General features: G+C 24.9%; 4 protein-coding genes across 6 annotated transcripts; 2 read left to right on the top strand and 2 right to left on the bottom strand.

Moving 5' to 3' along the window:
• Window positions 1–9,191: 9,191 nt before the first annotated feature.
• On the bottom strand, window positions 9,192–11,724 carry LOC129618985 (protein suppressor of hairy wing-like). Its single transcript, XM_055534028.1, has 3 exons — window positions 10,940–11,724; window positions 10,805–10,869; window positions 9,192–10,690 (listed from the first exon to the last, which is right to left on the bottom strand). The coding sequence occupies exons 1-3, from the start codon at window positions 11,603–11,605 to the stop codon at window positions 9,301–9,303; spliced, it is 2,121 nt and encodes a 706-aa protein (XP_055390003.1). The 5' UTR covers window positions 11,606–11,724; the 3' UTR covers window positions 9,192–9,300.
• Window positions 11,725–12,978: 1,254 nt separating this feature from the next.
• Window positions 12,979–15,212, bottom strand: LOC129619034 (zinc finger protein 136-like). The gene is made up of 4 exons (XM_055534107.1): window positions 15,034–15,212; window positions 14,438–14,979; window positions 14,300–14,370; window positions 12,979–14,088 (listed from the first exon to the last, which is right to left on the bottom strand). Exons 1-4 carry the CDS (start codon window positions 15,047–15,049, stop codon window positions 13,857–13,859), a joined length of 861 nt encoding a protein of 286 aa, XP_055390082.1. The 5' UTR covers window positions 15,050–15,212; the 3' UTR covers window positions 12,979–13,856.
• A 709-nt stretch (window positions 15,213–15,921) lies between these two features.
• LOC129619048 (COA8 family protein CG14806, mitochondrial) lies at window positions 15,922–19,225 on the top strand. Of its 3 annotated transcripts, XM_055534124.1 has the most exons (6): window positions 16,163–16,431; window positions 16,498–16,589; window positions 16,641–16,655; window positions 16,711–16,860; window positions 16,920–17,043; window positions 17,097–17,376. In XM_055534124.1, the coding sequence occupies exons 4-6, from the start codon at window positions 16,748–16,750 to the stop codon at window positions 17,310–17,312; spliced, it is 453 nt and encodes a 150-aa protein (XP_055390099.1). In that variant the 5' UTR covers window positions 16,163–16,431; window positions 16,498–16,589; window positions 16,641–16,655; window positions 16,711–16,747; the 3' UTR covers window positions 17,313–17,376. The 3 variants fall into 3 exon arrangements, with proteins under 3 accessions (XP_055390100.1, XP_055390098.1, XP_055390099.1); XM_055534125.1 differs by lacking the exons at window positions 16,163–16,431; window positions 16,498–16,589; window positions 16,641–16,655; window positions 17,097–17,376 and adding exons at window positions 15,922–16,044; window positions 18,984–19,225 and having other exon boundaries at window positions 16,757–16,860; XM_055534123.1 differs by lacking the exons at window positions 16,163–16,431; window positions 16,498–16,589; window positions 16,641–16,655 and adding an exon at window positions 15,922–16,044 and having other exon boundaries at window positions 16,757–16,860.
• Window positions 19,226–23,206: 3,981 nt separating this feature from the next.
• LOC129618647 (ubiquitin-like protein 3) lies at window positions 23,207–104,955 on the top strand. The gene is made up of 4 exons (XM_055533527.1): window positions 23,207–24,273; window positions 102,800–102,908; window positions 104,428–104,592; window positions 104,692–104,955. Exons 1-4 carry the CDS (start codon window positions 24,118–24,120, stop codon window positions 104,754–104,756), a joined length of 495 nt encoding a protein of 164 aa, XP_055389502.1. The 5' UTR covers window positions 23,207–24,117; the 3' UTR covers window positions 104,757–104,955.
• The last annotated feature ends 2,886 nt before the right edge of the window (window positions 104,956–107,841 follow it).

Here is a 107,841-nt window from a genome sequence, read left to right as displayed (position 1 = left end):
AGATTTTAAACATAAATTTTCTAAATACATACACGTTATGCAAACAAAGTGTTACTTTACGTATTTTATTGTATTTTGTTGTAATTTTGTATTTTATTGTATTTTATAATTATTAATATTGTATTTTATTGTAATGCAACTAAATTATTGTACTGAGCATAAATTTATGTAATGTAAACACAATAACTTTGTACTGACCATAAATCTATTAAATATTGTACATTAAAATCGATAACGAGGAAGACTTCTTAAATATACAAATTCAACGCTCCATATAATTTTCTTCTTTTTCTTCTGCTGGCGCTACATCCCGTTGTGAGATTTGGCCTTCTTTAAAATTTGCCTCCATTCTACTCTGTTTTCCGCTTTTCTTTTCCATTCGCGAACTCCATTTTAAAAGGTTATATACTTGAACCAGAAGAAAAAGAAAAGTTTTTTTATTGTAAAAGGGTTTCGTTACAGTTTTATAGATAAATTTTTCTAACTTTTATTTTACACTCAAATTAGTTAACTAAGCATAAAAAATTTACATTAAATGGGATAAATTTACTTGTATATTTAGGTTTCATTTATAAACTCCTTATATGAGCAGTTTTTAAGAAAATTTTTTTATTTCTTCCGTTTATGAAAATTTTTAGTCAAGAAAGTATCTACTTCTTAGTACAAAATGAATCAATTGCAAGTCCACGAATTGCATTTAAAACAAAATTAATAAATTAAAATTAAAAATTAAAGTATTTTTTAATTTAACGCTTTAATATTTAATCAAGGTTCTTCTTCTTTATACGTTTCAAAAACTTTAAATATAAAATGAAAAAAAATTAAACATGTAAAATTGTTTTTTTTTTTTATTTATTTTGTAAATTTTATGAGCCATTTTTTTTTTAATTGTAAATATTACCTAATATTATAATATGTATAAAGAAAAAATATAAAATGTAAAAGTAAATTAAAAAATATATGTATGTAAACACACATATTAAATTTTGGGAAGTTTTATTTAAATTTTATTTTCGATTCTAAACTATAGAAATAAGATAAAGATTTTCAAAAGGTTTTCTCAAGGCAATAAAAGGTCATCAATCTTTTAATGTAGAATTAAATGCAATTTAATAACAAGAAGTCACTTGCAAATAATTCAGAAAATTGAATATTCCTTAAGTGAAATGAAGAGTTTTCGATTCTATCCGGTTTTTAGTACTATAAGGCCAATCACCAATTTATTTACGTTTACTAAACTATTCCTTCCGAAATCTCTAGATCACGTTTTTACAATACAATTTTAAAAATATGATCTTACAGACAATTATTTGACATCAAGCCAACTGTATAAGGTAATACTAAAAATTTAGTTTATTAGCACTTAGTAGATGTTTAAGCTTATGAGTTCTAAATTTTATAGTAATATACGATATTAACTATAATACCACTTCAGGTTAGTTCAGATTATAGTGCAACGTTACAAAAGTTTGTAAGAGTACAACAAATATGTGTTTCTAAAACTTCTAAGAACAAAATTGTCAAAAACAAAATCAGGGAGTTTTCGTTTATGCACGCTGCGCTGAAAGTTCTTCATTAGAAAAACAAAAACTTTAGCCAAGCTTTTTTTGTTACGCAGTCTACAAATTCTGAAACTTCTAAATAATCTGTCGTTCGAAAATAACAGAAATGACATTATTTATGAAATCTAAGTAAGTATCCCGATACTTTTCGCTTTCCAATTCACTGCAAAATAAGGAAATTTTAACAAGATTTGAAAACTTAAAGAAAACTTACTTTAATACTTAAAGAAAACTTACTTTAATAACCCTTCAATATTTGAATCTGCCATTTTGAAATATAAAATTTTTTTAAATTTTAAATTTAAAAAAAAAAAATCATGATGCAGCCACAAAATTTATACTAGAGGTCTGCGCTACATTTCTAACATTTCTTTATTGCAGATTGAATTTAAAAAGGCACTTTATTGCAGCCAGTAATTTCCGAACGATCTATATTTTCAGTGTACGTAGCATGAATTTTCGAACGTACTACAAGTTAGAACTATTCTAGAACCGAATAAACGAAAACCCCCTCAACACGATGCCATTTATAAAAATATTCTTTTCAGTTTTACAAAATTTATGCAATTAAGGGTTTATATTAGGTTCATTCGTAAGAGCAATCTTATAGCGAAAACTTTGCTATCTTTGTGTTCATAAACAATGTCGCAAATCAAATGTGTTCATAAAGATTTGAAACTTACCAAAAAAATATTTGAATTATCATCTTTAATAATATAATTTTAATAAAATTTCTTAATGCATTTCTAAAAATTCATTAAAATTTATTTATTTAGAAATTACTGGGATTCGAAAATGATATAATCCAAGAAAACAAAAGCTTATGAACCAGAAAACTTTTGACCATAAATAGCTGCAGTTTAAATACACAAGCTGTCAAGAATATATAACGTACATATCACGTTATTGTTCCGCAACATTACGCTCAGAAAAAGGTCTATTATAATAGACATTAAATTCGATTAATAGTTATTTAATCTAAATTCATAATTTAGTTTTTGTTTTAAAATGGATGGTTTATTTTAAAAGTGAATTGATTAACAAAAATTCTGTTAACTGATCATGTATTGATTTTCCTATCGAACAATATAAATTTCAGTTTCGACTATTGCCATTAAAAGAATCGTTAAATTGCAAAATAAAAAATGCAATTATTTAGAAGAACAATAGTGACAATAGTTTTGTTGAGATTTCCAAAACTCCAAACAATCTCTTGCATAAAAAATAAATCATTTCAAGAAATTATTTTTTTATATGAAAACAAATTCTTGAAAGAAATGAAATTGAGCAAATTAAATTTAAGAGAAGGAGTCAACACTGTTTTAACAAAATAAAAAATATGAGACATTTAATTTTCATATCCCTTTTAAAGAATTCAAAAATTTTCAAGGAACATCTGAAGAAGAGGTCAAAAATATTATTTAATTTAATTAATTAAAAATAAAACTCAGTTTAAATTTTTTTTTTGTTTTAAGACGAGATTTAATAAAATTTTCATTTAATTTCCATTCTAATGACGAAAGACATAAATTGTTCATTATTATTAAGTTTTTTATGTTATTTTTTTTTAATATTGTTTTTTTTATTTTCATTTTATTAATTACATACACAATGACACATGGCAAGAGTTTATCGCTTAATTTCTTCTATATTCAGTTTCTTTTTTTTTAACATTACATTGTTTATTTTTTTTTATTATTAAATTAATTTCACCTCTTTTACCTTTTTTTATTATAAATATTTTTGTTTTTATTATATTTTTTGTTTTTGTAATTTACTTAACTTTTTTCCTTTTCAATTTTCATTTTTAATACTGAAACACGACTAGAAATTTTTTCTTTAATTATTTAAAATAATAAGTTTTCTTTTTTTTCTTTTTTTTTTATCCTTTTTTTATGATATAATATGTATATATTTTGGGGGATGGGGAGGGGGGCAGGGGGAGTCTGGGAAAAATCAATTTAAATCAACGACTACATTAATTTTATTAGGATTATTAATAATTATAACAAGATAACAATCTTAACGTTTAGTAAAGTGTAATAAAAAACAAAATAGTGTTTATATGAATAAAATAAATTTGGTGTATAAATAAATAATATAAAAAAGGAGATATTTAAAAATTAAAACTATAATAAATATTTAGTTAGTAATTAAAGTTTTATAATCAAATTGAAAACAACGAATAACAGGTAAACTAACTATAGTTTCCCCAATGCAGAAAATTTCTTTCTTTTTCTAATTTATAATTTATTTTTTAAGAAAACATTTTAAAAACTTGAATTTTATATTTAATAATATTTAGACGTAGTCGTCAATTTAGTATAATTTCACACAAACTATTATAGGTAGTTGCTCAATTTTAATTTGCCTTTATAATTTTGTCATTTTCAGATTCAATCAAAGTATCTATTTTTCCCTTTATATTTTACTTAATTTTTGTTTCATAATTTGATTTTTATATAATTACAAAATATAGAAAAGATAAAACAATAAATTGTTAAATATGTATATACATACACGTATATATTTATGTATAAATATACTTATATATATATGAATATGATTTTTTTATCCTTATACATATATATGTATATATATATACGTTATATGCCTGCATATACATTTTATCTATTTATAAATATCTTATATATGTACTTAAAAAGATCACGGATATTCAATCTAAATTTTTTTATTAATTTGTTTATAAATTTAATTTTTTTTTTTTTTGTTTTTGTGTATTATATTAATTAATTTAATTTATTTATAATAGTTTTATATATACTTTTTAAAATAGTTATTAGAGACAACTATGTTTATAAAACAGTTGAAATATTCTGTCAAGCTTTAACTGTAAAAAAAGTCTTTTTTTTTCTATTAAAATTTATATAAAATATGAAATGAAAAAAAAAACAAATTTAATTTGTTTACAAAATTTGGCAGAGTTAGCAAAGCATAAAAAACATTATTTCTATATTAAATAAATAATAAAATTTTATCAATTTTTAACATTGCAATAACCTTTTCCAAGTGTGATCTAAAATTAATAATAAGTTATTACCAACAATTATGAAAATCAAATTGGAATTTTACAATTTTAAACGAACATTATTTTTTTTTGGTTTTTTAAATTCTTATTGCTAAAAAGATTTTATTTCAATTAATTATAAAATTTTTTTTTATTCTGGTAATTTATTTATGGAAACTTTTTGGTGTTTTTTTTATTTTTGTTATTGAAACGCTTTATTTCATTTATCTTTCAAAATTTAAAGTTTTTTTTTTGTTTTTATTTACTATAAAAAATTCGTTGAATATAATTATGTATGTATGTATTTTAGGAAAAAAAATAAAATTATTGCTTTTATGTTTTGTACTATAATACAAAGGTGAAAATTAACAAAATTAAAAATAACAAATTATTTATATTTGCTAACATAATATACTTATTAATAAATCAAAATAATACTTGCAGGAAATGAATTTAAATTACAATATTAATACTACAAATCAAGATAACTTTAGAACAAATTTAATTTAAGTTATGATGCTCATAACTGAAATATTTTAATATATATAAAATATGTATTGTGCCATGGCATGACCTCAAGAAGATATTTCTTGGGGCTAATCACAAAATCATTCATTATTAAGCCGGGTGAAAAATCCAATAGAAATAGCAAACGTAACGGTTTTGAAAAGTTATTCTTCAAACCGAAACATATTACAAATCTTAAATTTTTATATAAATTAAGATCTGTAAAAAAACAAATGATTATATACCTTCGAAAAGGTAAGTAAATTATTTTGTAATATAACTGAAATCAAAATTTCAGCAAAATAATTGCAGATTTAATAAGAAATATTATGATTTTATTTAATAAAATTGAAATTTTTAATACTGATAAATTAAATAAAATATTTTCAAAAAAAAATTTGTATTGCAATTGTAATATTTTCTTTAATAATTTGATGTACATTCATTATTAAACAATGTCTATGTATATAAAATTATAATAATTGAAAATCATAATTTTGAGGAAAATTTACAAAGAAAAAATTGTTAAAATGTTTCAACATTATTTCTTTTATAATAATCAGTTAAATCAGTTAAAAATATCTTAAAGATAATATTATTATATTTGGCATTTTGTTTCTTTTGTTTGTTTTTTTGTTGTGATAAATTTAATTTTTTTTTTTAAATCACTTAAAATTAAAAGATTTTATTTAAAATAATTAAGAATAAAGAAATTTCAAATACTATATATCACAAACCAAACTCTAATTAAAAATAATTATTCAAAAAAACATTCATATAAAATTCAAATTTATAAAAAATAATGTGGTATACAAAAATTATTAGAAAAAGCTAAAATTTCAGAAAATCAATCCAAAGTAATTAATTTATTTAATAACTTTTTTTAATAAATATAATTAAAATTTATTATTTTTCTTCATGTTTGAAATATTTTTGAATATTTATTTAATTATGTTTTTATTATCAAATTAAATGTTTAATATTTAATGGATGAGTGCCAACCACTGGAATAAACTTTGAATTGAAATAAGATATTTTGAACTTCTAAAAATTATTCCTATACCTATATTATAGAAAGTAAAAAAAATTTTACCAAAAAGCCTTATCAGAATAAGTGTTTGGCATTTTTATGCGAGTGTAAAAGTTTATTTTTTTTTACAAATAATACAAATCTTATTTAGGTAGATTAGTTCCTTAAACATATTTTTTCATTCAATTTCCTAAACTCGTCTTATATCAAATATATAACTTTAAAATAAAAGTTATTATTTGTGTTTACATTATTTAAAAAAAATATCTAAGTCCTTGTAGCTTGACAGAATTATTTTAAATTAATTAAAAAATTTACAAACATTTAAACATTTTTTTTTTAAATGCAGAAATCAAATTTAACTTTTTATTTAAGTTAACACACAGAGACATACACTATTTGGTATTATTTTAAAAAGTTTTCTAAAATAAAAATATGTTTAAATTATTCAATAATAAATTTAAATATTAACAAAAAAAATTGTGCGAAACCAGCCATTATATATATATATATATATATGTCCGTTTAATACAAAATGAATACTTTTTGTAGCTGGTTAAAAAAAATAAAAACAGAAAAAATATTTAAATAAGTATTTATATGTATTGTAAAATAAAGTATTATTAAAATTTTCTTTTTTTATTTTTTGTTACCTTAGAAAAAGTTTTCTTTGATATTTCACAAAAATTTGGTGGAAACATTAAAATTGACCTACAATCCGTAACTTTGACGGAACTACTAAAAAAAAAACAAATCAAAGCTCACTCAAGTGGGCTTTCTCTTTTATCAAGAATTAAATGCCATCTTATAAATCACAAGTGTAATTTTTATAATAAAAGTTTTTTTGTAATAAATATTGTAATAATTTTTGTAATAAATATTACTTTAAAAAAGTAATATTTATATATTTTCTTGTTTTTAAATATAAAATGGTGCTACACCCAATACAAATATCAACAATTTACACAACTTGTGTTAAAGTTGCTAAAAAATAGCTACAATTTTTATCTTAAATAATTATCTTATTATCATAAAAATTAAATGTAAATATTTTAATATAAAAAAAATTTTAAAGATATTTCACTGTGAAACTAAATTTAAAAAAATATTAATATTTTAAATGCCACTAGTAATATAAGTTTAACATATTATATGGAAAGAGCTCTTGTCTAATAATACTGATAGAATACATGCTTAATATACTTACTTTGTAAAAATATAGAAACTTTAATATCATTTTTATTACGCTTAAATTTAATATCTTAAATCGATTTATATAATAAAAACATTATCAATAAATAATTACGTACAATGTTATGTTTAATTAAAAAAAAAAACAAATTATGAGTTATGTATATATGTAGATGTTTTTTAAACAAATGAGTCGTATAAATATTCGAAATTATGATCATTGCAGAGTAGTTACTTCATTTTTTATTACAAAATAGTACTTGATTAAAAAATACATACATAATATATTATTACACTTATTTATGAAAATCAGTCATTTTGAAAATAAAATTCAAAAAAATCAATTTAATTTTTTCGTTAAACCGATTAATGTCTCTATATGTTAACTTAGAAAAAAATAAACAATTAAAATAAATTTTGAGAAAAACGAATCCTTAAAATTATTACTATTGAAATATTTTGTGTAGAATAACTTTTTTTTCTTTGTCTTAGGTACTATAATTTTCAATATGTAATTACAAAATTATAAAATATATAAATTAAGAAAAGAAATGAGAAAGAAATTTATATATACATATAAAAGCTGGCTGGCTATTGTGTTAATATTAAAATTGTAATTTTAAAATTTAAAAATAAGTGAGTTTACATTAAATTTTTTTTTTATTTTTAATGTTTACATTTTTTTTGGCATTATTAGATAAAGATATATCAAACTTTTTATGTTGAATTACTTAGTTATATCAATTTAAATTCCCAGTTTTTAACCATTACTTGTAATTTTTCTTATTATATATAACTAGTACGGGTAATAAAAAAATTATTATAGGAGTCAATACTTTTTATGGATTACTTTTTTTTATATTTAACATAAAATATCAAAAAGTTTCTTTTTGTATATAAATGATATAATGGAAATTTTATTAAATATGTATATAGCTATATATACATTTATATATACGTAATTTTATTACAATGTAATATATATAAATATACATATATATAAATATATATATTTATATATATATTACATACATATTTTTCTTTATAACGATACATCTTTACGTACATTTATATGCACATAAGTGTTAAAATTACCTAAAATGGTTTATTATATTATTTATATGAAAATTATATTTGTAATATATCAATATTTGTAACACATTTGTATATTGTATCTATATATATATATATATATATATATATATATAAATATATATATATATATATATATATATATATATTTATATATATATATATATATATTTATATTTTTATATATATATATTTATATATATATATATATATATATTTATATATATATATATATATATATTTATATATATATATATATATTTATATATATATATATATATATATATATATATATATATATAAGCAATATACAAATGTGTGCAGATATATATACGTATATATATATATATATATATATATATGTACATTATTGTATATTAATATATAAACGGAAACAATAATTTAATCCTAACAATTATTAATTATTCTAGTATTTTTTTAGCTTAAACCTAAAGAAAAGAAAATAATTTATCTAAATTTTAAAAACTTTTGTTCATTTTAAAACTATTTTCTTATTTTGAATATCGTCAATAATCATTTTTTTCTGATTTATTCTGAAAAGCTAAATATTAATGGGAAGAATTCCATCAAAATTTTCAAAATATTGACAGAATTTCAACTTATAAAAAGAATTTTTTTTTCTTTTTGTATGCATTTCGGTTGGATTCACATTTTTTCTTAATTTTCAAATTATTTTTAAATATACATATGTAATACATTAATATAAAATATATATGTATAAATATATATAGATATACATATATATATATATATATATATATATATATATATATATAGTACATATACGTGCATATCTATACATATTTATATGAATATATATTATTTATATATAAATAAATACGTTATGTTAAAACTCAATATCTTTTTATTTAATCATAAATAAAATTAGCTGCTTCAAAATCCTCATCTTCGTCTTCAAATTTTTCGGTAACCGTATAATTACTATATACCCACTCCTTTTTAATAAAATTTCCATCTGTATTTATAGCAGCTTCTGCAGCGGTGGTTGCAACAACAATTGTTGGTGTAGTTATTGATGTATTTGGTCCAACAGCAACTGACACTGTTGTAGGTGCTGTACTTGTTTGAAAACCCAATGAATTTTGATCCAAATGAAAGTCATCTTCTTCAGGATATATATCATCAGGGATGCTATCTGGTATGGAATTTGGTTCAAATAAATTTGAATATGACAAACTTGTCGTTAAATCATTCGAATCATCGAAATTCGAATGAAATTTAGGTGTTGGTGGCGAACGTTGATTGCTTTCCAAAAATGCTTCCTTTTTTATGACTAATTCTACAGAATTATCGGCTGAATAAAAATTTGGTTCATTTTTAATAATCGTGGTCGTCGCAGTTGGTATAATATTAATACAATTTTGTTGATTTTGATGTAGTTGTTGATGTTGCTGCCTTGTTTGTTGCTGATGGTGTCCTGAATGACTTATGATACCAGAGGAGGACGGTGATAATGAATCCATAGATGACTCAACGGAAGATGAAGAACATTGTTGTATTGCTGTTATTACGCTCGAAGTCTTATTGCTGATGTTGTTATTGTTGTTGTTATTATTGTGATTACTGTTGTTGGTGGTTATAATGTGTCCATTACCGTTTATGCTTATAGCACGTGCGATAGCTCCACTGCCAACGGCTATGTTATTACCGCTGCTACTATAAATTATTGTAGATACCATAGCTGCTTGCGGTCTAATTACATTTTGTACGTCATTTTTTATCACATTTGCGCTTGACTCCATATCTGAATCCTCGTCATGATTTACATGATTAATAATTTTGGCATTCTTGTTGAATTTGATAATGGCAACAGGTTGTGAAGTTTGGACATTTTCTTCTACTTCGTCACTATCAAAGGATTCTTCTTTGATCTGAATCGAAGCATCAGCCGTCATTGGTGGTTTTTGTTGTATTTTTTGTTGCTGTTGTGACTGTTGTTGATGTTGATTTTGCTGCGGTTGAATTCTAATTTGGGCTTTTACATTTTTTGGAAGCGACGATGAAGGTGATTCATGTATTTCACCGCGATTTTGAATACTATTTGCCTCATTAGAATGGTTTGTTTGTGGTTGATTTTGTTGCTGTTGTTGATGCGTCAGTAAATGAGCTTGTAAACTGGATTGGGTATGAAAACGCTTATTGCAAAACTTACAGCCAAAAGGTATTTCGCCTGTGTGAGTACGAGCATGAATTTTAAGATTATATCTTTGACCAAAGCCTTTCCCACATATATGACACCTAAAAATCAATCAGTATATAGAATTAATTTAATATTTAAGAGCTTGCATAAGGCATATGAATAGGGCAAACATATTTCAGAAAAATTGAAAAGATTTTTTTATTTAAAATTACTTGTGCAGTTTTACTCCGGAATGCAGTTTTGAATGTCCTCTTAAAGATGCAAGAGCGCTGAAGACCTAAATAACAGATATCAACGAGACATTTACTTAAGTTTTAAATTTTTTGCCATATAAAATTTTTATTTACCTTTCCACATATCTCACAAGTTAAATTAACATTTTCGTTGTGAATCTTTTTATGAACTTTGAAATATTCAAAACTCATAAATTCCTTATGACACACTTCGCATTTGTACTTGTGACGTTCCGAATGCTGTTGTCCTGTATGGACTCTCATATGTTTTATAAAATTTGGGCGAAAACGTACAACTCGACCACAAATTTGACACTCATAGGGCTTACATCGTAGACAGTGCTTTTCATAATTTTTTAAACTTTTTAAAACCATATTACATATGGCACATTTCATATTATTGGCATGACCAGACATATGAATATCATAAATTTCCTTAGATTCAAATTTTTCTGAGCATTCAACACAACCATATTCAAGTTTTTCAGTAACTTCTTCTTTAATAGTAATTGTCACTGGCATAGGTGACGACGATGGAGCAGATGATGGAGGAGGAGGAGGAGGTTCTTCAACTTTTTTATTGAATTTTATAAATTCTTTCACTTCATCAATTTTCGAGTCTTCGTCACTTTCAATTTCTTCTTTTATCGACTTTTCAGGCGATGCAGCCGGATCTTGAAGAATAAATTCAATTTGCTGTGATAATGAGCTGTCGGAAAATACAAAATTGTCATTTTCATTTTTTATTTCAATGAAAAGTGGAATCGATGTGACGTCCATTTTTAAATTCTTTGGTGTAAAAACTAGCCAAAACTCGAAAAAAACGAGCAATTTATTTTAGCTTAACTCAACTTTAACTTTTAGTTGTTAAATACATTTTTTTAAAAAAGTTTCACTTAAAAAAAGTGCAAAAATTAAGTTTTTATTTCAATAAAAAATTGACATTTTCCTGATTTGACATATATTTTTTATAATTGCCGATACTGACTGACAGTGGCAGAATCGATCACGCTGAATTTGGCTGACATTCAATCTGACCAACCTGAAAGAAAAATTATATTTACTCCAAATAGGTCAGTCTCCACCAACCAAAGATATAAAACAGTATTAATTTTGCCGTTTTCACAATGCACCACCATGACATCCTCCTTATTACAAATAGGGCAGAACTTTTTTAAACATAAATATATCTCCTATTTATAAGGTAATAATAAAAAACCAGTCATTAAATTACAAGTATTATAAACAAAAGGAACCGCAAAATACTATTTTGCTCAAGAAACTCAATGTTTTGAAAATCTATTATAACAAGTAAAAATTTCATATGTCTTTATTTAATATATGTATATTTTTATTGTGTAAAAGTCAAAAATTTAATATATCAACTAAATAATGAAAATTGTTATATTCACTTATTATTGTAACGAGTGACTTTTGAATCTGACAGAATATTGATATATGACCGCCAAAGTATCGTTAAAGAATTTGAATACCGTGATTTCGAGCGGACATCTACCACTTCCCTATTGTGACTCTCTTTTCGGTTAAACTGTATTCTACATATTTCGGTATGTAGTCTTAATTTTTACAAGAATGACTTTACTTTCTGCTTAGGAATTTCTTTGGATTAGAATAATTCATATACCTTTTTTGATAATGAATAATGATATAATTTCACTAATTCTAGAAAACAATCATTATTATTTTTTCCTTCAGAATACTATTTTTTTTCTTTCGACTTATTGTTTCTTCAAATTATTATGAACGGTTATTATTACTTTCGATACAGCTCTCAAGCAAGGTTTGTCGAAACTTAAACTATATGCACCACTTCGCCGTATTTAAGTCGAACTCACAGCTTCATATTAGGACAATTAACTCTGTAAGTATGCAAAATACTACCAAAATACCACATACGACAAAATAGTGATACTAGGCCAGACCAACAAAATTTTTTTTTTTAATTATTATATTTATCTTTATTTCGAGTTACTTTTTATAATTTAAGTTCTTTAAAATTTTGTTTTGCTGCAATATGTATGTACATATTTATGTATACCCATATATTTAGTTTTTCTATGATGTACTTTTTTTAATTCTCCATTCAAAAATTCTAACAGATTAAAAATTGATTAACTTTACTTCTTATTTGTTATTGCTAAAAACTTATTAATGCATCTTAAAAATATTACTTTAACTAAAAAATATTGACTTCAAGTCTTAGAAAAATTGTATTGGAATTTTCCATAACATTATAAAGAAAATTATTTTATTATCTTTTACATAATTTAATTAAAAAAAAAACCCTTAAACGAGAAGATACGTTATGTTATCGTTCTAAAAAAACATCCCTTTTAAAAAAAACTCAAATTCTCAACAAAACAAATTATGGATATCTGTATGTATAATTTTTGTTACAAATCTATGTAAAAAAACAATTAATTAAATTAAACCTACTTTTTTTCTAAAAGCTGCTTTCGGAACACATCTTAAAAAAAATTTTTCACATAAGATTCTGCATTATTGTAAGATGTAATAAGTTCATATTCAATTAAATTGCAAAAATTTTAAAACATATTCTTTGCATTTTGAGTACCATGATGGTTACGTTAAAAAAAGCAGTCACGCAATGAACTTATAAAAAAATTAAGATTTTCTAACAGATGTAATGTACATAATAATTTTATTTATTTTTGATGAAAGAGTTTGGCTACTTTTCTAAACACAACCGATGATCATACTATTGCAAATGATTACGGATACTACAGCTCCTGCAAATCATTATTTGTTATTCTTTTTCTAATTAAATACTCGTTCGAACCTAAACATCAATTTTAACCATAAACTTTAAAAAAAACTTGCGTAGCGTTGGTAATTCAGTTTGCAAAAAAGGAAAATAAGTATTTTCATCAATATTGTCACTGTTAAATGAGATTTTAAGTTGAGCGAATGCTTGCGATAGCTTTTGTTGTATTTTTTTAAGTAGTTGTGATTGTGTTACTTCTGCTTTAATTTGGAAAAGCGATAAAGGTCATTCATGTACAGCAACTCTCTCCTGCATATTATTTCCGTCACCAGGTGGAATAATTTTCGATACATTTTTCTCCTGCTTCCGATGTGTTAGCAAATGAGCCTGCTGACTTGATTCAGTGTGAAAGCGTTTATTGCAAAATTTACACCCAAAAGGAATTTCGCCTGTATGGGTACGGGCATGAATTTTAAGATTATAACGTTGCCCAAAAACTTTTCCGCAAATATTACATCTAAAATTCAATTTTAAATTAAAGAAATACATATTCAAAAAACTTGTTTGAGTACCAAGAAATATAGTGTTTTTACTAAATACTAATTTCAAATTTGAATGTATAAAAAATAAGTTTCATTTATTTTAAAAGAAATACCTATTGAAATTTAGATTGAGCAAATAATTTTGAGAAAAACTTTAATATATTCAAAAACTGTGTTAAAAATTACTTATGAGGTTTTGATCCGGAATCGGAATGCAACTCCGAATGTCCTTTTAAAGTTGCAAGTGTACTAAAGACCTATTAAAAACATAAATAGAAAAGTTGAAAAATAAACCTCATTTCGAATAAAAAGATTAATAATTACCTTGCCACATATCCCGCAAGTTAAGTTAATATTATCGTTATGAATTTTTTTATGAATTTTAAAATATTCGAAACTCATAAATTCCTTCAGACACACTTCACACTGGTACTTACGGCGTTCTGATTGTAATTGCCCCTCATGCACTCTCATATGCTTTATAAAATTTGGACGAAAACGTACAACTCGACCACAAATTTGACACTCAAATGGTCTACAACGGAGACAATGCTTTTCATAATTTTTTAAGCTTTTTAAAACCATATTACATATGGCACATTTCATATTGTTGGCATGTCCAGACATATGGATGTCAAAAATTTCCTTGGATTCAAATTTTTCTGAGCACTGTACGCAATTATATTCAGATATTTCAACAATTTCTTCTTTTAGTGAAGACGTTATTGGTATAGACGAAAATGATAAATTTGACGATGTGGGAAGATTTTGTGGTTTATCAACCTTTTTGATTTTCCTAAACTTTTTCAATTTATCAATTTCCAGTTCCTTGTCGCCGCCAATTTCTCCTTTTACAGACGAAGCAGCTGAATTTTTTGAAATAAATTAAATTTTTATAGTTATTCCAAGTTCAACATTACCAATTTTCCTTTCCATTTCCGTGAATAATTGAATAAAAGTGCCCTTTTGAAGATTTCTTTATATTAAGAACTATTAGTATGTGTGTATTATTATAGACTTTGATGCAACTTTAATTTTCAATTTCGTTTATTTATATTTAAAATACTTAGAAAAAAATATTTGAACATTTCTTCATCAACAAAAGATTATGAAGTTTCTTTAGTCTGACAGAATAAATTTATTGTCTAAAATAAATAGAGATGGGCGAAATTTTATATCGTAATTTTCATATTTGGAGACAACACAGATTTTAAGCTCTGAATGTTCTGAGATGAAAAAACAAATCAGGCCTACTTTTTGACAGATCTGAATCTACTCTAATTTAAATTAATCTGAAAAAACGAAAACGGTCTAACGCCATTTGCAATGGTAGTGCAGTCAAACTTCTTTATATGAATTGAAGTAAAGAATTTATTCGACATGGGGGTATTCAAGATTTAAAAATAAAATTTTAAAAAAACAACATTTACATTTTTAAGTATAACATAATACATATACAAATTCATTTATATTTGCATTTATAAAAATTTTAAAAAGATTTTTATTTATAATTTAATTTTAATCATGTATGACATCTGTCTACTTTACTTAATAAATGCTTTTATTTCATATTTTTTAATATATATTAGTTTAAATTTTTAAATTTTTCGGTCATTTTAATTTTTTTTGTTCCAAATCAAGGTAAAATGAAAATTAAAAATCCAAAATAAGTGCTTTTTTATTTTTTAATTCAAAAATAGAAAATGTTTAAAACTAATTTAAAAATAAAAATCTTTGTTAAATTTTTTAATTTAAAAAAAAAGTACTTTACACAACCCTGAAATAATCGAATTCGATTGTTTGCATAAGAACGACAGTATATTTGACATAAATATTTGCTTAACTTATGAGCTATGATAATGTGATTTATTTACATTGAATAAAAAATGTTAAAATATAATATTAATTTTTTGAAAACTTTTTCAAGATCGGTAAATTTTAATATACTGTTTATTGTTCATTATTAGATGCACTATTTTAAACTCATTTTAAAACGATCCGCTTTTAAAGTAATACAAAATAATAAAGCATCGTTAAAGTTTACATAACATTTTATTGACTATGAATTTTTCTATCTATATTTTAATCAAAAATACATTTCAAAAAGAAACTATTGGAAAATCTAAGCTATAAAATTAAGGAACATAAAATATACGTTATATTATTGCTTTAAAATCAAGCTTTTTATGCTTTATTGTTACATCTAGTGGTGAACGTACAAATGTGTGGCTGAAAAAACAAGAACATTTAAAAAACGTGTCACGTCTCCTCATACAGGAACATAAATGTTGTTAGGACAATGTGCAAAAAAAATTCTTGTATATTCATATTTCCTACAACAATTTTAAAAACAGTCCTTATATTCACATTTGAAATATTTGTAGATTTTGTCGCACCTTCATGCATCACAATTGATTTTTTATCTCAAAATATTTTTATTTTCAATCAGTAATTTAATCCCGAGGTTTGCTTCGAGGTGATCTTACATATTTCTTCCACCTCATGACTCTCATGCTTTTCTTTCTAGGCGTCATAGGTCTTCGATTAATTTTACTATTTCTGCTTTTTTTTTACTAATTTTGCGACTTTTCAGGAATTTAAAAAGTATAAATGGAATTTTAAAATAAATTCTTTATGTTACAGCTAGCAGTAAAATCTGGAACAAATCCTGGCTTGTTAAGTAAACCAGATTCTAAAACAATATTAAATGACTACATTGGTCCTCCAGATAAATATTCAAACTTGAGGTTAATACGGTTAAGGAATAATACGTGAAAAATTTGAATTCATCTTAATTTATTTTCAGACCGATCGTAAGAGCAGAAAAAAATAATGAAACAAATTTAGAAAAACAATTAAGAGAAAAGCAAATTGAAGTTGAAGAATGGAATCAAGAATTTTGGTCACGTCACAACAAACGTTTTTATGAAGTAAAAGATATTTTCTGAAATAATGTCTAAGAAATAGTATAATTTTTTTATAGGAGAAAGATATTTTCATAAAAACTCATAAAATAGCTGGTGTAGATGAAATTCCAGCGGATAAAATGAGTGAATTTTACAAAGCTTTCCTTGATAAAAATAAGAAATTACACTATTATTATAATTTATCATGGTACATGAAAAATTTTGATCTTTTAATTATGTCAGCTCAAGTAAAGATATCAAGGTTTTTCAAAATGTTTAAGAAAAAAGAATAAAAAAGTAAATTCTTATAAGCATTTATACAAATACCTATGAATTAATAAATAGAGTTTGAAGAATTTTGTGATTTAATAAAAAATCTACACTTCTACATAAAAAATATGTAAATGTATGTTCATAAATATAAAATAAAAATTTTATAAATTTTGTCGGGACATAGTGCGATCAACAAAATTTTATCAATATAGGTCTATTATAACAAATAATACCCCTAACAATTAAAATGATAACTAATAATTTTAATAATAGCAATTAAAATTACTTATAGTTACATATCAACAAATTACAAATTTTTAGTTCAGTCTAAGAAAACAACGGAATTTTATTTTAAACCTTATTTATATTTACATAATATTCTTATTTCTTAGTAGATTATCAATTAAATTACGATGTTACCCAGGATTGAAACCTAGGCCTTATACCCTTTTTTAATATACTTATGTTAATACCTTTATCGTTTTTCATGTAACAACCGTATCTGTTTTCACTCATCATTAAGTAAATATTTACTTTAGAAGTAAAATCAATTCTGTTGTTATAAATCGTATGAAATTTGACTAAAATATTTTGTGCAATTGGTTTAATAAACATAAATTTGTAATTAAGATCAAGACTAAATATAATGGACTTTATTGTTTATTTCTCTCAAGTTTTTAATTAAATTGCGTATGATATTTCACTCAAACAAATGAACTTCTGATATCTATCCCAATTTAATGCTTTGGAATGCTTAAATTTTCCCTATTATCCATTTGACTTTTTAAAAGATGAATTTGGTAAAAAACTAATAAGAGACCGTAAATTTCAAAAAAATTCTAAAATTAACACATCGTTTCGTCAAAAAGTTTTTAAACAAAATTATAGGTGCCAACTAAAATAAAAGATTAAAAAATTTAAAAACTTTATTCTAGAAATATTTATTAAAGTATTTATTTGCACAAACCATTCCGTTTTATACTAAGACTACATCCGCCATCTTTTTCTACTTGTTAACCGACGTACACATAAATATTATTGTATTTTGAAATTTTTTTTTTAATTAATAATTGTTACACTTAAATTTTAATAAGTTAGTTCAGATTGTTAACTAAATTTATCAATTTAATAGTTCAATTCACATACTAGTTCAATATACATACATATGTAGCATAAATTAGCGGGGTAAATATGCTTTTGAGATGTTCCATGTATGATAAATTAAGGAAGTAAGAGAATTAAAATAAGATATTACCTTCATATTATTACGCTAATCAAAAATTTTTTAAAAAGTCTTTAAGATACCTGAAATCTTGAAAACTGTTAAGATTTTGCACCTAAATGCAAAAAAAAAATTGCGAACGCCGTAAAAAATACATACGTTGGAGCACTTAATAGCGAGCCACTCTGTGACCTTTCGTATAAGTGTTTCGTATATGTTTCGTAAAGAAATACACTTCCCATTTAATATATTTTTAATTTGTATACGTATCTACATATTTTATATTATTTACATTTCTAAATTATTGATCAAAATATCATAAATCATTTGTTCAAATATAAGAACATACATAAGGAAACTTATAGCAATATGTGAAATACTTTATCTTTAATTAACGCACACTTTTGAAGCTTTAACTGTATTTTTTTTTTAAATAAATATTTTTGGTTTTACTGCTTTTACTTTATAGATAGAAACACGGATCGCGTAAATAACATCGTAAATCTGAATTTAAACCAGGAGAAAATGTTTAAACTTTACTTCATTTTCTTTATATTTTGTGCGTTCAACTTAATAATAACGTTAACTAAACCAAACAACTTCATGGTAACTGACAAGGAATGGGAAAATTATAAAGCAAAATACAATAAATGTTACAATGTTCAAGAGGATGCAATGAGAAGAGATATTTATGCAGCAAATAAAAGAGCAATCATAGTTCACAATATCAGATACCGTGCTGGTTTAGAGACATACACAGAAGGAATCAATCAATTTACAGATATGAAACCAGACGAACTTCCATTTGGTTTAATGTCTCATTAATGAAATAATACATTATGTATTTTCATTCATATAACAATGATTATATCTGATAGAGGTTATAATGTACATATGTACGTAATAATTTGCAAAATATTTTTAAGTTTCTTCTACTTGTTACAACCAAATATAACAACTAATTAATATATAATCAATTATAAATAAATTATCTGTGGTTACAACTTATGAGTATAACAAAATCTTTATAAATTAAATTAAATATTCTGATGGAAGTTATTATATGAAAGTTCCAGAGCGTGAGAATATCGCCTGCTCTTTTTTTTAGCCCATTTCATACACCATAAAAAATTTTTCAAATTCATTAACATATTTATGTACATACATTTATAATAAAATAATTTATTTTAAATAAAAAAATAATACAAATATAATTATTAAGCAATTTCTCTTTTCCTTTTGCTGGAAAATATATCAACGATATTATATAGTTACCATTTTTTTTGGTTCTTGCATTTTTAATCGATAATATTTTTAATTCAGACTATTTAAGACATACAAAGGTCCTATAACTTAAAAGATTAGTAGACCTGTAACTTAACAAGTCAGAGTTATGACCAATTCGACAAAAAACTCACTGAAAGGGATTTGTAGATATTTGAACTTTGAAAGTACATATTTTTAACCCTTTTCCAAAAACACTTCACAAGTTATCGCCTCAAAAAATTTGTAGAATTTATATTTTTGGCACCTTATATTTCCGAAACAACAAACTTTCCAAATTTCTATTAATGCAGAAAGTGAACACTAAATACCATATCATCAATTTTTTTTGTTTCATCCTATACGATTTTTCAATGTTTTTTAAGCAGTATTTTCACTTGCTGAAAAGAAAAGTGTTGCGTTACAAACCACTGGTAATAATATTCTGATTTTGAATTAAGAAAAATAAATTTATCCGTTTGAATATTCATGTATGTATGTACATATGTATATTAAATTTTTTTGAATATATGTATGTATATATGTATACTAAAATTTTGTGGTTAAAGTTTGTTCATACTAAATTCTGGGTATATGTAGTAAAATGAGTTTTGAGGGGAACAATTGGTTATTAAGTTAGATTTAGATTTTAAAAACATTTTCCATATTTACATTTTTAGAATTGCAATATGAGCTGGCTAATAGCTGGTCAAATTTTAGTACGGACTCAGTTCTTGATCGATCAAAATTTTGACATTTTTTCTTTTTATACGAAACTAAAATGATTAAGTTCAAATCAATATTTTACCACTTTTTAACATTTTGGAAAATCTTTACTTGAAATTGCCTATCACTAACGATTTTATGACTATAATAAGTCTGTATTTTTAAAAATTTTATAAAGTTTTCGCATGCACTCGTCTGGGATAATACTTTAAAAAAAAAAATGAAAGAAACTGATGACGTTTTCATATTTCCTTCAAGTTTTGTAAAGTAAAATTTAGTGTTTTAAAAATCTTACAGCTGTTGAAATACACATATTTTTGCCTTGGTTATGTCAGAAGGTTTTATTAAAAATTTTCAAAAACAATAATTTTTTTTTTTTAAAACTTTTTAATTAAAAATAAGATATAGAAAATGGATTCGCAATTGATTTTTTTTTTAAGTATGACACTTTTATAATCCGAAATTAAAATTTTCGGTTTTTGGTATAACCAAAAAATATTTGTTTATGTTTTTTTGAAAATTTGACATTTATCACGTATTTATAAAGTTTTAAAAATTTTTCTCAACTTTTCCGTCTTTTTTAAATGAGATTTATTTTTTTTTGGGAGAAATTACATCATTGTTTCCTTTTTAAAGTTTTTTTCAAGTTTTATACCAGACAGACCTAATATTTATGTATGGATATATATGAAACAACATGGTACTCTAAAACTTTTTTGGATTTCTATCATCCGTTTTTTTTCTATCATTCTAAACCTCCGTTTCTTTTTTTGATTAATAACGGTTTCCTATTTCATTAATATCTAAGGCTCCCGCAAAACAAGTATAAAATTAAATTCATAAAAATCAGCCGGCTTAACAATAATTTTAGTTTCTCTATAATTTAAATCACGGCGCTCACATCAATTTACTTGCGCTAGCATTCTAGCCATTTGGATACATATATACATATATAGAAATGCAGTAACAATTGGTTAACGTTGTATCAGGTTATACGTAAAAGTATCGAGTACAAATTTTGAAAAACATCGATTATATTGCGATATTTTTCTTTTTGATATATCAAATATTTAAAATTTTTTTTGAAAATGACATCGAAATTATATTTTATAAAAAAATATTTATATTTATATACACACATTTTTTTATCATTAAGATATATGGATGGTAAAAGTTATATGATTTTTTGCGCGCTAATTGTAGCTAACAGAAAATTTCATACAAACAGAAAATTGAGGAACAATTGGAAAAAATCAGTTTTTCGTTAAAAATAGATATAGCTACTACAAAAATCTTTTGCAATTTTTCTGATCAAATTACATCAGAACTTTCAATCAGCTGTTTGGAAAACTTATTTTAAATCAGAAAATATTTTTTTATTTTGCAATAATATATGTAATTGCAAAGTGTTCAATAAAAAGAAAACTAATAACATGTATTGTTTTATATCATTTAATTCAAATTTTTCGAGTTAATTCTCTTTATTGCACAAACAAAATAAGAAACAAAGTTTAGTTGCTCATTTTTCTGATACATAGCTTCAATTGTTTATTATGTCAGTTAAAAGCTTCAAAAAGACGTTTAGGTATTACATTTCAAATCATTATTAGCATTTCAAATTTTTTCGAATTTACTTTAATGAAACTTCAGGTCAAGTAACGTTTATATGGATATGAAATTGGCTTCAAGTACACTTGAAGCTGCCATATAAAAGAGGTAATCGTTAAGTCAAAAACGAAGCAAAAGTTATTTTTCGCGGCGAAATGTCAAAATTCATGTAAAATACACATTATTATTTAAATACACATTATTTATATACATTATGTCATTCTGGAACTGCCTATAATGAAGCGAAATTACCGATACGAATTTAACCGAAAAGGGGAAGTGTAAAAGCATAACCAAAGCGGTGAGCGGCAACGGTGAATGATGTAGGTTGTTAACCCAGAACAACAACGGCAAAGTCAACTGTACACAAATGGAAACAGATGATGCCAAAGAAAAATATGATTTCTTGATTAACTTTTTGAATTAAGTTTTTCAATGAAATTCCCTGGAAACCAGTCTGCTAAAGGTTTCCAAATAATTTAAGTAATTATTAGAAAAAACTTTGTTCATATATACATATGCCTTTTGTAATAAATACCTATGTAAAGAAAACTTTCTTGTTAACTCTTCAATTTTTACTGCAGCACTTTACGGTAAAATACTTTTATTATACTTATTTTAGTTTATCAATTATGTATCAATTTAGTTTTAACTGTGTATCAATTTTCTCCTATATTAATTTTTATTTTTAAAATACTATACTCATCACAAAAATAAAAAATAAAAATATATATTACTAATGATGAGAAAGGAGTGTCATTATAAAAAATGCAAAATTTTTTAGCGGGAAAGTTTTTTTTTATAGCAGTGAGTATCTAAATCGGAACTTTGCTCTTTGGTATTTCTGAATAGAAAATATTTTTTACACTGTTAGAACCAGCCTAGGCTAAAGATGTCTATTGGTTTGGTGGACATGAACAGAATATGTAATTTTTATTCATGATATGCAAATACAATAAAAAATTGCACAACCCTGTTTATTAATAGAGAAGATTTAAACCAAATATTTTTTGTACACCGGCAGCACATTTTAAATAAAATGGCTGTTCCACCAACAAAAACAAAATTAATACATTTCATTCTGGCAAAGAAAATTACGATTGACATTTCGTTCGATTTGATTGTGTGGTAGTGGACGGAAACATTTTTTCAATTTCGTTGAGAAAGAAAAAGTATATTTTGCATTTAAATGTCGCAAGTGTTCAGCAAGAAAAATTGAAAATATTTCGCTTGTATATTTTAAATAAAATTGTAAAAATCGTATTAAAAATTTTTACATGAGCTAATATGAAAATTGGAATTTCTTGCTTTTATAATTTCCCGATGTAGAGAAGACGTTTTTTCTTTGTTGCACTATTACCTTGCAACTGAAAAATTTACATAAAAAATCAATGAACGCTTGTGTTATACAATAATAAAAATTATAAATATTTTACATATATATATATAAAACATTTAAATTATGTGCAGTAGAATAAGATAGTGAAAAAAAAATTTAGTAGTTTAACAAATTATTAAAGTAAAAAAAAAGGTGCAATGAAAATTTCAATAGTTTATTAATAGCAGAAGAAAAAGTGTAGATATATTTAATATAATATAAAAATATATGTATGTATGTATGTACCTACAAAAAATAAGTATATTAGAAGGTTTTCTGTATTGTAAAGGAAAAAAAGTTGTTTTTAATTTTTATTTACCACATCATATTAAGTGTTTTTAATTTTGTTATGATTTCAAAATCCCAAGGTTGCTAAATTTTACAAAAAAAAAAAGAAAAAAAAAGTGAAAAATAAGATTGGCAAAATATCAAATTCATTAAAAAAAATATATGTATGTATAGGTATAAATGAAAATTTTACATTCTGTAAAAAAAAAATCCTAGAAAATATTTTTTGTCATTTTATTTTCTAAACCTTAGTAGAGGGTGAAAAAATCGTGATTTAATTTTTTTCTTCAAAGGAGTAAATTATATTAAAAAAATCTTCCTGTCCATATTTATAATCCAAATGTCTACCACATCAGCTGAATCTCCTACATTATCATCACCATCATCATCTGCGCCTGCAACCGCCACAACACCCCCTACTGGGATTGCTGTAGCACAACCAACAAACAGCAGAAAAACTACACAAAAAATGCCTAGAGGCATTCCGTCAGACAAGGTAAGTTAAAAATTCTTTAAGCACACATATGTAAGTACATAGTATATGTATGTATATATATATAATATATATAAGTATATATATATATTTATACTGTTTCGCATAATTAGGACTCTGAATTTTTATTTAATATTTTCATTTTTGACAAAACATATTAGAAATTTTAACTAAAATTTACGTGGGTATTTCTGAATACAAATCTATATATCTACTTATGTACATATGTATATAGACATGTGCACGCAACAAATATTCATTTGATTTACATAGTTGTTTGTCTCATTTGTGTTTACGTATGGTTGTTATATAAATAAGTGTAAAAATATTAACATGCATAAATTATTACGATGTAGATATATTATATTATTAACTAGAAATTCATCTATGAACATATGGGTTTGTTATCCTCGTTTTTTTATATTTTCTTTTCTCTCTTATTCTATGAAACTTAAAAATGTTCTATTAAGCAGATGACAGAGAAGGTTTAATCCTGCTACATGTTCCTTTGTATTGAGCACCTACGATATTAATAGATGTGTGTTCACAATGTTTTAATGTGTTAACAACATCAAATTGGAAAGTAGATGGGTAGCTACTAAACTAACACTAATCTAGGTTTTTACAAAATTTAAGCATAATATAAAACACAAAGCTACAAAAATAGCTTAAACTCTTATTTTAAAATATCTTAACAAAAAGTGACAAATAGAAAGAAAAAAACTTGTTTTTTCGTAGATATACAAATGTGTATATGTATCTTACTTATTTACAAAATAAACACGTGAAATCTTGTTAATTTTTTGACCACATAGATAGGTACTAATATCAACACATGCGTAACTTCCTTAATAGGTATTTGAATATTATTGTAAATAGAAATTAAAGCAAACAAAAATTTAATATAAGATTGACAAGTGCGAATATTTTAATTTTGATTTAATAAGGTATACAACTACAAGTAGGGATAACGATTTCCCTTTTAAAATGAAATCGTAATGGAACTGGAATTGGACTGAAAGTGCTAAAAAAATCGCACCTTAAAAGGTTCTACTTAAAAGTTGTTCTACTAAGAAAAATATAAAAAGACTACTACTTACCATACATTCTACTCTTTTTTTTGCTAGCCTTTGTACATATTTTGCGAAGTAAAGTAAGTACATATGTGTTAATAGAATATAAATAACGATTTAGGTAGCTTCATTACTAATTTCAAAGGTAAAATTTGTCCTTACACAATAATTTTCTTTTTCCCTTAAAAAAAAATTGTTCTCTAAACAATTGGAAATAAAAACTATTTTATTTGCGTATTTTTTATTTTTAACATTTAAATTAAAATTGTATTAGAATTATTATAAATACATAAAACGTATTGTGAATTATGCTTAGTCCATGAAGTATTGTGTGCAACTTTTAGGAATGTCTGTGTTATTGGAGTTTGAGTCCACTGAGTTATTTTTAAAGAAAAATACAATGAAATTTTAGAATAATTTTATAAGAAACAAAGTAAATTATAAGCAAATCAGAAACTTTAAAATTTTAAGCTAAGCACAACTTCTGATTCTATGGAATATGTGTATTTAATGAACAATTTTTGAAAAAAAAAAGAGCAAGAGAAAACGGTTTCAGTTTTAGCTGTGTACAGGAATTAAATAATATTTCTTCTTCATTTATTTTAACTATTTACAAAAATCTGTTCGTGCATAAACTGCTCAAGTACTTACTTTGAAATTAATATTCGTGCTAGTACTCGCTGTATTAAAAGTAAGAATTCCAGAAATATGTCACATTTAGTTTTGAATTGTACAAATAAAAATATGTTTCTATTTCTATAATTTAATTTTATTTTGAAAATATATATCAGTGCCCGGAAACCGAATTAGGGAACGATTTCATATTTTTTAACCATATCTGAGGAACTAAGTAATTGATAAAATTTTTGGAAATTTAAAACTTACTTATTTAAGTTCTATTTGCTACAATAAGTAATTGACGAACGGTTCAAGGAATTAGGATAAGATAACGTGAATCTCTATTAAGAGCCAAATTTACATTTTTCCAGATAAGGTAAGTGTCCCTATTACTGACATACTTCGCAACAAATTCAACTTTGGCGTGAGATATTTTATGTGTAGGACACAATAAATGATCATGTTTCCGATTTTTTGAATAATTTGGATAATTGAGAATAATGTTTTTTATAAAATTATTTAATCAAAATATTTTTTAATTCATAATTTTTCGATTAAAAATGAAAAGCAAAAATGTTCCTAATATTGACATAACCGCAAATGTTTGTGTCTATTACTGACAGTTTGTGTTCCTAATACTGACAATGTAATTTCATATGCTGTAATCTATATTCTATATATGAATAATGGTTAAAATGGTTAAAATGATAATATTAAATAAAAATGGAATAATAATTTAGATTTCTACAGATATTTCATCTTATTTCAAAAAAAATTAAAAATGAATGAAAATATAATTCAAACAAAAATAAAAAAAATATATTTTTATTGAATTAAAGGTAAAAATATGTGTAATTCAGCTGATTTGAATTTATTATTACTGTAGAATGTACTGTTGCTAGTAGCCTTAATATGCAACAATGAATAAATAAAAATTTTTAAAAGATATTTATGAAAATCTAATTCGAAATTACATAATGTTTTATAAAGTATTATAAGTAAGATTTGCTACAAATGTATTCTTATAAATAATACCTAAAATATGATGTACCATATCACACGAAATTATAAGAAATCAGATCAATATATTCTAAAGCTGCTAATAAGCCTATTCTAAAGCTGCTTTTTGCTTTAACAAAGACTATTTATGTATTAAGTACGTAACGAAAGCAACCCATTCTCAATTTTTAGAACAACATTTTGGGTTATTAAAAAGGACTACTTTTCTTATTTAAAGAGAACCATTTCCGTTGTGATATTTGTTATAACGTTAACGTTTACAGTAATTTTAAAGCATTTTTTTAAAAACCGAATTGTACTGTTTATTGACAGTATTGTATACAATATTGATACACAATTTATTAGACGAATATCACTATTAAAAAGGTAAAAAGGTCGTAGTCAGATATAGGTTTTCACAAATGTAATCGATTTTCATTTGACTGAAATAGTTTAAACAATTTTAAAGTATAAAGAAATTATTTTAATTAATTAAAATGAATATCAAAATTAAAACTTTATACTGACATAATTTTGTTCATAATATTGACCCTCTTTAGATCGTATTACTGACACCAGTTTTTAAAGGTAAAATACTCCGAACCTGTAGTAAATTCTTAGTGTCAGAATTCGGACATTAGAAAGAAAATTCAAATTCGATTTTAATTAAATAAATACGAAAATAAAAATTTAAATATTTTAAAAATGACGTAATTTATAAAAATACGGATTTTTGACGTATTACTGACACATATGTCAGTAATAGAAGCATGGTCGAATTTTAGATGTTTCTAATACTGACAGAAATTATTTGTTAAAATTCTTATTTATTTAATGTTTTTACTCCGATTTACTTATAAAATAAGATAAAAAATAATCAAAATATTTAATTTAATATAAATACATATATATTTAACCCTCAAATAAGTCAAAAGGCAATAAAAACAAAATCGGAAAAATTAAGCAAAAAGTATAAGAAATTCTCCAATTCAACCCACCATTGCTATGTCTAGGGAAACAAAACTGATTTATGCCCAATATTTTGGAGTTATTTCAAAACTAAATAAAAGAAAGTATTGCGATAATTTGAATTAATCTAGAAATAAAAAAATATATATAAGGTAAGTGTAGCTAATACTGACAGTGGCGGTAATACTGACATATATGAGGTTTTTTATAATTATTAAGAGATTTTCTCTATACAACATATATATATATTTTTATTTCTAGATTAATTCAAATTATCGCAATACTTCCTTTTATTTAGTTTTGAAATAACTCCAAAATATTGAACATAAATCAGTTTTGTTTCCATAGACATAGCAATGGTGGGTTGAATTGGAGAATTTCTTATACTTTTTGCTTAATTTTTCCGATTTTGTTTTTATTGCTTTTTGACTTATTTGAGGGTTAAAAATATATGTATTTATATTAAATTAAATATTTTGATTATTTTTTATCTTATTTTATAAGTAATTCGGAGTAAAAACGTTAAATAAATAAGAATTTTAACAAATAATTTCTGTCAGTATTAGAAACATCTAAAATTCGACCATGCTTCTATTACTGACATATGTGTCAGTAATACGTCAAAAATCCGTATTTTTATAAATTACGTCATTTTTAAAATATTTAAATTTTTATTTTCGTATTTATTTAATTAAAATCGAATTTGAATTTTCTTTCTAATGTCCGAATTCTGACACTAAGAATTTACTACAGGTTCGGAGTATTTTACCTTTAAAAACTGGTGTCAGTAATACGATCTAAAGAGGGTCAATATTATGTACAAAATTATGTCAGTATAAAGTTTTAATTTTTATATTCATTTTAATTAATTAAAATAATTTCTTTATACTTTAAAATTGTTTAAACTATTTCAGTCAAATGAAAATCGATTACATTTGTGAAAACCTATATCTGACTACGACCTTTTTACCTTTTCAATAGTGATATTCGTCTAATAAATTGTGTATCAATATTGTATACAATACTGTCAATAAAACAGTACAATTCGGTTTCTAAGAAAATGCTTTAAAATTACTGTAAACGTTAACGTTATAACAAATATCACAACGGAAATGGTTCTCTTTAAATAAGAAAAGTAGTCCTTTTTAATAACCCAAAATGTTGTTCTAAAAATTGAGAATGGGTTGCTTTCGTTACGTACTTAATACATAAATAGTCTTTGTTAAAGCAAAAAGCAGCTTTAGAATAGGCTTATTAGCAGCTTTAGAATATAATGATCTGATTTCTTATAATTTCGTGTGATATGGTACATCATATTTTAGGTATTATTTATAAGAATACATTTGTAGCAAATATTACTTATAATACTTTATAAAACATTATGTAATTTCGAATTAGATTTTTATAAATATCTTTTAAAAATTTTTATTTATTCATTGTTGCATATTAAGACTACTAGCAAAAGTACATTCTACAGTAATAATAAATTCAAATCAGCTGAATTTCACATATTTTTACCTTTAATTCAATAAAAAATATGTTTTTTATTTTTGTTTGAATTATAATATGATAAATTTTTAATTTTTTTTTTAAATAAAATGAAATATCCGTAGAAATCCAAATTATTATTCCATTTTTATTGAATATTATCATTTTAACCATTTTAAACTATTATTCATAAGTATATAGAATATGGATTACAGCATATAAAATTACATTGTCAGTATTAGGAACACAAACTGTCAGTAATAGACACAAACATTTGCGGTTATGTCAATATTAGGAACATTTTTGCTCTTCATTTTTAATGGAAAAATTATGAATTAAAAAATATTTTGATTAAATAATTTTATAAAAAACATTATTCTCAATTATCCAAATTATTCAAAAAATCGGAAACACGATCATTTATTGTGTCTCACATATAAAATATCTCACGCCAAAGTTGAATTTGTTGCGAAATATGTCAGTAATAGGGACACTTACCTTATGTTGTATAGAGAAAATCTCTTAATAACTAAAAAAAACCTCATATATGTCAGTATTACCGCCACTGTCAGTATTAGCTACACTTACCTTATGTTAGGGCATTTTCATAATTTTGTGCAACACTTCTGTTAAACTAGACAATACACCTTCCGCTTAGTTATGTACAGACCGCGTCAGATTTTTTATTTTTGCCTACCTTGATTCAGAAATATCTTATTCAAAATGTGTAATTAGTTAATTTAGTCGTAATCATAAGTTTGATTACAATTTTCTGAATAAAATTTAATTATTTATGTACTACATTATTATAAAATCTAATTATGAATTTTAAAATAAAGTACTTAATTAATTTCTAATTAAATTCTAATTAATTTCTCTTAACACCTTAATTAAAATTCATTGATGTGTGATTATGGAAAATATTTCTTGTGGTACTTTTATAATATTACAAGTCTATTCATTGCCTAGTAGCTGGATGTATAAGTAATTCTTGATTTTAAGAAAAGAACATAATTTTCTACACATTTTATATAATATTTAATTTTACTTTAATTTTTAGTTTATTTCTAATTTATCATTAACTACTTTAAATTAAGATTTCTAATATACTTTCATATCAAATTATTTCTTTAAATTTACTTTCACCTGTATTGATAATAAATTTGTAATTTTTATTTATTTATACTTATTATTTATAAAAAAAAGGAGTGCATTTTCTATTATAGAATTTTTAACCTAAATTGTTATACAATATTCATTTTTAAATGAATTTTATAAGAATTTATATAAGTATATATTTAAATATATGTGAGTATATATGTATAAACCAAATGTGTTTAGAAATTTTCAAATTTAGGTGTAAGTATAGCTACTATACACGTATCTATTATGTTGCACATGTATTAATTTTGTACTTGTGTTCCATAACAATACCTTTTTGATTAGATATCCGTTTTCTAGAGAAAAAAGAAGGTTAAAACACTTTTACTTATTTTCTTTGCTTTGTTGCAGAATAAATACAAAATAATTCAAATTTGTATCTATTTATGTTGAATGCCTACATACATATTATTATTATGAATATAAAATTAGAAAATATTTTCTACAATGAGTTACGGTAAATATATTTCGTTATATTAATAAGTAAATTTAATAAGAGTAAAAGTAAGTAAATTATAATGTGATATCAAACTGAGTTTATTTGGAATTTATGGCTTCATGAAATAAAATTATTGTGATACTTATAAGAAATTGTAGGTATTTTAGAAATTCATTAAAAAGAAATTAAACCAACATGTATTTTAAATTAGTACAAAGCAACGATTTGGTTTAGCAAAGTATAACTAAGTACTTATTTAAAAGAAACAACAATAAATATTTTAGTATAAGACTCAGCACAAAACGTAGAATTATTAGTAAAAAGTTGTGAAACAATTTTTAAGTTTGTAAATAATTTAACAGAGTTTCTCATAAATCAAATTTGGAAAATGGAATTTAATTATTAGAAATGTTAAAATAAACAAAAATATTCTAATTGAATTGATAGTCTTTTAGATCTTTATTATACCTGCACTTTCCATAAGGGTATATTAACTTCCCTGCATCTCCGGTCTGTACATGTTTGCATGTATGAACATGGCTGCTAGGTTAATTGGACCAACTCGAATATCATGTACGAGTAACAGCTAAAAACCAGAAAAACTAATTTCAAATATTGCAATAAAAGTTTTTAAACTCAGATCACATATTCTTATGATGTGTAATGATTTATAAGAGTAATAAAAATGCTATAATATTTCTTATTTGCTTTATCTCGCTAAAGGATTCATTGGTTAAATCGAAATTGGAGAACTTCGATCGGAGAATCCTAGCTTTAACGAGTTTTTACCTCAAGACTTGTAAAACTATAAAAACACAGACACTCTAATTTAGTGATAATTTTCCAGTGCGTTCATTCTTTATTATTCAGAAATGTTTCTGTATCCAACATTAATTATTTAAATAATTTTGTAGTTTTTAACAAGATCTTTTCGAGTTTTACCTCGTACTTAATCAATAAAAGTTGCTCTACTTATATTGGTGAGTTTTTACAATCTCTTCAAGCACTTGAAACAATGACTAGTTTTCTAATTTAGAAGAAAAGAACCTTTAATAAGCTAATACGTCTTTAAGTTTCCAGAGTTTATTTTATTAATTTTTAGAAATTTATTGCTAAATTTAATCTGTCCATAAATCTTTAAGTATAAAAATGTTTTTCCTGTTTCTTAAAACCGAGCTAAGACCAAGCAATTTTTGCAGGAGTGTGTAGGACAAGAATTAAACCATACAATTGCAATCGAAATTAAGATGTCTAAGCTACGAGTACCGTACAATTTATGTAAAAACAAATTAATAAGACCATAATTTTTAAGTCTAGTTCTATAGAATGGCGGAAACAAAATATTTGTTTTAGTTTTTTGTTTATTACTTTATTTATTTTTAGTATAAACTTTCCTCTTTATTTGTTGTTTATTAACTTATTTGTTAGTTTTTTTTTAAATTTTTTTTTTTTCGGTAAAATACTTACTTATTTTATTGGGTCAACTTAAATTGCATTCATGTAATATTCACAAAGCTACATACATTCACACAACACATTACCAAAATATACAAAGATAGATACATAAGTAAGTAGGTATACATGTATGTGCAATTATACTCGTAATAATTTTTTGTCTCAAAATAAATGAAGTTGTTAGAGTTTTGTTGAATGAGAAAATATTTAGATATGTTTTTTATTTTAGGACTCGCCAACCTTAATTGAAATATGATTTGGTAGAATGAGTCCTGACTTTCATAGCTTTACTGTTCATTATGGTTCTCTAATATTATGTTACTCATGGAAAAGACTTAATGTACTTTATAGTTGGATGCTTCACAAATCACTTGGACAAATAAAAATAAGTTAGAATTATTTGAATAAGAATGAGTAGTTTGAATTGAAAACATTATAGAATGAAAAGAATTATGAGAATCTCAAAAATTATATAGCTTACATAGAGTTAGAATTTCAGAATAAAATCATTTTTCTGTCGAAGACCATACGTTTGCACCCTAACTTATCCTACAAAATTTACTTATATAGTTATTAATTTTTTTTAAGAGAAACAAAATAAAAGCATAGGAAAAATGTTTGGTGACCGTTTCTTGTACCAATTTTGAAGTTCTAGTTTTCAAAAGAAATTGAATTAAGTAAATGGAAAATAAAGAAAATTATTCTCAATTTAATTTTCTTTCTTATGTTTTTTTTTTTTGAAAGAAAACTAGTTTTTCTTTTAATGCCATATAATAAACGTGGGTAAAATTATTTATAGAGAGTGTTAATATATTATGTATAAATAGTCAAGTATTGGACTTCATATACTGTATCTCCATATACACTATATGTATACAATTATGCTGCTGATAGTTAATGTTAAGCTTCAACTAATGCACAAAAAAAAAACAATAACAAAATATAACTGTATTACTTTTGATAATACAGTTATATTTTGTTATTGCTATTTGTTTTGATGTTTTGGTTTTAATGAACGAGTAAGTAAGACAGTGAACAGGGGTTAATGACGATTTTCATTTATTTTTTCTTTTTAGTCAATGCAAAGAAAAAACGTTTTTCATCTTGCTTTTTTGAATTTTACTTGTTTAATAAATTTTACAAAGTAAATTCAAAAATTAGTTCAAATTGAAATAAATTTTATGTGCATATATATACAATACATACATGTATGTACATATGCAATATGATTTTTTGTGTTATATAAAATTTTTGTATTAGATTTTCTGTTAAAATTTTTTGTTAGTATAAAATATACTAAGTAAGTCTCGCACAATAAGTTTAAAAAATTAATTTTAGAAAGATACTTAATTTTTAGGTAAATAATAATATGAGCGGTAAATTACTTATGTAAATTTAATAACTTATTGAAATTTCGCTAAAACTTTCTCGAAAACAAGAATTAAACGAAATAAATTAGTTATATGGTATTTATTTGTTTACGCGGTTTTTCTTGTCAATTTGAATTTCGAATGGAATCTGCGTCAGATCTAGGTCATTTTCTGCTAAATTTAAAATGTCTGAATTGATATTGGTCATGAATTCTAAGCGTCATAATTCTCAAAATATATTGGTCATGCTACTTAGAAATATTTATGTATAGTTAATAATTACTTAAAGATCTAATATACCAATTATAAAATTTGCTTGTTATACATTATAATATGTCGACAGTGACATTGTATGGACAACCTAACTTCAATAAATTTTCAGATTTTCGTTAATTTCAATGAAATTCTTACCATAATATACTTAATATTAATATAGAATTTTTAATGGATAAATTTATATAATCAACAACAACATACTATCATACCTAACGCAGATCATTAGATCTAATAAAAATTGCTATTGAAATCTAGCTATAATATGCTGTATAATGTGTGAATGTATGGACATTATAAATTTACATTACTAATTTATGTAGTTTAATATTCAAATTACATTGTTTGAATTTAAATTAACAAATTGTAAATATAATAATTGTTGTTTAATTAGTTTTAAAGCAATTGTATTAAAAAAGAATTTGTAATTTAACCGAAATCTCATTTGGTTATTACTATTTATTGAAGAATAAATTACAGGGTTATTTACATAAATATTCGTGGATATTATTTATGGGTTAGTTTTAGTTTTTAAATTTTAAAATCCTATTCAAGCTTTAAATTGTATCAATAATATTTCAAGATTTTATCAGTAATTTTTTAATATTTAAATGTTAATGTCTTATGTAATTTCTATGACATTTTTAAAATTAATACTTAATCTCAAATGAAAAATTTTAGTGATGGTTAGCCTTTTAATTTTTCTAGTACTTAAATTTCTCCGAAAAAATTTTGTTAATACTTATAATTAAGCTAATAACTTCAAAGTTCAAGAAATATTCGTAAATTTTACAACCAAAATTGGTATTGTTCCATTTCATGCATTTAAAATCCGACCATTGTATAATATTTAAAAACAGAACAAACGAAAAATAATTTTCGTAAAATTTTCCTTATTATACTTATGTAAAAATATTTTTATAATTTATATATGTACGTAATTGTTAAATAAAATTACTTTATTGTCTACTAAATCACAACTATTTTTTGATAGTTTAACGTTATAATGGTATTACATATTATTATTATTTAAAATATTATTATTATTTAAAATATTATTATAAAAACATTGTCATGATATTTACGAACTGTTGTACTTGTTCATTCAACTTCTATTATAGATTTGTGTTCTAAGGTTAAAATTACTTTTAAAGTAACATGAGTTTAACTGTCATATTCAAATGTTTGCAAAATGCGATTTTCTATATGACGTTAAAATCTGTGCAAATTTATTGGCAGAAAACGAATTAATGGATCTTTTCAATAATAGTTAAGAAGCTAAATACAGTCATTTTTGGATAAATGCCTCACCCGACTTCTAGAATCTTAAATGTTTTTTCAAAAAGTTTGATCTGGCTTTCGCAGCATTAAAACGGGAAACGCCGTTAAGCATAGTGCATATGCCCAGTGAAGGCTGTATATATTTATTTTTAAAATATAAGATTAAAAAAATTGAATGTTTTGGTTTCATTTATTTAATAACGAATTGTAATTTAGAAAAATAAAGGTCTTGGAACTTGTAAGAGTCGCTATTGCCTTCTAATGTTTAAAATGCTATTAAAATTTTATTAATATGCCACTTATAGTACCAATAATAGTACTACATGAGCATACTATTTAAATGTATAACACATAAAAGATAAACTTTTTTTTGACATTTACGTTCTTTCAATTGATTTTTTCTAAAATATTTTTTCGTCTCTTTAAATCAAAATATAATTTTCTAAATAAGAAATTATTTAAGCATAAAAACATTAAAAGTAGGTACTTACTTATGTACTTAAATTTTTTTTTAAATTCAATAAAAAAATATAGCTTGTACGTTAATATTTAATTAAAAATATTTTGTCAAAAGTGAAATTTCTTATTGAATTTTTTTCTCCCCATACAACTTAAATGTGTGAATACAGCTATGATTTTTTTAACATTAAATTCTTAGATCGTTCTAATATTTTTATATCACTAGAATTACCACCTTTTTTTGACATATCGCAATCAGATAAATAATTACGTGTTTATAATATGTTAAAGCGAAAATTTTCACATCTATAAATATTGTGAATGACTTAGAAATATATCAAAAGCCTTGATTATTATAAAAATTTATTTGAACACTTATTTTATTAATAGGATGTTAAATACGAACTATAAGTACATTCTATGTATAACCGTAGGTTTCAAAAATATTACGTTCCATGCATATACATATGTGTGTATATTTCTATCTACCCATACATACATACAAACTGGATAATTAAATTTATTTCTTTACTTTTATCTTCTCTTAAAAACTTTTTTTCAAGGATTTTTGTAAATAAAAAAATTCTCTGCTCTTATTTTTTCATTTGAAGTTCTTCAGACTTTACTGGATTGTTGTGATTTTTCTTGTTGTTTTTTGTAATTTTTTTTCTCTTTTATTTAAAAAAAAAATCAAAGAAAAAATGGAAAATAATTTTTGTTATTTCAGAAAAATCATTACCGTAAAATTAATGTACTGTAAAGGTTAACTCGTTATAAAAGTCAATAATTACTGTAGGGTTATCATTTCAATAAATAAGAACAAAACCGAAAAATAAAATCAAAAGAAAAGAGTTGAAAAAAAAAATGTTTTTGTTTTTTTTTTTAATTCACTTTTTTTTTCAAATAATACTGGTAATAGAAAAACGATTGAGTAAGTGTGTATAACTACGACGACGACCTTTACGGAAAAAAATACACAAATCCAAAGATGTACGAGCATAGGTAAATTCCAGTAATTGAAAATGCTTCTATATTTAGAATAAAAAAAAAGAGGAAAACAAATGTTTTCTCGTCATTCATTACTCACCTCTTTTTTTTATTAAATTTTTTTTATTAAATTTCGAGATGTGTGTGTATGTGTAACCTTTACTCATAAGTACCATATATTAGATCGCGTTTATTTATATAAATGTAAACAAACATATTTTTAAAATTCTGTGGTCACAATAAAAAGTAACTTAAATCAACATAAAAAAATTTATATTTAACCATCATTAAATTAAATATTTTTGTTTTTATCTTACTGCTGGAGTACAAATGTTTGAAAATGTAGAAGTTCTATAATCAAAATATTAGTTTGATTGTGAGAAAAAAAGAAAAGTTGTCAAAATTTTCAACATGCAAATATTGATAATAGCTTCTGTTTATTGTTACCACAGAAATATTAATGTTAGATATGTAGGAACACTGTATAAATATAATAATTAAAAAACAGTAAGTAAGATAAAGATTTGAATAAGTAAATAAGAATTTTCAGATTAGGGGTGAATTTTTTTGCAAAAATCAAAGTAAAGGTGTAAGGTAATGACGGTACCTACCACAGTGCCTTTTAAGAACATCTAATAATCTCCAATTTATGTAATTTTACATTGCAATTGTAACGAGAATTGAGCGCACAAAAAAATACGGTTCACCCTTTTTTGATTTATCTAGAGAAGAAACTGTATTACTTAACCATTTTTGACGATAAGTACAATGAAAGGATAAAAGAAGAAAAAAAGTTGATCTGAGATCAAATGAAACATAGAAAATTTAACTTACACGAACTGAAAATGATACTGTCCTACTGATAATGGTACATATGAGGATTTTATACAAAAACCAAATATAGTGTGCTTTTTTTATTCTTGATAAAATTTTGATATTCATTATAAAAATTTTTCAACGTAAAGTAAGGGAAATGTTGCCATTTCATTTTCACCCGCTTAGCAAATTATATAATTTACAAAACAAACACTTTGATTTTATTCATGACTTTGCAAACACGGAAAACAAAAACCTGGAATAAACAAATTTTCTTGTTTTTTAAATATTTCCTTATTTGCGATCATTTTTTTTTCTTATTATTTGAAAAATTTTTATGACGTACTTAATTTTAAAATTTAAATTTTATGTATGTACGTATTTTAAACTTAACTTATTCTTCGCGATTATAATGTTGTCTCATCTTGAAAAATGGTAAAATTTAAACTTTTAAAGTATTTAAAAAAAAAACCAGCGGCGAGTTAATCGGTTAAAATGTGACTTAAATAAGGTTAAGTGACATTTTTGTTACATTTTGTGTTTCTTGTAAATTTTAATAGTTTTGACTGTTTAAGTTCTGACAAATACGAAAAAAAGGTGAGGTGTTTTTTAAGTTGAATAAAAAAATGTGTTAATTGAAGAGGTAAGTGGACAAAGGGGTTAACTAACATTTTGACGAAAATCGGGCTTTTCGGATAGAACATCATTTAATATCATATATTTTCAACTGTGATTACTCTTATAGTTAGAAACCTAATAGAAGACGAGATTGAAAGGTCCCGTAGGAGATAAGTAACAAAAAAATTAATAGTTTTGCATGGAGGAGAATTACTTCGAATTCAGAAACGAGATGTACAGAACAACATCGGGAGTATCGATGGGCAATCCACTTTCACCATTTATCGCAGAATTATTTATGTCCAAATTGGAAAAAAGAATGGAGGAGGATTCTCTGATGCCTAGAGTATGGATGCGGTATGTTGATGATGTCTTCGCGATAGTGGACAAGGAAGAACTGGAGAATATAAACAGATGCATCAACAAATTACATAGAAACATCGAATTTACATTTGAAATTGAGGAAAATGGAGTGTTACCTTTTTTGGACATATTGGTGAAAAGAAAATCTGAAAAAATTGGATTCAAGATATATAGGAAGAAAACAACAACACAAAGATGCATTCCACGGGACTCGTACCATTCAACGAAACATAAAATGGCGGCGTTCAACTCTATGATCCATAGAATGCTAACCACACCGATGGACAGACACGACTATAGATCAGAAGTAAACTTCATTTTGGACACGGCTGTGAAGAACGGTTATTCTACTGAACGTATTAACAAACTCATTGGGAAGAAAAAACGAAAAATTGAGCAGGAGAATATGAGCACATTGTTTAAACAGAACAGGATATTGGAAGAACAAAGAACAACATGGGCATCTTTAAGTTATGATCATCACTGTACAAACTTGATAAATAAACAACTAAGGAAACACAATATTCGGACATCGGAAACCATTAGTAAATATCAACTTGGGAGTTTGTTAAATTCGGCTAAGGATAAATTGAAGATACATGAAAGATGCGGTGTGTACAAAATCAATTGTAATAATTGCGATAAATTTTACATAGGACAAACGAAGAGACCCGTTACAACAAGACTTAAGGAACATTTAAGTGAAATAAAACGTGCAAGGAGAGTAGGATTTAACCGGATTTTCGATTCTATGGTTGCAAAACACATTTATGAAACGAACCACACAATCACGAAAGATAACTTAAAGGTAATAAAAGAGGTAAAAGGAAAACACAGGAGAGAAGTTCATGAAAGCATGCAGATATACAAATCAAACAAGGACTGCCTACTAAACGCAGACGAAGGTAACGCGGCTACTTGGCTCTTTAAATTAATTATTTGACCAGTTTTAAGGTTTAAAACAGGTATAAATTTAGTTTGTAAATAATAAAAAAAAAAAAAAAAAAAAAAAAAAATAAATAATCAAATTCTAGATTAAGTCAGGTAGATTATATTAAGTCAGGTATAATATTCCTAATTTTAATAGATTTCAATTTTTATTGTTTGTTGTCTTAATTAGAAGAAAATCAGCTTTGATAAAGTGCGTATGTAGCGCACGAAATATATTAGCGAAAAATAAAAGTATTTTATTCCGAATAAAAGGAAGTTTTCTTTTCACACCAATAAAAAAAAAAAAAAAAAAAAAAATTATATTTCGGAAAAATTATCAACCATTGAAAAAAAAAAAAATTTTTTAATAGTTTTACAATTTGTTAATAAAAAAATGTGTCACAATGCAAATGTAAGTTAACCCCTTTGTCCACTTACCTCTTCAATTGTTAATTAAGCAATGGCTTCTAGACCCAAATTTTATGTAATTTTCATATAACTTACAGCTTCATATTTTTAATCAATTATTTAATTAAACAATTTAATAAAATTGCAATATTGCAATCTCATACGATTTTAAAATCGCACAGGGTTAATGGGAAGTAAAAACAAAATGTTATTTTTACATACATACACATTATATTTACACATTTGTATGTATGCTGTTGTAAAAGTATTGAATACAAACTTATAAATGCGAAGAAAATAAAAATATCAACTGCTTTGATGTTAAGTCATTGCTTTTTACCGTTACCTATCGCTACTGCTATTTTTTAACATACTTTTAATGTTTTTATTTTTTCCGTTTTGTTTTTCTTTTTACCTCATTGTTACTTACATTATGTGATGCTTGTTTACCGTTTTCAAAGAATAAAAACATCAGACATTTTTTTTTCGCTAGACTATTATATAAGGGATGAAAATATTGCAAAAAAAAAATTGAAAAAGGAAAACACAAAAAGTTCAGCAATAGAAAAATTTCTCCAAATTGAAATGATGAATAAATTTATGTCGTTGTATGAGTTGTCTTTAATGTGTTCCCCTTGATTCAAATTCACTAATTATTTTTAAATTTTGTTTTGAGTAAATTTGTTAAAAATTTTACGTTACCATCAGTTCTAAATAAGTTGCAGGAATTTTAATTGATTAGAAATTTGATGAAAGCTTGTGTTAGAATAAAATAAATTATAATTAAAAAATACTTGATTTTTTTTACTGACAATATTTGAAGTTGAACTAACTTTATGTATACGTCTTTTTTTTACACGGAATTGAACGATAAAAATATGGGTTTTGTGTGTATCTTAACGGTATTGTTGACTTGCCTGTAGACTCAGTCTGGAATTAGATGTTACGTAGTTACACTTGCTAAGAGAATTTAAAACTTTAATCCACAGGAGAAGCTTTCTCGTAGCGGAGTATCAAGTAAGTACTTGATGCTTAGTACTTGATTGGTAGATTGGAGTTGAACAATAAAACCTTTTATACAGTCGTGGTACATTGTCACCCCAATTTTGTGTTTAATCTAATTACTTAGTATTCAATTTATTATGAAAATATTTTAGTAAAATGATAAGAACAAAATTAACTATTTTCGAAACAATAATTAATATGCATAGTCACATTATATTTTTCACGAATCGACCCTAATAATGTAATGAAATACATGAGTGTTATGTTTATTCATTTTATTAGATAACATTCTTAATGTACTTTAGTTTTCTTAAAATACAGTGTTACAAAAATTTTATTAGACAAACATTTGGACAAAAAGAATTTAAAATTATTAAAAATTATTTTCTTTAAAATTTTTTTTACTTTGAAATTTCAATGGAAAACAACTTTAAAGAGAAACGACTAAACTAGAACATCAATTCAAATTAATACAATGCGGTATTCCGTTTTTATTGTCCCTAAAAATATTAACAACATGTAAAAGTTTAAACACAAAGCCAAGAATACATAAATGATCAAAATAAATAAACACGCATGAAGAAAAATTAATTAAAATTTAATGAGCAGGTACTAAAATTTCGGAAGATTAAAACAAAAACAAATAAAAGTAGCAAATGGCAATATTCGCTACTTTTTGAAAGATTATAATACTAGACCTAAAAGAGTGGGCGTGTTTTTCCAACTTTAATAAAATTAAAGTAGAAAATTATCGCATAAATGTTTGTACAGGTTAGGGAAATTTTTATCTTAACAATTTTTTAATAATTAAAGTTCCCGCTTATGTAGTGGGGCTATCATAAGACTCCCTTATACTATTTTATAAAGTTTTCTTTTGATTTTCTCCTTTACAAGTGTGACTTCAACAGAATGGCGTTATGTTTCTTACACCGACGCGGTGGTCTTATAGGCTAGACATGGACTTATGGGTTAAAATTGGATGTCCAAAATATACTGTTCTTCAAGAACAGTCGGGTTGACCATGTGCTAAAGACATTTTTTTAATGTAAGTACTACGTTTCTTGTATTAAATTTTCGATAAATTTGTAAGTTGAATTTAGCTTCTGGTATTTTGCGCTAATTTTTACAATGACGTGTTAACTGTTATGAACATACGGCTTTTAGTTTGAAATTGAAACCTGAACGGGCTCTGTTATAAGATTGGTGTTTAGAAAAGATATTCTTTTGCTACCTTTCCTAAAATTAAGTTTTGTTTGACGTTCAGTATGCTTTTGATACCGTTAGATAAAATTTTCAAGCTTGATATCAAAAAGTTGTAGCACATTTTCTTCTCTTAAGTAATAGATTACCAAAATAATTGACATCCAAGTCCCAATTTGTAGTTCTTTAAATTTATAATTCCTTAAAACCGTTAATAATTAATTTTTTGATGAGTTTTTGATGAGTTGTTACATAATGTATAACTGTTATGAATACTAATTAATTAACAGTTATGTTCACTTACAAAAGCACGCATTAATTATTTTATTTTCCATTCAAAAAATCACAGCTTTTCGCAATCAAACACTTTTATTCTATTATTTGCATTATATTAGAGTGTACCAATACCTTTCAAACCTTCTTATTGCGATTATCATCTTTTAAATAGCTGCATATAACGCAACAGTCAATTGATTTCTTTATATGGTTTAGATGATTACGTCATATTACACATTTAAATTGATCGAGATGGCACTATATTTGGATATTTATTTTCTTCAATTCTAATGTTTGTCATTCATTGGCATTAGTTTAATTGTTGATCAATGTGTACTAAAATTTTAAATTTCCAGCAATTTTTACTGTAAAATCTCATATTTAAAAAAAATTGAATCAAATTTTGAAAAATTATTGCTGTAATATTTGCTTATTCGTTCATATCTAAAGATCTATAAAAAAATAAAAAAGAATAAGTATTATAAACCTCTTTGTATTTCAAATTTAAAGTTAAACTTTTTGGATTATAAAGGATTTTTTTTCTTGCAAATTTTTCAAAACTGCTGTGGGCGTGCAATTAAATTGATGTAAAAATTTCATACACATAAAATTTTAATGGTTGGTAACTTATGTTAACATCAAAAATATATAATAAAGCATGTACTAAAGCTGCAGATTCTTTCAGAGCTTTTGTGTATGTGCGAGTATATTTAAATGTTTAGGTAAAAATATTAAGTATTTTATATTCATAATCCTTTTACGAATTATAAAAGAATGAAATTTTATATAAAAATTCTTGACAGTGTAGCCGATAGTATTAAAAATTGATGGTATTAAAAAAAATTAACCAAACTTGAAAAAAATAAAGTGTTTTAATATTAAAAATATGAAGTATAAGTTAATTTTTATAATATTTTATAATTTTTCTTATTTTCGAAAATTTATACCCCGAGTAATTTTCAGGTCATATCAACTGATATTGCCTGTCCATGTAGTAAAATTCATCTGGCATATAATTCAATACTATGCTTTAAAATTTCATTTTTTCAAAAATTATAACAAGATGTTTTTGAATTGTAAAAAATAATATTTAGCGATTTATTTAAATCAAAATGGCAACATATCTTTTTAAAAATAGTTGTTCCAACATTTTATATGTATGAATAATTTTATACTTGTAGAAATACTTGTAAGCATATCAGCACATAGAGATTATAAACTTATTTGTCAAGTATAGAATATTTTACAGTTCAATTTTATTTTTTTAAAATATACTTATATTTTGATATTATTTTGAAAAAATTTTTTATTATAGCTGAGATTTCCTTACTTATTGAGTAGATAAGTCAAAAAAAAAAAAATCTGATGTGGTCAGTACATAAGCGTCCGCAATATGTATTGTCTAGTTAAGCGAAAGTGTTACGGAATATTATAAAAATGTCTGTTAAATACTTCTTTCCAATTTTTAGGACATTAGTAAGCTTATATTTAACATACCTAGAAAAATGTAAATATGGCTCTTAGCAGAATTTCGCTTTGGGCTACCCGAATTCCCTGAAATGCTCGCCAGTTAGTTTCGGTAACAACCAGAACTCAAATATCAAATTTCAAGAAATTCCATCAATTCGCTCCGTAGATATGGTGAAAAATGTAAAATCGCCCCGCAGATCATTTTTCGAGCCCTGATCTTTCCAAAAAATTTATATGTTCATTATTTTAATACGAAGAATTTAAATATTAAATTTCTATATAATCGGTTGATTATTTCTCTTTACATACGCAAAAATGTATATAAGGTCCGTAGTAAACGTCTAGTTTCTGACGCCTGATTTCTTTCTTATATATGAAATTTCAAGCAAATCGGTTGAATCTTTTCTTTAAAATAGTCAAAAATGTAAAACAGGTCCGCTAAAAAGTACAGTTCCCGAGGCCTGATATATCCCAAAAGTTGATCAATCCGTGCCATGGTGGAAATAAACTTACATATAAAAATTCATCAAAATCGGTTCAGCCGAACTTGAGATACACGCGTGCACACACAGATCAACAGACCAACAGACCGACAGACCGACAGACCGACAGACCGACGGACCGACAGGTTGCTAAAAATAGTTTACTTACACTTCCCTACTATGGAGAAGTGCATTCCCACCGAAAACTCGATGTGCAAAATTTGTTGCCATCACATAACCTACCTATTGTATACACAATACGGTCGTTAAAAAAGAAAGAAAAAAGATGTCAAATATTTCACAAAGTAACCAATTACTAAAAACTTTACCCTATATTCAATTTTTTTTCATATTTTGAAAGATTTTGAGTGGGTCTTCAAATTACCTCTTAATAATTTTTTTTTAAGATACCCCGTTTCCGAAATTTTGGTCGAACGTACATATATAAAGATGGGGTAGCATTCTCAAATTAAAAATTTTATTAATTCTTATTCAGCTAATTCTCAGAATAATTAATTGTTGCATATGTTTTAAAGAAATTATTCAGTTTACTCTACGTATTCAATTTTATTGAAAAATAATCGTTTATTCATATTTACAATTGGAAAATGAACTCACAGTGTTTTGAGTTGAGAACACTGGCGGTGTTTTTGCATACTGATTTGAGGTTTTGAAATTTGACCTAAATTTTGTGAAATAAGCAAATATTTTAATATTATTTAAATAATACAATTTTTTAAATGGTTTCCTGCACCCTTTTGTGAATAAAATTTAAAGAAAAATTCAAAAATAAAAAATATAAAAAGAAAAATTAAACCCTTACATTAAATGTTTTAAATTAAAAAATAGCTGAGACTGAGAAGAAAATTTCTTAAAAATTTACCTTTATGCATATTCAATAACCACCAGTTCCATACACCAGATTCAATTATGGAAGTATATGCTTATACATACTTGATACTGTCATGTATTGGAATAACTACATGTATTCTTTTATAAAACAATGACGGGAAAAATTTATAAAGGAAAAACGTTATGTCTAGGTGCATTCAACTATATTTTTGAACATTAAGGGATTGAAAACGCAGAAAGATTCATGCAATTCTTCAATATAATTTTGTTTCATTATAATTGCAGTTTGTATATACATACCTACATATATATACATTAATGTTCATAAAGAAAACAACTTGCTTGTTCTAACACTTTTTTCTACGGTCATTTAATAACTTGCACAACAAGAAAAACAAAATAGGAAAAAAATAAGTACTTCTTAAAAAACGCAAAGAAAACATAAAAGTTGCTGTCTTCTTTTATGGTATATCACGTCTATCTATAATTTAAACCAACTACTTTTTTTTTAAGTACGATTGTGTTAATTTCCTGATTTTCAATCTGGTTTAATGTTCGCTATTCATTTATATTAAAATGGATTTCATTATATTAAGCTACATTGACTACTTACATTAAAAATTCGATTGAATAGAAAAAAGTATTATAAATACAAATATCCGTTTTGAACAGATGATTCGAAAATGAAGTTTTTAACTGAATTCTTCGAAATTAAAATACAGAGTCCATTTTATTAAAAGTAGCTATAATCCAGACAAACTTCAGGCAAATCATACTTAGTTTATCATTTAAAATATAAATATCAAATAAAAAGCTGACAGTTTATTCCTTATAAATCACATCATTTTATAATGTGTGATTATTAATATACATAAGTTTTCGGCGCATTCAAGAGTTCCTATAGAGGTAAAAATAGCATTTTGTCGGATTTCGAAAAAAATGTTCACATTGGGTAATAAATATTTTTAATACGGCAAGAATATAAGAACTGAGTGCAAAATAAAAAAAATGTAATTTTACATTTAAAATAATCAACTTGCATATTATTTGGTTATTTCAATGTCATACGTTAGAAATACCCAAAGCACAAATTTAATTTTACTTTAATAAAATTTTCATATTGTAAATGCGTATAAGTATGTACAATATACGTACTCATATCATAATATTTACATAGGGTAAGTTATCACGAACACTCACAGGTACATTCATATAACATCTGAGAGTATACTTTAAAACTTATCAATTTTTAATTTCTAACATTTTAAATTACGATAAAAAATTTTGTGCCCTAAAAATGTCGATATTTGAGAAATGAATATTGGGTATCCCTTGACATCCTATATGCATTATAAATTGTGGAAGAATTTTTCAATCGCAATTATAATAGTCATAAAATAGAGTACAAAACTTCAAAGAAAGATGTTAGTTTTATATTGTCAGATTGTTTTGAAAAATTTAGTTAATATTAAGTATTACAAATAAGCAAGAACGGACTATTGTTGCTGATATGGTAATTCCAATAAAAGATCTCGTCGAAAATCCGAAATATATGACCATGATGTGTTCTTGCAAATGTTTGCAAATTTTGTTCGATAATTTTTTTCAAAAACTAGCAGCGAATATTTTAATTTTGACAAAGACCAAAACTATGGTTTTCTCACTTTAACCATTAAACAAACCTATCTGTTTATGCATTTTGAACTTGATCAGTTACATTTAAAAAAATTTACACACATACAATTTTAGCCAGATTTTTATATTGCATTTTAGATGTCAGAATGTATTAATAAAGTGCGTTCATACACGTACATATATCAGTAAAGTAAACCATACAATAATTACTTGCACATATTAACATACTAATTTAATTTTTATTTTTCTCTTTCAGGTTGGTTATTTTATTATTAATTAGATAAGGCAAGGTATAGTAAGTACCTACATATTTATATTTTTAATAATTTTACATAAAATTTACAATTATCTTGTTGGAATTGTTCGAGATTATTATTCAATTAGTAAGTATTTGTGGATAGCGCTGAATAATACAATTTTGAATTTAATTTTATATATTTGCTAATAAATTTTTTTTGATAATTAATTTTTTATATTGCAATTTGTATTCAATATGCGTTTTATAATTCTACTGATCTACGCGGCTGTATTGCAAATAAAATTACAGCATTTAAAATGATGATTCAGTGAACTACTTAATAAGTTACACAGTTAACTTTTTTTATATTTTTCACTTGAAAACTAATTTAAAATACACATTTATTAGAATGATTTAAGTATAATTTAATGAGAAATTAACGAGTAGTTACGAGCATTGGTTAATAAATTTATGATGCATTGTTTCAAAGTTATTTCTTTTCCTATACAATTTAAAGAGATGTACAGGGAAATAATAAAGTTTCCAAAGATTTTCTAAATTCAAAATTGTGATTAAATTTTGAAAGTAATTAAAACTAAAATTTTGAAAACCACTTTATTTTCAAACATATATTTTTGAAAAATTGCAAAAGAAATTTAGATCTTTAAAACAAGTTTCAAGTTTATAGAAAAATTTATGACAAAATTTTAAGAAAAAGAAAATATCTTTAATTTTTCACTGGAACGTGAAGAATATGTGAGCTATACTTAAAGGTCCACGAAATTACTTCTATCCAATTCTTTTAGCTCATGTCGCTCTATAAAAATTCATGAGTGTTTTCACTTATTTGCTTGAAAAATACTTAGGAAATAATTTGGTACTATGATCATACATACATATATCATAAAGAATGTACTAGTATAAGTAGTTTAAAAATTTATTTAGAAATTGATTCGACATAGTAAATTATTATTGATTGAAAATAGAATTTTATAAGACACGCAAACCTAATTTTTTTTTAATCCATTGAAAATTTCATTCTCTTACATAAATATATTTATACCACTTAACATTAGAGTGACCATAATTTTGATAAGAAGAAAGAGGGAAAAAAAATTTTTTCTTTTTAAATAATTAATTTTAACTTCATAACAGTTTAGTTTACCGGCTCTTTTTTTTTTTGTTCATAAAACACATAACAAAGTGAATACACAAAAATTATATAAGAGCTTTATTAAAATTGATGCTGATTCGTGGGGAATTTCAGCAAGCTAAAAATTTCACTTATATTAAATTTTAAAGTTAAGTTCTTATAATTCTACTTAAGCATAACTTATTGAGATAATGAAAGAATCAGAAAAAAGTAACTGTAGGGCCGTGAACTTTAATAAAATCAAAATGTAAGTGTTGATGGTTTTTTATTTATATGTACTCGTAACAATACAATGTAATAAACTTACCCTATACATAGGGTTTATTCATATTTTTGAATATTTTCTGAGATTTCGTTTTTGTACTTTTTGTAGGTTTAAACTTTAGGAATAATAGAGACTATACCGAAAAACAGGCCAGATAAATAATGGTCAAATAATGGTCACGACATGTTCGAAGAAAATGGCTACCCTAGAATGCATACATAATAAAACTACTTATAAAGTAAAGTTCGGATTTCCTTCCGAATAATTTTAGTAAATTATAAAAAAAAACCTTTTATACCTCAAATAAACGTTTTAATTTTATCCTTTTTTAAAAACCACTTAAAATAATTACAATTTCCAATTCTTTTTTCTAATTTCGTCAAACTAAAATTTTCCTTTAATAAAGTATGAATTAGCATTTTTTTCACTAAATCATTTACATTATAATTTAATTCAACAAAATATTTTTATTATTAAAATGATAATTTAATTTATTATGTACACAAATAATAAAAAAAAAACAAATAAGTACTTAGCAATATTTTTTTGTTTGGAAATTTTTTAGTTTTTAACCTTGACCCAGTCTTATTTCCAAAAAATTATTGTAGAGGTTACTGAAAAATATTCAAAGGGATAAAATGAAATAAAAGTTAGTCATAAAATTCTATAAAAAAATTATAGTTTAATTAAAATAGCCACACATTCATACTTATGTATATATAAATGAATGCAATTTCGGTTTATAAAATTTAAAACCGAATTAAAATGTTGGAAAATATACATATAATGTATAAGCATGTATAAGGTGCTTACAGAATAAAGATGAATTCAATGAGAATAAATCCATATTAAGATTAGTTTTAATCTATATGCAGATTCTATATAAAGAACTCTACAGCGAAATGGCGTTTATTGCCATAAATCAAGTTTTCTTTACTAAAAGCGAAATCATTTTAATTAACTTAATCCAAAATTCCTTAATGCCTTAAGTGTTTAACTTACTCGACTATAATGTAAATATTTGGTATTCTAAAGTTAATAACAATTCATATACAGTAGGTATAGGTAGATAGGCATTGTGTAAATCAGGCTTGCAAAGTTCATTCATGGAATCAAAGTATAAAAATGGAATGTATGACAGTATGTAAATGGTAACAGTATTAACGCGATCAATAAGTTTTTTTTGAAAAAAAAAAAAAAAAATTAATTGAACTTAATGATACAAAATAACTTTTAACAGCCGTTGTTTTGTATGAATGGTTTCGACCTTTATCAACCAGCATAAGATATTTCGCGTCAAAAACGTGAAAAATGAAACGTAAGAAAACAAAAGTCATTTTAAAGCTTCTTTTTGTTTTAAATAAAAAAAATACAGACAAAGTTCGAAAATTGTATAGTATTTTACTTGAATCGATAAATTGAAAGTTGTCATTTACTTATTTCAATACTGATATCAGAAGCTGTAGAATGGTATACAAGCAAAACTTCTGACACACACATAAAGAAAATAAATAACAAGATCCCAAATTAAAACTCTTGATCTTTAAAAATGATTTAGAAAGTTTGGTTTGCCAAGATTGCTGTCAAAATTAACAGAGAGGGAGATATAGGGAATTTTTCAGAGTAAAAGAACTCGAAAGAAAAAGATTTTATAAAGGTTTTTTTTTTGTAGAAATCGCCCCCTTTTAAGTGATTTTCGTTATATTTGACTTCGTATTCTCCCATTGTTGACAACAACTCATATTACTATCACTAAGTTATTTTATAACATCTCGAAAGTGTAAATGAAAAGTGTGTGAAAAAAAATAATTGTGCTCCATTTCGGATTCGAAAAAACTTCGAATATGATCTAATGTACATTTCTGTTTCAAAATCATTTCGCAAGGACTTTAGATATTTTGTACTTATTTCAACGTTTCTTTAATCTTATTAGTTGGTCGTAACTCGTAATAGGTTTCGCTCCCAAAAAGAACTACACAGTATTTAAAATAAAATTCATTTTTTTCAACTTAACACTGGAAATACAAAAATATTTTTTTTTATTATAACATTACCTTCCTCAATTAATTTTTATTGAAATTACACCTTCTATAAATATATTCGAGCTTTTAAATACATTACAAGTGAATACATTAATAAATATACATTATGTATTTATATACAGGGTAATTCAGAAAGATATAAAACAACGTATCACCTTGTATATACATATGTATGTATGTAACTGCTAGTGCCTACTTATTTCTTTAAAATCTGTACAACAAAGTTGTTGAAATCAAATATTTATTTTAGTTTTTGTGTAAATTTGTAAAAATAATCTTAAAGTAAATCACAAAACTATGAAATTTTTTTAGAGGCAATTTGCCCTTCAATAAATAAAAAAATTACCAGACATACAAAACTTTACTTAAACTACTTACAATATTTAATAATAATAATAATAAAAAAAACAAAAAAACAAATTGGGATTCCACTAATATACTTGTAATACAACAAGGCCATCATTATTGACCAGAAAAACAAAAAAAAAACGCAAAAATAGCAAGGGAAAAAATATTCAGAAAAACAAAAATGAAAACTTTTACCGCGTTCCATTTACAAACTTACAAAATGCTTGTAGCAGATTTTCCATTATTTTGTTATTCTCATTTCGTCTTTATTTTGTGCCTTGTAATTCATCTTTTGTGTAACTCATTGTATTTTGTTTTTGTTTTATAATTTTGTATCGTCATAAACTGTGAATAGCAGCGCTAATTCAAATTTTACTGGTACTTTTTAAGTTTATTATACTTTTTTTTTGTTTTTTTTTTTTTTTTTTGTAAATATGACAAAATTTCATTTCAGTTACACAATCGTTTTATATTTTATTTAAAAAGAAAGTAAAATGAATTTAGTGTTTTCTTTGTCTTTAATAATTTATAGTGTCACGTTTTGAGATGAGAGAAATCTCTTAATATAACTTTAATTTTCAAAAGTAAATTAAGAACTAGTAAACTTTTCTTTATGCTGTTATATGAGTGGACAAAAAAGTTTACATAAATTCACATAAATAAATATATATTTTGAACTGCATTGCGTAATTTTCTCGACTTATTTCACATTTGCTATAATGGAATTTTTCTTGTGCTTCAAATTTTAAACATTTATTGCTACAAGTAATCATAGAAAGCTTATAGTTTTAGTGTAATAACCAAAAAGGGATGAAAAATAAAATATAAGCGGAAAAAGCTGCTGTTTCTTATTGGGTTTTTTTTATTCCTAATATTGCTATTTACTATAAAACAAGCTATAAAGTTTAAGGAAGGAATATTTTTTTAAAACGTAAAAAGAGTCAGTCAGTTTGTTTAGCGTCCCGTAGTTTATGCAATGTTTTGGATATTAGTATTGATTTATACCACACATACATATTTCGTATTGCTTGTATAACCTTTATAATAGTTTCCTTTATTTCATTTTAAAATTTTTATTATGAAATTTAATTTTGCTACTTATTGTTGTCATGGAAAATCCAAAAAACCACATTCAATATTTTTACATAAAAGTAAAAAATCAAATAAGTGCACCCCGCTAACAAACACATACCGTGTTCCGTTATATGTCGTGGTTAATTACGTTTATATTTTATATTTAAATTTGCGTCTTAAAATAGAACCTACATAATGGGTACGATAAATAGTAAAATCAAAGATTGATTATGCAACTACATCTGTGATAGGGGTGCTTTAAATCACGTACAAATGCACAAATTATGGAATAAATAAAAAAAATTCAAAGGTTTAATGTTGTTTTGAAAATAGTGGATTCATTTTCTAATCTAAATAAAATATTCGCCATATTTCGATTTAATATATGTAGGCAGCTAATTAATAAAATTTTATACAGTTTCTTTTTACTTCTATTAAAAAAGTAGTTATCGAAAACTTTAGAAAAAGGCTTGCTGACCTGATGAAAATTTTACAAAAAAAAATGTATGCAAATTTTTTGATCTTAGACCTAACATTTTTTAATCCAATCCGTAACACAAAATCAATAGCACATATACCAGTTTCACTGTATTTCTGTATGCATTGTTTGAAACATCCATAAATGCTTCAATTTTCTTTCATTTTGAATTTATTATCTTCAATAGAAAATTTTATGGAGCAGTTCTAATGAAGCATTTATCATTAGCCAAAATAAAACACCAGTATTTACTTATAATAAAAGACTTTATGAACAATACAATAGAAAACCAAATGTGAATTCAACACTTCAGATCGACACCATAATATAAAATGAAAAAGTTTATATATGGTAAAATTGCTTACAGCACCAGTGAACTACTTTTAATACATGAACATTTTATGTCGTTTACAATATACATACATACTTACATAATACAGATACTTTTTGTTGTAACTTCCTCAAATACAGAATAATTTCTATTTAAAGTGGAATAATTTTGAAACTATTATTGTAGGCTCCTGACCATAGTAGCGGAAAACTATTCAGCTATTTAATAATAATAAAAAAAGGATATAAAAGGAAAAACGAAAATTAGAAAAAAGAAAAAAATCAATAATAATATTTTTGCAGTTCTAATAAATAGAAATACATACATACATAACAATTTTTTCTACAGTAATGTGTTATTAAAATGAACTCAATTTATCTTAAAATAGTAATTGAAGAATTCATTTGATTTTTGAGATTTTTTTAAACAAAATTGAAAAATCGTCAATTCTTTTTCATATATTTACTGTTAATATTGTCATCCAAATGAGTTATTGCAATATTTTATTGCCCTCAACTACGTCTATATTTTACTCTTGCACACGTAATACAAGTAATGTACATGCCATTGGCTAATGCCATGTATATCTATCAGCCCACCAAGCTCAGAGAGTTAGTCAAAAATAAAATTAGTAAATTCGTTTGAAAAATGCATTTAAAAAAAAAGTTTTAACGTAGACTTTCTTGTATTCTAAATGGAAGGGAAAATTTTTGTATAAGAAATTGGATTTAAAAAGAAGTCGCTTTTAGAAACGTACTAAATAAAATGAAAGTCACAAGCATGGGTGCCGTTATATTCCGATCGGAGTATTTGTACTCCTATTTTCTTCTCCGTACTACTGTACTCCTTCTTCGTTCTTTGTATTATCTTTCCAAATTTCCTAATATAAAGCAATATACTTTGATGATTTCTTTCAACTAATAGTTTTTTTTTTGGTTTTTTGTTTTTAGATTTGGTAAAAAAAAATTTGAATATCTTTTTGTGAACTGGAAATTTTCGAAAATGCTAGAATTTCTAGAGTTTTTACGTCAAACTTGTCTTTCCAACTCTTCAATTTTGTTTCAAATAATCAAAATTTTTTTTGATATGTTTAAAATATTATAAAAAATTGCAATAATTAAGCTTATCTATGAGTACGTAAAAATAAGCACACATAACATTTTATAAGTAATTTTCTAGTTCAAAATAGTTGTTGCATGCCGATTTGACATTACTTGGCTAAACTTTTAAATATAGTTTATGAACATAAAATTTGGAAAATTTCAAATTTGGTTCACCAACATCTGAGCTTGACTGTTTTTATTTATTATTCTATTGTTTTTATGTAACAGGAAAATTTTGCTGAACAATTATTTAAACAAAGTTTTGCTGTTGTTTTTTTTTTTTTTTTTGGATATTGTTATGAATGAATATATTTTTTTTTACTGGCACTGCTGCCATATCTGATGTTGCTACTGCTGTCAGTATCCATATTATATTTGTTTTTTTTTATCATAATTTCCATGTATTGTGTACAATACATTTTTCGTTAATGTTGTAACACACAAATTCTATGAATATTTTTAGCAATACTTTATAGTTTACAGGTTGCGAATTTCTGTTGACATCATGTTCAGTTGTGCTTCGTTAACAATTTACCCAAAAATAGCAGGAAAAAAAATATACTTAAGTTAAAAAAGGGAAAAAAAAACCAAATAAACGCAAAATAAGAAAAGTTACAAAATAGAAAATAAAATTCACACTTACCTAGCAAAAGTGTAAGTTGAACTGAATATTAAGTAGCAACCAGTGTATACATACCTATGTATACTATAAAGAGTGGAAATAACGGTATATATATATATATATATATAAAAAGCTTTTGATTTTTGGATGAATAAGTAAATAGGTTTATAGGACAACATTAAAATTATAAAAGTAAAATATATTCAAAATAAATTTATATATAGATAGCCATATACAGTATGTATGTACTTTAGATATACATATGTATATATTGCACGTAATACATAATGTTATAAAAAGTAACAATGACGACATGATCAACATCTCAAACTTAAAAGGAAATTTTAAATTTTCTTATGTGTTTTTCATTATTGTAATCAGCAAGTAAATTACAAAAACGAAACGTTTTGAATTGATGATACAATTGAAATGTGTTGTATTAAGTAATATATATTTACATATATGTATATATATAAATGTATGTGTATGAATATTCATTAAGTCATTATAATCGTTTCCATTGCATCACAACAATTCAGTTTCTACTTTTGTTTCTTTCTTTTTTGCTTAGTAATTTACTTCTAATTAAAACATTTTTACAATTTCATTGTAATTGTTAATTTTCTCTTCACAGATTTCAATTTTATGTATTTCATTTAAGTAAATGAATTTATTGAAAATCATTTTGAATTTTTCATTGCAACAACATGTTATGCAAAACGAGGAAAATAAACTAGAATTGTTCATTAAAAGTAAAATATAGTAAAAATCGCTCTAGGTAATCGCTTTACTACAATTATTTCACATTACAACTTACGATTAGTCATATAATTGACCTAATACTCCATCTGTTTCAACTTCTGACAAGTTACTATGTCTGCTTCTTGCGTTTTTACATGATAATTGGATGAATCAGAGTTTTGATTTATTAAAATATAAATCAAAGTGAATTTTTTGTGTATTTGTATTTGGAATGTGAATTACCCGAGTAAAAATTAATTGTTAAAAATTAAGCTTTCCAAATTCAAAATGCAAATAATTTTCTTGAATGAGTTCTTGCTGTTTAATGTACCTTTTACAAATCTTATTAAATCTCAATTCTGAATTATAATTAGATTTCCTGTAAAATTTTTAAAATCAATGTGACACAATTTAATTTATTTTATAGATAGCAAATATTTGAAACATTGTTGTCACAAATTTGACATAAAAGTGTAAAATAAATTTGATTTGTAAATGATCATTAGATCATAATCAGTACTTCAATTTTACTGCTTATTCAACCCCTCAATATCATATGATAGTTTTTGTTACGTGAAAGCTAGCGTCGAATCAGAAAATATAATCGAAAGCTAGTACTAAGGACTTAATTTAATTGTAATTAAATTGGCAGTTAAAATATGTTTCAGTATAAATATGTGCATCGCGTATTCATAAACCTAAGTGTATAAAATTATAGCTAAGTGTATAAAATTATAACTTATAGTAATTTAGTAGTAAACTTATAGTAATTTAATAATCAAGTACAAAGTGTAACAGTTAAATAGAGAAGGTTATTATTAATTACTTCATTACCTTAACTTTAAAACTTAAAATTTTTCCCTAAAAAAAATCTCTCGTTTTTACTTTTTCATATTACTCACTTGGTTTCGCTCTATTTAAATAGTAATGCAAAAAAATTCCAATAATGTCTAAATATTGTACAGTCGCATCTTACCTAGATATTCATTCACTCTATCATTAATTTTTTACTTTAGCAAGCAAATATTGCCCATCATATTTTTACGCTATTTTAGCGTTCCATTTTAATAAAAAAAAACAAAGTTAATTCCCTCGTAATAAATAATTATGTCTTAATATTTGTACACATGTATATTTATTTGTACAAATACTCTTACTTGTACAGTTGCATGTAATTTAAAATTGCAAAAAATTGAAGTTATTGCGAAATTATTAAGCGTTTTATGTACAAAATAAAAAATTATCCCTATTATGTATCTCTCTCTTTTATATAAGATAAAATATAAATTTATAGAGAAAATTATAATATTAAATCATTTTAAGTATGTTTCCATAAATATTTGCAAGTACATGTAAGCATAGATAGATGGATACATGTAGAAATAATTGAAAAAATTAGGTCATTAATAAATTCATACAAACTTTCAAAAGTTTTAAAAATTATCATTTTGTTTCATATAAGTACTTACGTGTATTTATTTAACTTTGTATAAGTGTGTGTATATTAAGTACATATTTTGCAATTGAAGTTTTTCCGAAGCATTTCATTAACCAAAGTTAAATAAACTATGTAAGTGGATAGATGGATATTAAATTTTGTTCTGCTTGAATTATACAAAAAATTTCATCTACGTTACTTATATTAAAATAAAAGTATATCAAATCTAAGAGTTTGTAAAATAGCAAATTTTACTTTAAAAATTTAAATTAAGAGTAATTATATTGTATTTATACAGGTTTAACCAATAAATAATATTTTTGCATAAATTTAGGGGAAATCGCAAAATAAAAATTTTCAAAACAACTATACTAATATAAGTATCGAATTATATTGCTAATGAATTTAATTAAGATATGAGGGCATGCTTTTTGAAAACAATATGCGATTAGTGTTACATTTTTGCTTTTTAAAAGCTCATGGAGCTTTAAATGTGTTGAAGAAGCAAGTGCAAAAAATAGAAATTTTTAATTTTCTAATAAAGAAAAAAGCGAGAGAGATAAAATGAACTTTTTTCAGTAAAATAAAATAGTAAACAATATCTATAAGCTAGCTGCTAAAATTCTTGAGACTTTTTAGATTAGCGATGTTGAAAGCCAATTTCTTTAAAAATTAGTGACAAGTTGTTTTGATACAAAGGTTGATTTGGAGAGTCAGTTCGACAATGCGACGCTGCCTTTTAATTTCTTAGGGTAGAAGAAAACTTATGTCAACTTTTTGCGTTTGCATAATTTGCAAATTGTCTGTGGTTAAAGCAGAAACCTTACCAAAAACTAGAGTTTTTTCAATTTCTGAGATAATAAATTAATATATTTGATATAAATTTAAAATTTGGAGAAAAGAATAAAAATTTTATTCTAGAAAAATATAATTTTTTCGTTAAGATCTATTTACAAATAACCAAAATTTAAACTTTTTATCTATAGAACCATTTGAAAATTTGTAAACAGACGAAAAGACAGAGTGAAACTAATTATATGATTTTTATACAATTTTTTCTAGAAATGTACTAAAGTAAATAATATACCTTTACACATACATCTACATCTATATACAAAAATCTAACTCAATTAAAGTGAAATATAACAGGTGTACATAATTGATAAAATTTAACGATTACATCAAACTAAAGTAACACAAAAAAAAAGAGAAAAAAAATTTGATGGTACGGAATAAAAACAGGTGGCACAATTATGTCTAAAAGTATTGGTATAGTGAATTTACAGATGCGCGTGTGTGTATACCTACGTATATACACACGTATTGTACACGTACGTTTTATAAATATTGATTTCAATTTAATAGAATATAAAATTTTCAAATACAATTGCTACAATGTATACTTTCGAATCTACTCACATACAAAACATACAAATTTTCAATAGAATAAAATGTCATTCTTATTATTTAATTAAGAAATTTATGAAAAAATAAATTTTAGTTCGATTTTAAGTTGAAAACATGCTTTCATTTTATCAATCAATTCCAATCAAATTATAGCAGTATAGGTGTTTGCGTATGCACTCTTGTGTATTCTTAGTCAATTTTTATTACTTTACATTTTTAATTTTACGTTTAAAATAAAAAAAAAAAAGCATTTGAAATTTTTGTTTTTATTTGAAACTTTAAATAATGTTAAATATTGAAATTTGTTTTAATTAACGTTATTCAAGAGAATTGAAGATCTGCTCAGCTTCAATCTGATTTTGCAATTATTTTATATTTCAATAATTAGAAAATGAAAAAAAAAATTTAGGGTTTTTTTTTTTAATGAAATTTGTTTTTCTTTGTAATTGTATTAGAGTGTAAGTATAATTGAATTATATATATATAATTGTCGTAAAAGTTCATTTAACATAAAAAAATTTATTTTAGTTTACAAAAACTAAAAAATTTTTCTATACGAAAATCTACAATTTGCACAAAAATTACAAAACTTGTATTTTTTAAAATTTTGAATTTGAAAAGTTCTGAATGAGCATGCTAAAGCATAATTTATAAAAAGATGATTTTCATTTATTAATTTTGGGTTATGGCAGTATTTATTCATTATTCAAATGGGCTTTTGATAAAACAATTGGTTTTCCACAACATGATCTATTTAAAAATTTGATTTTGAAATAAGTATTTGAGAAAATATTTCTTTCTGGTAAAATGTTCTTGTCCAGTTGTTTACTTGAAAGATTGAATATTCGCTGTAAATACATAATACAGTAAAACTTCCATACAACGAACCACTTCTCTATTTAACGATCTATTATAACTTATGACATCACTAACTTTGCATTTCTCTTTTATTTTTATTATATTTAGCAAAACTCTCTAAATTCTCTAAATTGACCTTAGATGGTTCGGTGGAAATTTTACTGCATCAATTTTAAATTAATAAGGTTTCGTTTGAAATGATTGAGATTAAATAACGAAAACAGTCAAACTCAAAGAATTTTGACATTTCTAATTTTTGAATATCTTCTCTTTAAACTTTGTACTAATACTTTATAATATGGATATAACTTCTTCACATTTCACTTGGTATATCTTTCAGCCCATGCTACATTTTTTATTGTTTCGAGTAATTTGAGCTTCCTCTTAACTTGAAATTTATTCCTTTTTTATACCCTGCACTTCGTGAAGGGTATATTAACTTTGGTATGGAGTTTGTAACTACTTGAAGGAGTCATCTGCGGTATGGACATATATATATATTCTTGCTCAGCGTAAAATTCTGCGTCGATTTAGACATGTCCGTCCGTCCGTCCGTCCGTCCGTCCGATCGTCCGATCGCACGATAACTCAAAAACGAATAATGCAATCGACACCAAACTTTCACAAGTTTTTTCTTTTGTGCCAAGGACGAACGCTATTGTTATTGGACTAAGTCGGACAACGGGTTCGGGTAGCTGTCATACAACTCCAAGAGTTTATTTTAAATATTTCAAAAACTAATGAAGCTATAAATATAAAATTTTGTATACACGTGTCCAATTATATTCTACACATGCTCTAAAAATTATAATGGGATAGCTACACCGGATCGGGTGGCTGCCATACAACTCCAACAGCAAATTTTTTATATTCGGCAAAATAATAAAGTCAGATTCATGAAACTTGGCAGTCATGTGTCCAATTATAGGTCAAATATATTTCTGAAGTTTTGGAGAAATTGCTTGACAGGTTCGGGTACCTGCCATACAACTCCAGAAGCTAATTTTAAATATTTGAAAAAATAATAAAGTCAGATTCATGAAACTTGGCAGTCATGTGTCCAATTACGGGTCAAATATATTTCTGAAGTTTTGGTGGAATTGCTTGACAGGTTCGAGTACCTCCCATACAAGTCTAAAAGCTTATTTTAAATATTTGGAAATATAATAAAGTCAAATTCATGAGACTTGGCAGTCGTGTGTCCAATTATAGGTCAGACATATTTCTAAAGTTTTGGAGCGATTGCTTGACAGGTTCGAGTAGTTCCCATACAAGTCTAAAAGCTTATTCTTAATATTTGGAAAAATAATAAAGTCAGATTCATGAAACTTGCCAGTTGTGTGTCCGATTATAGATCAGATATATTTGTGAAGTTGTAGTGGAATTGCTTGACAGGTTCAGGTACTTGCCATACAACCCCAAAAGCTTATTTTGCATATTTGGAAAAATAATAAAGTCAGATTCATGAAACTTGGCAGTCAGATGTCCAATTATAGGTCAGACATGTCCGTGAAGTTTCTATAGAATGATTTCACAGGTTCGAGTAATTGCTACACAATAACGAAAGGTGCAGGGTATAATTCAATCGGTTTATACCGACTGAAACGTTTTTACTTGTTATTATATTAGAATTACGTACGCTTGTAATAAGAAAAAATCTGATGTGGTCAGCACATAACCGACCGCAATGTGTATTGTCTAGTTTAGTGAAAATGTTACAGAATATTATAAAAATGTCTGTTAAATACTTATTTCCAATTTTTAGGACATTAGTAAGCTTATAGTTAACATACCTAGAAAAATGTAAACTTGGCTCTTAGTAGAATTTCGCTCTGCGTTAGCCGAACTCCCTGAAATGCTCGCCAGTTAGTTTCGGTAACAACCATAACACAAATATCAAATTTCAAGAAATTCCATAAATTCGTTCCGTAGGTATGGTGAAAAATGTAAAATCGGCCCGCAGATTAGTTTTCGAGCCCTGATCTTTCCAAAAAATTTACATGTTCATTGTTTTAATACGAGGAATTCAAATATTAAATTTCAATGAAATTGGTTGATTATTTCTCTTTATATACACAAAAATGTATATTTGGCCCGTAGTAAACGTCCAGTTGCTGATGCCTGATTTGTTCCAAAAGTTAGGAATTTTCGCGGACGGTCGAGCTAAGCTCAAATATGTAATTTCAAGTAAATCGGTTGAATTTTTTTTTCAAAATGGTGGAAAATGTAAAATCGGCCCGCAAATCAGTTTTCGAGCCCAAAAATTTATATGTTCTCTTTCCAAAAAATTTATATGTTCATTGCTTTAATATGAGAAATTCATATATTAAATTTTAATGAAATCGGTTAATTATTTCTCTTTATATACACAAAAGTGTATGTTTGGCCCGTAGTAAACGTCCAGTTGCTGATGCCTGATTTGTTCCAATATTTTCTTCAAAATGTTCAAAAATGTAAAACAGGCCCGCTAAAAAGTGCAGTTCCCAAGGCCTGATATATACCAAAAGTTGATCAATCCGTGTCATGGTGGAAATAAACTTACGTATAAAATTTCATCAAAATCGGTTCAGCCGATCTTAAGATACACGCGTGCACACACAGACCGACAGGTTGCTAAAAATAGTTTATTTACACTTCTCTACTATGGAGAAGTGCATTCCCACCGAAAACTCAATATGCAAAATTTGTTGCCATCACATGACCTACCTATTGTATACCCAATACGGTCGGTAAAAACAATTATTTATATTGGGAAAAGTAGTGGAAAATTCTATTTCAGGAAAAAAAAAATTAAGAAAAACAAGAAAAGAAAACTGAAACAAAGAGAAATTTTGTTATTTTTAAGTACAACAATTAACAGACGAATTCCTAAAAAAACTGCAAAAACTAGTAAAGAAAAAGTACAGCTGATTTAACTGCGCTAGCCATAATAATTTAAATATTTATGTGATAGATTAGCAATGTTTATGCACAAACTTTATTACCAACATTTGCTTATGAACATAGATATAGCACAGTTCTCGCTATATATTACAATTTGTTGTGTTTATGAAAAGGTCTAATGTGTTCGGTTTTAATGTGTTATATTAAAAGAGAAAGACCAGCATATCTCAGCATTTACAATTCACGGCACCAATTAATATATATATCTGTACTTTTTCAACACTATTTCAAGACACACTCATCTGATGTGCACATAATTAAATCAAAAATGTTGCAAGCACCGTAAGGTAAAGTAAGGTAATTTCGTCAGTGCATTTAATTTCGTCATAGGTCACACTTCCTTCACATATTTGTCAAATATTTGGAAACCCCATCTATTTTCAATAAACTTTAAACATTTTTGTTTTTAAATATACTTGAAGTGAGAAGATTCGTTCTTAAATTTTAAAAAATTAGAATAAATTAATTTTAAAAGACATTCTTAATTACTGAAAAAAATACCGGGGCAAATTTTTGCTTTTTCTTAGTGTTTTCATTAAGAAAAGTAGAAAGTTTCTTAAGGGTATATCTGTTGAAATATGTGTAATTTCTTACATATTTGCTTATATTTTGACAAATTAAACTTAAAAAAACATTATTAATAAGAAAAAAATTGAAAAAGTGAAATATCAAAAAATAACAGTTAAGTGACGAAATTACCAACCAAATTTTTTGGAGTTGGAGATTATTTCGTCAGAATGACGAAATTGAGTGGTTTATTAAAACATTTTAAAATATGAATATTTACTTTTGAAACTTAAAATATTAAAAAAATTGAATGCAGAACTTTTATTTACAGTGTTTCTAGCCAAAATATAAAATTTCGTCAGTTATATTTTATTCAGGTATCACCGGTACAATCTATTTTAATATTAACGAAAAATGTAGATTGGCAAAGTTTTTCTACAAATAATGATAAAAACACGAGAAAAACGGAAATTGAAATGTTAAATTTGACAAATATAACAGTTCTGTACAATATCTAAAAAAAATATTAAATTTAAAACTAATTTTTACTAAAATTTTATTTACAATCATATTTTGTGAGGCGGCGGAATGTAATACTTAAATAGGGTGCTGACGAAATTAAAATTTTACATAGTTTTTGAATTGTTCAAATTTTGTCATGCTTTTTTTTCAAAATTGTTACCGGATAGTTATTAATTATGTTATACACAGTTTAAATTTGCATTATTTTTTATTTTAGTCCAATGAACTGTATTAAAACCTAGTTTTTTTTTGCCATGACGAAATTAGCAACTCCACATGACGAGATTAAAAACTCAAAGATTTTGCTGACGAAATTACATGACTTTTAGAGATATTTTAAAATTTAAAAAAATATAATAATTCACAAAGTAACTGTCTAAAAAAGTTAAAAATAATTTTGTCAACATTCCAAGCTAACAAAAAATGATACTTTAATTGAACACACATTAACTTTTCGAAATACATCGTTAAAAAACCGAAAAAGTCCCTTAACATGACGAAATTACCTTACTTTACCTTATTACTAAAATTTTTAGTTGTTTTGTTACAGTGAAATCGCAATTATTTTGTGTATAAGTACCCAATTTAGCAATTACAATCCATAATTTTGAAGTTAAATTCGATAAATCATGATAGTTGAATTATATTTAAACGAACTTATCAACACAATTGGTGACATTTTGATTTATTATTCAATTTAATAATTAAAATACATGTGTATTAATATGTAAATATTCATAAGTACATCATATTATTAAATTAAAAAAATTTAATTAAAAAAAAAGTTGAAAAATTAAATTCACATCGGTCATTTAAACATAGACAAGCAAATTGCAAAATATGGGTGTGATCGCACCTAAAAAATTATTATAAAAGTTTTATTACTAAAATTCGTATTCAAATTGAAATTTTGATAAAAAGTATTCAATAAAACCAATATAGTTGAACATAATGTAGTTGAATAGAAATAAATAAAACTAATATAAGTTTGATAGTCAATAAAACCAAATAAAGTAGGATCAAACCAATGGTTTGTAATATAGCACTTTTTCATTCAACGAGTGAAAATCTGCTTTTACAAACAATCTAGCTATATGTACTACATTATTAAGATAGCTTTCATTCACATAAAAATCTCAAAATCTTAAAAATGGATTTTTAGGGTTTTAGAGGGCTATAACTTTTAGAAGAGGGGAAATAGGTAAAAAATGTTCTTCTAATAAAGATCTATGAACATATGCAATTTTAGCTTCCCATTTTCAGCGGCGTAAAAGCTTTGTAAATATGTCCACGGACGGACGGACTTACAGGCATTGTAAAACTAAGAAGCACTTGTTTTCAAATTTTTTTTTGGAAAAGTGTATTTGTATGCTAATTAATTAATTTATTAAACCATATTAATAGTAAAAATTGCAAACAAATTCAATTTCAGTTCAATTAATAACAATTTTAGAAGATAATTAATTAATTGTAATATCCGAAATTCATTATCAATAACAACTTTCTTATAATTTTCGATTTTTAATACATGGATGCATTTTTTCTTAGTATTGATTCATAAAGATGGGAGGGAAAAATATTTATTCGTAGAAAGTTGATTGAAAATTTTCAAGGGAATTTTAAAAGTAATCTAAGGTTAAATTTTTATGTATAGTTGTGCACATTTAAAATAAGAAGAAAATTATTTCGTCTTTGACGATTTCATTTTTCAATTTACTTTTCTATTCTTTGAATAAAGAATCAAATCAAACAAAGAAATAAAAGTCAAAATAAAAGGAAAAAATATAATTTTAGATTAAAGCATAAACAATTTTTGTTTTTCAAAAAGGATTTTCAATGTTTTTGCTTGATAGCTCTTTACCCTTTAAATGTAAAAGATTATGTTGTTTTAGCTTTCTTTTGTTACCCAATAAAAAAAAAACAAGTTTTACAAAGTTATTATCATTATTACAATTATGAACGATAATAAGAAGATTAAATTTTCATAATTAATTTTTTTTTTTTCAAATTGAAAATTTGTGGTCTCATCTTAGAATTACTTAAAGTTCAAGAAAAATGTACTTAATTTTTTCAAAGATTCAATTAAGCGAGACATTAAGGTATAATTTCACTCAACTCTGGAATAAAGAACGAATGAAAATGTTTAAGACTCAACTCACTGAGAGTAAATAAACAAATAAAATAAATGAAAAAAATCATATGAAGACTTAGTTTGAAAGTACCAACGAAACACTCAATTTTTATGTTTTGTGCTCCTATATCGCTCAATCGGAAGGGGTTTTTTTATAAATGCTTATATTAATAAGTAGATTCATAAATAATGGAAATAGATTTGTTGTAATAGTCGTTGCACACGTGTTCAAAACAAACTTACGTTATATTTGTTTGCCAGCTTCTATTCAACAGGGACGTTCTTTTCGCAAATAATTGGTATCTCAGGAAATCATTTCTATTCAAAACATCGCCTTATTTTTTTGTTTTTATTAAACATTTTTTAAAGTTAAAAAGTTCAATTAAATTTAGTTTTAAATTGATGAAGGTTTCATCAATAAGTTGTTATAAATGAGTTATAGTTTTGAGAAATATTCTAGTTTCAAGTTCAATAACGATTAATATTCCTATGTGTATAAATAAATTAAATGCATCAATTATAAAAGCTTCAATTTTATTAGATACACCACAACTATTAATATCGGATGTGGGTAAATATATGTATGTCTGTATATATTTAGTATGTTATGATGTTATTAAATTTCGTATACGTATGTACATACTTACAAATAACTCAAAACATTAATTATGTAAAATACATCATATATTATGAGTTTTTGTTATCAGGAAATTATTTTTAAATTGTATTAAAAAAAATTTGTCGTACGTTTAATTATAGAAAAAACGAGAAAAAAATAGAGTTGACCTTGTCAACTCTGTGATACCCGTACGAATTTGTTATCCTATGTGCGAATAAAGATGCCATAACTGACTATGGAGTTGCCGTATATTAATTTATGCAAAATTTCAGTGCAATGTGTTTTTTAAAATACTGTCTGTGCCAAAATACTGTTGAAGTTGTATGGCAGCTACCAGAAAGAGCCAAGAAATTTCAACGACTTTTATCAGACATATTGGCCCTACTAATATATTCGCTTGTGTGAAATTTCAATACCATAGCTTTTATAGTTTCTGAGATATAGTCAAATAACTTTTGAAGTTGTATGGCAGGTACCAGAAGGAGCCAAGTAATTTCAACGACTTTTATGAGACACATTGGCCCTACTAATGTATTCGTTTGTGTGAAATTTCAATACCGTAACTTTTATAGTTTCTGAGATATAGCCAAATAACTTTTGCAGTTGTATGGCAGGTACCAGAAGGAGCCAAGTAATTTCAACAACTTTTATCATACATATTGGCCCTACTAATATCTTCGCTTGTGTGAAATTTCAATACCATAGCTTTTATAGTTTCTGAGATATAGTCAAATAACTTTTGAAGTTGTATGGCAGGTACCAGAACGAGCCAAGTAATTTCAACGACTTTTATGAGACACATTGGCCCTACTAATATATTTGTTTGTGTGAAAGGTCAATACCATAACTTTTATAGTTCCTGAAATATAGACAAATAACTTTTGAAGTTGTATGGCAGGTACCAGAAGGAGCCAAGTAATTTCAACGACTTTTATCAGACACATTGGCCCTATTAATATATTCATTTGTGTGAAATTTCAATACCATAGCTTTTATAGTTTCTGAGATATAGCCAAATAAATTTTGAAGTTATATGGCAGCTACCCGAACCGGTACCCCGATCTTGTCCAATTTAAATAGGGTTCTGGCACTTACTACAATAAATCATTTGTGAAAATTTGGTGAACTTAGCTCAATTAGTTTGGTCCGACGGACGGACGGACGGGCAGACAAAGCTAAATCAACTCAGAATTTGACGCTGATCAAAAACATACACTTGAGTCTATATCTAAGACCGTTATTTCTTAGCGTTACAAACGGTAAGGCAAATTTAGTATACCCTTCGAACATACGTTCGTACGGGTATAATGATGAATTTTTATTTAATTCATGTTAAATGGATATTGTACATACATATAAAATATAATTACATAAATGGTTTGTGGTATTTGAATATTGTCCTTGCATACTTTTAATTTGTTATTTAATATAAAAGCCAAATTCCTCATATATCCTCCAGAGCTAAGGTTTTCTTAATTTAATAAAATATTTATAATTATATTAAATAAAATTTAGTTGACGTTCTAAATAAGTTATGTACTTAAAAGTGGGCCGTGTCTACCAAAGTGCAAACTTTTTGACATCAAATTTGTATTTGATATTTTACTAAGTATGTATTTCTGTAAAAACAATTATTTGCTAAAATCAGAATCTTCGTTTATTTTGCATTTTGGCAAGCAGCCTTATTTTACGAATATTCGGAACAGAATTTTAGTAGTTCGGAAATGAAAATATGATATTCATTGGTTTTTCGAATTTCAGGGTTGCGAAATGAATTCTTGACAGCGTTGAATAATTATTTTAAAAAAATTCTGTGCGAATGTTGATATTCAGTAATAAAATTACTTAAGATGATCGCTATTAGATTTTTATTCTTATTTTTATATATAATTTAGAGAAAGCTTACGATAGTATGAGGGCATAGACTATCATTGTTAAAAATTTTTGCAGAATTATATATATATATGAAGAATAAATCAAGGAAACTTACAAAAAATATCAAAAGCAGTTTAAAATGACGCCCGATTTTTCCCGATTTTGGCGTTGACACTTATTACAATTGATTTGACCCGAAATATTGCAAAAAAATTCGTAAAAAATTCTGCGGATCAATATTTTTTGATACTGATTGATTCAAAAAAAAAATTTTTTTATAAGGGCATATAATCTGTAGGAAGGTCCAACATAATTAAAACCTCGCAGTTAAATTAAGTGTTAAAAAATTCTTTGTTTTAATAAAAATATCGAAAATTTTAAATTATAACACTAAAAATATAAATAAAATTTATTATGCAGATTTTTTGGAAAATTATTTTCAAATTGCATGACACAAACCAATTTAAAAATTATTTACATTTTTATTGTGTGTGCCTTGATTATCACACTGAAAATTCGAAGCTAGACTAATAAATTAAATTATAAATATATTTTGTATGACGAAATATGTAAGCATTTGTGTGTGTATTTATAAATAATCAATAATGCTATAAGTATATATATATATTAATTTTTTGCTGACCAACTAGATATTTCTGCCAATAAAAATATGATTGCTATGTCCATAGGCATTCAATTTTTATGAAATAAAATGTAAATTTATAAAGTATGACAAAGTACTTTTGGCATAGCGCTCTTATATCATTTACAAAATGATAATAATTATGTGTCTGAGTATATACACAAAATATATATAAATAAATAAATATAGTTGTAATATATATTTACTTTTCCTTTAATTGCCGTATAAAAGTATCACGTAAAAGGTTGATGTTGCGCTAAACAGTAAAAAAGAATTACGGATAAAATGGCAAAAATGTTATTGATTTTGAAAATTTCTTCATAAAAATTATAATTTTGGAATCAAACCAAAACTTGTAAGTAAGCATTTATATTTAATTACATTACGTACATATATTCCCTTGTAATTGTAGTCGATCTTGAGAACAAAAAATTATTAAATAAAATGTCAACAATAATATTGATTGTGTGTTTTACACTTGGACTATAACTCATCCTAGGTAACATGACAAAATTAGTTTTTATTTGTATTTGCGGTTTTGCTTTTTTTAAACAAAGAAACAAAAAATCTATCAAAAAAATTTTAATTCCAATTGTTGAAAAAACCTCATTTGTTAAATAATCCGCAGTTATTTGTTAATCAATTAAAGGTACTCGAACTTTTAAAAAAAACTTATATAAAATTTTATTGGCATGAATTAAAAACAACTGATCGTTTTGATGTTTAAAATCTCAAATCTCTGGTTAACAAATGTATATTTCCTTAATCAAATAACATGTTAGAATCTGCTCGTGTCCAGTCAGTTTGGTTTGCTAAAGTTAATTTATGTTTGACATGGGAAATAATATATCGATATTAACTGAATTGTTTACGATTAAGACGGTTTTATAAACATAATGAAAGTAATATTGCAACAAGTAAATTTGGCCTCAACGTTCTTCATGCGATTCGTTTTAAGCTTCCTGTACAAAAATTAATAAAATTTTAAAAAAGTAAAATTAGGGCCTTATTGCAACAATCAAATTTAACTTTTTATACCCTGCACCTTCGTGAAGAGTATATTCACTTTGGTACGTAGTTTCTAACCATTTGAAGGGGTCATCTCCAGTATGTACATGTACACAGGGTGATTCTGAAAAATATACAACAACATATATCAATTGTTAGAGGATCGAAAATGGGTAAAACATTCAAGATTTTCCGAATTCCAGGTATTTTAACAAATTTATCCGAGTTTTTTGGATTATAACTTCCATTCTGAAAAAGATAGGAACTTCAAACAAACAATTTCGGCAACGCCTAGTAAAGGATTTACATATAATAGACATGCTGCTTAATTCTGTATTTTATGTATTTTTGGAATAAAAAGCATTCGAACTTTAGGCAACATCAAATTTTTCCCTTGTTTTATTTTTTCAGTTTTTTCTAAATAGATAATTTCGTAAGAAAAATTTTAAAACCTCGAATATTTTTTTATAGAATTTTGTCCAGCCGTTTAAGCAGAGTTGTCAAGCTTTAAAAAATTTTTTATGGTACAGAAGGTATAGCACAAAAAACAAATATATTTCGGAAAAATTTAATTAAAATCAAACCAGATGTTGATAAAACTAAAATTAAATTCAATTTAATATTCCTTTATCAAAAAATTTGGAAAAATACGAATTCCTTATTCAAAAATTTTACAAATTTCTCAAAACAAACACCAAATTTTCCTATGAAACTCACCTAATTTTGAAAAAATTTGTGTTTTTCTTCTTTCAAATTTATTTCATTCTTTTTAGTTGCATCACTTGGAACACTTTTTTAGTTGCATCAACCGTATACCAATTTTAGTTTTTGTTGAAATATATTAAAAAAAACATTTACAAACTCCATTTTGTTAAAAAAAATTAAATTTTCGTATTAAAAAAAATTTTTTCTATTAAAATAAATGTCAAAATTTGTATGGCTTGTCTTTAAAAATTCAATTCAGCTAGTTAATTTTAATAAAATTAGATGTTAAATGGTGTCCAGATTTCGAAAATGTTTTTTTCAAATTTTTAAATTGGACCCAATGTGAGAAAAATGCATTTAAAAATTTCAAACCATATAGGTACCATTTCTTATGAAAACTGGCAAAAATAAAAAACCTATCATTTTTTTTTACCAAGAAAAGTTTCGAAAAAATTTTTTTGATTACTAGATTTTTTTTTGTTTTTCCTAATACAAAATTCTAGTTTTTCTTTTCAAAAATTTCAAATTTTTCAAAATCAATTTTTGTTTTTCAAACTTAAAATTTATATAAAATTTCGTTTCAATTTTGTTATTATTTGTTACATTTCAATAAAAACATTAAAATTCAGATGGTTTATAATTTTCAGAGCATAATGGATCTTAAAAATGTCAACTGTTTTTTTTGAGTGCCTCTTGGCATCAAAAATTAATGATAGTTGGTAATTAGAGCGCTTAAAATCAATAAAAATCAAAAATAGTGAGAAATAAAGCGTTCAAAATCTTCACTTAGAAATGGTTTTAGTGCTACACCTTCTGTACCACTAAAAAATTTTTAATGTTTTAAGACTTAAATTAAAGCTTAAGCACCTATTCTATAAAAAAAAGTTTGTTATGAAATTATCCAGTTAGAAAAAAATGAAAAAATAAACAAGGGAAGAATTTGATTTTCTCTAAAGTTCGAATGCTTGGTATTCCGAAAGTATAAAAAATACAGAATCAAGCAGCATGTCTATTTTAAGTCTTTTACTATGCCTTTCTGAAAGTATGTTTGAAGGTCCATCTTTTTCAGAATGGAAGTTATAATCCGAAAAACTTGGATAAGTAAAAATTGCGTGAAAATTTTTTAAAATCCCTAGAACTCTGAAACCCTTGATATTTAGTACCGAGTCCGGAACGAAAGTTTTATCCATTTTCGATCCTCTAACCAATGGATATGTTGTTATACCTTTCAGAATCACCCTGAATAAATTCTTGCTCAGCGTAAAATTCTGCGTTGATTTAGACATATCCGTCCGTCCGTCTTGTATCGAAAAATTACAAGTTACAAGTTTCCAAAGGCTGAGTATACGAGCCAAAAATTCTGAAGAAAAATTTGTGTTTCTCTTCTAATCTCCACAATATTACGAATATATCTTTATTTTCGTTAGCTTATTTTCTTGGAATTGTAATTTTTTTTAAGCTGCTCTAAAGTCAGGGATAAGTATAACGTAAAATTTATTCTCATCAAAAATATATTTAACAACGTAGCATAACATAAATATGCTGATAAAATCCCTACGTGGTTTTAGTGAACCTTGATAGATCTTTTCGAAATAAAATAGCATATGTAGCACATTTCAGTTACCCTTCTACGACTACAATTTCTCTAAACTATTTTCTTTATATTCGCCCTAAAAACAAGCAAGAACTTAAAAATTCATTTCAGCATTTTCATCTTTTTTGCCTAACCATCTGTGTACTTGTTTATATAATCTTCAACAGTCCGACAAAATATCTGTTCGTTTGTGACACCATTACACTTACATATTGTAATGTTTTGGAATATAAAGAAGAGTTATTAAAATTTTGTGGTTATGTTTTATTACAAAATGTGCACACTTTTATAGAATAAGTCTGACATTTCTTTTGATTATAAGGCTTTGATAGATAATTATTATTGAAGTACAAGAAATGAATTTTCACAAAAGTATTTTCACAAAATTTACTGTTAGAATGTCGTAAAATTGAAACAAAGAGGTTTCTTATCAAAATCATACTTTGGTACACCTTCACAAGGTATGTAAAAGTATGTGCTAAAATTAAAAAAAAAAATTTAAAATTTGTTTTTCTTTCTTTGTTAAAACAATTTTGAGTCACAAGTAATTGTTGAAAATTATTTAATATTTATGTTTACATAATTTTTTAATTAAACGTACTTAAGTGGAGATCACTGTTCTTTGTTGTGTATTTGTATGTATGTATGTGCTTAGTATCATTTTATTACAGTTTATATATATATAAGTACTTATATTCAAGTACTTAAAATTTAAATGTTTGTATTCGCTTTAATTTTTTTTTGTTATTTTTTTTTACGTTTTACAAGTATGATTCACAATATTTTTAAGTTAATTTTTTATTATCAATATTTTACGTTCATTTTTTTATGATTTTTGCATTTTACTTTTTTTTTAATAAAAATTTGATGTACTTTCGTTTTGAATAAAACAGAAAAATAATTGTCACTTTATTTGAAGGTTAAAATTTAATAAAGAAAAATTTATTTGTAATTTGAATAATACGCTAAATAAATTTTGCTTGACTTAATCATATAAATAAGTGCTAAGAAATGTAATTATTCATCTCAATTGCTATAAAGGCAGTTACGAACTAATGCTCATAATTAGATTTTAAAAGGTGTTAAATATTTATTTCTATGGCTGGGATTTGTTATGAATTGTTCTTGTATGGCGGGAATTTCTAACGAATAAACTTTATTAAATTACGTATGTATATATAAGAACTCCGCTAAGTAACACAAATCCTTATAAAGTAACAAGGATTTCTAATGAACCGCTCTTTGTTAAACTAAGTAAATAAAAACTTTGTAAAGAAAAATATACCCTTGCAAAGTAACAAATATACCTATAAGCAGTGCTCGAAGTGAGGCGGGATGGAGTAGGATGCCATCCCAGTAGTTTTAAATATTTGGAAATCCATCCCACTACTTAATAGGAGAGAAAAATGCGTTCCGGAACATGTTTTTTAAAATTTAAGAAAATTTTCTAATGAATTTTAAAAAATTTTTTAACAAAAAATTAAATATATGTAATTTTAAATAAGACCAATTTCAAATAGTAACGTATAATTTTTTTCTATTAATGAAATTTTCGTAGTACATAGTAGTCAATTGCAATATGCATTTCTTTGGTAACAATTTGCACAGTTTTTGATTCAATTTTTAGTTGATTTAATTTTGAATATAAATATTCTCGTTAGTTTACTTCCAAAGTTTGGTAAATTTTGTTTAGTTATTTTTTTAAAAAATAACTAAAATAATACTTTTTTTTTTTTTACCATCCCACCACTTTGAGTATACCACTGCCTATAAGTATATATACTGGTTAGAACTAGTTGCGAGTTTTGTAGCTCAAATTATTATTTTTTAAAATTGCTCTTGAATTGTTTCCCCTAATTCCAATGTAGCTTTTAAGGACGAAATTTTTTTTTAATTATGGAAAATAAACCCGCCAAAGAAACTTTTCCAACGAGCCAATCCCATCAGTTAAGTTAATAAACTTTATAAAAATTTTAACACTGACCAAATAAACTGACAATATAGAAGCAATCAAATATAGGAACTAATCAAAAATTTGTTTTCTTTGCTCAAATTAATTTGATTGAAATAATTTTCGTCTTCTCGGGAACTTTAAAAAAGAAGAAATTGTGTGGCGAATTTCAAGTTTCTATAGCTATTCTCATTTGAACGATTCAGTAACAAACGAACAGACGTATGACTGTGCCTAAATCAACTAAAAATTTTTTTAAAAACACAAATCAAATTTAGCTCTGATCGAAGCAACTATTTACGATAAAACTTTTATAAAATTAAGTATCACAAGTAGTAAATCAAAATGAGAACATTTTTGAAAGGTGTACACACACCTTTCAAAATTAAATATAAAATATTTTAATTTTACTAAAATCAAAAATAATAATTTATTATTTAATTAAAAAGTAATTAAAATTGCTTATTAATAAGATAATTCCAAAAATCTTCAAAATAATATTATTAATAACTTATTTGTCATTTAAGTACAATAAGAATAATACAATTGTCATTACTAATTGATAGTTATCATCAATGAGATTAACATCCATAGTACATACATACATGTTTCCTATAAGTATAAAATGTTTTATTTTAATCCCCTACTTATTAAACAATATTTTATGAATTAAAGAATTTTTAAGTTCGAAGTTATAAATTTTTATTTCATTGTAATCCTTAGCAATTAACTTACTAATATTTTAAAATTTAATTTACTTTTAATGAGACCTTGGAATGCACATCATAGAAAACTTTAAATTTAAAAATTTTGACTTGACTTTGAATTTTGTTACATTGTAATTCATTTGTATAATTTAAAATAAAATGTTAGTGATTTTAGGTGAATGACAATTAACAAGCATTTTGATGATAGAAATTCAAAATATAAAACAACATAAAATTTTAGAAAAACTGTAAAATTTCATGCATTTAATAATCGATGAAATACGATAGATATAATTACTCCGATGATTCTAAATGTTCATAGTCGTAAAATTTAACAAAAAAAATTTGTGTATTTTTAGGAAAATAATAACACATTCCTTTGATTACATACGGCATTTAGAGCAATCAGAATGTAGTTATTACACTTTTAGTCAAATACCCCCCTTAGTTTCAACAAAAGAACAATAAATCAACTTTAATTAAATTAATTTATAATGTTTGCAATCAACGACTTTTTGCAACTCCTCTTTAACCACATTTTTAGTTTAAATTTGAGTAAGTTTTACACAAACCCTAAACAGTTATATAAACAATTTAAGACAAATGACATTCAAATCGCATCCAAATTTTATATTACTACCAATTCTGACCAGAATTTTGAGTTTACTTGACATACCATAATTTATTTGTCAAATTATTTATTTCTGACAGTTCGGGTGATGCAAATCATACGTATAAATAGAATAAAAATAAAGAATTTGACATTGCAAAAATATTTTGGTTTGCCAATCGGATCATATTTTACGCTTTATTTACAACTTGGATGTCATGGGTATACTTCTAAAGCTTTTTCAGAGCAAAACGAACATGTCAACTTTAAATATCAAATAATGTGTAAATTACATTAAGTTGCATAATATGAAAATTATTAGTATTATTGATTAAATCCATCTTACTGTATAACCTAACTTGCATATACACACATACGTATATATGTGTATACGTATGTGTGTATATGCAAGCTGTAATGAAATGAGCAATTCAATATCTGATTTAAAATTTTGTTCGCATTCGTATTTGAGACCACATGTTTGTGGCAAAAATGAATGTTGCATTCATATTGGGAAATAGATACAAAAATTTTAGTAAAATGTACATACAAACATACGTATGTACATATATATATATATATATGTGTATTGTATGCGCATACCTAATATGTATGTAACAACTTATGTTGTGCTTATTTTTTTATAATAATAATGAGCAATAAATAATAGTATAAACGCCGACTAGACTATTTTATTTAATTTTTTCATATTTCTATTATCAACACACATACGCTATCACGTAAATCCTTATAAAAATAACCGCAGAGCTAAGCTTATTTCGCGCTTATAAAATATGTATCTATGTATGTATGTTTATTTAAATTATTTTTTGTATAGTCCAACTCAATATTTATAGTCAGTTCGTTAATTTTATAAAGCAAGTGATGGATACGTACGTCAATCAAATTAAAACCGCAAATAATATGTACATGTATATAAGTATGTAGATATGTATGTCCACACACTCCTATAGATATGTACCTACATATTCACAAAGCCCATATTTTTAAAATTATTTTAAATTATTTTGTTTCTTTAGTGTTATTCATTTATATACATAAGTAAGTAAGTAGCGTGTTTTTTAATTAAAATTGAAATTTTAAAAATGCAAAAATTTCATACTGTATTTGTAAAACGCTTTTATAGTTTTCGCTATTCCACCATTTTTTTTTTAATCTAATTTTACAGTTCATTTACCCATACATTTTAAAATGTATTAGAATTTTATTTCCTTGTGTCTGTAGAAGGAAACTTGAAAAGTTTTTGTTTTAAATCGGCAATAATCAATTTTTTTCTCTTCATTTTGTTTTTGTTATTTTTTTCATTCTGAATTGGTAATTGAAGTTTTTTAACGGAAGAAAATTGTAAAGAAAAACGTTTCTTTTCTTTTTGCGTTTCTTTCTTTTGTACGATACTGAAAGTACGAATAAAAGTATCTTTTGTTTTATATTAGAAAAGAGGGTATAATGTATAAGAAGCGCATTATATGCGAGCTTGCCTTCTCTTAATATTAAGACCAGTTTATTAGCTGTTTATGATGTCTCGATAATTTTTTATATACATACATATATACATATATATTCATACATACCTAAGTGTGTAGTTAAAAATGCGTAAACAATATTTTTTATTTCAATTTTTTTTCTGTGGGAAAATTTATATTAATAGTTAATTTAAAAAGATTTTTCACTGGTGTTCTTATATTCTTATTTGAAGTTTTAAAAATATTCATTTGAAATTTTTTGACCTAAATTTCTTATATGTTAGATAAAATGAACATATCAAGAATACGTCTAAACTTAAAGAAGACGTAAGTTTTATCACAAATATTGTATGTAATTTTGTTATACTGACCAAAATGGACGCATCCATATTGTTAAAAATTGAACTACTAGGTAACATGTGTCTTAATATTGTTGTTGTAAAGTACTCTTCACTCAGAATGAGATAGCAGTAAAAGTCTTGAATTTGCCTAGAACAATGATGTGTTAAACAAAATTTTCTAGGGTTTTTAGACGGATGTAAATACCTGCCTGTAAAAGTATAGCATCTTTTCCAAATAGTCACATAAAAAATTTGCTTTGACTTTTAAAATTCAATTTAAAATTTTATTTTAATCCAAAAATTCTCAATTTTCTTGAAATTTGTCAAAATGAAATGTGCTTTTTACGAATCATTGACTTGAAAAGAAAAACAAAAAAATTTTTTACATCGTTTTTTTATTTAATTTCAAACTTTAGGAATTATAACCAAACTAATCACGTACATGCTTATGTACATATATGTACATATGTATGTATGTATGGATTTGTATAGGCCGCTTGTGTTTGGGTTATCTAATGTTTACTAATATTAGTTATTAAAATAATTATCGAATTCCAATTAGAAATTATTACTCATTCTCGTATATTTTGGTCGTGATTGCTTTATTAATTTCGCATCAAAAAATTAAATTATTTTAATTAAGTTTAATAATTATCAAAAAAAATTTTATTGTTAAAAGCCTTTGTTTTATTTATTGTGCCATAATACCTAATAAGTATACGAGAATTGTGTTATTTAAATTCTTGTTACAATGAAATTCTACAAACGAAATTTGCTTTTAACTAGTTTTAAAAACAAAAGAAAATATTTCGCACTTAGCTGAAGTATTGAAGTACATACTTATTAGGAACTTAAAAAATTATCATGCATACATATAATAGCGCTCTAGAGTTTTTGAACTTATGATCTAAAAATTTTGTAAATATTAATAAAGCAATAGCACACTTAAATATTATGTAGTTGGAATAATTTTTATTAATTAGTAAATTTTATAGTATTGAAAAATTGTTTAAAACTCTTCCGGTATTTGTAGAAAATTTTGTTTCTTTTTAAAGATTTTTAGAATTCTTAAAAATTTGTCAATCGACTTTCACTCTCGATAAAATGTTTTGGTAAAAATGATTAAAATTTAAACTTAATTTTAAAAATCCCATTTTTTTAAGTTTCTAATTTAAAAGCGCTTGATTACGTACGCTTTAAGACGTTCTAAAATGTTGACAAGATTTAGTAGTCATAATAACAGTGCTCCTTTAACAAATATTGTGGATTTGCAGATAACAAAAATAATAAATCTGTTGAATTTTAGTTTCATATTCAGCTGATGACATGCTCACAGAAATATGTAGGTACTTATTTTGTTAGTTATTTTTAGAACAATAATTATTGTTAGATTTCATTTTAAAAATAATAAGTTACTAACAAACTATAGAAAGAAGGAATGTTACTTAGTCAACATTTCATATATTCCGTTATTGTTTAAATAAATGAAAAAATTTTTTTGGAAATTCTTAATAATTTTGTTTTGGTTTTTATGTATAAATCATTTTCATTTTTATTATAAAAGGATAATACAAAAAGAAAATAAGAAAACAAAAACCAAATGTTGAAAAGAATTTTAATATATGCACATATGAATTTGATTTTAGCGTAGGATGAACACGTGTCTTAGTTAGAGGAATGCAAACTGTGTAGCAACAGAAATTTTTTTTTATTTTACATACATACATACATGTGAACTGAAACATGCGACAAAATATAACAAAAAAGGGTATACAGGAGTTAAAAAATGGAAACTTTAATAAATATATGGTTGTTGGCTCAAAAAATATTTTCAATTTAATCAAATAAAATTTTTTCTCTCTAACTTCCGTAAAAAAGTTAAGTATTTTAATAATAAAGTTATCGAAACGTATAAATATCTACATAATATATAAGTGTTTTTTGAGGTTTCCACAAAATATGAAAGCGTAAGGATAATTCTGATACAAATATCCTCAATTAACATTACTTCTACATAATTACAATAATTTAATTTTTAAATTCTTTCATAATTTTCTCTCTCATTTGTAACATTTAGCCACCATAAAAGACGAAAGCAAAAAGCAGTAGCTTTTAAAATATTTTTTTGGTTCTACATTCTCAAAGACATAATGACTTATTTCGTTTCGGTCTGACTTTAATAAACATGAAAATTAATTATTCACGAAAACGCAATTGGCTTTCGAATACCGGCATTTATTTTTAAGTATTTAACAAAGGGGCTTCTATAAAACCACAGAATTCCATGTATCGAAAGATATCTTCTTTGCGATTTAATGTTTTTGTAGGTAATTAGAGTCAATCTAATTTGAGGTTCGCGGTAATTGCAGGGTGGTGATAAATTCATCTGTATATAAAATATACACATATGTCTCTTAATTTGTGGCAATAAGGAAAAATTACTTTTTAAAGCAAAAATTAGTATTTTCCAGTATATAATGTCAAAATTTTGACAAATTTGAAAATATTTAAAAGACTGTCAAATATTTCGAGCTCACAGAATTTAAGTTGTAACTTTTATTTAACTATTTAATTTTCTTTCTATTGGCTGTTATTAGCAGTTATTAAAATTAATTTTGATTTAGCTAGATTCTTTTTTGACCAAATTTTTTGAGTAATTTTTTTTCTCAATTAGATTTGACCAATTTGTAATGTTCCGAATCGAAACACATTTTGTCGCCAGAACGGCTTTTGTCGATTGATTTTAGGCTAAAACGTCTTACATACATAAATATAATATTATATTTTAAAAAATACACGTAGGCATTGATATAATTTCCAAAGTGACAATCGATATTTATATTTTCTAAACATTTTCAAAATTTTAATCAGAATTCAATACTTCGTGAAAAAATTATAATTTTCCTTTATTTAAATTTATTTTTATTGCCAAAATTTAAAAATTTTCCTAAATTGCGATTTTAAAACAAATGTCAGAGAAAAGCAAATCAAGTATTTCAGTTGAAGATGAGAAAAATTGTAAAACTGAGTTTAAAAGTGCAGGGAAAACTGCTCATTTTGATGATAGCAATTTATTAGAAACTTATCATCCAGAGAATAAAGATTATGGCAACGACTCAATTAGTGAACCTAAAACTCCATATATACGATCAACAAATGAAAATGAAGGTGCTATTAACCCTAATGTACTATCATTAAAATTAGAAGCGTTAAAAAGGCAAATTGAAAGGGAAGAAAAATTGGAAGAAGTAAGATGTTTTACAATTAATAATTCATATTGCTAAACTCATTTAATCTTCTTCAAACAATTTTGGCAATAATAAGATTTTTCAAATGTAATAAAGCCAACTAGTTTGACTAATGATTAGGAATTCCATATATGTATGAGCTTGTTCAAGTACTTTTGTTAATTATTTGTAATTTTCGAAATTGTTATTTGTCTAATAGGAAATATGAAGTCATATTTTTCAATTTATCAAAAGTATTCAATATTTTTAATTCTTGCTTATAATTTTTGAATGTAAATTTAAAAGGATTGCAACTGATATTTAATTTAACTATTCATTTTTATAATTGCATAACGTAGTTAGAAGGTTATTAATATAATTATGTTTAAGGATTTGTCGCAATAAATAGCATCGCAAAAGCTATTTATTTTTCTTCCAATTTAACTATAAAGTTTAAATGTTTGAAAACAATTTCACCACATTGCATTTTGAGAAATTAGAAAAAGTTTAATTTTTAAAGGTTGCAGAAAAAATCAAATTTGTTCATTTACAAATTATTTGTTTTATAGAAAGAACTAAACAGTTTTGACAAATTAAATTTAATAATATGTTTACTTATTTCAAACCTTTGCATATCTTTAGGATGTGATGTAATATCAAAACTTGTATCCGGCTAATTAAATGGCTAATTAAATTAAATCAGTTAAGGTTTAAAAGCGCTAACTTAAGTTGGAGAAAAAAGTTTCAATAATACGAAATACCGTTTAATAAAGCTAAATAAACTGCTAAAATTTCAGTCTTAAACTGAAATTTCAGACGCATTTTGGTTTAAAATTTTAAAACAAGATTCGTTTTTGCTGTTTCGTTGTAGAGGAAACAAATTTTTTTTCTAAATCATTGCAGAACGTAAGAAATTGTTTTGGCTTGTACACAATGAATTATTAAATAGTATTTTTAGATTTTTAATGACTGTAGTTTCTCAAGAAGAAGAGTGGATCAACATTTTGTTATAAAAATCCATTTGCATATAAAATTTCAGTATTTTATGTTTAAAAGTGTAGAACATTATTAAAGTGTAAGAATGGACGAATAGACGAACAAAATGAAGATAACAAGCTCAGATTTTTCAATTTCTTTATAGAATGTTCTTAAAAGATTAATAAGCAAAGTTTGTGATTGATTTGAATTAATAAATTAAATTATTTAAACTTAATCAATATTAAGTATAATAAATGAATATTTACTAGAGTATTAAAGTGACAACAAAAACTTCCACAGTTTTTAATAATAATTTTTTACGTAATAAATAAACGGTACAGGACCAAAGTTTCTGTAATATTGTATTTACTGCATATTTTAATATTAAAAATTTTTTTTAATAAATCGGTTCTTATAATTAACTACACTTTCCACATTTATAAAAATTTTATTCAAAGCTGTTATTTAGTTAAAAAAAGTATTTGAAAATTTAATAAAAATTTAATGAAAATTTATTAGGAAAGAGAAAAAGAACTTCGAGAAGTAGTAGTGGCAATGGATCTTATTGAAGAAGAAGAAGACGAAGATGAAGAAGAAGAGGAAAAACGCAAAAAGGAATTTAAAAGAAAACGCCAATTATTTTATGCAAAAGAATACTCGTATAATTCAAAGAAATATAGAGAAAAAATTAATGATAATGATGATGAAAGTGATGAAAATGAAGAAGAAGAAAAAGAAAATACTGATGAAGAAATAATAACAAAACGCACAAAATAATGATGGTAGTAACAAGTGATAGTTACTGTTATAGGAAAAGATTTAGGAGCGTAAAAATTTATTAGGTAACAAAGTGTTAAAGTGTTCAAGAAAATTATTGTATTGTTCATTATCACTGCTAGCAAAATATTTATTTTCCAAAAACCAAAAATATAAAATTAACTTAAGTAAAATTAATTCGCAAAAGTTGTTGTCAAAAATGGTTAGATTTAAAATAGTGCAAGAAAAATTAAAAAGGTAATGGTTGGTGGGGCTATAATTGAAATCATTATTTTTGAATTAAGCTATTTTGAAGTTTAAATTAAATTTTTGATATTGTGTCTAAATTTAACTGTACTTTCTAATTGATCAATATTTGCATTCCATTTACCTTTTCAAACTACTCATGAGTAGCAAAAACTGAGCACAACAATACACTACCTCGAACAAATTTTTTATTTCCTATTTCGCTCCTGGGAGGAGCAAAGCACTGGTATATGATATCGTTGAAGATTTGACCTCGAACAAATGCGCAAATAATATGTGCAGTAACGTTATTCTTTTCAGTAGATGATTTCGTACATTTACGGAGTTATTTTGATATTTAATTATACTATGCATTTGAAATGTCTTTTTTTTTATCAAATTGTTATTTGAACAATAAAGAAAAAAAGCTTTATTAAAAAAATGCTAATGCCAATTTAATTAAGGTTATGATTTACTCATTGCCGAAAAAAAACTGTTCAATTTACAAATTCGAATATTTGTTTATGTGTAGTTTAAACATGTAAATGGAACACAAATAATATTTTCGGAGAAAAAAATATCACAATGCAACCTTTAGACAATCAGTTTTAGTTTTGTCTGAAATATTTGCTATTTTTAAAGATTTTTTCAAATGGCATTTTCTTATATTCATAACTTTGTTTCTGGGTCTTCGTATTCAAATTTAAAAAGTGTAAATTGGACTTGAATTTTTGAATTTTTGAAGGCAAAAAAACTAATGCTAATGTTGTTTTTGTTTAACATCAAATTTTTTAATACACAGAACGAATTTCATAGAGCACGAATTAATGAGTATTTGACGTCGATTCATGAGAAATACCTCAAATTACTAATCTGCTTTCTTTTAATTATAAGAAGAAGCAAAAGCACAAATTCTAGTGACCGATAATTCAAAATTTTTTCAATAAGTAAATATACTAAGTTTCAAAAATTTCTCCAAATAAATGTTTCAACTTTTTTCCACAAAATTTATTTCATAAAAGTTTTTTGCACCATAAAAAGTAAATCTTATTAAATATACAAAATTATCATTTATTTTAATTAAAATAAATTTAAAAAGTAAAAAAATCACTTTTACTTATTTATTTACTTATTTGCTTGCATGTTTATACGTATGTGTGTGTATAAACGTAATTTCCAAATTAACACCCACTCAAGATCATTGAACGAAAAATTAAATAAAATAATAGTCATGACATGATAATTTATGAAGTATAGTAATGCAAATAACTGCATTAAAAAATTTTAAAGAAAAAAATAATAAATGAAAGCGAAATTTAAACAATTTATGCACACATACATCGTTACGTCTGACTCTTATTATTTTAACTACTTAATATTGCGCTTTGTCCTCAAAAAAAATAAATAAAATTTTTATTTGTCATTTAAAATTTAAAAATATAAGAACAAAGTAAAACAAAAATAAATAAAACAGAGAGCAAAAGAAGCAATACAATTTTCTTTAATTAATTCTGATTACAGAAGTTTATAAAACGTCATACTTCCGTCGTCTGCTGCCATAAAAACTCATCACAAAATGTTCAATACTCATTTGTATTTGCAATAATGTACACCGTCATATAAAACGACTAAGTGTCATAAGGCCAAATGAAAAATAGTAAATTTATATTAAGAAAAAACTTAATAAAAATTTTTTCATACCTTGGTTGAATTAAAGCAATTTGCTTAATAAGCAGGAAAAAAAAATTCTATTAATGAATTTGCGCCTCTGTTTTACTCGAATCTTCCGAATTAATCGTATTTCCATGTTTTATTATAATATCAGATAAGAAATAAGCTAGGCAATAGCAAAATGTGGTGACTATAGAGCAATTGGATCTTCTACCTGTTAACTGGTTCAATCACTTCCAAACTTGTAAACAAAGTTTTGACATTTGAGGCCTTATAATTTGTTTTTTTGTGAAATATCAAATTAAAAGTTCTAAATTTTTGTAACAAAAAACAATATCTAAATTTTTATGGTTATCAAACTGTCAAAACTATTTATAGTGAATAATTTTCACCCCACCAATCATTCAAATATTGTATAGATAGTCGTCACTCATTCATTTAGCTCATTTAACACAAAATAAATCTCGTTGATTGAAGAAATAAAGTGAGTCATAAGATTGTGCAATACTATTTTTTTTGCTAGAGATAAGTGTCATATAACAATTCATGGCATGTATGCATAAATGGTTGAAAAACAGAAAAAAATTATAATAAACTTTTTTGTTTCCGCTCAATTTTTATCAATTTTAAAAACATTCTTCTCTATTATGCTTCATTATGAAGACAATGACATTTGTAATATATTCAAAGCATAGAAGCTATAAATTTTCATTTCCAGTTTTTTTTTTCTTACTTTACTTATCATCTAAAAGTTCTAAAATTTAATTGCTTTTTAATCAGTTTTCTGAATTTTTTTGAGATTTTTGAATTTGAAGAAATCATTCCATAATGTTAAAGTTTTTAATGAAAATATGTGTATGAATCGAGAGCAGAGTGAAATTAAACGATTTTTTTTTATAAAGAATGCCCTCAATAATTTTGGTATTGTTTTATGGCTCGTTTAAGTATTTCATGTACTTAGAAAATACCAACCGTGAAAATTCATTATTTACCAATTTTCTAATAATGGAATCGTTTAAAAGCTTTCTTTAAAAATATTTTTGAGAAAAAAATCATTCTATTCTTTCTATTCAATGGGATTTAATTCTAATTCTTGTAAAATGTCTTAGATCTCACGTATTCATTTGTAAAATAAAACTTTAATAATTACAGTTTATAGGACAAAATAACAAGTATAGTTGATTTGTTTGTTTTAATCCTAGTTTGCTTATACTTAAGGCACTCTATTAAATAAACAGTACTACAAAAAAACAAATAAAACTCTATTAAAAAAGTTTTTGAGTTGTTAAATTTAGTTTTGTTGTTTTAAAAATAACTCACTGGTAAGCACAATTCAATCAGCCACATTATATGTTAGTCGCATTACTTGCCGCCATGGTTTGTTATTCAAAAATTATGTGGTTCTCAGAATAAAATCCATTTCGAAATTTGAAATTCTATAACCAAAACGAAAATACTTTCTAACAATATCCTATCACCTCAAGTGATACGGTTTACAGAACATCTTGCAACGATTCAAAAGAAAAATTTAGTCTTTAATATAAGAATTAGCAATTACTTTTTCTGAAGTCTGAAAAAATTAAAATTTTTATGGCATTCTCAAAATTTAATTAAATAAAACTGCTTTTAAATTCACCAACCAAGATCAGCAAACTGTTGATTAATGTTGAATTTTTTTGAATTCCTTAAAAAGAACGCTGCCAAATTACACTGCTGTCATTAGTCGCTCTGTTTTAGTCTTACTAATTAGTACCGTATATATTTTGATTGTTCACTATTTCCAAAAAATGACAACCAGTGTATGATATATAAAGGACATTCAGTTTCCTTTAGTACCCACATCTTTATTGCTCTCTGTTCTCTCAATCAATTTCTCAATTTTCTGGAATTGAAATTTACCATTTGAATGTCAGGTTTTTGCAATAAATTTCATTTATTATTTATTTATTTCAAACCAATAAATACACTTTCATTAAAAAAAGCAAAAACCTTGAATTTTGATTAAAGGTTTTGCGTCTACTAAAGAACTGCACACAAGTATATATAAATAACCGCGATATTAAGCATGATAGACACTTTTCCTTTTCTTTTGATTTAATGTACAAAATCAAAAAATAAATCCTTAAAACATAATTTTTAAAAAATTTTTTAAAAGTTCATGTGTGTGACTGTGTATGTGTATTATAAAAATGTTTTGAACATTTAAAAGCTTTCAAGGTTTGTTCTATATGTATCAAGAAAATTTAAAATTAGAAATTTGGTATTAAAAATAAGTGTACGCGAGAAAAACATTTTAAGACTTTGTATAGCAAGCATTTTCCTTTTCCTCCTTCCTTGTTTTCGGTTCGTCTAATAAACATAGAGTATTTTGCTGGAATCATATAATAAGTATCCTTTTTTTCTTCTGGTATTTTGTAAGGTCAAGAGATGAAGACATTTTTTATCTAATTATAGAATCCTTTTTTTTCTTTTTCGATTGAAAATAAATATTTAGGTATGGTATGCAAAAAAAAGGAGAAAATTAAAATAAAGAAGAAAATCGATTCATTATTCAATGGGGGGCTATATAGGGCATCTGAAGAAGGTTAGCACGAAACACATTATTATAATATTTATTATTAAAAGGGTCCTTATTTTTTTTTTTTTTTGGAAAATGTCAAATATATCAAAGTACCAGTGTATAACAGTTACAAATATATAACTTAAAGTATTTGTATAAATTACTTATTGAAAGGATAAAGTGATATAGATGTAATTCGTATTAACATGCACGTACATACATAAATGAAATCCGTCAGGATTTTCCTGTTTTTTATTATTAAAATAAATATCATGCTCTTAGTTCTTATGGAAACAGTTCTGTTGACTAAATGATTGAAAACTGACTTGGTTGAATTCGCATTATGGTTTTTGTAGAAGTTGTTTGAAAATTGAATTTAAGTCAGTAATAAAAACGTTTTTAGTTACATACTAAATGTCCATACATACTAAAAGTGAATAAGTCGAAAAATTTTAAAATTTGACTATTAAAATCATGTTTTTCAATCCTGTGTTACATGAAAGTTTAGTATAATCTTAAAATTGTAGTATTTATGTTGACGTTTATTTCACGGTACAAATGCAGGCTTTCTATTCAATTTGAAAAGTCAATATAGCTTGAAATTTGAATTTTAATTTTAGTGCTTGTATAAACGCCATACAAATGTTAATTTTCTTTTTATTTTGTGCAGAATGTACTAAAATGTACAATTTTCTAAAATAACTTTCAAACAGAAATTTTCGAATATATACTGTTACAAATTACGTCAGATTATTACTTATACCAAATATGTTTTACTTTGAGAAATTTCTTACACAAAGATAACAAGAACTATTTAGTAATAATCATTAAATCTTTACTTGTATAGTTGGTGACCTTGAATAGGACCTTTTCAACTTGTAAATTGTACGCCTCTGCATTACACCACCCATTTGTATTCATGTATTTTTAATATAAACCATTTGAGATTCTTATTATTGCTATTTAGTTATATTAAGTTATGTATACGTGGCAAGTATGTACATATATAATATATAAATACAGAAAAATCATTAAATATTTACATAAAATTATATAAGTATTTCAATACCTATTTTTAAAAATTTCCAACAATATTTAAATGGCTTTGTGTGTCCTTGTTCATCAACAAACAGAAAATAAGCGATTTATTTTAATTACATTGATGTTTAAATATATATGTATTTAAATATAAATGTAGTTGTTGCCATACATATGTTAATTTTTTAACAATATGCCAAAATACTAAAAGAATATTACGAAAATACCTTATAAAATATGATTTATGACCTTGATGAAAGTAAAGACTTAAAATAATTAATAATAATTTATTTAATAGTAAAATATAAATTCTAAATTAATCTGTTTTGTGATCTATTTGCGAAAGTCTTAGCTGGTAAACATATAAAATTAGCAAAAAAGCTTTATTTATGATCGGCGATTTTTTTTTCAAATTCAAAAGATAATTATTTTTTTTGGATCTTTGAAAACCTATCAAATTAGTTTTTTTGTGTCTTTACCACTATAATCAATTCAATCAATTTATCACAGCTCATTTGTAAATTCAAAATGCAGATATGTTAGTCGGAAGAGAGGTCGGAATCAAAGTAGAAATGTCAAAATAAATTTGAGTCCGATTTGAAAATTTATCTCGATATAAAAAAGCCTCTGAATCGAAATATGCCATTATTGAATTGATGTCATTTTATTTCATTATTGAATGGACATGAATGGACGATCGAAATTTAGAATCCGCTTCAAAACTTGAGCATGTAAATATAAAGTAAACAATTAGGTTAGTGAGGAGAAAATTTACGGAGGTACAAAAATTTTGATTTGTGATTTGTAATAACTATTGCATAACAGTTATCATTATTAATTTATGTGATAAATAATACTTACTTTACTCTTTCAAACCTGAATAATAAATTGACATTCTTTATCAATGATAAACACTTTTCACTTAAAGTGAAATGTAATTTTTTGATTTAAAATAAAACTTAGTTGCCAAGACGGATATAAAGAGTACCATAGGGTTAAAGTCATTTTTATATATGGAATAAGTATTGTTGAGGCATTAGAAGAAATTATGCCATAAAAAATGGAGAAAACAAAAAAAGAAGTTTGTTTAGTGTCTTTATTGTCTTCTTTTACTCTTCTAATTTTTATTACAGTATATGTTAATATTAAGAGCTAATTACACAATCTTCTAAAGTCTATGCTACTTAGTCTGCACTTAAATTTAATTTCGTTCAGACTAAAAGCAAAAACAAAAAGTACAAAAAGAAGGCGAAAAAAAATAAAGTCCTTTCATTTATGAAGTTTTTTTTTTATTTAAACACGTTTCTATAATAAAATATGCCAAACAAAAAAAAAAACTAAAAAAATGTCCTCGGAAATTTCTTTTCCACGCCAACATTTCTTTCCTTTATGATGAAAAAAAGAAAAGTATAGTAATGACAAGTTGGGAACATCTAATTTACTCATCCCCCTGAAATAGATAAAGAGAATTTAAGTAATTTCAATTTTTCTTTTATAACAAAAGAATATTGGAGAAACTGGAATAAAAAATTTAAAACGCAAAAAGCTTGTAATATTCTGACTCATTTAACTTATATAGAACATTTATTGATAGAAGATTTTCTATCTTTTCTATCTAAGAAAGAACTATTTTCTATAGATGATAGAGGAATTTTTATAAATGGCGGTGACAAAAATTCTTTTATCTATTGCAAGATTTCATTTTTTTTTATCATTAATTTTATTAGAAGTTTGTTTAGAATTCTTTGGAACACATTATCAGTCATTTCGCTTAAAAAAATAGAAATTGTATAAGATTTTTTCCATTTTTTTAAAAGGAATTTAATTTGTCATTTTTTTTTATCTTTCTTCTATTTTATTTAAATATGTATATTGAGTTTTTAATATACAGTAACTTAACATAAAAATGATCTACCTTTGAATTTTAAATTCATCCCTTAAATTATACAACCAAAAAACTAAAATTAAGAAAAGTAAGAAAAAATTCAATAACAAGAAAATTGTTACTATATTTGGGAAGGGAAAAGACTGAAAATGCCGTTCGAATTCACTTGAATAATACTTGCCTCCACATCATTGAAAATCTGTTTGCCTGACTAAAGGTTTTCGTACAAAATATTGATGCTACATTATTTTATTCTTAATATTTTTTTTTTGATAATAAGTATTGGATCATTTTCACGTTAAGTCACTGTACATACATGTAAGAAAATTGCTTTATTCCTATTTACTTTTTTATTTTAACTTTTTAATAAAATTTAATTTCTAATATTATCCAAAGATTTAGGATGTTAAAGGATGATAAAAAATTTTCATAAGGAAATTGAAAAATTATATAAGCATATGTAATATCATATGTAATAATCATATGTAATAATTATATTTGATACGAATTTTATGAAACTAAAAACTTTTTAATAACTTTAAAGCCATACGAAAACTTAAATTATAAATTTTATTATTTGGACATTGTAATAATAAATTATTTTTTAATCTATATAAGTATAGGTATTGCCGTTCTTGCAGTTCTCATATAAGTAAGTAAAGTAAGTAAGAGAGGGGGCTCCGCCCGTACACCCGCGCAATAGCCCATGAACTAGGCCAACAGAAAAAGGCCCATTGGAAACCCCCAGAAACACCTAACACCCAACAACCTTCATGCAGTTCGACACACAAGACCCCCTATCCAAACCAGCCAATCTCCCTGGCGAAGTCCAAAAGCCGCCCTAGAGACATCTCAGAAAAGTCCCCCAGGTCATCCAAAAAATAAGCCCCCAAGATACGCCTTCTCTTTCACAACAGAAACGGACAGGCATAGAGGACATGCTCTACATCCTCCACCTCCGCAACATCCCGGCACCCACGAATACATCCGTCATAGCAACGCCAAGCCTCCTGACCATTTTCCCCAAAAGGCAATGCCCCGTCAGGACCCCAACCAGTGTGCTGAGTTCTCATGTAAAAACTGACATTAAAATGTTAAATATTGTTGATAATACCATACTTTATTTGAATATTTGAGCACAATCTCAAATTATTGCCTAAAAACTGCTTAAAATTACATACACAAAGAAAGGACTTTTTGTAAGTCTAGTACATATTTGCAATACTTATAGGATTTTTACTCAATGTGTTAAACTCAAGTTGTTATGTTTGAAGTAAACAAAAGCAAGAAGCTATTAACAAAAGGCAGTTAGACCCTGAATGTTTGGTTTGATAACACAATACGTGTGTAAATCAAGAAAACGCATTTTAATTTTTTTTAATTTTTTTTTAATAAAAGAAAATTTATTTTTTATTTTAGTCGTTTAAGAACAGCAAAAGTTATTAAACCAATTTTTTTTAATCAATTGATAACGACATTTATAGGAAAACGCGATTACAATAAAGAGCGGTAACAGAAGGAGAAAAAATAATCATCATCTAAAGAAACAGGGTCTAAATGCATCATCTTTTATAGGCATATTAAATCATAAAAACGAAAATGTCATCAAATCAATTGTTTGTATTTGTTTCTCTTTTTATGTTATGTGTATAGTGTCTTATAGTTAGCTAGTAGCGAATTGCTTCGTGGGATAGAAAATAATTTATTACATGGCGACAAAATTACTTTAAAAAAAGCGCTTTTATAAAAAAAGAAAAAAGAAAAATTCGAAAAAAATATGAGATTAATAGTGAAAATTCTAAAAAAACGACGTCTACAGAATGACATAATTAGCATATAAAGTTAATCAATCGTGCATAAATCTGGGTTAAATAACATGTTCTGACATCTATGTATGTATGTATTTAAATAAAAGAATATGACATTCAAACTTACAGTAATTTATGCATACATACATAGTTATATATAGATATAATCGTACATATTTGTATATAATTTTATATGTATTTTAGCAATTACTTCATTGTATTAGAATTTAAAAGGAAATTGAAGACGGGCGCGCCCTCACATAGTAAATAGAAAAAAAAAGTTGTTTTTTGATCGGTAAAATTTGTACACGTACGCATGTAGTCGTGGATGTACATATGTATGTATTACATACCAAACTATTTATCTATATTGCGAAGGGCGATCTCTCTTTAAATAGAGATTTCATTAATTTGCATACACATTAATGCACATAATAAGGTATGTATGTTTGTATAACGGAAAAAAAAAATCGTCAACATTATGTGTTAGAAAATATCGTAATAAAATAAAAGCGAAATAATTGTGTATGCAAGGTAGTTGCAGATAGTTTCTATACCAAAAAATGTTCGACAGCTAAAGAACTAGGCTGAAAAAAAAGATAACGGACTTTTCCTACATATAAAAAATTTTTGAAATTTTTTTATATAAAACTCAAAATTTCTCGAAAATATTTGTTATTTTTTGTGTTTTTCGATGAGCTACGATGAGAACTAAAAGTTATATATAACATTTTCCTCTGTCCTTCATAGTTTGTCCAGTAAAACGTGTTTAATGTATTTAAAAACATGCAAAAAATGCATTTTTCATAGAAACAACATTCAGAAATATTTTTAGCACTTTTCCAAAAAATTTTTGAAAAAAAGTGCTTATTAGTTTCACTCTATCCGTCTCCCGTCCGCCCGTGAACATGTTTACAGCCCTCTACATGCTATACACCCCAAAACCCTAAAAATGCTATACAAACCAAAACCCATTTTTTAACTATTTATTGCAGTGAAACCATAAGCATTTACAAATATTGCAAAGGCAGTGGCTTACTTCTCCTATCGCGGCATACTATAGTTAAACTTTAAAAAAACAAAATGACCGTTCAAATTTACCATTATCTAACATCCGTTTTATTCAAATTTTTGATGTCGTTTTTCTTCTAGACCCCATGTTTTGGGAGCTTGAAGTTTTAGCAGCTTTTAGACATTAACAAAAAGTTGATTTCGTTAGAAGAAAATTTTTTTCCATCTCCACCTCCTCTCAAGTTATCGCCTCTTGAAAATTGTAAAATTTGAATTTTTGGCGCCTTATTTCCGCATTCTTCCGAAACCGCAAGTTTTTTCAAATTTCTATAAACGCAAAAAGCTAACGATGAATTCCATGACATTAAAAAATATAATTCTTTTTCTTAACTCATACAATTAATCCTTAAAATCGAGCATTATGTTAACCCCTCTTTATACTAATTTTTGCTTTATTTCAAAGACTGTATATGTCATTCATCCTAGTATACGGAATTCTAGAAATAGTTTCGTATATGAATGAAAATAATTTTAATAGTGTGGTAGGTATTAAAATTCAGTGTTGCAGTATTTAAAGCAATATTTTCACTTGTTGAAGGGAAAAGTGCTTCAATACAAACCATTGGTTTAACCCAACTTTATTTTCGTTTAATATGTATAATTTAGAATTTGTATAAAGTGTATGAAGTTAGTTCATGCCCAATGCCAAAGTTTTCACTTTCATATGTATTTATCTATATGCTGTAAGAATATTTACCGTTGCCAATGTTTTCGTTGATTTGAAAAAAAATTTTCATTAAGTTTGGGAATTTCCCACAATATTTAATAATAAAATAAATGGATATGTACATACTATGTATGTATTGGAAAAAATACAAGTATTGATTATTTGTAATACAAACAAATTTTACCAAGAACAACTAAAATTAGTTAACACAAATGAAAATTAATAACGACTACAATAATGATATTATTACAGCATTAATTATAATTATAAAATTGTTAAAAATTGTTATAACTATTGGGGGTTTCCACAGATTTGTTTATTAGTGCTAGAAAAAAGGTGAAAAGGAAAAAAGAAAAATAAATTTTCTTCCAAATTGAATGACCGATGAGAAATTTTCGGTGTAAATTTTCAATGTACTTACTAACTGGCGAACTTTTCAGGAAATTGCAATGGCAAAAAGCGAAACTCTACATAAAGCCAAATTTAGATTTTTCGAGGAATGTTAATTAAAAATTTAGTTGGGTCCTCAAATAATATAGTCAACTAAAAAAATTATATTCAATATTATATAGCTTTATACACATTGCGTTAAACATTTATACATATTAACTAATTGCCATATTTCAATAATATCTAATATATTCAATAATTCAATATATTCCATAATTCCAATAATATTAAAAAATACCAGCAAAATAAATAGTATAACCTTAAATATTTAATAAAAAACTGCGGTAGGCTCGTCACCTAGGTAGTATTACTAAATGACGTAAGAAACTGGTGTTCATGGTTATCTACAATATCGTGCACCAGCCCTGTGCTCCTCTCAGGAGCGAGGTAGAAATAAAAAAAAATAAAAAATGTTGGGTCTTCAAAATTGTAAGGAAGTTGTAAAACACATTTTCATAATCTTCTGCAACACTAAACTAGACGATATACTTTGCGGTCGGTTAAGTGCTGACCACATCAGATTTTTTTGAATTATTTGAGCGTTTAATACCTTGCTTGGATGTTTAAGTTTTTTTTTTTTTTACATAAACACTACACGTAATTATTACGCTTTCATTGCATTGTTCGGGAATTTTGTCGTACAATTGGTATTGAATTATATTATTAAAAAAACCAAAAATATATGATATTCTCTTATACTGTCGTGCAATTGTTTAACCTACATGTAATTGTTTTTTTTTTGATAAATCACATAAACTTGTAGTTAAACTTGTAAATGATTATAGTTAATCATAGCCTTTTAAAAAATTTTTAATTAACAATGATGAATTTTTAAGCGATTAATCACGACGTTGTCAAAAATAACATATTGTAAACATGTGTGCATACATATTTGTAATTATATCTACACATTTACATAAATGTAAGTACATATATGTATATACTTATAAGTAATGAAGAACACACTTTAAGGATCAAAATGCTTTAGGCTTAAACTTATTAGTTTTCTTGACGAAAGAGAAAAGATTTTGTTTGATAGAAATATGACTCGACCATACTTTTCACATTTGGTTATATATTTTTAGCCATAGAAACTGTCAAATTTTTTTTTAAGTTTTTTGGCTTAAAAAATTCAACGATTTTTTTACTGAGTTATTTAGAAACCAAACGTATGTTAAGACCATAAATATATCACAGATGGAAGATGGAAAGCCAATGCAATGTGAAGTGTTGGTGTAGGAACAGTGTTTTGGGAGGTGTTTGAAGAAACAACATTGATGATTTTTAAGTTTGAAAATAAATAATACATGTATGTTCATGTAAAGTAAAGAGATCAAACTTTGTAAAGTCATGCAAGATTCGAATGCCTGCAGCAAAATATTTGTATGTACACGTATGTATAGATGTATTTGTATGTGTTGATGAATAAGTAATATCAATTCCGTGTCGGTAAATATTATAAGTATTAGTATCAATGTAATTATCATAAAATGAAAGTGGAAATGAATATAGTGTATTAATATAAAGTATTTATAAACCTCAGCTGTACAGCTACAAAAAATATCAATATACAAAGATGCCGCAACATCCATTTTGCCAACGCAATTGCAAAGCTTGCACAAATACAGCACTTGCAAGCAATGCTTATAAAACAGTCTTGAGGCTTGACAAAAAAATTGCATTCGTTACAATATGAATTTTGGATCATAATTTTGAATTTTTATTAGATGTCATCAATTATTTTATTGTATCATTTGTTTTTGATACTCGTAATTTCATTCTTTAAAATAAAAAACAAAATATAGGGGCTGAATTGAATAAAATTGTTATGTACTTTGACAGTTGAAGAAACGCAAACCAAATGCAAACATAAAAAAATTATTTGTGCTATTAACACTTTTTTTCCATTTGCAAAAAGTAAACTTTACAACTTTGATCTCATAACATTATCAAGTGTTTTAGCTAGTTTTATGTTTTCTTTTGCAAAATGTATGCCACGAATGTAGTTCAAAATTTGACAACTGTAAAATCTTGTTTAATTACGACAAGTAAAATATAATCAAGATACAAAGCAATAATTCAATAAAGTTGGGTCAAACCAATGGTTTGTATTGTAGCACTTTTCCCTTCAACAAGTGAAAATTCTGCTTTTAAATGCAGTCTATGTATACCTATCACACTATTAAAATTATTTTCATTCATGTACAAAGCTATTTCTAGGATTGCATACATTTAGAATGATGCATACATGCAGTCTTTGAAATAAAGCAAAAATTAATATAAAGAGGGGTTAACATAATGCTCGATTTTAAGGGTTAATTGTGTGAGTTAAGAAAAATAATTATATTTTTTAATGTCATGGAGTTTACCGTTAGCTTTTTGCGTTTATAGAAATTTGAAAAAGCTTGCGGTTTCGGAACTATAAGGTGTCGAAAATTCAAATTTTACAAAATTCAAGAGGCAATAACTTGTGAGGGGATGGAGATGCAAAAAAATTTTCTTTTAACGAAATGAATTATTTTTTAATGTCTAAAAGCCCCTAAAATTTCAAGCTTCTACAGGGTGGGGTCTAGAAGAAAAACGAAATCAAAAATTTGGAAAAAAGGGATTTTAGATAACGGTAAATTTGAACGGCCATTTTGTTGTTTTAAAGTTTAACTATAGTATACCGCGCTAGGGGAAGCAAGCCACTGCCTTTTTGCGTTTGCAAAATTTCAAAAATGCTTATGGTTTCAATGCAACAAATAGTTGAAAAAGGCCATTTTTAGGGTTTTGGGGAGGTATAACTTCTAGAGGTGGTGAGATAGGTAAAAATTTTGTTCTACAGAAATAAGTTTCTAGTAAAGATCTATGTACATACAAATGTACATCTATGTACATTTCAGCTTTCTATCTTCAAGGGTGTAGAAGTTTTGTAAACAGACACACGGACGGACGGACGGACGGACGGTCGGACGGACGGACGGACGGACAGAGTGATACTAATAAGCACTTTTTTTCAAATTTTTTTTGGAAAAGTGCTAAAAATGGAAAATTCAAAATTTTGTATTATGAGAAAACTACAACAGCAACTTAAAAATATTACAACCTTTGAATACAATCTAGTTTGAAATTGCGTCTTTATTTCATGCACCCATAATTTAATTACATTGACGGCTGTCAAATTTTGAAATGAATCTTTTCGTCCTAATTATGTTTAGCTTGCATAACTATTATAGAATTAAAGCTTATCTATTATAGAATTAATCAATTTATAGGTTAGTTTTACAAAATTCTTAACAAAGTTTTGGAATCGATTAGGAGTATTTTATAAATTTTATTGACAAATAATCAAATGAATTTCAATTAAAAAGGGGCAAAAATATTACTCATAAATCATAATCAATTGTTTTGCTAATTTATTTTTTTTTAATTAATTTCCATATAGATATGTGATATGTACGTGCAATATAAGTAAATGTAGACAATATGAATCATATGTATGTTAAAATTGAGTGAAAAATTTAATTAAATGTTTACATTTACACAAAATGACTTTTTCAAATAGATAAATCATAACCGCACTAATGAGGTAATTAAACGAAAATGGAAAAGCAAGCCCTCTATAACACTTGAAAAGAAAAAAAAGAAAAAAAGTAGTAAAACTTTGAAGTATCCGCGATTATTTTTATTTTGTTTTCTTTTAAGTATTCGCGTTTATTTTTGAAAATAGAAAGGAGGCATTAAGACTAAGGCTTATTTGAAATGTTCACGTGTTACAAACATGCCTATACATACATTATGTATGTAAATACAAATATTATAAGTATTTAAGTAAGTACATACACTTGTATTGTAAATAAATTGATGAATTGTAAAAGAGAACACGAAATTCGTATGGTAATAGAAAAGGAAAAGTATAAAGAACAATAAAAATGTACTTATAGTTAGATGTCACGCAATTTGACAAGGCTAAACATTCTTTTACAAAACAAAAAAAAAACAAGTACAAAAAATTAAACGTTTATTTTCATGTTCTCTTTCGTAAAAAAAATTACAATTTGTCTGTCTTTTTCGATTTTCTTTCTATAAAATTCTTAGTCAAATATTAGAATTTTTAATACTTAATCACTCAAGTACTTATTGTGGCACTTACGCAAGATTTAATCCATGTGCCTGACATGTTTTCATTATTGAAAATTCGAAATATTTTTAACAATTGCACGTTGATTTTTTAGTTCAGCCAAATGATTTATACCTTCATATACTTAATTTTAAACAGAAAAAGCTGTAGTATTAAGAAATATGGTGAAAGTTAAAAATGTTAAAATAAATATTTAACACGAATACATTTATAAACTAACAACCTTTCCTTTAAAATTTTGTTTTTAGATTTCACACTCATCAATTTGAGAATTAAAACTCAATAGATACTATTTTTTCTATAAATACATAGTATATACACTTATGTGATACTGTTAGTCCTTGTCTTAGTCTGGTCGTCTACGTGAATTTCATGCACTAGGCCAGCAATTTTATGGTTCGACAATTCGCTGGCCAATAAAAAATTCGAAATAAAATAAGAATCGCAAATTACTTTTCAAAATCAATCAATATAAATAGCGAGCCCGAAGCACTACACCAAAGATGCTTGCGGCAGCTCCTTCCTTGTGAAAGAAGGCATCCAAGAAATGTCTATAATTCCATATTACCGGCGCACAGGCACAGTGAAAATGTTTTACGTCCTCCATCATGTGATCTTACATAATTTTTATGTGGTTAAGATATAGTTACTCTTATAGTATAAAATTCAACATGAACCAATCTTCCGAAATTAAAATACAGCTGTCAATTAATGCTACAAAAAAAACATGCAATCTATATAACAATTCTGTTTTTTCACTTTACCTTTTTTTCTACAAAATTTATGTAACTAATTTAAATACATATGTATATATATAAATATGTAAGTACTTAATAAATTGAAAATTTAGACAAATTTTATAATTACAAAGGATTTTTTATTTTACTCCCACAAAAGTTTGTACAAAACACAAAAAAAAAAAAAATGATTTTCCGACAACAAAACTCAGCATATGGTCAAACGGATTTTGTGTTAAGCGGATACAATTTTTTTTCTTTAATTTTGCAAAAAAAAAAAATGCTTACAAAATATAAAAACCTGATGATTTCAAGGATTTTTGGTACCCTAATTACATTATTTATTAGACATAAATAAGTTGTAAATTTTTATTTTACGAAAATTTTGTAATTCAGGGTTAAAAAATTGATGAAAGTGTGTGCTGTGAGATTCAAGAATAAAAAAAATACGATTAAATATCAATAAAGAATTTGTCAGTTTTTTATTCTACAATAATTTAATTAGTAAGTAAATCATTGAAAAACGGAACAAATTTTGTCAATTGTTTTACATATTCAATGAGCAATTTTATAGGCTAAGGTTAAATACTTATCCAATGTTAAGGTTCTTAGTAACAACTTAAATAGAATATATATTTTGTGTATCGCTTCTTTTTAGGTATTTCATTTTATTTAAACTTCACATATTATTTTAGAAAAGTAATTAAATAAATTCCGGTTAAAAAAAACATGTGTTATACATGTACGCCTTTAAAAAAAATAAATTTAAATATTTGATAAAAGTATTTTTATGAATTTCGTTATGGCACTTTCTTAAAACCTTCGTACTTAAGTATTATCCGAAAACTTTAAATTTACACTACATATATATATACTCATTTGAATACACACACAATTAACTTTAAAATTTGATATGTATTTGATTAGTAATTAATTTTCGAGAATCATAATTACTGAAGAATACTAAAATGAAATAAACAACTTTTTTTACAAGCTAAAAATTTTTTATACGGTTGTTTTAGTAAATTGATTTTATTTTGTAGTATTCTTCATACTGTACGAAAGTTATCAGAAAAGTGTATTCTAAGCGACATTTTAAATACTTTTCAGAAAAGCGATTTAAACTTCTTTTGAAATTCTGTCTTTTGAAATTCTGACATATACGACAAAATATACGAATAGAAATCGAACTATTGTATAAAACCCGTTTTTTATAAGAAAATATAAAACTTAAATAAATTTGGATTCAAAAAAAATTATTATAACTTTGGCAGAGATTTTCACATCATTAAAAAAATATCTGATCATGATAATAAAATCTGATGAGTGAAAAAATCAATTTTACTCAAAAGTGGACGAAAAACAGTTTTAATTTAAAGCGATTGGACAATCACTTTCAATTCGAAAGAAATATTAATCTGCATATAACAATTTTTCCATAAATTCATTATTGTAATAATTTCAGGTTAAAAGGTTTTATTGATTTATCCAACTTTCTTAGAAATATCATTTTTATTAATTAACAATTACATACTAAGTACTAATTTATTCGCTCTTTGAAAAATTTACTAATATAAAGAACATTTAAAAAAATCAAATTAAGTAAATTTTGTAATTTAACTTTTAACCTTTCCAAGTGTTTTATTAATATATTTTACAGACATGCATAAAACATACAGCAATATTGTTCGCCTGTATGTATTGTGTTAACAATACCATTTGAATTCATAAAAATTTGCAATATTTTTACAGGGGTTTTCAGTAAAACGAAATATTTTTTAATAAAATACACCGTCATCTTCATTGTTTACATGATGTTTTATTTAATGATTAAAATTTGTTGATGGTTTGCCGGAAATTAATGTTAATTATTGGAAAAGATTTTGTTATACTTTAAATAATATAACATTTTAAAAAAGCATTGAAACTGCAAAATAATAAAATCAATATAATTTTCATTTTTCACCCATACTTCAATAAGTTATGTGCTATTTGATTTTTACCGACCGTATTGTGTAAACAATAGGTAGGTTATGTGATGGCAACAAATTTTGCATATCGAGTTTTCGGTGGGAATGCACTTCTCCATAGTAGGGAAGTGTAAGTAAACTATTTTTAGCAACCTGTCGGTCTGTCGGTCTGTGTGTGCACGCGTGTATCTCAAGTTCTGCTGAACCGATTTTGATGAAATTTTATATGTAAGTTTATTTCCACCATGGCACGGATTGATCAACTTTTGGGATATATCAGGCCTCGTGAACTGCACTTTTTAGCGGGCCTGTTTTACAGTTTTGAACATTTTGAAGAAAGTATTCAACCGATTTACTTGAAATTTCATATATAAGCTTTCAGAAAGCTTCAACTTCAAGAAATCAGGCATCAGCAACTGGACGTTTACTACGGGCCAAATATACATTTTTGCGTATATAAAGGGAAATAATTGACCGATTTCATTGAAATTTAATGTATGAATTCCTCGTATTAAAACAGTGAACATATAAATTTTTTGGAAAGATCAGGGCTCGAAAACTGATTTGCGGGCCGATTTTACATTTTTCACCATATCTACGGAACGAATTGATGGAATTTCTTGAAATTTAATATTTGAGTTCTGGTTAACTGGCGAGCATTTCAGGGAATTCGGGTAGCACAAAGCGAAACTCTACTAACAGCCAAATTTACATTTTTCTAGGTATGTTAACTATAAGCTTACTAATGTCCTAAAAATTGAAAGGAAGTATTTAAAAGACATTTTTATAATATTCTGTAACCCTTTCACTTAACTAGACAATATACAATGCGGTCGGTTATGTGCTGACCACATCAGATTTTTTTTTGTTATTTGTTCATCATTATGATTTGCAACAATTTTATTTATAATTTTTAGATATGCATGGATGTATGTATGTAGATGTTTACTTTTTCATATTTATAAATAAGTACACGTAGAAGTTTTTATATAAATAGGAATATTTTACAAATATGTATATTAAAAGTTAATAGTTTACCCCCATGATAAAGTGGGGTAAACCTTCTGCCATGAGTTATATTGCATATTTGAAAAAAAATTTACCAATTATTGTAGTAATCGTAAAAGTTTTAATTGTTTTTTGACAGATTGTAAAATAATTTTAACAGCAAATATGTATATAAAAACTTACTTTTGTCGTTGTCAAAAAAATCATGTTTACTTGTTGGCGCATTAAAAAAAAAACATAAAGATGCAGAAAGAGACATAATTTTTTTTAGCCAGTCGTCTGAACTTTAACACAAAACAATGTTATTGAATCGACATATATACTTACGTATATATATTGCAATAACGATAACCAATTATGTGTGTAAATATGTTTTGTATATGTGAATAGTTATACAGTTCATATGTAAATGACCTACTTCCCTCTTTAACAATGGAAAAAGTGTACATGCATATTTATTATTGAAAATAGAAGTCATACTTATTTATAATTCTTAGTTCAAATGCAATCATTTGACATTTGACTGACGTTTAAAACTAAAACTAAGAAAAAAAAACAACAAATAAAAAGACACAATCTGTTTTTTTAATTAAATTTTAATTTATTATTTCCAATGTGGAATTCATTTTAGAGATATTTGATGTTAATGAAAATTTAAAATTCATTTACAAGTAAAAATTTTAAATTTAATGTGTGTATAAAAAAGTAAAAACAAGTGGTTCGAAATCACAATCTAAGTTACTGTTACATGGTATTTTTCAGAATTACATATTATGCACTTATTTTCAATTTTTCTGTTGTACTTATAAATTTTTGGTGCCAACAATTTGCTGATGAAACTAGAAATAACTACTTATATAATTGTAGCGAACAAAGTTTCATTAAAAAATTTAAGAATGTACTTACTTATTTATTTATTAATATTCAAAAAATTTAGGTAAAATTTTAAATTAATGAATAAATTACTTTAAATAAAATAACATTTTTACCTATGCTTTAGTGTTAATTTCTAATAGAATACATCAACGTCCCATATTACAAATAATTATAATTCATAAATCGTACTTCAAAATACCATCAATCTCTTTTGAAGGCACATCAATCAATTCATTTTCAATTTTATAACGAAATCGACTACATACTACTATCATTCTATAAGCAAATTACCATGGTGTTACATTTCAATAAATTATTAGTTCAAAAAATAAATAAAAAATCAATTCTGAATATTGTAATTTAACAATTATAATTCAAAATTCGTATCAACCTGAAAAACATATTTTTTTTGTATTGTACGCGACACAAAATTCCTTACAAAATAATAAATTTTTAATTCGAAATTATTTATTTGTTTTTGACCTTTTCCTTTTTTTAAATAAAATTAGTATCCTTTTTCTACATTCCGTTGTTCTAATATTATTTGATGAGAAATTCTATAAGTAATATGTAAGTAGGTTTTAGGAAAAATTTAGTTTTTCATAAATTACTAGATAATTACTAGACAATTACCTGGAGCTTGCAAATTAATTTCTCTCTCAATATATTTTAATTATACAAAGCTGCCATCTTTTAATTTATAAGAACTTAAAATGCTGTCAGAGATGTAAAGTTTTCTGAAATAAGTAATAACTATGCAAAGAGCAGAAGTTCGATAAATAAAAGCATTACATTGATTAATTTTATAGAAAATTTTGATTCATTTTTTAAATTATAATTATAAAAAATTTGCAAAATTGTTTACAAAATTTGAAATTCGTAAGGAAATATTAAAATTATGTAAAAAAAATCTATCGACTGTTTTCTAATCTATTCAATTGTATAACAAGATTTATACATACATACGAGTAATATATATGTATGTGTGTACATAAAAATATATTAATTTGCGTCGTAAATTAAATTTGAATTAAAATCATTTAAAATTAATTAAATTTTTTTTATTAATTAATTGTTTTTTTTTTTCTTTTAGATAAATCTTCGTCTTATTCTCGTTAGTGGAAAAACAAAGGAATTTTTATTTAGTCCATCTGATAGCGCTGGTGATATTGCACAAACAGTATTTGAAAATTGGCCAGATGGTAAGAAAAATTGATAAATTTGGTAGTAATAAATCTTAAAAAAATTTGTCAAATATTTAAGTGAGTGTGTGTTTTTTGTTGTATAAGTGTTTCTTTTGCATTTTAAGCTCCAATTAGTAAATTAACATTAATACTGATTATTTGAAAACTTCAGAAGTTCATAACGACTTCGCAAAAATTTAATTGGACTTAACAGTAATCTTAAATAAAGTTACGTTTTTATAAAAATTACTCGTATACGATTTGTTTAGCTATTTTTGCATAAACTGATATGGTCCTATATTTATTTTTTTTGAGTTTTGTATTTCATACATACATAAAATAAAATTAAATTAAATTTGTTCCTTCTATCAGCACACAAGCTCTGTAAAATGTATACTGTAATTATTTGACTTATTATCTGCCAATTATTATGTACATATTTGTTTTACACATTTTGTAAACAGCAACTACGTACATAAAAACGCACTTATACTAAAATTTGATATTTTTGTTTTAACATGGCCAGATAAGAGGCACTTATCAATATCAAAAAGTGAATGCCAGTTTTTAGTATTTTTTTTTGAGCGCAAAATCATAAGAATTTTTTTTTAAATATAATTTTGTTATTTATGAGTTTCAAAATGTACATGTTTATTGTAAACAGTCAAAAAGCTAAAAAAAATATTAGATAAAAAAAGGTCAGATTTGAAATTCATAAAATTTCATTGTTCTATTAAATCTTATAAGTATACTTATTAACAAAATAACTTCATATTTGTTACTTACTTTAATATTTTAATTAAACTTGATAATTAAGATTGATAGAGTTGGTTTGGTTTCGTCTAAGAATGGCATTTTGATTCAATCTGTAATGTGTATTATTTGAATTTTAGAAATAACTAGATACATATACATATTATATGTATATGTATCAATTAATTTTATAACAGTTTAGGCGTGGCAATTAAATTTATGCATTGAAAATTTGATAAATAGCATTAGATAACTTATCCATATGCCTATAGTGTTTAAATATTTTAAATAGTTAAAATTTAGCTGTTATTTAATTCTCTTATTTACATTTTAGTTGAAACATTTTATATATATTAAATCATAATTGACTGTAATATATCAGAAGTAGAGTGATTTAACTCACATTTAAGTTTTATTGCTTCTTTTGAGACTTTGACATTTCATTAAATTTTTGTAACTTCATGGAGCCAAAGTATCCTAATCAACAGAGAGGTTAGGCTATTTTGATTTTTTAAAAAATTTAAAATAACAAAAAGCCCAAACACATTTTCTATACTAAAAAAAAAATCGGGAAAAAATATTTTTGGCAAAATAAAATAAATATTAGTGATTCCACATGTATCACAAATAACGGTAAAAACTCGCTTTTGTATCTAAATTAAGCCACTCAATTAATCTTTATGAATTACATCATCTCTCTATAGAAAATTTAAAGAATATAAATATCTTTTGAAAATTTAATATTTTAATAATTTTCTTTATTAAATGTTAATTTATTTTTTAGATTGGGAATCTGAGCTTGTTTCTAAAGCTGAAATTCTTCGTCTTATATATCAAGGTAGATTTTTACATTGCAACGTAACGTTAGGTGCATTAGGACTTCCACTTGGCAAAACAACTGTTATGCATTTAGTTCCAAGAGATAATTTGCCTGAGCCTAATTCTCAAGGTAAAAATTTTTGAATAATTAAAATAAAAATTAATAATGTAATTCGATTAATTAAAATCATTTTTATTAAAATTTCTAATTTAAATATTTTATTTTTAGATCAAAGGCAAAAAAGTAAAGGTGGTTCTAGTAGATGCTGTTCAACGGCCTGTTGTATTTTGTAACTAGATCTTATAGTAAATTGATTAATGAATTATTATTATAATTATTATTATTACTATTATAATACAATAAATTCTTTATATAAAACATAAAAAAAAAATTTACTATTTAAAAAAAAAATATTTATTTTAGAAAATCAAATAAAAACGAATGATATAATTAAAAAAAAATATATAAGTATGAATATATATATGTATATAATTATTTAAACTAAATTCTGAAATATACATATATATATAAATATATATATATATATATATATATCTAATTACATTATATTTATACATAGAAAAACTTAATGAAAATAATGTAAACGTGTAAGAAAAAATATAAATGGTGATTAGCATTATAATTATATGATTATATTACAAGAAAGGAAAATAATAACGCAACCCAAAACTAAAAATAATTAAAAGCTGATAAAATATTTAAGAAAGGATTCAAGAAATTTATAAAAAAAAATAGAAGAAAAATTAAATCAAATAAAAACTGAAATGAACATAAACTTATTTTCAATATAAATGCATATAGAATATAATGTAATAACTTCATATATATATATACAGTTGAAAAATGAAAAAAAAAATCATATTATAAATATAAAAACATATAAAATCTTAAATGAAGTTATAAAATATAATAAATACAAATAATTGAAGTTAAAACAAGCAAATTAGTTAAAACAGAAATGAAAAAAGGAAAAAAAAACACAATTAACAGCGTTTACATCAATTAATTTACATTTTAAATGATTAAGATGTAAATTTAACGATTTTAAATTGTAATCTCAAAAAATAAATATATTAAAAAGGAAAAAAAAAACAAATACAAGCTTTAGTAAATATTTAAAAATAAAAATGAGAATAAATAAATTCTAATGAAATTTTAAGAAAATTATAGAATTGAGAAATTGTACTTTTTTTAAATATTAATTTGAAAATATATTTTAAATTGTTTTATTCTATTCAATTGAACAATATAATTAAAAAAAAATGTTATACACAAATTAATACATTCTTAAATTTTAGTGTTTATTTTAAATGTTCAAAATTTTTGCAAAATTTTAAGGCAAATTTGCTTTTTAGTAAACTATATAACAAAATGTAAATTCACCAATTTCTTGTAGTAGAAATTTATTAACAAAAAACAAATTTATTGTTAAAGTACATAAAAATAGTTATCTCATACATACATACATAAATATAAATAACAGTATTTAAAATATAATTACATCTGATAAAATCTCATGATTTTCCTAACAAATGCAAAGTTTTTACATAAACACAAAAAATAAAATTCCCTAACTAAACATTAATTTTACAATACAGATTATGATTTTATTTATTATTGTTATTTATGTCAGCAAAACGTATAGATAAAATAGTAGAACCAACTAAAATAAATAATATTTAAAAATAAAATATGCGATAAAAATATAAGAAATAAAACAGCTAGTTGAAGTACACTGAGTAACTATGCTTGTTGACATGTTGATCTGAATCTCAATTAATTTGAAGCGTTATCAGCTACGTTTTGCTGTTGAAAAATAGTTTTTAATTTCTTAAAGAAACTTAAGACTTTTGAATCTCTTGCACTCTTCTGATTCAATTTTCACATAGTTAAGTTATTAAACTAACATTAATTTCCACATTGCTATGTTACATCTAGCTGATTTGTACCATTAATTGATTCATATCAGTCTTTTTATCAACCCTTAAGAATTAATTAAAGATTATAACTATTTTGAAATAAGAATTTTTTTTGCACCGTTTACCAAATGCAGACAGAAAATCTTTTCAAAAATTCATTAATTAAATTTAATTTCATGGCTTTATAATTAAAGAGATTTGTTGCACCCTCTACTCTTTTTCATATGACTTTTGTAAATTATGATTTGAACGTTAACTCGTATTTATGAACTAAAACAAAAAATCAAAATAATTTGATGTAAGAAAAAAACACAATCTTTTATTGTATAATATGTTGTGATATCCTTGCTTGATCTCATTCATTTAATTTGTTTAGTATTCAATGATTTTACCATAACTTGAAATGAAAATTTTGATTTATTACAATGCCAATCTACAATTCTTTAATTAACATTCTTTAAAAAATAGTTACAGTAATGGTAATTTCAAATGTATTGTAGTTTCAATGTTCAAAAATTTTGGATATTCAATCAAAATTGAAAAAAATACTTTAAATAAAGTGAACATGTTTTATACTTTTATAAAATGAATCTGTGTCTTATTAGCATTTGGCTACTTAAAAAATTAATCGTGTAATATTGAATTGTTTTAGAATTTATTCAGGTTTTCTAAAATATTAACAAGAATGTCTTGGAAAATAATTATAGTTTCTATTTGTCAAATATCTTAATTTGTTCTTCAAAAAATATTTTGCGATCCTGTATATTCTACCATAATAATTTTCTAGTGCATCTTTAAAAAATAATGTCTGTTTAATGCTTAAGTTAATTTATAACAAATACAATTTTAATACACTCTAATTTTTATTTTTTTAATTTCTTGAATACAAAGTTGGTGAGACGTCATATTTAAGAAAGTTGTTATTTAAACTTTAAGATCATTTAAATTTTTCTTAAAATTTTTAATTTTAATTAATTGCTTTAATTACATCACGAATAAAAAATTTTAGAATTTGTTTATTCTCAAAAAAATAATGATATTCGAAATATGTAAAAATCGCTTATAGTATTATAAATTAATTTTGTAAGATGATTCTATTTTTTTTTGTTTTAAAATTGTATTTTATTTCGTATTTGTTTCTTTTTTAAATCAAAAATTGAAAAAAAAAAAATTGTATTCAAGTTATCTTATTAACTTTATTTACTTTTCTCTTTTAAAAAAAATATTGTATAGACGCCATATTATTAATTTAAATTAGAAAACTAAATTATAACACAGTAAAATTAATAACATTAAACCCACTCAAATACACACATTTACACATTAAGCACAACGATTAAACTTCTACAATCGTTAACTTAAAAACTTACAATATATTTATAAAATTTAAAAAAAATGTAATAAATTTTTAATATCCTTAATAAGATTTGATATTTTG

Source organism: Condylostylus longicornis, unplaced genomic scaffold (assembly GCF_029603195.1).
Source record: "Condylostylus longicornis isolate FDR11 unplaced genomic scaffold, ASM2960319v2 ptg000010l, whole genome shotgun sequence".
NCBI classification, from domain to species: Eukaryota; Metazoa; Arthropoda; class Insecta; order Diptera; family Dolichopodidae; genus Condylostylus; species Condylostylus longicornis.
The sequence above is the reverse complement of the archived record's forward strand: the minus strand, read 5'-3'. Positions and strand labels throughout refer to the sequence as shown.

Bases quoted from the DNA above. Each gene is read 5' to 3' on its own strand.
- LOC129618985 (XM_055534028.1), bottom strand. From the start codon at position 11,605: ATGGACGTCACATCGATTCCACTTTTCATTGAAATAAAAAATGAAAAT. The intron at 10,870-10,939 runs GTAAATAAAAAT...TCTGTTATTTAG, and splicing joins CTTGTGAGATATGTGGAAAG to GTCTTCAGCGCTCTTGCATC. The intron at 10,691-10,804 runs GTAATTTTAAAT...ATTGATTTTTAG, and splicing joins TCCGGAGTAAAACTGCACAA to GTGTCATATATGTGGGAAAG.
- LOC129619034 (XM_055534107.1), bottom strand. The intron at 14,371-14,437 runs GTAATTATTAAT...TGTTTTTAATAG, and splicing joins CTTGCGGGATATGTGGCAAG to GTCTTTAGTACACTTGCAAC. The intron at 14,089-14,299 runs GTAATTTTTAAC...ATTGAATTTTAG, and splicing joins TCCGGATCAAAACCTCATAA to ATGTAATATTTGCGGAAAAG.
- LOC129619048 (XM_055534123.1), top strand. From the start codon at position 16,000: ATGTTAAAATATAATATTAATTTTTTGAAAACTTTTTCAAGATCG. The intron at 16,045-16,756 runs GTAAATTTTAAT...TTTATGTTACAG, and splicing joins TGAAAACTTTTTCAAGATCG to CTAGCAGTAAAATCTGGAAC. The intron at 16,861-16,919 runs GTTAATACGGTT...ATTTATTTTCAG, and splicing joins GATAAATATTCAAACTTGAG to ACCGATCGTAAGAGCAGAAA.
- LOC129618647 (XM_055533527.1), top strand. From the start codon at position 24,118: ATGTCTACCACATCAGCTGAATCTCCTACATTATCATCACCATCATCA. The intron at 24,274-102,799 runs GTAAGTTAAAAA...TTTTTCTTTTAG, and splicing joins GAGGCATTCCGTCAGACAAG to ATAAATCTTCGTCTTATTCT. The intron at 104,593-104,691 runs GTAAAAATTTTT...TTTTATTTTTAG, and splicing joins GCCTGAGCCTAATTCTCAAG to ATCAAAGGCAAAAAAGTAAA.